Source organism: Larimichthys crocea, chromosome XX (assembly GCF_000972845.2).
Source record: "Larimichthys crocea isolate SSNF chromosome XX, L_crocea_2.0, whole genome shotgun sequence".
In the NCBI taxonomy this organism is placed as follows: domain Eukaryota; kingdom Metazoa; phylum Chordata; class Actinopteri; family Sciaenidae; genus Larimichthys; species Larimichthys crocea.
Window position 1 is genome coordinate 6,575,844 of NC_040030.1, and position 136,885 is coordinate 6,712,728.

Genomic DNA, 136,885 nt, shown 5'->3' on the forward strand with positions numbered 1-136,885 from the left:
ACTTTTCATTTTGCTGCCTGTTTGCTTTGATATGAACCAATTTTCAGTTGCACAATCACTCACATGCATTAGTTATTGTGGATATGTTTTCATACTCAGACAGCTGCACAGTGAATAAAGCTCTTCTCTGTGCCCTCCAGCTGTGGAGAAACTGTATTCATCCATCTCCCTGCTGCAAAAACCAGACATACCAGCAGGTCATCTGAATGTGTTATACCTAACCTTTACTTAATGATTCCTGGCAGCTATATAATAATGAGCCCTCTCATGTCCAACATACACTGAGATTATCCATCTAGTAATTACAAGTTTAACTCTGCTAATAGCCCCTCTGTACTGTACTTGCTGTAAACATCAGTCTCGCGTAACTCCCCTCCATCCACTCTGCCCTGTCGACATGGGCTGTTAAAGCCGGGAATCAAATGCTTTATCATGTTGTTGAGTAATCAATCCTTCTGTTCATCACCCTCCACGCCCATGTACATTTCCCTCAGCGGCAACTTCGGGCCGTCATCATAACATTTGCCTGCAGTTAAGAGACGCTCCATCAGGTTTTCTTTCATAAGTTGTGTGTGAGGCAGTTTGCAAGGCTAATGATGCTCCACGGCTCGTTTTGGTCCTCTGCTGACGAGCGGAGCTGTTAAACAAGTTATGAAATGAAAGATCAAAAGGAGGGAGTGAATAATGAGAAAGATAGCACCACAGTTTATATCTGTTTATATCGTATCTGGCTTTCTCAGGTATGATTTGGTACGGGTGTACAGGTATAAGTGCTGGAAGTTAAGTGACTGAAGTTTGTATTTTTTGAATTTCATGCTGATAATAGTCTCTTCTGCATTCATCTAAAAATTTGGTGCTTCCAGCGCCTGGTAGCTTCTATTCAGTAGAATGGAGTATTTTTCAGTCACAGGCCACAGGCAAAAATGAATTTGTTCATCCACAGTTCAGGAAATTGTTTATTTAATATCAAGGGTTATCAAGAGAGTACCATGGTTTTACTTCATAGTCAGATGTAGAATAAATGTTTTTCACAGCTCCACAAGAAGAAGCCATAGTCTTTTGAAACCTTCCTGCTATGACTATTTCATTTAGGAGGAAGTACACGAAACACAATTAAATATATAATTCCATTTTCCAGTCTACTCATGATATGGGCAGTGTCTTCTTTTCTTGTAGTAACTAACATCTGGTTGAGAATCCTGTCGCTTGTCCCCTGTTACTCATCTGTTGCTCTGTTTTGTTCTTCACCAGTTACTGGAAAAATATCGCTCTTTAGCTGCTAAAGCTCCACTGTTCTATAGGTCAAAGACTGAGCATGAAAGCTGCTCTAAAAAACGAGCTTTCATAGAGTTGAGGGAATTGCAGAATCAGGTGATACGAAACTTTGACAGATATACTATAAAGGAAATAAAGACGTCAGGGTCGAATCTACACTAAAACATGATGTACTGTATGTCCTGAGTTCAGAGTGGTGGATGCACTACTGCTGTGCTTTTTCTTTTTATGCATAATGTATGGGGACACTACAGATGTCCAGTCTGTTCGGGACTAAAGGCCTTTCCAGCCATTTAGTCCAACCAGGCTCGCTCATCTCAAAGGTGTTAAGCTGTCACCCACTCACTATTTCAAATATCAGTGTCCGGGAAAGTAAACACATCTTCCCAGGAGTCTGTGTGTTAGCGCTCAGTGAGCAACATCCATGTGTTTCAATTGCAGTCAGACTGAAGGGCAGGAAGGACATGGTTCCTGAAGGTAAATGATACAGTTTTGAAATGTAGAGGGACTTCCCACAACATTCAGAGGTTAGGCTTCTGTGTGTGAGTGACATTTTGAGTTAATCAACCACACCACCCAATTTAACAGGCCGTATGGGCTGGGTATTGATCTAAAACGAACACAGTGACACTCAAATAGGTCGAATAGGTTGGCAATTCCCCCTGGAAAACCCCAGCCATTTCTGCCCTAACGTGCCGTGGCGGATCGGCGCCCCATTCGCGGCAAGTCTGTGAGCTGTGTAGCTGCAAACTTAATACATCAAAATTACCAGTTTTTGCTTTTTGGCGTGCGCACAATGGCCTGCACATGCCCATAGCTAGGACCGCTCGGTCGAATAAAATTTGCTAACCAACCGGTCAACGCTTTTTAAATGTGTAACGTGTACCGGTGATCTGTGTTCTCACTTCGACTAATGGAACAGCGTTGAAGCAGGAAAGTGCAAAAAAAAACAACAAAATGACCCTTGTTGTTTCAAAGTCAAATTGCTCATTCCCATCAGCGCCCCATAAACTGCTCACTTGCCATGCAGGTAATGTGTCCCCCGTCGATAATGTTTTACAATGACAAATTTCATTTCCTTCTCACTGTGGGTTTTACCCCTTGTTTATCGTCTGTATTAGGACCGGCTTGACCTCCCAATGGACGGATCAGGCAAAGTAATTACTACCATTAGCCCTCTTCACCTGCTCCGATAGTCAGGATTCTTAAGCTTATCAGCTTATTAATCCACATGTAGTTAAGCACTGGGACCTCCAGGGTCCTGCTAACAAAAAGAATATCACCTGTCTTGTTATCAGCTGGTGACATTTAGCGAGCGTGACCCATATTCTGGCTTACGTCAAAGAACAGTTAGACAGGGTCGGCACCCTCAAACACCCAAATTAGCCTGAAGTTTGAGGAACTTTCTTCTGTGTAACCAAAGTTAATTAAGATACAGAAAGCTCTTTTTACTTAACATTATGTTCTGCACTTGTTAGAAGGGCTAATAGGCAGGAGGAAAGTTACTGACAAATCTTTTGCTCTCTGTTAACATGCATCTTAGAGGATGTCGATGTAACCTACAAGAAACTCAAATGAATCACTGACAGACAAAACCGCCCTCCACCACAAACAAAACACAGCCTTTGCCTTTTTTAACAAACACTGGCAATGTTGGGGGTTCAGTCTGTCAGATTAACACTTGGGTCCAGAGTTAAACTATGTTGAAAACTATAGAATGGATTCTATGAAGTCCCAATGGTCAAAATTTCCACCTGTCTTATGTTTGACAAGACACACCTGAAACCAATGACCTGGGCCAGCGGTGGTCAATACGAACTTCAGACTGGATATGTCCAACTGGCTATTTTCAACTCTGACTAGGATCTGGCTTTTTTTTTTTTTTACTTCTCATATAATATCAGCACCTGATTGTGATGAGCTGTTTGTCTCTACAATTCTAGACTTTATCCAAACTTTTTTATATTTTAAACAACAATTGATGCCACCACTCTGATTATTTCTATAAAGGAGGCGAGATCTTTTTGTTTTTACATCCGTCCGTTCTTGCCTTCCGAGGCCCACTCAAAATGCCATTTTTACTGTGACATCAGGCAGCACCTCACAGCAGTTTTACAACATTGGTGTCTCTGGTGTAAACAGAACCGCTGACCCCCACAAGCATCAGTGCGTCACCTCTGTACATAGCCACACCAGACCACCAACTATGTGTGGCTAAAGCAGCTGGCAGGTCTAACACCTGCAGTCTCACACATTCTCGGTTGTCAGCCGACGGTAATCGGTTAACATTTTTTGCTGTGATGTTTTTCAGCTTCAAAGCTCTCACTGGATTTGTCGCATGGTGTTTTAAACAGCACTCTGCTCTGTGCCTACAGACATGCAGGATGGTCACTCACACACACACACACACACACCACCACACACAATTATACATATGCACTCAAACAAGGCAATAAGTTTGGATAAATCTCATATCTCATAGATAAATTTCAGCCTTTTTCATTAAATACACTCCAGGTTTTGTTCTATGGCCTTACTCACTATAATGTTAATATATATTTCAACTGTCCGCAAACCTTTGGAATATTTGCTTTCTCCTCTACTGCCTGTGAATTATTATTTTCTCACATACCACAAGATTATTGAAGATAATATATATAATGAATTATGATAAAGTCCGTAGTTTGACCACAAAACTTAAAGTAAATAATCACCATACCTTAGAAGACATACCAAAGAGACTGTTTTCTTTTTGTGGTCCCAGCTAGTCCCCTAATGATGATGTCCTTAATGCAATTCACTCAATAGAATTTGGGGGAATTAAGGGAATTCAATCTGCCATTATCATTGTAAGTCCCACTTGTGGCCCCATGTGCTGCGCAGGAAAAGTGTCCACCTTAAGTCAAGTGAGGAAAATCATTACCTATGTAATTTAAAGAAAGAAGGGGGGGCGGGATAGGGTATAAAGATTTGTTGCACTTAGCTCCTTATCCTCTCCTTCCTAGCACAAAGAAGAGGAACTACAGTTGTTGTGAAATGTAGAGCTGGAGTTTAATCTGTCCCTTCTGGGCCTGTAGAAACCATGACAGTTCTGCATGTCTATGCCCTTGTACTGCATGTGTGTGTCTCTGGGTTCAAAATGCATGTAAAATAAAACAGAGTGAAAAAATAATTTCCCCATTGAGGGAATAATAAAGTATATCTTCTTCTTCTTCTAACTAGCTGCTAGAGCGTAGCTTTAAATACGAGTGATATCAGCAAGAAAGTGTGTTTCCCAACATTCCTGTAAGGCTGAACATCTAAGGACTGGTTTAACAGAGGACATTTCAGGAATCACTCACCTAAAAATGGAAATGAAAACGGACACACTTTGCATTACAAACAGATTCAAATCCCATTCAATTAAAAGGAAAAAAAAAAGATTTATAGATGTGCACTAAAGAGATAGATAGATAACATACAGTATATGCCGATATCAATATGTCTGTGATTTTGGCACTGACGTCTGCAAAAATATGAATTCTGTTTAATTGATTTAAACTCACTTACTTGGAGGCCATGAGCTTATTATATCTACAGATGCCAAGTGTCCTCTTACACAGAGTCTGCCATGTTGAACTGTCATGTTTCTACAGTAGCCCAGAAGGGACAGATTAAACTCCAGCTCTACATTTCACAACAACTGTAGTTCCTCTTTCATGCTAGGAAGGAGAGGATAAGGAGCTAAGTGCAACTAAATCTTATACGCCTTTACCGCCTTCTCTTCTTTAAATTACATAGGTAATGATTTCCTCCTTTGACTTAAGGTGGACACTTTTCCTGGACAGCAGCAACTGGGGCCACAAGTGGGACTTACAATGATAATGGCAGATTGAATTTCCCTTAATTCCCCCAAATTCTATTGAGTGAATTGCATTAAGGACATCATCATTAGGGGACTAGGCTGGGACCACAAAAAGAAAACATGTCTCTTGGTATGTCTCTAAGGTATGGTGATTATTTACTTTAAGTTTTGTGGTCAAACTACGGAACTTATCATAATTCATTATTATATTATCTTCAATAATCTGTGGTATGTGAGAAAATATAATTCAACAGCAGTAGAAGAAGAGACAGCAATATCTCACAAAGGTTTTGCGGACATTTGAAATATTATATTAACATTATAGTGAAGTAAGGCCATAGAACAAAACCCTGGAGTGTATTTAATTGAAAAAGGCTGAAATTTATTTCTATAGAGATATGAGATTTATCCTAAACTTCATTGCCTTGCTTTTGAGTGCATATGTATATAAGTTTGTGTGTGTGTGTGTGTGTGTGTGTGTGTGTGTGTGTGTGTGTGTGTGTGTGTGTGTGAGTGACTCATCCTGCATGTTCTGTAGGCACAGAGCAGAGGGTGCTGTTTAAAACACCATGCGACAAATCCAGTGAGAGCTTTGAAGCTGAAAAACATCAACAGCAAAAAATGTTAACCGGATTACCGTCGGCTGACAACCGCGAGATGTGTGAGACTGCAGGTGTTAGACCTGCCAGCTGCTTTAGCCACACATATGTTGGTGGTCTGGTGTGGCTTTATGTACAGAGTGACGCATTGATGCTGTGGGGGTCAGCGGTTCTGTTTACACCAGAGACACCGATGTTGTAAAGCTGCTGTGAGGTGCTGCCTGATGTCACAGTAAAAATGGCATTTTGAGTGGGCCTCGGGAAGAGCAGTAGATTGACTGGATGTAAAAACAAAAAGATCTCGCCTCCAAAAGGATAAATAAGTCAACCAACCAAGACAGATTAAGATTAGAGTTGGCCTGGCGGATGAGGAGTGATGAAATCTGAACTAAAGAGAGCAATAAAGGGAAATTCCTCCTAAAATAGCATTACCTGAAATAAAGAGTATCTCCAAAAACAACAGAAGAAATTTTAGTTTAACATGATATTATTATAATACATTGATGTGCCAGTATCTGTCTGAAGTAGCTCACCAGCTGACTGATCAAATACATCATACAGTCACTTTATAGAAATAATCAGAGTGGTGCATCAAATTGTTGTTAAAATATAAAAAAGTTTGGATAAAGTCTAGAATTGTAGAGACAAACAGCTCAGTCACAATCAGGTGCTGATATTTATGAGAAGTAAAAAAAGGCCAGGGGCCTCATGTACAAAGCATGCGTACGCACAAAAAAGGGGCGTACGTCCTTTTCCACGCTCACGTTCAAATGTATCAAACGTGAAACAATTGTAGAAATGTGCGTGCCCCACGCCAATTTCATAGCTGTCGTACGCACGTTTCTACAGCTATTGTTCCTTTGGCGACACTTAGAGGTGAAGCTGGGAAACTGTTAATAATGTGAAAACAAGTAGTCATTAGAGTGATGTGCACATCAGAGACACACTTATGAACTATTAACACACGCAGGTGTTTGCAATTATATAGGTGGATATAAAAGCATGCGCAATGTGATGAAGAAAATGATATTAACAAAAGTTGTTAGAGGACCTTGCAAATGGTGCAATCCGCCGTGAGCGATTTAAGCAACGCATGGATTTACTTGCAAACAATGATAATTGGGTCATAAGACGATTTCGGTTACCAAGGCCAGTGTTACTGGAGATGTGCGCAGAGCTGCGGCCGGCCCGAGAGCGCAACGGGGGCCGGCTGCCTGACTACGCTGGGGTTCCTGGCAACAGCGGCATTCCAGCGGGAGCTGGCCGATCGGTCAGGAGTGTGCCAGTTAACCCTGAGCCGAGCCATGCCAGCTGTGTGGGACGGAATCATCCGAATGTCTTCCTGGTACATCAGATTCCCGTACAATGCTGTTGAACAGGCCGACATTAAAGCGCAATTTGCAGTGAGAGCCGGTTTCCCTGATGTAATCGGAGCTATTGACTGCACACACATTGCTCATCACAGGATGAATTTGTTTATGTTAGTAGGAAACATTTTCATTCCATCAATGCGCAAATGCAACTAACTAACATCGTGGCAAGGTGGCCTGGTTCAACGCACGACTCATTCATTATGACCAACAGCATGGTTGGGAACAGGCTGGAGACTGGCACGGTGCGCGATTGGTGGCTTCTATCCCTTTAATTGTCCCGTAACGCTGGTTTACATATGGGACAATTAAAGGAATAAACTTTTTTACTTACCCAGAAGCCACCCATCGCGCACCGTGCCAGTGTGCCAATGCACATTCGGGCATGTGGCATTCAAATATCATGTTTTTGGTTTTCTTTATTTTCTGCTGGTGAAATTAGAGCTGCAGAGCTTTCTAACAAGCCCCTGATTGTCTCCCTGTGTTCAGTATTCTTGTCAGTAAAAGCGGGCGTAAAATGTCAGCCACAGCGCCACACCTGTCCACACCTGTGTGTGCGCTGCTCTGATCCCACAGCATTTCCAGCCTTACACACACACGCTCCCACTCACTTCTTTTTTTGGTCATATTCATCCCTGTTGACAGGGAACCAAACAGAATCTCCACTTCATTCACTAGAATATTTAGCTCAGACTCTGTGAAATTTATTTTCTTTCCTTTGTTCATCGCGTTATCTGATCGGACACAGAGGTGAATCTCAGGTCCAGGGCCTATTTAAATAGATTTGCATATGTAAATAGGGGCGTGGACAGGGAGGAGTTGCACGTGCGCTCAATTCCACGTTGATTGGGATGTACAAAAGAAACGTGCTTGGATCCATGCGAACGCACACTTTGATACATCTGAATATTTTTGTGCGTAGGACAGTTTCCGGGTTCTGGCGTACGGCAAGTTTTAGTAGGAAATCCACGCAAGTATTCGTACATGAGGCCCCAGATCTCTAGTCAGAGTTGAAAATAAACAGTTGGACATATTTTAGCCACCCACGCCTGCATCCAGTCTGAAGTTCGTATTGACCACCGCTGTCATTGGTTTCAGGTGTGTCTTGTCATGAACTAAAACATAAGACAGGTGGAAATTTTGACCCATTGGGACTTCATGGAAATCCATTCTATAGTTTTCAACATAGTTAACTCTGGACCCAAGTGTTAATCTGACAGACTGAACCAACCAACATTGCCAGTGTTTGTTAAAAAAGGCAAAGGCTGTGTTTGTTTTGTGGTGGAAGGCGGTTTTTGTCTGTCAGTGATTCATTTGAGTTTCTTGTAGGTTACATCGACATCCTCTAAGATGCATGTTTTAACAGAGAGCAAAAGATTTGTCAGTAATCTTTCCTCCTGCCTATTAGCTCCTTCTAACAAGTGCAGAACATAATGTTAAGTAAAAGAGAGCATTTCTGTATCTTAATTAACTTTGGTTACACAGAAGAAAGTTTCCTCAAACTTCAGGCTAATTTGGGTGTTTGAGGGTGCCGACCCTGTCTAACTGTTCTTTGACGTAAGCCAGAATATGGGGTCACGCTCGCTAAATGTCACCAGCTGATAACAAGACAGGTGATATTCCTTTTGTTAAGCAGGACCCTGGAGGTCCCTAGTGCTTAACTACATGTGGATTAATAAGCTGATAAGCTTAATGAATCCTGACTATCGGAGCAGGTGAAGAGGGGCTAATGGTAGTAATTACTTTGCCTGATCCGTCCATTGGAGGTCAAGCCGGTCCTAATACAGACGATAAAACAAGGGGTAAAACCCACAGTGAGGAATGGAAATGAAATTTGTCATTTGTAAAACATTATCGACGTGGACACATTACCTGCATGGCTAAGTGAGCAGTTTATGGGGCGCTGAATGGGAATGAGCAATTTGACTTTGAAAACAACAAGGGTCATTTTGTTGTTTTTTTGCACTTTCCTGCTTCAACGCTGTTTCCATTAGTCGAAGTAGAGAACACAGATCACCGGTACACGTTACACATTTAGAAAGCGTTGACCGGTTGGTTAGCCAATATTTATTCGACCTATTTGAGTGTCACTGGTGTTCGTTTTAGATCAATACCCAGCCCATACGGCCTGTTAAATTGGGTGGTGTGGTTGATTAACTCAAAATGTCACTCACAACAGAAGCCTAACCTCTGGATGTGTGTGTGGGCAGTCCCTCTACATTTCAAAACTGTATTCATTTACCTTCAGGAACCATGTCCTTCCCTGCCCTTCAGTCTGACTGCAATTGAAACACATGGATGTTGCTCAGCTGAGCGCTAACACACAGACTCCTGGGAAGATGTGTTTACTTTCACCAGACCACTGATATTTGAAATAAGTGAGTGGGTGAAAGCTTAACACCTTTGAGATGAGCAGAGCCTGGTTGGACTAAATGGCTGGAAAGGCACTTTAGTCCCTGAACAGACTGACATCTGTAGTGTCCCCATACATTATGCATAAAAGAAAAAAGCACAGCAGTAGTGCATCCACCACTCTGAACTCAGGACATACAGTACATCATGTTTTAGTTAGATTCATACATCAGATCTGTCAAACAGTTTAAACAATAAAGTTGCACTGATTCATATTTTTTTACATTAATATTGGATAATAGAGACGTATCACCTGATTCTGCAATTTCCCTCAACTCTATGAAGTGTTTTAGCATCTTTCAGCTCGTTGTTTTAGATTGTCAGCTGCAATCTTTCTGTTCTTGATCCAGTCTCACTGCTCTCTCTCTGACAGGTTCTGATAAACCCACTATATGCCACTTACAATCTATTGAAAACAGTGGAGCTTTTAGCAGCTAAAGAGCTGAATATTTTCAAAACAGTGGAGCTTTTAGCAGCTAAAGAGCTGAATATTTTCCCAGTAACTGGTGAAGAACAAAACAGAGCTAACAGATGAGTAACAGGGGACAAGCGACAAGATTCTCAACCAGATGTTACGTTACTACAAGAAAAGAAGACATGCACCATATCATGAGAGTAGACTGGAAAATAGGAATTTATATTATTTGTGTCTTACCTCCCTAAATGAATAGTCATAGCAGGAAGGTTTCAAAAGACTATGGCTTCTTCTTGTTGAAGCTGTGAAATAACATTTATTCTACAATTCTTGACTATGAAAGTAAAACTCATGGTACTCTCTTGATAACCCTTGATATTAAATAAACAATTTTCCTGAACTGTGGATGAACAATATTCATTTTTGCCTGTGGCCTGTGACTGAAAATACTCCATTCTACTGAATAGAAGCTACCAGGCGCTGGAAGCACCAAATTTTTAGATGAATGCAGAAGAGACTATTATTTCAGGCATGAAATTCAAAATAATGACAAACATTCAGTCACTTAACTTCCAGCACATTATACCCTGTACACCGTACCAAATCATACCTGAGAAAGCCAGATACAGATATAAACAGATATAACTGTGGTGCTATCTTTCTCATTATTCACTCCCTCCTTTTGATCTTTCATTTCATAACTTGTTTAACAGCTCCGCTCGTCAGCAGAGGACCAAAACGAGCCGTGGAGCATCATTAGCCTTGCAAACTGCCTCACACATACTTATGAAAGAAAACCTGATGGAGCGTCTCTTTAACTGCAGGCAAATGTTATGGATGACGGCCCGAATGTTGCCGCTGAGGGAAATGTACATCGGGCGTGGAGGGTGATGAACAGAAGGATTGATTACTCAACAACATGATTAAAAGCATTTGATTCCCGGCTGCTTTAACAGCCCATGTCGACAGGGCAGAGTGGATGGAGGGGAGTTACGCTGAGACTGATGTTTTACAGCAAAGTACAGTACAGAGGGGCTATTAGCAGAGTTAAACTTGTAATTACTAGATGGATAATCTCAGTGTATGTTGGACATGAGAGGGCTCATTATTATATAGCTGCCAGGAATCATTAAGTAAAGGTTAGGTATAACACATTCAGATGACCTGCTGGTATGTCTGGTTTTTGCAGCAGGGAGATGGATGAATACAGTTTCTCCACAGCTGGAGGGCACAGAGAAGAGCTTTATTCACTGTGCAGCTGTCTGAGTATGAAAACATATCCACAATAACTAATGCATGTGAGTGATTGTGCAACTGAAAATTGGTTCATATCAAAGCAAACAGGCAGCAAAATGAAAAGTCTGAATACTAAATTCTGCATCTGTTTAAGGCTAGCTGACATGAATCGCTTGGTGTTGTTAAACTGCACATTATCTCCACAAAAGGCAGAGCTCCGTCGATGAGTCTAATTCAAGTAGTAGCTGGATATCTCATTTTTGAATGAAATTATTCATCCTCTAGTACCTGCAAAGCCCAATTTTGTGTTGTCGCGGCCTCATCATACTGTAAGTGCAGACGAAATTGCTCGATGATGAATTGCACACCATGTTGACACTGGAGACATTGTCAGTGTATTTTTCTGAGGGCTGTGATGATAATTCAGCCAAAAAGCATCAAACAAACAAGGCAACAGGAACTTCACAATGAATAAATCTGAATAACAAACCTGCTCTTTTCTCTAACATGCAAGCTCAGTCTGTAGGTGCTCATTCTAAAATAACTCAGGCGGTAGTTATATAAAGTTTTAAGAGGGCTGTGGTCACATGTGACATTGTTTAGAATATATTTGAGTTGGATTGTTAGATGTATGTATGCTTTACATTTGTTTTTTTGGTGCTGTCTATGGCACGGAATTAACCACAACAAATTAAAGAAAAAACAAATTCAGGGACTAAAGTGAGAACCATTAATGCATAATTCAGATTTTCAGAAGTTTATAATTTTCAGAATAAATGGCATCATTCCTCTCAGTGATAAAAACATTGAGCTCTCTAAGTTAATTGGTGAGATCAGGGAAAACTGCAACCTCATTAAAAAGTACTCTTATGGAGCTTGAAATACAATTGATCCAATAAAAAGACAATTCACCCAGAAACATAAAGCATGTAGCAAACTGTCGTAGCCATCTCTGTAACATCTCTGTGTAAATTAGGTTACTAATCCATGAGCAGAACAGCTTCATGGCACTACTGGATTTTATGAGTTTTTCATCAAATCTCCAGAAAAACTATCACAATATACAACCCCAATTCCAAAAAGGTTGGGGCGCTGTGTAAAATGTAAATAATAACAGTCTCACCAAATCTCAGAAAACCATATTTTATTCCCAAGAGAACATAAACAACATATCACATGCATATCAAAACTGAGACATTTTACCATTTCATGGAAAATATTATTTCATTTTGAAATTGATGGTAGCAACACATCTCAAAATATGTTGGAACAGAGCGATCTCCTCTTCTTTTAACAACTTTCTGCAAATGTCTGGGAAGTGAGAAGACCAGTTGCTGGAGTTTTGTCAAATGCAGGATTGTAGCTGCTCAACAGTCCTGGGCCTTCGTTGCTGGATTTTTTCATTTTATGATGTGCCAAATGTTTTCTATTGGTGAATGGACTGCAGGCAGGCCAGTTCAGCATCCGGACTCTTCTCCTGCGAAGCCATAATGTTGTGACGGATGCAGTATGTGGTTTAGCATTGTCTTGCTGAAATATGCAAGGCCTTCCCTTAAAGAGACGTTGTCTGGATGGGAGCATATATTGTTCTAAAACCTGTATGTACCTACTGTAATTTACATTTTACACAGAAAACGACCGCCTGCCAAAGTGTACCTGATAACTGTCTATTTAAGTAAAAGAAAGGAAGGTGTTGATTATCATAAATAACTGGGACATAGCTGTCCTCAGTAAATGACATCTGGTTGCATAGATTGCACTCAAGCTAAGATATTAGAATATTTGTTTGTTTTTCGGTGAACTGCACCTTTAAACCCTCGCTTTAAAAGCACAGCTTCATCTTCTTGCTTTTTCTACTCCTCAACAGCATTGTCTCCTTTTCACTTGTTAGCCGGCTAAACAGTAATTAGATGTAGCTCGCAAGTTGTTGTTGAAGTTTGTGTTGCATAGCAACAGCAGTGTTGTGATGTAAGGCTCCTCGCAGGCTTTGAGCTCCGCTTCTCTGCGGTTCTAATGACGCTCGCAGTTTTGCTTTGTGCTCGAGCGGGAAATAAAGTCTCCGATCAGAACACGGACCTATCGGTAAATGAGACTCTGCCTCTAAATGATGTCACTGAATTCATTTTTCCATTACCAGAAAACAGAAAGACTAACCCCCGTCTCCTCTAATAAGGACTAAAAAGCAGTGAAAGCAGAAGAATAGTAGCTGTGTATATATCACATCAGATAAGCTCCCAGCCGGGCGTCCCTCGCTGTGCTCTGTTCCCCAGCAGCAACAATAGATGGCTAAAAGACTGCTAAATTGCCCAGTGATTGCTTTTTCACTCCTGTGTCCTTTTCAATAAATGGGGTATAAGTGTTCAGTGACACACAGCTCTACCTGACAGATGTGGTCACTCCTCAGGCTCCAGCTGGCTTGTCCTCTGTCTCCTTCCTGTTTTCCTGTTTGCTCAGACAGAAGCCAATGGGGAGAGTAAATGCCAGTTGGGCTAATATGTTAAAAGGTCTCTCAGTCCCTCTCAAACTCATGTCTTTGTTTGCTCATGTTCCTCAATCATTTATTTAGGGTTCAAATGGACCATGGCTGGAGGACTGGGGGAATGACAAAACTAGGGGCTTAAACGTTTCTGAAAAACACCTGGGTGTCCATGATGTTAACCCATCAAGTACCGGCTATGGTATCATATGAACCATTTTTTATTATATTTGCTTAATAATAATAATTAATTGATTATCAGCATTGTTACTGATCAATTTCTGCTCATTGACTAATTGACTCATTTCGGCTCTAAGTAGTTTACATGTTACCGTGATGTAGAAGTGTACTGCAGGGCGTGTCAGTACACCGTGACATCACTGTTGGGTGTGGTTACAAGTGCAATACAGCAAAAGACTTCAAACTTTCAGAGAAGGCTTTTAAACACTGCTTTTCATCCAGGTGTTTAGTTGCTATTTAAGGATTTGAAAAGAAAGGCAGCTTCAAGCAGAATCAGAGGGATTATTAATATTACATCAAACAACACAACAGATTATTAGTATCTTTTCCACTTCAGTGATGTTTTGCCAGGTGTGAAATCTACAATTCTTGACAATACATTAGCTGTCTTCCTCCAAATAGGTGTTTATTACTCTATTCACTTCCTCTGCAATCTATTTCTCTTTCTTCCACTTCTCCATCTTCACGCGCACACGCGCACGCAAACATTTGCTAAGCCGTACTCAGTGCCAGCTGGAAAAGGCCCAGATCAGTTGATGGCTTTCTGTGAGGCAAGGTTGCCACTCTCAAAGCAATTATGTTTCATTACAGTGGAAATGGGAGAACAGGGTTTCCTGGCTCCTTAAGATCAATAACCCCACCTCCCCTCCCCAACATACACACATACATACATACACACATACACACACACACATACAGCTGTCAGTTTATGAACATTCTGAACGTCCCCTGAGGGAGGACGTTAATTGTTTATTCTTTGCTGTGTTTTTTATCTTCTGTGCATTCGTCATCTCTTTTATTTGCATTGCTCATGTGTTGATTTAATTTGTGCCTCCTGTGTATCCGTTGTGTTGTCATTAGGAGCTGCAGGCATGAATGAATCTTGTATGTGGATGGAGGCAGAGTTGCCTCGTCGGTCCAAAAGGCCACGGTGACTCAGGGTTTGTTTGGTCTCTGCTGATTTCTCATTGTGTTTGTACTGATTGTAGGATGTAGGCTGTATATAATACCAGCATCAATTCACAGTGTGGAAGACAAATGAATAATGACATATACATGACATCTGTTTCTGTATCAGTAACACTAATACAACACGAGTCATCAGTTTTTCCATGAAATGAAGTGTGGACACATTATTTTCTCTGCTTATGTAATCTACATAAACAATTCCCCATAAAAGCCCAATTTGTCATTCTACAGTGTCGCTCGAGAAGGTGGAGAAAGCGAGGCAGTGAGACAATCTGGATAGAAAAACAAGGCACATACTGTAACTTGGGCACATGATCAGGCTTTCAGTTAGTTTGTGGCTGTTTGGCTGCATTTAAATCACAGCCAACTGAATTATTCACTGTTCCCAGGAGCGGAGGGGGGCTTATCTGCTGTAATTAGTGGTGTTCTTTAACCCAACATAAGGCTCCAACCACTATCGAGGACATGAGAATTTATCTCTGAGACTGCTTCTGGCAATAATCCAGCAGATAATTAAGAGCAGTAAAAATGGATTCTGTGAATTACAGCTCCCACACCTTTAATTCTATAATAAACATCCATTCTCTAACCCTTTCTGCTCTTTATCTCCCAAACATGAGATGACTAATGCTGAGCTTAATGTGTCTTTTTTGGTCTGATTGTTAAAATGGTATCTCATGATTATAACAGAAAGTGTAAAAAGGAAACGATGATGTCGCATCGCATCTGTCATGTCTACAATAAGTTGCTGAAAAGATGTTTTGAAACTTAAATTTGCATTAAGTGCTCGTCGTCTTCATTTAGTAGAGAAAAATTGTTGCTATACCTTCGGCGAGACATTGGTCAATCAATGAAAAACACATTCAAACATATTCTTCTCAAAGGCTTACAATCTTCTTAATGACTGACTGGGATTCCTGTTTGTAAGATTTTTTTTTTTCCAAAATATATTTATTGGGTTTTTTTTTAGTATTACAGAACAATTACACTACTGCAACACTTCACAAACAGAACCAACAACAATCACTCACGCACACACACACACACACAAACTTGCACAATATTAATGTATAGGTTTGCCAAATCAAACACAAGAGAGAAAAAACTAAACAAAATAAAATAAAATGTAATAGGGGCCCCCTTAAAAACATTTAAATATACACACAAAAGAAAAGCAAATAAATAAATAAATTTACATTCCAGATTCTACAATGCTCATATATGGTTCCCAGAGATGCACAAACCCTTTCTGTTTTCCTTTAGTAATATATGTTAGTCTTTCCAGTCCAAGGCACTCTGATAGTTCCTTTATCCATTGTTTCATAAAAGGTGCATCTGCACTCTTCCAATTAAGTGCAATCACTCTCCTGGCTTGTAGAAGTCCAAAGTCCAGTAGCTTAGTCTTTCTCTGCGTTTGTATGAAGTTCAATGGATAAATCCCCTGTTTGTAAGATTTAGTGGCAACACTTGGAAGAACCTTGTATCAAAGCCTTCCATGTTTTTTTTTTTACATTTTTCATTTACAAGAATCCCCAGTTTACTGGTTAAGTTCTTTAAGTGGCTGTATAGACTTGAACCAGTCACTTCTTAATCTCCTTTGGATTGATTCAGTTCAGACTCTGGTTCACCTGTTGTTTTGAGTGTTTTGTCAGCCAACACAAATCCAGTCACGCAAAGAAAATTCCATGCTTTAGAAAGCTTTTCTGAAAGGACACCAAACTTCAATGACACACAGGATTAACTAAATGACATCGGGCCTGTGGAGTCAATGAACACGAGCCACGTACAACTGATTTCACTAAATTTCATCACTCACTCCATTACAATTGTCGATTTTGGCAAGAGGAGAAACGCCAATGCCGGGCTGGATTAACATTCATGTGTGGTCCATTACAGGAGGCCCTGTGACAGATGACAGCTTAATTGCCTGACTGAGGGTGAAAGAAAGGCCAACATGAACGCGTGGATTAGATAATTCAATCCATTCATTATTCATGCACAGAAAGAAATTGTCTAAATCTTATTTATTTACTATTTTTATATATGTAACCATCGATAGCTCGTCTCTGCCACTGAAGACAAACAGCCATTTTACTTATTCATGATCAAACACAGACTATTCTAGATATTTGTCTTCTCATTTTTTTTATGTGGTAGATTTTAAATGTCTTGTGTTAATTACATGTCAGTTTAGAGTCAGTGACTGCAAAGGAGATAAACTGGGAAAAGACGCTATCAGACACATTCAGTGTTCTCTCAGTAATTTGGCGCCTGAATGCACCGCAGCACAAATAAACAACAAGAACCAGAGACTCTCGTGGTGTTTAATGTTTTAGGCCAAATCCATTAAGGGGATGTCTGGCTACATTAGGACATTACTTAAGCTGCAGCACAACAGTATTCAGACACACAGTGGCTGTTACATTTTCAGAGCTGAATGATGCTTAGAATTTTTTTGCTCTATGAGAGAAATAAAAGTATGGAAGCCTTTGAAATTGTTTAAGTGTCCGTTTGACTAATTTGCACAGATAAATGGAGTTAGATAATGCAAAAAGACATATGAAAGAAAGTCTACTGTATACAACACCACAGGCCATTATAACACTGTACATTAATAATTAAAGGAGATTAATGTAATAATTTATTTTATTTTTATTACCAATGATGGTCAGGAACTAGATGGATGTCTTCTTCCCAGAGTGCATCCTGGTGCCATGTGTTCCCCAGGTATGTAACGCACAAGCACTCCACAAGATGTAGATCAGGCAACCTTGCATTGCTCCATGGTCCAGTTCTGATGTTCACATACCCATTGTTGGTGCTTTCAACAATAGATGGGGGTCATCTTGGGCACCCTGACTGGTCTGCAGCTACACAACCCCACAGACAACACAACAAACTGTGATGCACTATGTGTCCTGACACATTTTCTATCGGAACCAGCATTTACTTCTTCAGCAGACTGAGCTACAGTAGCTCGTCTGTTGGATTGGACCACACAGGCCAGCTTTCACTCCCCATGTACATCAATGATACCATGACCCCATTGCTGGTTCACTGAGCAGAAACACGCCACAAGAGCTGCAGTTTTGGAGATGCTCTAATCTAGTCATCTGGCCATCTCAACATGGCCCTTGTCAAAGTTGCGCAAATGCATTTTTCCTGCTTTGAACACATTTACTTTGAGAACAAAAGTTCACTTGCTGCCTAACACATCTCAGCCGCTGATGAGATAATCAGTGTTATTCACTTCACTTGTGTGAAACCTCACGATACAGCTAAGGGAATATATTTCCACTCTGCAGGATGGAACTGAGACATTGTTCATGTAATTAGCTCCACCTGGGCTGTTCCTGCTGTGACAAGTCCAACTGTCTGTTCTGAAAAAGGTCTATGGTAACTAATAATCATACAGACAGTGATGAAATGATTACTTCCATGTCAGAAGCAGCATCGAAGTAAAGCAGATCTTTTCTTTTGGGAAGGTCAAGCTTCACATTTACAAATACTCCCAACAAGTCAACCCAATTAACAACAGTGGACCTGCATCTGTGCTGCCAGATGTTGAGTGATGTCACCTTGATTGCATTAAGCAGGCTGAGTCAATCTTGCGGCCAAACAGCAGTCACCATCGTCTGCCATTATACAAGAGACGTCTGTAAAAGTAGAAAGGACACCTCAAACTGCAAACAAGGTCAATTCAAAATCTTTGTTGATGACAATGAAACCGTGAAAGCTATTTTAATGCGTGTGCCGCCATCATTCTGTTTCAATCATGTGACAGCCTCCATGGCTGTGAAGTGACGCTAATGCAGAAGTGCCCAAAACTGCAGTTCCCTGAACATCCACTTGAGGCTGGTTAAAGGTCAATCATAAGCCCCCATAACCTCGCACCACCATATCTCTCGGATCTTCTCCACGTTGCTGCTCCCCCTCGCTCCCTCAGATCTTCCTCCTCCATTCACCTGACTGTCCCCTCCGCCCGTCTCACCACCATGGGGAGCAGAGCTTTCAGCCGCTCTGCTCCCCGTCTCTGGAACTCTTTATCCCCCGTCATAAGGAACATCAACTCACTCCCAGAATTCAAGTCCACACTCAAAGCCCACCTGTTTCAAATTGCCTCTTCTATCTGACTGATTCAATTGCATTGTCCTATTTTAACCTGTTTTTAATGTTGTATTCTTGTAATTTGTTATACTTTTATGGTTCTTTTTGTTTGTTTTTCTTATTGCTGTCTACTTTTATTTATTGTAAGGTGTCCTTGGGTGACAGAAAGGCGCCTATGAAATAAAATGTATTATTATTGAAATGTCCAACTTCACAGCAGAAATAAACATGTTTACAGCCTATTCTGAGCAAAAATGGCTCCTCAGAAACCCGTGGGTGATGTCATGCATACACCATCCATTCTGTAGTTTAATCATCTTTTTGAGGAACAAACATCTAGTTTTCCAGAAGAAACAAAGATGGGAACAAAGATGGGAACATTTATTTTGAAGGTCATACATTATTTGGGTAGCAGAAATATGTTTTTATCTTATTTACTATTATCTAAAGACCCATCAGGTTTAACTTGTGGCCCCTTGGTGAGGTCCCAACCCCCAGACTGGGGGCCAAAACATAAAGCACCTTTTGTGGAGTAGATAACTGGTAGGTTGCAGCAGGAGACTGCATACCGAGACTATGGTATGAAAATGGACAGTTATCAAAGTGTACATTTGCTTATCTACAGTATTGAATTCTACTGAAATTATAATAAAGGGTTGGTGCAATCAATGATGATAACTCTGTAATACTGTTATACGGCGAAACCATGATGATAATTTCATACTGTTACAACCTGAAGTGTAATAAGTGGGCGCTATCTTGAAAAGCCCTCTACTGATTTATGTACTCAACTCTCCCTGTCCAAACATGAAGTGTACATAAATGCCTTTTTGGCTCCAGTCAAAATAAAGACCATACAGCCATTCTGAACAACATTAAAATATCAGTGTAAAGCTGCAGGGGTCACAGTTTTGCTGGCTGCTGTGCAGGAGTTTCACTGTAACAAAGCTCATCAACCTCTGTGAGACCATAAACCCGTCATGCTAAATTTAGTTTGCCAATAGTGGCACTCCCAACTCCTGATGCAACGGTGGGCGCAGACTTACCTTAGCTCCACTGGCTCATTAATACTCTGCTGGGTGCACGCAGCCTATGATCTCTCTCTGTGTAATGACACGGAGGCAGCTGAGCTGGATAAGAGGCTTCAGCTGATCAATGGAAATGTCTGACGTGAAATATTTATAAAAGCCTCATCTCCACCTGCGTATCATCAGGACTTTATAGCTCAGCATGGGAAGTATCTCTCCTCATCAGTATGTTGGAAAACTCTGGGCACCTGAGGATGTTGGAAATTGCCCAGTTTTTCAGTCAGCTGTAAATCTTCAAGCATTTGGTCAGCCAATGTTCACTCACCGTTTAGTCAAAGTGGTTTTGGCAGTGGTACAGTCTGCAAATAAACTATAAGTGAGAGGGAGGTTCAGGTTAGGTAATTATCTGACAGCTGACACACCCATCTTCATTGAACAGACATTTCCCTGATCATAATGATCTCATTCTGTCTCTATTTATTTCTCATCTGTGTGTAGAATCACAGTGACACCTTGGTCAGCTCCTGGCAGGATCTGCTGCCAGCACAGCAGCTATTTTATGTTACAAAACAAATGTGTGCTTATGAAGACTGATCCACTGTCATTGGGAAAGAAATATGACACGTCAAAGATATTTTTCATGTTTCATAGGATGGCGTGAAAAATGTTCAGAGACTTCCGTGTGATGGAGATGCATACAGTTCAAAAAAAGCCCTGCTCAGTTCAAGAAAATGTCACCTCCTGTTTAAACCTCTTTAAATACAAGGTCAGATCATTTTTTAAACTAAGTATGGTCAGCCATGGTTCTGGCTCATTTAGACCTCAGGGGCCACACAGGGGGCCAGCTGTTCTTTTAGAGGGGACAATTAAATTGACCCTGAAACTAAGTGCTCATGTCTGCGGTGGTGATGAAAAAACAAAAAAAAAGTGGCAAAGTCAGACAAGTCAACCTAAAACATCTAATGGTGACACTGTGGAAACACCAGGAAAGACACAAAAAAAAACAGGGTGACGTTTAGGCAGACAGATTTCTATTCAGGGAAAGAAACAATGCAAATGACCCTCACATGTCTTATCTGTTTTCTTCTATAAACACCACATCACAGCTTTTACTGAGACTGAGCCAGGTGGTGGTGGTGGTGATGGGGGGTGTTAATTGATGTCAATGTAATAGTTGACAACTGATAGTATTGGTTATAATATTAACTAATGGTTGCAGCTCTGTGTGTCCTTGAGTAATTGCCAACTCGCTTTGTGACTGACCTCTGACCCCCGCCTCGCTGCATGTGGGCCGGTGAATTGAAGCTTTCCATTTTCTAGCAGTACATCTATAATACTATTTATACAAAACTCTTCTTCTTCCATAGTGGACTGGGAGTTCTGGCAAAAAACACTGACACCCAAAACAATAGCTTTTTTTTTTCTCTTTCTCAGAGGTCATCAGAATCTTACGAACCTTCAGGAACCGGTAAACAAATATTACGAAACATTTTTAATGTAGCTGAAGAGAACATTTGCATAGCAGCGCCTCCCTCCATCCCTCTTCCTGCAGCTAAAAAAAGGATAAAAACTCGAAACTCTGGAGGAGTACACAGTCGAATCCCACATACTTACAGTAGTGAAGTGGTGGACAGGATGACTGAAGGGCCAGTTTCCTGTGTGGCCAATGTGTGGACTCACTTCCTGCTGCAGTTGAAGTGTCTTTACAGTTCAATCCTCTTCTCATCTCTGCTGCTTTGGGGGTTTTTTTTATTACTTTTTTCTCCCTGGTATTCACAACCCTCATGTGTCCCAGCACTTAACGCACAGCTACTACACACTGCCCTTGTGGTTGTCAATAAGGGGCTCCATGTCAACGTGTGAGTAATTTAGAGCGTTCTCGTGGCTTTGTGAGTACACACCTGGAACAAAGCCTGTAAACGGAGCCCCCACTCTAGCGCCTGACTCACTCTGCCCTCATTAACTACGCCAGTCTCATTACGTGGCACTTATCAGGATTTAAATGCCAAACTGCAGTATGACAGCCCGGCATCTTGCATACACATACACAGTGTGTATAAATATACAAAGGCTGATTATCATCAGGGTGAGAAGTGCTTTTATCAAGACACCTAGGACATCACTGGAGTTGGGGTAACATTGCACCATGCACTTTAACTGAGATACATGCACTTTAATAAATGCACAGGGACTTGAGATTTATTGTGCATTTTTGGTAACTGAATGCTAGATTGACATAATGTGACTAATCTAATATATGATGTGCAGTTGTGTGTGTTAGTATATTGGGAATGGGAAATATGTGAAATGGTACTCTCCAGTCTCCTTTGTCTCCAGGGTGTTCGGGCAAAAGGCTTCCTCAGGGAACGGGCACCATGTTTATAGTTCCGGGGGCATCCAAGTGGTGATCAGTGGGGGTGTTGGAAAATGGTAAATTTTATTAGTGTAATGTGCTAGAATTGGGATGAGGTTGTGTTTGTAAATATATGTATGTGTATATAGTGGGAAGATTATGGGGATAACGATAAATAAGAAGTGTTTCTCAGAAGGAGAGCAAGTCAGCATGGTGAATGGGTTCTCCTTCATTAGCTAGACACCCTATATAAGGCGCCATTTTGTGATCACTGGGTGGTTGCTGTATGATGTGGAGAGTGTTTGCCATGCTGTTAAACACTTAACAATAAAAGACCTGTCTGTGACACTCGACAATCCTGCCTGGGTATTCTTTTGCTGTATGCTCCAGCCGTAATTGTGGTCCGCCTAACATGCTATTTAAATGTTGAATTTTCAACAATGTGTGTGGGCTACCATGTGACCCTGAACTGATTACAGAAAATGATGAATGAATGAATGAATGAACGTCTGGTATTATAGTACTGGGGTGTGTTTGCCACTTCTTCGTCCAACATGAATTAAGATATCCTAAAACTACTGGCCAGGTTGCCCTGATGTTTCCTGTTGATATTCCAAGCGGCTGTGAAGGGACGCCAACGTGAAAGTGCCAAAAATTGCAGTTCTTTAAACGGCCACTTGAGGCTGGCTCCAGAAGTAAGTCAGTCTCCATAAGTCCCCATGTTAAAATGTCCAACTTTACAGCAGAAATAAACATTTTTACAGCCTGGTAAAAAAACAGTTTTGGTCTCTATAGATAATTTTCTAGTTTGGGCACCCCTGATGTGATATTCAGGGCCCCTAGTGGACGAATCTTACGCTTTGTACCACATAATTGTATGCACTTGTGACCCCAACCAGGTTAAAGGGGGGCAAATAGAAAGAAAAGAACTATATCAGCCCTAGACACTGACCAAAGTGACACAAGTTTGACACAAGAGCAGGAGGTGTGTGTTCAGTTCAAGGAATATTTATTTGGAAAAGAAACTATACTGGCAACGGACCTGAAAAAAGAGGAGAAACTGCCAGATCACACACTATATAACCTACCTTTTCTGTATACATTTCCTCTATAGACCTGACAGGGGATGTTACAATACATGTGCTGATGCATAATAAATGTATCTCATCACCATTCAGCTCTGAGTAGCCCCCAGCAGCAGCATTTTTGAATTCTTGACGACCTCTGACCTTTTACTCTAGCACCACCAAACATTCTACAGGAAATGTTCATGAAATTCACTCAGCACATTCTTGCTCCCCATAGGAAGAAAGTTTTATTTTTATTTTAATGACCCCAAGAGTTTTTCTCCCAGACTATTCATTTTTAGCTCCCACTATGCACACAGTGCTTTGGTTAGTCTGTGTGTAGTCTGTTGTGTTTCACCGAGCGATACCAGAGAAGTTTCAAGCAGCCTCTGATGCAATATTCATGTCACGAATTTGGTATTTTGGATTTTTCAGCAGCTGGTAGCTTATACCCCACCCCCTCCTCAGGCAGGGAGGTGGAGGGTGGGTGGGTGAAGAAGGGGTGTGTAGAAGAAGAAGAAGAAGAAGAGAGATAAAGATGTGGGGGGGGGGGGGGCACTCCCTGCTTTGGCTGTTTACATCGCTTTGGCACGTCTGTGGCTGTTTCCATGGCGACGGGAGTAAAGATAGTTGGGATGTGTCAGAGATACAGTGCGCCGAGTGGTGCTGATTGCTGGACGTGAGTTGAAGAATGAACAGGGTACACAGGAAGTGGGAGAGGAGGGCGCCGGCTCTCCATTATCTCAGCCTGAACCTGTGGGAGAAATCAACGTCGGCCGGCCGGCAGACAGACAAATAATCCATTTTTAAGCACTGGCTGCTTTGTTTGCCTTCTAGTCTCACTGGGAAATGAGATTCACAGCTGCACGAGGCAGGATGCTCAGGTTCAAGCACACCTGTGTTATTATGATGAAGTGCATCAACCACCTCCCTCCGGACTGAAACGCTGCACAGTTTACTCAATGACACTCTGGTGTTAGTTGAGGCAGAGGTCACATCCATACATTGTGTGTACATATCTGTACACACATAATATTTCATCCCTAATGTAAATCCAATCTCTAAAGTAAGGCGGTCTCTACTGCTCTGCAGCCTGATGTCACAGCATCTGGTTTGCATCTGTTGCCATGGGCGACGACACCACCCATAACAGATCCAGTACTTGAATTTGCACTTCTTTAAATAAAAAATGATCTGTAATGGCTCAGTGTTTCTCGTTTAGAAAAGTAGGTGGTTTAATGTGCATTTGAATGCTTGAATGATTTACTTGTAAAGATGTGTAGGACTTCCTAGCATAAAGGAGAAACTATGGTTGACATGAAACTCAAGAAGAATGTGAAACACACTATGTAGATCCAGTTTGTTCATCTGGGCTACTGTAGATACATGGCGGACTTCGTGGAAGGCGACCTGTAGATATTAAAGTTAACAAGAATAACAATTCTTATTTTCAGGTGATTATATACTAAAGATTTGTAGAATTTGTCTCAGTTTTTCTTAAAATTAGAACCAATTTCGAAAGTTTATTTCCACAGAACTTCCATAAAATAAAGCAGTAACCACAAACACAGTGTTAGAAATGTCACATTTTAGGATTTCTGAGAACGTCAGTTCAGTTATCACCGACATTCGTGGCTGCCACGAATGCACAATCATTTTAGACCATGAGATGAAACTCGAGGTTATGCCTGAAAGTTCAGTCTTGACCTCTAGAATAGCAGCAGCAGCAGCTCATTCAAAAGCTTTCAACCACATGTCATGGCCTTCATCAACAAATCGTGATGGGCTCAGTTGTCACAGAGCGACAAGAGAGCACAGACACAGAGCAACAAATGGAACTCTGATTGACTGTGAGATGAGGTTCAAAGCTCATGAGCGATTTTTTATTACAATCTAGTATTTGTATTTGTAAAAAAAAAAAAAGAACTGCTAATAGCTTTTAAATGAAACTTAGGTAGACATGCCGAATAAATAATCACTGTGTAGGTTTGGTTTGGTGGTTTTGGTGAGTTGTCAAGTGTTTTCTGCTGTCAGGAAGAAAATATGTCAGACGAAGCAAAGAAAGAAACAATCATTTAAAAGATAAATAGTTTATGTGAATCTCTCACATATCATTTACCTTTACTCTATACACATTGTTTTGAACATGATATACAGTATGTCATCTTATTTATTTTTTATTTTTTTTACAACTTGACATAATGGTTTTTTTTTTCAGCATGCACTTTAGAATGCCAACAAAAGGCTCCACAAATACAGACTTCAAACTAGAATTTTCCTCACAGTAAAACATACAAAACATGAACTCGGATCAAAAGCCTGACAGATTGAGGACACGATGGAGAAGCACAGCATCAGACTACCATGACTTTTACAGGTAAGAGCAATGTACTCAACAATAAAAGACACAAAAATACATGTTCTGGATTCAAAAAAATAAACACCTTTTTTTTTTTCTTCAAGTTACAACGTCATCCTAAAAATACACAAAGAACGGTACCCCTTTGTCAATTCAAAGAGTAAAGCAGCGTGTGTACTACACGAGGAGGATTGTGGGTACAGGGTGACACTTGACAGCTAGCCAACAACTGTGCAGGTCGCAACCAACACGATGTTTTGCCACCTGCCACTCAGCTTATAGAGCTGCGTTAACACTCGCTTTGCCTTTTGCCTTCTTGTTTTACCGGGCTGCTGAAATCACAGTGTGGATCGGCGTTTTTGTTTTCGGGTGCTTATTGCAAATCCGATCTGACTGTTTTGGGTACATGGGATTGCTACTGTGCAGATGTAGCCATTCTAGAAGTCCCACTTTATATAACTTGGTAAACTTCTGCTACACTTTTGCTCCACTCCCACACAGGGAAAAGTTTGGAAGAATCAAGTTATAATGTTTTTTTGTTTCTTAGCCACCAGGAGTTATGAGGAGTAGTTTGGTAAGAATAATTTGGTTTGTGAGACGACGAACATCTGCAGCACAATGCAGGGTAGTTGCATGTTAAATACACGGTGTGGGAGGAGGTCCGGGGAAGGGACTTCTACAACGGCGACTGCATCACAGGGGAACTCTGTCTCATTCGTGTTTGTGCTAAAACTAACTGGAAGAGTGACGGCATCACGTCCACTCATTGGTATCGGCTGACCTGGCCTTTCAAACTGCAGATCTTACCCTGGAGTTTAAGGATACACACACACACGCACACACACACATTAACACACAGCAGAGCAATTAACCTACTGAAAATTACCAAGGGAAACAAAAGCAGAGATGACCATAATGTCACATTTATTCAACTTAGCACGTTTGTCTCTCTATACTGTATATACTGTATGTAGAATTTCATATATGAATACACTCCATTTTTAGAACACAATGTGCCTCAACTGATACATCTTAATACACTTATTGCGAGGAGGGATACCACAGCAAGAAAAGTGATTGACGTTGAGTGTCACGGCGCATCGTAGCAACCAACCACCTCGTTACCTCTCTTGCCATCAAAAAGACAGATGTGTGGACGGAGCCGCATGGCCCAGATGTGCTGTGTTGTTGTCTTATATACAGGAGCAATATCTATACAGTAGATAGTCTCTTTTGAGGACGTGTCCAGTTTGCTTTTGCTCTTTTTTTTTCCTCCACGGTTTCAAAACAAAAAGAGAAATGAGGATAAATGCTGATCAAAGTCCTCCGAGGATTTCCTGTTGATCGTTAAGTTCCTTTCCCGCTCACTGAGCCATTGGCTGGGCGGCTGTCAGTCAATGGGTTTTTTGCGTGCCTCCTCGTTCCATATTGTCCCGTAGGAGCGGCCTTATGGCTCCAAATGGTGGTCCTCCCACTGCAATAGGTCCTCATACTGATGACTTATCCCACCGTCATTCAAACAGGAAATGAATTGTCTAAATAAAATATAAACACATCTCTAAATATCAGAAATGCATAATCTGTCTTGGATGAGCATCATTTCAGAACTTGCCATGCACACACTGGCTATTTTCAATATATGCACAAACAATGAGAACATAGTACAAATCTATGAAATCTATGGTGCTCTTCAGCATATATCAGAGTTAGAAAAGCTCCTTCGTATATTGCAGTGGTTTACGTGGGGGTGATTCAATAATTTGGTGTACAGACTCTTCTTTTTTAATTGTTTGACTTTTTGCCGAGCTATGTGTAAGATGCATCTAGCCATGAGCCAGTTGCTAAGCAACCATTTGCTACTGATATAGACGTAGTGTAGGGATGGGTGAGGCACATCGCTGCATGGTTATGTTTGCTGTCCCGCACCGAGGAGATTTATGAAAAAAACAAACAGTGTATGAATGACAAAGCGGAGGCTGCTTCAGGTTAATATGAGAATCCAGGTTAGTCTGTCTGTTTCGGGGGTTTGAGAGCAGTGAGTAGCCCTTGGTGACGGCTGATATGAGATGTGAACTGTGCAGGAATAAAGTTATGAATCAGTTGCTGCTCTTGTGCTGTGAATCATTCCAAACCTGTTGCACCAATAATGATGCAAAATGTATTTTTTTTATCCTAGACGACGGCGCCATTTGTTTACACTAATTATACTTATGTCTCCATATCAATGTGGTAATTATCCACGGATTCAGATGCTACGAGCAGCACCTTTGACGCTGCCATCAAGGGTGCATGTTTGTCACACAGGCATCTCTTCACAGGATTATTGAATAACCCCCGTTTCAGTATGCACACAATAAGACAAATCTCAATTCACCGCCAAAACAGTGAGAGAGGGTTACAGACTGCTATGTGACCCTCACACTCGTTCAGAAGGTTACCTTTCCACCATGGCGGTGCCTTCCCCCAAAGCCATTAAGATAGAACGCTGCTCTCTGCTTGTGTGAAACCAGTAAAGACAACCTCTTTGCAGTTATCTGTGAGTAAACAACCAGAGACACAACAGCACTTTGGTGGCACTCCGTCAAAGAAAAAAAAAAATCAAACATAAAAGAAGTGGGGACAAAGTTAATCGGAGATAGCAGCATACATGCAGAGAGAAACGAACACCCAGCTGGCATTTTGAGTCTCCTATGTGGATTGTTGGTGAAGCCAATGGCAGAATGAGACACAAGTTGAGTTTAGCCCCCTGAACCCCAACATAATAACAATAAAGAAAAAAAAAAAACTCCTTCCCATATATATAAATATATACACATATAGACAGTATATGTACTGTATGTATGTGTATTTCAATACTCTCCTCGTCCCTTCTCCCCTCACCACATTGCTTGCAGATGATGGTTACAGGATGATCCATGCAAAAACATGAGCAGACCCCCGCAGCAGGTGAAGAGTGACTGACTGTACGTGTGCTTGTGTGAGTCCTGAAAAACAAATCCTCCGTCCCGACGCCCGTCCCGGCCCAAAAAACAAAGTAGCAAACCAAAGATAAAGTCACAGTCGTATGAGGTTTAAATGAAGTGACATCGCTCTTTCTTTTTTTTTCTTTTTTCTTTTTTTGGAAGCACGTCTTTTTCAAGGTATCTAAATATAGCAACATCTAATATCCCTGATTATTAATTTGTCCTTTATTAAATGTTATGGCTGCTACTTCTGAAGCCACCAGTCAGAGTTCTGTTATTGCAAGTCTCAAAGTACGACGATATCGAACTAAAGGGAACTCCAAGTGACACAGGAGAACTGACTAGTTACTTAAGGATGTAAGCTAAGCACATATACCTTCAAGGAAAGGGGAAAGTGACGAGTTGCTCAGGTTGCCCAAGCCACTAACATTAGTCTTAGCTACAAAGTTAAGTACTTATCCACTAGTCACAATATCTAGAACAGAGTTCAGATATAACACCAAAGATAGGTGGTCTGTTAGGGGAAAGATGTGGGGGTGGCCAAAGTGGCTTCGGGGGGGGCAGGACGTCTCACAGGATGGAGGGAATAGGGGAGCGAGAGCGCCGCAGCGGGCAGGGCGATCCGTAGGGCGAGGTCACAGGAGACAACCTCAGGGCGTTACCAGCCATGCCCGCTATGTTGTTTAAGCTCCGGGATTTCTCATAGCCTTCAGATGAGGGGGCGACAGAGAGGTGGTGGTGGTGGTGGTGGAGGTGGTGGTGGTGGTGGTTGTGGTTGTGCAGGAACAGGACATGAACACACACAGGCAGGCAGGCAGGCACGCAGGCAGGCACGCAGGCAGGCAGGCAGGCAGGCAACGATCCGAGTCCGAGCCAGCCGAGTGAACCGAGACAAGACAGGAGACAGGAGTGAGACAGAGCAACAGTAACATCTGTATGGTGAGTGCATGCACAGCACATTTCCTGACAACGACAGTAAGGCAGATTGGAGTCTTAGATAGGCCAAGGTTTTGAACTGGAGCTGCCCGAGAAGGAGAAACAACCTCAGTGGAGTTACACCTCAGTGGGAAGAGCCACAGAAACCACATGTGACCAGAAAACATACAGTACACCATCACATCAACACTTAGGAATAAGTTATAGTTAGTATAAGTAGGTCATAAGACAGCTAATTCATGAGAAATGTTATTAAATAGCAATATTTAGGTTACTTCATTAAAAACAAGACATCACATCATTCAGACTGTAATTATGAGCAGCCAAGTAGGAAAATCGTCTGCGTCAGCCTTCTGGTTGTAAGTGTGAGTCAAGCTATGACTCACACATCATTCAGCAAAAATGTCAAATCCAGTATTATTTCTAATTCAGTCAGTTCAGCTAATCAAAAGGGAAGAAGTGTACATGTATTTCCTTTTATCTAGTGTCAGCCATTTACTTATAATGTGCTCAATAGCACACCTGGACGGGATGCAGACATCATTAATGGGATTGGTTATATTTGTATTTTTCCTCCCGTGACATTCAAATGTCCACTGTGACAATGGTCTGCTCCATGAAATGAACTGGTTGGTGGCTGTATTGCTAACCTAGCTAAATGACTCAGACATCCCAAGTCTCCCGGAAGTTCCGGGAGTCTCCCTGATATTAACAGTGGCTCCCTGATGCCCGCGAGCTAGGTAAAACATCCCAGATTTTGGATTACGCGAGAGAGATTAAAAAAAATGCGAGTGCGAGCATAAAGAAAAGATAGTACCTCGCGCATCATGCTCGGATTACTTTCAGTTACATTGCGCAGGCATAGGCGAGAGGAGGGGAGGGGGGTGAGCGCGTGAGACTGAGATACAATGAGCTACATGAAGCACCCGTGCATGCATTCAAGCGAAAACTCTGTTCAGCGTGTTCTCGTGTTCAGGGCGACTGGTTGCGAGAGAGAGCGCGCCGATTGGTTTGGTCAGCAAAATACACCAATAAGCTTTCGTTGTGGGAGGGACTTCGATGTACTCTCTCCGACTTATTATTTATCACCACAGGTTTAGAAATTCTGTGTTCACTCCTTCAATCAATGCAGCTCGCGAAATGGCAGAGGGCGAATCCTCCAGTAAGAAAAAAAAAAACACAACTCATTTTACAGCAGAGTATACGAAAGTATATCCTTGTCTTGTTAAAGTGAGGAATGATGACACCATGGCAAGGTGCACTGTGTGCAACAGTGATTTCAGCATTTCCCACGGCGGACTTAATGATTGCAAACGACATGTCGAGGTATGCCAAGTTCATCACGCCCCCCCCCCCCATCTCCCGGAAATGACTTTTTAGAACTTGGGATGTCTGAATGACTGTTGATAGAATATGGGCAGGCAAATTTCTGAATGTTACGTTAACGTTCAAAACATTTTGTTGACATTAGAAGTCCATGAAAACAGCATGCAAATCCTCCTATTATTCCACCTTCAGATTTATAAAGTACCCACATTGCTAACATTGTAGTCACACAAACAAAGGGGTATTAGGCTAAATAGCTGTTCTTGCTGTGTCACATAAGACTGAAAAACAAGTGGAACTAGATACAAAGCTCATTCAGCTGATTTGATTGTGTTAATATTGGATTTTATTTCGAGGAAACCATTAGCGATGTGGCAGCCATTTTGTCTCTGGCTTGTTGACACTTGAAGATATCAGTATCTCTGACACAACTCGAGGCTGACGTGTACGTCTTTTCCGACTTTGCCAGCTTGTAATTATGATTTGACGTGTTTTGACATTAGTTATACCAAAATATCTTTTTACCATTAGCTTAGCTAGACTTTAAGGTAGCCATGCTAACCTATAGCTAGCTAGGTAAGCCAGCTAACTAACTAATATTCCACCATAATGAATGCAATAATCAAATAATGAAATAATGCTAGTTCTGTTTTGACTCATTTCTATGTTGCCATTTATTGAAAAATGTTTCTCTGGCTCCACCCACTCACTCAACCAATCAGATTGCTTTACCCTCCTCCGCCTCAGAGAAATGCCTGTGTGATTAAAATTCCATTCTGCCAGAGTTAAGTGTGGCAAACTATTAGTCAAATAAGAGATATTGTTGTTCTTAAACACTAATAGAAGAATAGAATCATACATCAGAACTCATTCATCATTAGTATTTTCTCTCACAAGAAAATATTTAAAGAGACCAAATCTTATTTATGGCTTATGATGGTAATAAGTGTATGAGACACATGGTTCAATTATACAGTAACAGTCATACATACACATTAAGCTACTTAAACTACTGTTTAAATGTGTATAAATTCAGGCCTGCACATACTGATGATGATGAGGATGATTAAAAAGACCTTAATTAGTAAAGCGTCATTTATCTGTACAGATTCACACTTTACAACAGCTCAAACTTGTAAAGATGGCAGCATTTGATGCGCGCTGGCAAATTTGCATTCGGTCACTTGGTGCAAAATAAACAAGCAAGCCAAAGCAGCCAGATCATTAATGAAGCATGCCAATCAGCTGGCGTAAACACTGATGAGGAACAGCTAATGGAAACGTGGCCTCATTAGCATACTGCATATGGCACCATTTGTTTCAGCGAGGACGAGGGTATAAATTAAACCAGGGCTGTTTCAGAACCAGCCGAGCAGGCAGAACAAAAGGCAGTCTGGGTGTACGCCAACAGGTAGCAGAGACTAAAAAGGACCCAATGTTTTATGCATTGGCGGCCACTGCAACCGCCGACTGGAGCATCAGAGAGGAAGACACAGTCGCTTAGCCGCCTACATCGAAAAACAAGACTGGCGGGTTGCCCTGCTGTGAGAGAGACGACCATTATGCAGTCCCTGTAAAGGATCTGGACCACATGTACGGTGGTTGATAGCTTATCTAAACACCTAGCCTGAAAATCATCAACTAATTCTTTTTTTTTTTTGGTCCTACAGTATATTTCAGAATAACAAGTAAACCTGAATGATATATTATGTCAATCTTTAGTTTACAAAGTGGCACTCTCATGGTGTGATAGCACTGATTTGCTATATAGTGAGTACAGCAGTGCTATAGAGCAATAAGACTAAGAGCAGGACATTTAGAGAGGCAGTTAACTTGTGATAGAAGGCAATTAGCCGAGGCTTAGCACTTCTACATTACAGTGCAGATTAACACAATATCAAGTTATGCCTCGAGTTGCTTGAGATAAAATGGAGGAATGGATCTAACAAACATGCTTCAGGTCTCTAAATATTATTTTAGAGTGGTTAAAAAGTGATCCGAAAGTATTCGACAGAAATATTGTTTTTTATGATTTTCTGCTCACGTCATACATTTTAGTTTATGACCTTTATGACCTTCTGCCTTTGAAAAGACATAAAACAGCTTCAAGGGTTTCTGATAATTCAGCAGATGTGAACTTCATGACCTTCAACTTGGGTCAAAGTGTCTGGAGGGTCAGGCCCTTTCTGAGTCTGACCTTTCCACTGATGCACCGCTACAAGACTGAAGGTGATGACTGACGGGCAAATCACAGTAACAACATTATATAAGCAGCTTGTTTGCTAAACCTTCCTGAGCAGCAATTGGTAAATTATAGTTTAGCAACCGTAAGTAGGCACTGCACGCCTGTCAAGCTTTGCATTTCTCTACATGCTGGTGTAAGTTGTGTGCATGGGGCCACAGTAAGAGTGATACTAAAGAGTTATGTTGTCAACGCCTTTCCAAAGTCAAAAATACCAGAACAAAAGAGTGTTTGTTTGAAGAATAGATTAACCAGTGTGTTTGTCAGCTCTAATGTCAGCGTGCCTGGATAACTAGTTATCTACAGAAGTTCCCCAGTCCAGGGTTACTTTCAAAACCAGGAGTTAGCACTCTTTATTAGCTAACAACATTATTACGTTTGGTTACAGATAGCATTAAAAAAATATTATTTTGGGACTGATACGCTCACTGCTTGGGTGCTGGTATAACTACCCAGATGCTATTAAATCAGTATATGGGGTAATGTCAGCGGCTCTGTCAGGCTTCATATTGGATTTAATGAAGACTACCTGAGTGGGATTTACCAATAAAGTAAATACATATTGTTGAAAATACTAACAATAAAGGATGGTTCAGTAAACTCTACCACTAGGGCTACCCTCTGTCTGCAATAGATGGCGTTATAAGGAGTCAAATACCAGTTTTAATGTTGTTAGCTAGCTGCATCTGCCAGTACTAATTATACTTCAGATGACAGATTCATTTGTGGCAGACTGCTTTTGTTAGAAGTCAAAGACCCATTGTTTGAAAACTTCTGCCACTATTATCATTGTGAACTGCACGTGCCACGCGAGAATGGAAAGATTGACAGGCGTAGCAACAGTTACAAAGGGGGGCGGGGCTTAGAGAAGGGTCAATGACAGTAACTTTTGTACAGAGGAAAACAAAGTGTTCCACATATGCACGATCTTGTGTTGTTGTTTTTTGTCTTCATGAAACTGTACTGACTGATGATAAGCTCAGGTGCCTGTTGCAATGTTATAAATGAAGAAGTCAAAATGTTTATGAGCTGATGAGATTAAAATCTATTACTTTCACCATTTTAATTCCTCTGATTGTGAGATATCTGAAATATTTGCTGGCGTATCATCACCGTAGGGGCAGATGATACACTGGCCAATTTATTGGGGAGCTGTAGATGGGCAATGAACCTGGCAACAGCCAAAAAAGTAAGACACAGGGTCAGAAATTTATTCAAGTGTTTCCAGGCAACAAGAAAACATGAATAAATTGTGAAGAAAGCAACAGTTCTGAGTCAGCTGCATGGACACTGTTGCCCCTCAGAATTGCCAAAAAAGTAGAGCTGCACGTCACTGCTGAGAACTTAAACAGCAGATCCACAGGTTACGTTACCTGAGCTGACTAGGCCTGAACAAAGAGCCTTCCCCCCTCCAGAGATGTTGGTGTCCCAGTCACTAAGGATACGGATCAGCTGATGAGGATTTTCACTGAAGTCTGTGTGTCTAAGATCTTTTCTGAAAACATGTCATACTCTGACATCTGTATTTTTGATTGTAAAACATGTCTGAGATATGAACTGTTGTTCATTCAAAGAATATTTCACACATACGGAAAAATACAACAAGTAACAGGAAATCTCTTTGAGATGAAACCTAACCCCGACTTATAAGTGATGATCAATACTGATGCACAATAGCAAGCATGAACATACTGCATGATTTTTAAAAGACTCGACTGAATGAAATGACTAACATAGTGAATTCACCCATACATGAATATTTTATATTGCTAAACAATCATAGTTCCACGTGCAGTTACCTGTTTTTCGTAGCCCTCCGTCTGTCGGGCAGGTGTAGTCACTAGCAGCGAGCAGGAAGCACGTCCCCCCACTCCTGCGGTCCTGCTCCCGGGTGCTGGACCTTCGCATGGGGACCCTCTCCTCTGGAGACATGGTCAGGTCACTGCCCCCGCTGCAGTCTGCTGACAGCACTTTGAGAGATGAGATGAGACAGGTTAGAGATCGGACATATTATTACTGGTTCCAGTAACACATTTAACATCCAGTTTCTTCAGTTCATACAGTTAATAATATTCTGAAATAACATAAGTTATGATGACACGGTTTACAAAAGAAGATTCGGTAATTTAAAAAAAATCTTAAGCAATTAACTCAGCATAGTGTTCCTCCATAGAGAGAGTAAATAATTAGATAATATGATGGTTATAAATTGTTTTATTCATGTTCTCCATTCGAAGATACAAGTTGCTGGGCAACTAAAAGTACTCCCTCTGGTCTGGCTTTTAGCCTTGTGCAACTTTAGTGTCAGTAACATTTCTCTGCAGAAACTTTTCTTTCTTCCTTAGTGTAATATTTCCACATGTATTCAAGAATAAAATATGATTTATTATCAAGTTCAAGGCAGACAGATGGCCTTTACTGCTGTTTATGATTCTGGGCTACATGAATAAGACTGACTATATTGCAGTGTATTGTTTGCTGTTCACAGTGTTAGTGAATACATTCGTCTTTAAAGAAACTAAATGCAAATTAGTAAAATAAATGTATTTTACTAATTTGCATTTCTTAAAAAAAAAAACACCTTAAATTATTTATTACCACAAAATGTAATATTTCACTATTTCCAGACAATCTGACAGTGTTAAATCCGTCACTGTTAAAATGTCACATATGTACGTACTCTCTGGGGAACACTGGATGCAAATGTATTTCCCAATTGGTATATTCTCAGTGGTATACAGCATAAGCAGAAACACAGGTTTGGTGAGGGTATGGGGAAGTTTTCACAGAGGGTGGGGATCGGGGTGGGGGTGTGGAGGTTTGGGTGACAGGGGAATCACAGCCACAACAAACATCAAACAACCTCCCACACAAAAAAGCCTGCGCCAAATGTCACATGCACCACAGTGCAGGTCAACAGTCAGAAGGTGTGTGAAGCTCCAGTGAATTACTAATAAAATCTGTCTTCACCTATGGGAAGCCTGCATATGCCATACTTGAAAGTATTAGGATGAGGTTTACATTATTTATTCTGCTGTCTATTCTCTCTGTCCTAAATTGTAAGAAGCCATAAAAGACACTGCTGTGCAATATATTCTTCTCAGCTTGTAAGTGGATGTTCGTTCCAGAGCATTCTCAGTCATTTCTGCCTGATGTGAAGTCACTCTCCAGAGAATGAAATGAAGAGGCAGGTTAACAACTGGCCATGTCCATTGTAATGATGGAATATGTCATGAATATCAGCTGGGCTCTTATGTGTTTTTAATAGTTTTTGGATGACAGCGGAGGTCTATGGCACAGAGGAATAATAGCAGGCTTTGACCACACAGACAATACTGGTTAATAGGATTCATTTATTTGGGCTTTTGTCATAGAATTGGTTGATAAAAACAAAAGGTAAAATATTTTTTTTATTTACTGTTGCTATGTCTGTCAAGCTTACAATGGCAGATTAACCAAAGAGTCCTTGATTTAAGACCATGTAGAAAAAAAACAGGCTTTAAATAAAATGTCACCATGACTTTCTATCAACAGTCAATAGACAAAAACCTTTCTTCATATTCATAGATAATTTAATCCTAGAGAGTAAATCAACATACTAGATGCTGGCATGCCCTCCCACATCTGACTGAACGTACAGTAGATGTGAAACATAAAGTATGAGACAATTTAAAGGACATCAAAAAGGAATATAACCTTGCAGACTGTATATTTTAAATGATCTCTAAGGAAATCACATAGGCGACTAAACCAGATTGATTCTGTCTGTGGACAGTTGAGCCATGAATTATTCTACACTTATTAAATATAAAATTCTGAGACCTTATAAACAAATAAACTGAAGGCCCACAGCGTTTACCTACCCTTAGGAATCTCTGCTCTGAAATTCAAAGAGAGTCAGTATACGGAGGTCAACATTAATTTCCATCAATATCAGATGTGTAAGAGTAAATTACTGACATGGGCCTAGAGAGAAAAACAGCCACCTACGGTCTGAAGAACAACTGAACATTGACTACTGGAACAAAGACTTGGACACAAGGACTCTGAATTCTTATCAGCATGAGATATTTCACACAACCATCCCCTACCCTCAGTACCTTTTGCATTGCCTTCTACATCACTGTGGCAACAGAGATGAATACTGCAAGGCTTTGAAAACAACTCAGACTTCTGTGAGGGAGCTGTTGTGGTACTCGTGAGTCTCCTGGGGAAAACCATTTCTAGTCTCCAGGGGGTAATCTGTCAAATGGCCACTGCTTTCTCCCTGAGATGAGTTCCCATATGGGTTCCTGTCGCTGTTACTACATACGTATATAACATTATACATCAGTACTTTACTACTGAGGTGTGGGTGCACATAATCTCTCATATGGCCATGTAGTCTTACCTGAGCGGTTGCGTTCAAGTACCCTGCTTCCCTTAACGTGGCACAGGTCACCTTGAGTGCTGTTGCAGGTAGTGTTCAGATCAGCTTTGCAGTAGGTTGGGGACCCTCCCTGCACCACCTGTGGGATGTGTTTCTTCCTCTTCTTGGGCAGCTTCTGCTTGGCCATGGCCAGGGAGTAGTACATCCCAAAGTTATTGACGATAACGGGCACAGGCATAGCTATCGTCAGCACACCGGCCAAGGCACACAGTGCGCCAACAACCATGCCTGACCAGGTCTCTGGATACATGTCACCATAGCCTAATGTCGTCATGGTCACCACGGCCCACCAGAATCCAATGGGGATGTTCTTGAACTTAGTGTGGAGGCTTGCAGTGGGGTCATTGGGCTTAGCGCCAATTCGTTCGGCGTAATAGATCATGGTTGCAAAAATTAACACTCCCAACGCCAGGAAGATGATAAGCAGCAGGAATTCATTGGTGCTGGCCCGTAATGTGTGGCCTAGCACCCTTAGCCCCACGAAATGACGTGTTAGCTTGAAGATACGCAGGATCCGAACAAAGCGCACCACCCTGAGGAAACCCAACACATCCTTGGCAGCCTTTGAAGACAGGCCACTGAGCCCTACCTCCAAGTAGAAAGGCAAGATAGCCACGAAATCGATGATGTTGAGAACGCTCTTAACAAACTCCAACTTGACCGGGCAGAAGGTCACACGCACTAGGAACTCAATGGTGAACCAGAAGACACATACGCCCTCCACGTAGGTGAGCGCAGGATCAGTTTCAATCTCGTACTGCGGGCCTGAGTCCGGCATGCTGCTGTTCCGCACCAGCTCAGTTTTATTGATGATGGTGTTGAAAGCTTCATGAGTTTCCAAGCAGAAGGTGGTGATGGAGACCAGGATGAAGAACAAAGACGCAAAGGCAATAAACTACGGGAGAAAAACAGAAAAATACATGTTACCTTTAACTGTTTGAACCTGCACGTTTTATACACAGGATACATACACTAAGATCAAACCATTCATTTACTCTTGAGAAAGAGAGTGAACTCAGACAAGTTTAATTAATTAACTTGCATCAATTTGACTGGGCTCCAGAGAGAGGAGCAATCCATTAGAAAAAGCAACAAATAAATACACACTTTCCCATTGCTCTTGGTGGGAATGTAGCACAGGAATGCAGATGCAGTCAGATTTAATTTACAGCTGCTGTTGTGTTGGGCTGAGAAACATAAGACTTCAGAATTAGGGGAATCTTTGCTGCATATTGTCCATCCATGGGGAATTATGAAAAGGTGTTTTTTTATGGCATGTTGTTGCATTGTACGTAATGTCTGAGTGTTTGAATGTATTTAAGTCCTATAGCAATGTAAACATGAAGACCATGTAGACCAGTATTTTCCAACCTTTTTGGCATGTGACCCCTTACAATGAAGCAATGTCTACTTGTGACTCTTCAACATATGGTGTGTACATCATATGTGCACAAGCTAATAATGGATACATGATTTCAGTATAGGCAGTCTTTGGTCTTTAGCAGTGGATTTGATGGTCCTTCTTGATCTGTGACAACTCCATCCATTAATAAAACCCTAGAAATTGCATTAAGACCATGAGTTAAGATTAATTTCTCAAAAATCTTTTTCCAAGATTGGGAATGAATTTTTACACTGTATTTCTTAGTACGAAACACAGCCTGTGATCATTTTTTCTGTGTCTCAATATAGAATGGAACACAGGTGTTATATTACACAATGTTAAATTGGCTCCAAATGAAAGCAGTCTTTTCTCACTTGTCCCTCCTGTGTCTGGGTAACTGTGACCAAAGGCAAAGTCAGGCAGACATACAGACACCTAAATAGTTCTCATGGGTGCTATTTGGTAACCCCTTCATTCATATTTACTGCCGACATGAAGGAATGCATAGAAATAAGGACTTTTTATTGGGACCCATTATACTCACCAGCTTTAGGCAAAGAGACAAGGTGATATCATGCAATATTCAATTTGTTAAAATGTTATTGGCAACAAGGGAAAACAAGGGATGTGTATATGAGAGTGGGCCAAAACACATTTACAATTTACAGCTATGGCAATGACACTATAGTGCGACATTAAAGGACCAGTGTATCCGATTTATTGGCATCTAGGGGTGTATTTGCAGATCCCCTGCAATCGCCCTGAAGCAATGGTGGTAGCCACGTGCGAAAAATGCGAAGAGGCTGTATCTTGAGTCAATGTTTAGTTTGTCCATTTTGGGCTACTGTAGAAACATGACACAGACACGGTAGACTTGGTTGAAGAGGCAGAATCTGTAGATATAAAAGGCTCATTTTAAGGTAACAAAAACATCTTTATTCTTATTTTTGGGTGATTATACACTAATGAAAATATAGTTATGCATAAGAGAAAGGTCTAATTCAAGAAAACTAAACAAAAATAATTATAAGTCACTTCAATCTTTGGTTGGCATAATAATTACATGTTGATACACTGCAACTGAATCTGGATGGTAATAGTATAATATGATGAGTCATACAGATCTTGGTGTTTATGGAACCACTTGTCAGATGCAGAGCTATCATGTAGCTTTTCTCCTGCCCTGGAAGAGTCTCTGCAAACATCCACGTCTTTCTCCGAGAGCTAGACGGAGCAGATTTCCACACATGCAGCCTACTATGCTCCTTCTCCACCTTCCTCCCACAATCCCTCCACTGGTGCGCTCTGCCTACTGAGCTCTAAAGAAGTCGTTTCACACCCTGCCTTGTTTTTGGATTGCATGACTCACACGCTCTCAAAATATCATTGCCACTATTTGGGTCGCCCTGCTCCTGAACTGTGTGCGTACATTCACTTGACTGCAGTTGCGCTCTCTTCATATATTATACATGACGCCTTTATCGTTTTATAAGTGTGTGTGTTTGTCCTGCTCATTCACTGGCGCGTTTTTAAAGCCACAGCATGTTGCAAAGTGACAGTTTGATGAGGTTACTCATCACCATTCAGCAGTTACTCAGCACTGTCCACTTTCAATTCATTATTACAAATATGCAGTTTATGATGACACTGAATATGTTCTCTTTGCATCACTATGAGTCATCTTCCTATTCACAAAACACTTCCTCCACCTCTGCTTTTAGCAAAGGGTTTGTCTTACTTTGCATGTCTTTTATAAACACTGAATTTGTGATTTCCTTTCATGTTTTACCCACCTTCCTCCAGCCTCTTAGTTGCACAGTCGTGATGTACTTAAAGTTAGAACATTGCAGCGACTTGGACTTTGTGTTTCCAGCTCTAACGTGGCTTGTGACTGCACTGCATTTAGTCTATTGAGGCTGCAGTTAATATAGAAATTCCCTTTCTTTTTCCTCTTCTATAGACTAATAGGTTGTAGGCGGAAGCAAAGATGCCATTTGTGCTGTTGTCTATCTCGCTTGTAAACCCGCACAGTAACACGATGCAGTACAGTGTACTGTATGTAAAGGATTTCACTTTTTTGACAGCTTTTTCTGACAAATATGACCATGAGTTGCTGTAGAACACGTTACATGTTGAAAATAAAGTCCTTGTAACAAAGTTTGGAATCTGAAATGTTTTACTTTTCAACAGACGTCTTTTTAGCTGCAAATCACCAAAACCACAGACTGCTCTGATCTGTGATCATCTGCTCCAACATTAAACTTGAACTTTGGAAAAAACAAAAAGCAAACTTTACAAGCTGCTCCATTCAATTATTTTCATTTCCATTGCATGTTCTGACAGTTTCCTGAGTTTCAGAAGAAGTCCTGGATTGCATGTTTGCAGATTTAGAATTGTAACTAACTGGCAAGGGTTTAATACTATACAGCATTTCACACCCATACTGTGGAGTTAGGTAAAAAGTGATTATATTTCCACAAAGCCTGCATCTCATAACACTTTCTCAGTTTATTTTAAACTGAAGTACTTCTCCTGCCTTATGGTGGGTCAGCTACTCAGCTTCACCAGCCCAAACATCTCTGCTTTCACAAACTTTGAATATATTCAGTGATAGAGGCATAGAGGGCATAACACATAAATCTTGTTGTCTTCATGTCATCAGTTTCTGATTTGTAAGTAGTGTTCACCTCAACAAATCCTATTTATGTTAACTTTCATAGTTGCAAGTTGGTGTGTACTTATCTGAAATACCAAACAAGTCTGAATGCCTCCCATTAGTTTGTCCTCAACTCATCTTTCTGTCCATCTCACCCCTCTCTGTGTCCTTATCCCTGCCGCCCTATTGTCATGACATTGGCTGAAAGGAACAGCTGGACTACCTGGGTTGTTTCCTTTTTCCTGCTTGGGTGCTGAGCCAACTAATGACAACTGCCGTCTCATGCTGGGCTGTAATTTTGTTGTGTTCACGTCTGCAGAGTGAGGATGTATCATCTCCCCGGTGCACACCGGCCTCTAACAGCTGAATCATGTCACATTAAAAAGGAGTGTGACAGGAAACGCACATGCATGCACGGTACACTAACATGCAGGTGCACACACCGATACCCCTGTTTGTACACACACACACACACACACACACACACACACACACACACGCACACAGCCTCACAAGGTTATTTATGACAGACATTAAAAATGCAAAGGCGCTACTCTACCATGTGATTGCAACAGGCACATGCTTCGCGACATCCTGATTTCCAGCACACACACACTCGGCATGCTAAATAAGTCCTGTACTTCTATAAATCGCTCTTTGAAGGCAGCGTGGGGCGGATGTAGCACAGACAGTCCATCTCTGAACAATGCAGATCTAATTTAGCTCGAGGACTCGCCCCATTTTTCAGCCATCTTATTCATTACATTTAAGGCTTTTAGCTTTAGAGTCTCGCACGTCGGCACGGCCGATAATGGCTGAGGTGGCTGTGGCAGAGGTCAAACCTGTGACCTTCATCTCTGACTGTTGATGCGTGCAGGTTCTCATCATAAACAATCATTACAGAAGCTGATTTCACTGATTACAGTCTCTATTGTTCATCCATGAGGGGCTGCAGAGGCGGTCAGTGCTCAGAGCGTCTGTTCTATAAAAGCCCTGGATTTAAAACTTAAGTGCGACTGAACTATCAAGGGTCTTTTTTTTCCCTGCCCTCACAGGAAACAGTTTGCTGTTGTTCATTCGTATTCACTGTACACAACAACAGCAGGCTGCATGATTCATAGTAAACACAGCAAACATAAAACATTCATTTGGTTTCTGCCAGCTTCTCTTTTAGTATTATTTCATTGTGCTCCGGTTGAATGTTTTCATATCAGCGCTGCATCACATTAAGCTCAGATTCCTATCAGTCATTCGACACCCACAGGAAGAGCAGGAAGTCTCCTCCAGGAAAGAATCAATCATAAACATGTTTCCTTACGCGCGTTATTATCACATCCATGCTGTTAGTCCTCGTCAGGGAGGAAAAACTGCAGAATGATGGCAAATGACATGCATTTCAAAATCACTGTGAAATATAAAGTAGATGTAGACGGCAATAAAAATAAAAAAAAGACTATAACTCTAACTGACAGCGATATTCTTTAAATGTTCCTTTCATTAGCTCTGTGTTTTTAACTAAACTAGCTTTTAAGACACTGTACTAACAGAGTGGTTTATCAGGACTTAAGAGCTTCAGTCAGCAGTGTTATCACCACCCCAAACACTGATGGGATGTGGCCGCCGCCATAGTCCTGAAGTGGGGAGGCCTTTCTCATAATCACATCATTTTTCACAAGATGCCTCTGTCACTCCCTGGAACTCTGCCTGTCCATGGCCGAGGAAAGAGACATGAGGAAAATGCCAGATCAAACAGCTTCGATCACACGATCCCCCGGTGGATTATCCGCCATTTGGCCCAGAGCCTTATAGAGTCGCCGGGCCAGGACGCTGACACTGGAGCTATGCAGTCTGTTGTAAGCAGTAACTGATACATAGGGCATGGATGCTAATGGAAGGGAAAACCTGGTGGCATGTCAACAAGCAGAGACAGCCTCTCTCAAGTTTATGTATGGTTTATTTTCTGGAACCTACAGCAATAAATCAATAAAAAAAAGGGAGGGATTAAGTCAGCCTCCAAAGTATGCTAACACAGGTATCGGTAATCCAAAATTACAATGGCAGTTTTTGAGTATAACATCCCAAAACACACATATACACATGTTATCTTTTCATCATCGTTATTTTGGGTAAAAACAGACTGACGGAACTGGGGCGACAGAGATGGACGACATGCAGCAAAGAGTTGTGGGACTGGACTGTACATGTACTTAGCACAATGTGAGCTACTGCGTCAACATCCCTCATACAGTATAATGTCAACATGTGCACATCACTATGAAAGAATGTCAGGAATTTTGTTTTCCTCAGAGCTAATGAGTTTGAGTATTTTGCCAACATTGAACTACATCCAAAACGGAACCAGCTGTCACAAACTTCATCCCAGACTCTGCAACGTCCTGCTCTAAATAATTATTGCAAAGCACATGTACAACATTATCCAATCAATAACCTGCTGAGCTGAATCAGACGTATCGTGTCTCATTTATCAATTTAGTTAAAAGATGATGGTCTAAACAGTCAGCTCACTCTTGACCTTGATTATGTAAATTTCAGAAAAGTTAAATAAAGGTTGATTTATTTCCTCCTGTTAGCAGACTCACTCTTTATTTCAAGCAAGATGGGGTTCCTCCACTGTCATACCATGTGGGAAACCCCCGAAATTGTGCACCACCGTTAGCCAGATCACAAACTCAAGTCCCACTGCAGTCCAGAGGATGGCAAATTAGTTACAACAGCTTAGTTAGCGAGCTGAAAACCAACCATTTACTAACACAAACACATTGATGACGCATATGGATTGACAGCATGTATGGTCTTAAAGCCAGACCCTGTAGAATCTACTTCCAGAGGGCGCTTATTACTGCAGTTATACTTACAGGGAGCAAAGATTAGAATCTTGTGGCGATGGATACACCACTTTTTCACCAAGACCTGTGCCTCAAAGCACCTCCTGCATGTGTGGTTTTAATGGGAGAAGCAGATTTGCCAGAATTCATCTTGAAAGTCTGTCTCTGAGATTAAGGAATGCCACCTCAATACAACAGAGGTGAAAGTAATTTAGACTGTGAAGCTCAGCATTGAGAAGTTCAATAACAACACGTCCCTTTAGACATTTTGGACTCAGCCTTTCTATGGTTAAACAGTATTTGGGAAGAGATAATGAGTTCTTGAATTGTTCGGGGATGTCTGTTATAATAAGAAAATTAGCTGCCAAGCTGGAAAGTGATTTGTCATCTTGACTGAGATTTGCCAAAATGAGTCTTTAACTATCAGCATTTGAAATACTCTGTGGTGAATCCTGGTAGCTCGCTCAGAAAGCTAAAAACAGAACGACCCTCGTGGGTCACACTTTTTCCCGTACATCCCTTCATCTGTTGGCACAGCAACATGGTGGACACTCGTACTCAACATAACAAGGCAACCCATCACTCTGCTCAGGCTCTGTTTCAGAAACCGCCCTGCTGTCTCGGCCAATCAGAGCATTCGATGCCTCCACCTCCATGTGACTGCCACCATCTGTTTGACACCATGAGTGGAGGCTGTGTGCTCCGATCCTGGCCTGAGACCACCATCCACCACCATGACGCTTCGGTCCTCTGTAAGCTGCCGTGACATCATCAAGCTAAGGGGACCCCGGAGGTGCTAACACAGTCCAAGAGGATCTCAAACACACACACTTACACACACGTCTGCGCACTGACATAATTAAACCTGTGGGGTTTGGGGGTTTGAGCTCGTATGTGGTTTGCCTTCTGTTTCTGCATGATTGCCCAGTTATAATTTCAATCTGGATTTAGGGCTTTTCCACTGTGCACACACATGAAGTCTGCAGACGTGTTCAACTGCACGTCCACATGCACTCATCCATCACAGAGTGGAGGGTAAACCCACCTTGAGCCCGCTCGCTCACATTGTTAGCACATGCTGATTTGATGGTGCCTCTTCGGAATACACTTTATAGCTGTAACTAATTATGTTATTAATGGTTATTAAATCATTAACTGAGGCATTATGGAGCAGTTTCGATTCATTATTAGAACAACTTTTTGGTTGCTATGGGTGCTGTTTATTCTGCAGGTGCAGGTGTCTTACACTGACCAAAAGTTTGCAGGGTGACTGGACCTATTAACTTGTCACAATTTATAGCGTATCTACAGACTGAATGGATTGCTGTGAAACCCCTTAATTAAAGAATTATTAAGCTATATAATTGCAAGCTCATTAACTATTCTAGTGATCCTCAATTAAGGATTTACTACTTACCACAGACTCATTAGAAAGTGAGAATTGTAAGATATATGAGCGTTTATTGACACATATTGAGAAAAAGAAACCTCACAATGGGATTTAAGCACAACTTGATGTTGGCCTTAGTAATATTTCATAACTGTATAAAGCATTTGTAAAAGATTAATGTTTAATTAATGTATTAGTATATTAACAGTGGATTGAATGACCATGTTTAATGTAAAAGGTATTGCTTGTAGTTTTAGCCTCTTTCAGCTCTTGTTTTGGTTTCACAGCACACAAATGTAGTGTTCAGTCACAACACATTCTGTTACTCTGTAACCCACTGTACACTACCTATTTAGCACCAAGTGGTAGATGGAGATTAGAGATTAGCTGGTGAAGTTAGTGGAGCATTTAGCATCTAATGGAACAGATTTTCTTTTTTCAAAACAAAGCTAAAAGAGAACAAATATTAGACTTTGGGATATTTGTACGGTTGCCAAATAGATGACTCTAAATGGTGCTAATGTTCCTCTGTATGTTCTGGATGCGCAAATAACTGCTTGCTAACACCTTAGCCAAAGCATCTTAATATGGTAATAATGTACAGTATGTCAAATATTAGAGGACGGCTTGTTCTGTTGCACCCAAGCAGCCAAAAAAATTCATGTTAAAGTCATTAGACTTTTTATTATAACATAAAAGCTCTAAAATAACACAAAAAGGCTGCATGCTTACAAAATAGTACCACTTTTATATTCATAATGCACCATGCAGCATATTTCCAATCTTAATCCTGGTCAGTCAGTATTGTGTAAATGACAAATATAAAAGCTTTCGAGAATAAACAAATGCTTAAGGTTACAGTTAGCCCTTAGTTGACAGTAAATGACCACAGCATGACTGGATATACTGTATGTGCGGAAATAAGGAAGCACAGAGCTCCCCTCACACGCTCTGTTTGTGTGTCTCTCTCCCACAGACACAGAGCTCAGCTCCAGCTGGAAGCAGAGACCCCCAGCAAGAGATATCCCTCCGTCTGTTGCACTGTGTCTGTCACTCAGTTGTGTTGTGTCTGTTCAAAGCACCCCTCCCCCCTCCCCTCCTCCACCTCCCTTTCCTCCACATCACCACCAATCCATGTTACTGACAACACACCAGGGAGCGACACTGATCACCTACTTAATGACAGGAGCATCTCTCTCTCTTTCTCTATGAATCTCCCTCTCTTCATGTTGCCTAGTAACCAGCGAACCAGGGCTTGTAAACAAAAGCCAAATAGCCTTCATGGCTGATTGTGTATGAGTTTTGGCAACCTTTGGTCCCACTATGTTAAAGGTTTTGGCAGTTGCATGGAGTTGGAATAGACTCTAACCAGCTTTGCTAACTTTAGCTGACCTTCTGCTCAGCTTTCTGAGCAGTTGGATCAGCAGAGTTCTCCATATCAGTAACACCTCTTTATATGTACAGTGTGTGGATCTATCTATACATGCTTTTCTAATGTCCATGTATACTATAGAAAGGTCATGTTGGACAGATCTGCAGCACGTTGTGACGAAGTGTGTGGAGGTCATCTCTGACTTTAAAGCAACATTGTGTAACTTTTTGACCATAAAATAACAGATGTTAAATCATGTTGATGCTACACTGACTTGTAATTAGGTGAATGTCATTCATACGTCTGTTCTCACTCTATGTAACTTTGTGGCTTGTGTATGATCACCCATGAGAAGTGCGTAACACTTTACGGCATTAAGTCACACACCACCAACTATTTCACTGATTTTGGTGAAACTGGATGATATTTAATGGAGAAAATGTTTTCTAGTCTTCTGATTTACAGACTTTCCTGATGAACAGTGAAGTAAACTGCTGCAAACTATCGCTGCTGTTCGCTAACATAGGCTCAGTTTGTTAGCCGGGCTGCAAAGACTGTGAGCTCAGAGCACCAGGGGAGTGTTAGTGTTTGTAGCACAGGCATTTTGGACCACAGAGAAGAACAAAAGGAGGTTTTCAGGCCTGGGGTGTCAGGGAATGCACAATGGGACAATATAACTGGGCTTAGCAGCCTCTATGGACACGACAACAGAGGTGAAGAGACTGAAGAGGATGTTAACAAAGGCTGAGCTGGGCCTCTTGAGGTTGGACTGGTAAGTAATATTAGCTGGCTGCTATGTCTTGTGTTGTTGACCTTGCTGTATCACAACCTCCATTGGAGAGAGGCAACATTTATATTTTCCATCCGTTATATGGAAAAACATATAGTGGTATGAATGAATGTTTCACAAACAGATTCAAACTACACCACTACATACCACTAAAGGATGGTTGGTGCAAGTGAACTTCTTCTTTGACCTGTGTAGTGTGAGCGAAGGGAAAGGCAGCTGACAGGTCCTTATGTTTATTCATGCTGTTTTCTCACTGCTGCACTCATCGTGATTCACTCTGGATAGGACAGTCTGCTAAATACACACAATAATAAAGTGTCTTTAGGATAGAGAAATGTCTTCTATTAGTGCATCATGAAGGCCAATCTTCTTCAATCCCAACATCCTCACTAGAATTTAAACTTTTTTTTTTTATTATTATTTTTGGCTTTTCATGCCTTTAATGATAGGACAGCTGAAAATAGACAGGAAGCAGAGAGAGGGGGAGTGACACGCAGTAAATGGCCGTCCAATGCAGGAATCGAACCAGGGCCGGCTGCAGCAAGGACTGTAGTCTCTACACACGGGGCGGCCGCTTAACCCACTACGCTACCGACCACCCCCTGCAGAGTGTGTATTTGAAATGACGGACAGCTCATGTGATCTTACAGAACCTTCTGATGACTGTCCTCTTTGGAGTCCAGACAGTTAGCTATACACACATCCAGTTTATCTGCTTAGACGTGCTGTGTGATAACCGAGCCAGCCTGTAGGAGGAGGAGAGCAGTGCAGTCTGGGAAAGCGGACATGATGTCTGTATTTGAGTTCTGTCACATTGCGCTCCCCATTCTAAAATTAAACTGTGGTTAAATCAACATTATGCAGTGTAGTTAGCTGAATGGCTCATTTAAAGACCGTCGTAATAATTAAACCACCAAGTAATTGATTTCCATCTCAGCTTTATTCTATAGAGACAAGGCTGGATGATGTTTCTTTTATTAAATAAAGTAGGATAAAAATAAATGGAGTGCCTGGGAGGACAATGATGAGTCCCAGGGAATATCAGAGACAGCGAAGGATAGGAGGCTAGTAATGAATTGCCCTACATTACAGTGAAGTCCCCAAACAAAAGCATGTTTTTGTCGTACACACGGTTGCACTTTTCCCCTTGATCAGCCGCCGCCATGGTAACGGCACCTTTTCCTTTTTTTTTTTTCTTTTTTTTTTTTTTGTTGACAGCTCAAGATGGTGAATCGCAAAGGGGAAGAAGAAGAATAGGAGGCGGAGGAGGCAGCGGAGGGGAAAATGAACGGTTGTGCTCTTTGGCAGGAAAAAGGGTTTCCCCGCTTTCTCGCTCTCCCATCTCGCTTTTCCCTGAACACGACGAAACAAGTTATTGTTTTTAGTACAGACAGATGACAAAACAAGAGCGGCTCCAGCTGTCACTCACTCAGCTCAAAGGATGGGTTTCAATAAATTGTTTTCGTCGCAAATTTAGAATCAACAACTGACAGAGGAGCGGGGCGTTGCCGGAAAAAAAACAGATGCCTGACTCCTAACCAAAGAAAGAAACACAGAAGCGTTTCCACATGACAGGAGGATTTACTGTTCCCCCCGTTCTCTCCGTCACCGTCTCCCCCACTCACACACACACTTCCTCCCCATCCTCATCATACAGCTCGCTGTGATATGACAGCCAGCTCGCTCGGGGAACCCTTCTAAACCCATAGCTTTTGGCAACCAACCAGAAGCCGGAGCTAAAAATAGCATATCAAAAATTTCCAGGCGTTCTCATTTGAATAATTCATTGTCACTTTAAGTGGGTGAAGTCTGCGTTGCAGGGGGATTGTTGGGTGCTGAGGTACCAATGAATGCCTGCCAGCTGCTGTCGCCTTCATTAACACACACACACTCAAAAGGGTCAGCAGAAATTTAAAAACCCTGTCCATCTTCATTTTGTACAAAGCGATCCCCAAACATTGTGCTAACTTTTAACTTTTAGTCAGTGCAATCAATGTATTAGCGTTTGTATTATTAGCTACAAACAAAATGTTGTTAAATGTAATCATACCAAAACATGAAGGACGAAATAAAATGAATAAGAAATGTGAATCACTCAGGGACCAGGTTCTTCACTTGACTTGCTGTAGATATGGGCACTCCTGATTTTACCCACACTTGTGGAATCAGTTGTACAAAGTGATGTATGGCTCTGGAGGAGAAAATAACCCTGATGATGTCATGAACATCAGAAAGCAAACAGCTGAGTTACAAACTGGAGGCTTGAATAAGCCATCTGTAAGGGCACTTACCTGTCAATCAAGCAGTCATGCTGATAATTATGCACATTGACTTCGAGCCTTAATATCATCTGAACTGGTGAGTTAAAAATAAAATCACTCTCAGTACAGTTGTCATGAACAGGGAAATTAGCTATAGAGACCAAAACTGTTTTTGTACCAAGCTGTAAACATGTTTATTTCTGCTGTGAAGTTGGACATTTCAACAATAAATGGAGACTGACTTCTGCAGTCTGTCTAAAGCGCCCGCTTAAGGAATTACAGTTTTTAGCACTTCCACATTGGCTTCATTTCCCAGCACCAGAGGTCACCGCTTGGTATTTACTAGATGTGAATAATGGAATCTATGTGAAGAGAGGCCTCAGTGTTGACATTGAGCTTGAATTTTTGTCAGTTTTGATAAGACATTACAACATTAGATAGAGAGATTGCACTGATAATACAGCCATTTTAGTTGGGGTTTTCTTATATATTACTACCATTATGGAAAGTAAACCAACTTTGCGAGATGAAATGCAAAACATAGTTTTTTGTAGTTTTTTTCGATTGGTTGAAGAAGCTGTAGCAACACAGTTAAGAAAAAATAAAATAAAATTGTGGATGTTCCCAAACTTCTGTTAATAGAACAGAACCCTTTAAAATAAATACAATGATTTAAGTTCCTAAAAGAAAAGGCTCAAATAGTATAAAGGTGTCATTTAGTTCTCACATTTAATTTGGACATATCATTGATTGTGACCAAAACCAGATCCTGAAAGCTTTGACATTTTTCGATTAAAAACACCTAAGCTACATCCGGAGGCATGCTCAAAATATTTTCACACTCTTGCTTCATTAATAATTTAATCCAATATTAGGAATAATAAGATACTAACGTTAAAAATGTCTATTAATAGATGTCTTTTTCCTGTTGTTGCCTGTCAAAGTTGCCCTAAATACCAGGCCTGGTAGAAAACAAAGACTCTAAGACAAAGATTAAAGTGAGCATCGGGCAGACAGCATGCGAGTGCTCATCGTAACATCACTCAAAATAAAACAAAGGCTGTATTCAACGTCTCCAGTCAGACAAAAATACACCGGCTTTAAGATCCCGCAGAGACTGTGGTACTAAATATAACCAACACGCTTCTCTCTCTCTTTCTCTCTCACACGGCCTCTCTCTTTCATCTGTTCATCTGCCCATCAATATTTCAGCACTTTGCCTATAGCTCAGGCGTGCCATTGACTTGTGAAAGCTGATGTTTATGTCAGCACGTCTACAGTAAACCAGCATGAATATTAGCGCTGACTGCGCTGACGTGTTCAGTGAGACTCCATCATGAAGCGTGTATCAACAGAACATGACAGGACTGAGCGGAGGGATGAGGATGATCTGAGGTGGGTTCAGGTTCTGGTGGTTGGGATGTACTTTTCAAACATCTGATCAGCATTATTCAGTTCTCTTTTTTTCTGGGGCTTAGTGGTTCATTTATCCATTTTTTCAAACCTCATTTCAGAATAAAACTCAGAAACAGTTCTTCAAACATCACAGAAAAAAATCACCAACGCCAACACCAGCTTTCATCTATTCTCTTTATGGCTAAACGTCACAGTGGGACTGTAGCATCCATCCCTTGCCCCAAAGCCACACACAGTCCCTAAAGAAAGTTGCCACTGTGAAAATCATTGCTAATCTTAATAGCCCAAAAGATGCCATTAATATGCTCATTTCCCTCTGAGGACACTGACTACTCATATTCCAAATAAAAGATGCAATGCCTTTGATTCTGCATTCAAATCCCGCTCCCCAAATCCTCACCAGACTAAATGTGACATTAATCACATTTCAAGGCTAGGACACATCTGAGAGTCCGACATGATAATCTGAAACAGAGGAGGATCACAAAGACAAAGCTCCAATGGAAGACGAGTTGCCTTGAAATTTCAGCAGCCCATGACGTGTTTGATTCGATATGGCACAAAGCGCTCGGAGCCCGGCTGTCTCTTAAGTAGAGGAAGCACGGTTTGACAACAGGATCAGGATCTGCTGTGGAGGTGGAGGTGGAGGTAGGCGGGCATGCAAGGTGGTCCTTTAGCTGAAAGTGTGTAGAAGGCAGAATGGTTCAGTTATTCCACCTTGGTGTAATGTGTGTTATTCTAGGTTGATTCACCACCGACTGCTTCTGTCAGGAAAAATATTGACAAGTTGATCATCCAGGTGGCTCAGACACACACTGTGAAAATCAGACATCCAAGGGGAATGTTTCTGGCATAAAATCCAACCGCTCACTACTTTGGCTACGCCGTAAAAGCAAAACAAACAAAAATAAGCACTGACAATCACTGCAAGTACTGTACCTCAAGAAATGATGCGAAACGTACGTCTCAAAATGCTGACAACATTGAGAATTTTGTGTATGAAGTTAACCTGTGCCACTTGACTCCAGAAAAAACAAAGAACTGAAGGGATATGCCTAAAGCAGTGAGATGCTGGCTGGAAGGTAGACGTGAAAGAAATGAAAGGAAAGCTGCGTGCTCATAACACTGACTTTTAACTTTTCAGCATATCATGCCTTGTTGACAATCACACAAATGATTGAGGTGCGCCTAAACTATTTGAATATTTTATTATTAGACTGATGCAGTCAAAGTTCTTGCTCTGAGATATGTATTATAATATGTAATATATTTAATATATGTATAATATTATAAGCTGAGTTTTGAAAGAAAAATACTGTCACTGTCACTTAGACGGTCAGCTTGTAGAATACTGAAAGACAATTTTCTCATGAGGACTTTAGTTTTTATTAGAGTAGAGAACAGTCTCTCTTTCTCTCTTCAGGTGGGTTCTTAACATTTGGTATTGCAGGTTTACATGATACACACAAGCCCAAAAAGACTTTTTCCCCACACACATTCATCATTCAATCATCATTCAACGTCAAAGTTACTCAATTTAAATGACCCTAATCATCAGAATTGAATCTATGTCTGTAGTTATTTCATCACAGATGTGTGTGCAGGGAGCCAGCAGAAAGGCACATGGGTCAACCCTCCATGACTGTGAAGCAAAGCCTATACCTATAAGTGCCAAAGGCTGCAGTTCCATCTCCATAAGCCCACATGTTAAAATGTCCAACTTCAGAGCAGAAATAAACATGTTTACAGCCTGGTACAAAAAACTGTTTTTGTTCTCTAAAGCTGATTTCCTCAATTATGACAACGGTCTGAATTTACTGATATTAAGTTTAAAACTATGCATAATTAACAGTGTGGCTGCTTTGATTGACAGGTCAATGCCATTACTGAAGGCAGCAGAACCAGACATATATACATAGACATACATACATAGACATATATACATAGACATATATACATAGACGCCTCATTGAGCGGGTTGGTCATTGGTCGCGATACGTCAGCAGGTCCGCCATATTGGATGTGGCAGATCTGCCCGTAAACTAATAAAAGGAAATGGACTGAACTTCATAAAGCGCCTTTCTACAAAGTTCTTTAAGTTAATGCCTCTTATACACCCATTCACACACACACTAATATATCTGGGAAACAAACAGGCACCAAAAACAACGTATGTAACTTTTAAAGTGATGATTATAAATGTTTACTCCTTATGTAAGCACCAAACCAACATATGTATTTTTTCTGGTGCCAAAACACCAGTGAGGTTTCTGCCACATGTTCGCTGGATTTCAGATCATTTTACAGAATGTTGTGAGCGTGCGTTGTTCTATGTCATGGAGTTTGGAAAAGAACACACTGCATTGTCGTGGAAAAGATCGGAGAGCTCCTTTCTAATGTCAACCATTTGTAGACAAGTGGAGAGGAACATATGATATGTGCCTGTGTGTGTGTGGCCATGTGTGTGTGCCGTGCTACAGTGTAGAAACTGATGTCAGTATCCGAGCTTTTTTCTGTTGTGATTAAAAGCCTAGTTGGCAGGCATTTGCTCAGCCCTCCCAAGCTTTCCTGAATACATGAATACATTATTGTCATTTAAAAGAAACAAACATGCAATTATATGGAGAGTAGGAATAAAAGAGAGAAACAGGCCTAGTCAAGACGCTATACATACCCCCTTTGTGTGTGACCGAGTCCACACACGAAGACTCTGCACACACACACACCAACCTCCTGCTGACTTCCCCAGCCATTCCCTTCAATCACAAGCTGCTAGAAACAAAATGTGCCATCTCCAATAAATGAGCCCGTTATCTGTCACTTTGCTATTATTTGTGTTCTGACAGGCTTCCTGCTCCAGATTTCTTCAGCTTAATTTAGCCTAAAGCTACACCGAAGTGGGTCACACATAAATAGCTGGGCTGGCAGGGTCCGAGGCAGAGCAGTGTGGGTAAAAAGTTCTCCTCCCTTGCTGTGGGTACAGGTAGAACAAGCAGACTATTGAAATTCAAACCCTAATGTGAGCTGCGGATATAAATTATCCCAGTTTGCCGTCTACCAAGTCAGCGGGGAGAAGGTATTGTTCACCTCCAGGCTCTGATAAATAAACTATGGGGTGTGATGTCTCGCACAATGGTTCGAGGTCAAAGCTGATGGCTCTGGAACGGGGGCTCAGTTTTATGCAGTTTTGCATTGGACTCATGAATTTTAGAGGAATAAACCAGAGTTAAATGGCCTTCACTGCAAGGCGGTGAGGCAGGTGCACTGACCCAAAATGAGGATTTACATGCAGGAGGACATGACTGGAAACTAGGAAGGAGCACGGCCGTGAAGAAAAGAGGGGAAGAAAGCAGAGTGGAGGTCAGGTGCTGAGGATGGCAGCCGGGCAGAGGCAATTACCAACAACTCTGACAACTTCATCCCTGACTCATGCAAATAATTTTAACACACTGTAACTTCTTTATTGATGACTTAATCATAACAGTGCCGAGGAAACTGTGCGTAAAGAAGTGGTCATGTTTTCTGACAGAGCTGTCATTTTATCTTACAAAATTCTCAGTCTGACACCATCTTCTTGTAAGATATTTTCTGTTTGGATGGAGTCATTTTTAATCATGGCCTATCTGTCCAGCAACATTTTCAGTCAGAGAGCCAGGAGCAACTTGAAGAAACACATCGCATATTTCTGTCGCTGATCTAAACTCAATATCCACATCACACAGTTCTCATCAACAGGTTGAGTTTGCTCGGTTTGTTCAAACTTTCATGACAGAGCACCTCGACGCAAAGAAATAAAAGTTAAGCTCGACTGTTTCACGTTGAAACGACGTGTTCTCAAGCTTTTCAGTCACGTGATCTTCATCGGCTGCTGTTTTCAAGGTCAAGAGTGAAGTGCAAAGTGTATTTCATGGAGGGGAAGATGGTTTGGTTCTACTAAATGTTTTACTTTAATGAAGTGTTCGTTAAAGTTTCATGTGTCACATAAGATGAACCATGTGAGAACTGAGTGTCCCTTTGCTGAATAATGTATTCTCCAAGCTGTCCATGGATCAAACCTGTGACTTTATGGGCAATCTGTGGATTCTTTAGGATACACACAAGAAAGCCGGGAGTGCGTTTTATTATTTTTTTACCCAAATGAACTTAGTGAACTTAAGTACAAAAATCCATACAGTAAATGTTGAGAAGATTTATACAACTCGACAACATTTATGGATTTTTGTATCATGAGGAGCACAATAAGGTTTGGCCATGTCTGCATCTGATGAATTGAAGCATTTTGAATGGTGGATGAGGACAAACTCATTGCACTGTGTCTGCTCCATTCAGTGGTTCTCACAGCCGATCAGCATTATTCAACATCTTCAGGGCCGTTGGTTTTTACTGAGAGAGACGACGTAGGGAAAACCACTGTTGCTATGGCGATGAGGAACGTGTAAGTGGCGGCTGAGGAGCACTGTGACAAAAGACGAGGCCTGATCCGACAATGGCCCTGAGCTGAATGCTGATGTGTTTTGACAACACGACGTTCTCCAAACCAACATTCAACCAGAGACTCGTACCTGAGACTCTTTACTCTCATTATGTCTGGCAGCCCTCGGTGGCCGTTACACCGACTGAATGCAGCAAGCATTTGCACATTTAGACACTGGATACAGGGTGATATGACAGCCTGCACCAAAGTGAAGGTAAAGACAACTTCTGCAGTCCGTTGGCGCTGCCTTCAGTGCTCTGTGTAAGTCACTTACAAAAAAGTGACAGTGAAGTTTTACACTGACATAATACATCCTGAAAATATAGTGTTCATTGAAGGGACATATGTGCACATTTTGTCTGCCCTTCAGCTGTACATCCACTGAGTTTTCATGGACTGTATATAACAGACCCAAATGTCCTCAAAACAAAACAAACAAAAAAATAGGTCATCTTTCACTGCTTTGCAAAAAGAGCCTTGCAAAGAGAGTCTTCCACCTCTATTGTAAAGATTTGGGACAGATCGTGATCATGGTTAAAATAAATCTCATGGAGTGTTTGTGAGAGGGGACAGGAGCTACTGTCCCGGGTGTTGAAGTCAGCCATCCACCCCGACCTCCCACTGCTTTGTGGCAGTTTAACAAGATCACGCTGCTTCTGCCTTTGCATCTGAGAATCACTAACAGTCACTACTAACACAACCGCAGGAGGTCGCCTGTCAGGAATGTGTAAACATTCACCATTTTCAGCTCTGAACGATCAGCTGTATGCAGCCGTTTTTCTGAAGGTTCACATGCAATTTATGTAACTTTTTGTCCGCAGTATTTGCTTTCTCTGCTAAAACACGTGTCAGACTATGGCATGCCAGACTTCATCTGTTTAGGTTAAACGACTGTAAGCTGAGTTTTTTATAGACTGATCTGGGTTGTGGGCAGAAGTAAATCACTATAGTTGTAAACCTGCACTAACACTGCAATTTATGAGAGTTTTTGCAAAACTGTTGCTTCTAAATATGTTCAGAAGATTCTGTAGGACCGATTACATGTGGAAAAATAGACATATATGATCTATAAAAACAGTTTTTAAAGACGTTCACCTGCAGATTATTAAAATCAACTTCTCACGGCTCCATCAAATCACTTCCATCCATGTTTGTTTCATTTCATAGTAATCGAAGAAGTCATAGATTGCAAGTTTGTTGGTTTAGAATCATGAAACTTGCAAGTAATAATAATAATAATAATAATAATAATATATTGATAGCGTGGAAGTGGAACAAGAATGTTAATGTTACGTTAATCATTCTTTCCCTAAACCTTTACGTGACAATCAAGTTTTTTGGACTGAGTACACCCACTTAAACATGTGCTTCACATGTGAACATACATGTTTTCATTGTCAGTGAAAGTTTGTCACCATATGTTTTAAAAAGCAACGTAGTTTTTTCTTTCAGGTGAAACAAGTTAAAAGAAAATAGTGTCCTTTACCAATCAGTGTGATGAAAGCACTCCCAGCAGGACTCCGGTTATCATCTTGTTCTATGTTTCTGTCCCCAGCTGGGCAGCACCGAGGCCCTCGCCGAAGTCTGATTGCAGGGCAGAGCTGGCTCCTGTGCAACCCTCTCTCCCCCCTTCAGGCAACTTGAAATTGCAGGTCCCACTTTGCTATTATGCTCAGCAAGATGGACGCCCACGGCAAACTGTGAGTGAGTATAGCAGCATGCCATATAGTGTAGTGCGGCCAATGATATAATCCCTCGTGGGATTTACTGTTGACCCACTAAAGGTCACAGAGAATGTAATACAGGCAGGCTATAGAGTGTCATGATGGGCTTGAGTTTCAATATTGATGCCCCGGTTAAAATAGTGGAACAATTTCCAACATTTGTGCTGTTTGATATGCCTGACTGCTCAAACCACACATAGTGATGTGATGAAATAAGCAGCCAAAATTTAAAAAATACACACATCTCTGTGAGAAACAAAGGAAAGAGATGCAAATCCATCAAACGAGTCCATCCATCACACTGCCCGGAGAGCTCAGCATGCTGTCATTTAAAAGTAGAAAGGGAAGTGTGTCTGTACTGACTTGTGTTTTTTTGCTTTGCTACATTTTTTTAACATCAAGACTAGGGATGGGAATCGAGAACCGGTTCTTGTTGAGAACCGGTTCCGTGTGTTTCAATTCCATGGTATCATTTGGCAGTTTATCTAATGATTCTCTTATCGATTCGAGAAAGCATGAACTGCGTCACGTAACTTCGGCCAGAAATTACGCACGCTCAATTCCAGCAAGCACGACTAATTACATCACATAACTAATCGGTAGTAAACAATGGCACGCACTCGGTTCAAACGCTCCAAAGTTTGGCTGCATTTTACCAAAACAGATGGAAACAGGGCGACTTGCAATCATTGCAAAGTGGAGATAACAGCGTCCGGAGGGAACACGACGAACATGCAGAAACATTTGCGCACACAACATGCAATATTTTTAAATGAATGTCGTGTTTTTGACACTGGAGATGAATCTCAACCTAGCAGCAGCGGCAGCAGCCAGGCTATGACCACCTCTGCGGTTACTACGGAATGTAACTCTGGTAAGTAACACACTGCCTACCGTGTTAGCGCCATGTGCTTCTTGCCACAGTTCCACATCGTTACTAGGCTGTGGGCCTCTTTTGACCTCGCTGTTGGTTTTGTAAGGTCGTGATACTTCTAACTAAACAAAGTTGATGCTGATCAAACTGTTTGTTCTCCTTTTTTCCCCAAATCGATAAGGGAATCGAATCGTTAAGCGGAATCGATAATGGAATTGGAATCGTAAAAATCTTATCAATTCCCATCCCTAATCAAGACTAATCGTCACCTCCTCCTCTTCCGGTGTGCCCCATGGGACCTTAGTTCAGGAGAAATATCTACTGTAGTCAACGGTGAGAGGCAAATATTTAAATTAAATCCTAGCTTGAATTACACACGTTTGTCAGTTTTACAGATCATTTTCAGTCAACAAAGTCTGCTATACAGCTGGTAGTTAACTGCTCAGTCTCTGATCTCTAAAAACGGACAATATACGTCACCAACACCAACAAGGCAACATTCAACAAAAAGTATAAAAGGGTGAAGTCATTACACGTTGCATGTTGAGAGCTGCAGCTATTGGGAAAGGGGGATAGTCAGTTCTGTAACAGTCGGCAAGCTTGTGGAGAGAAAGTCATCAGGTTACTTACGCAATCTCGGGTGTGTTGTTAATTGCATATTTTCTTAAGCTTCAACAGTTTCACAGCAAACTGAGACAGCAACTGTACATATCTATAACAAAACCAGGTCCCATGGTGGCCCACTGGAAGGGGAGAGACTTAGCCTCTCTGTAGAGATGAAACTCACATTGACTCTCTAACATACTTCCTGGTACGACAATAGACATGCCAACATGTCCAAGTAAATGAGCTTTATCTGTATTACTCCTAAACGTTAAACCCTTACAATACTTAAAAAAAAAAAAAAAGTAATCACATTACTTTAACTTAACTGTTTAACACTGGAAGGGTCGCTTTATACCCATCACCGACAGTGATTTGAAGGTGAGATAACCATTAGTGTGTTCTGGGTTTTGTCTGTCGGCCACCATCCATCACATTTCCTCTAAATTGGAATTTGATGTCTCTGTTGAATGGAGAAGACCTGGTCTGATTTTACAAGTCTCCTGGGCTTGACAGTCTTAACAATGAATAAATTCATGTATGATGTAGTCGTAGTCGCACTCCCCTCTCACCTCTTCCAGCTCCAGGGACACACACACACACACACACACACACACACACACACACACAGGCAAACTGGAAGCCTAGAAACCTGAATGTTAATGCAAATGAAGGTCAAGGCAGTGGGTATTTTTTATTATCAGGCCGGTGCTGGTCTGGGATCTGAGCCCTGTGACTGATGACTGTCCCGGGGCTAAATGTGAAACACCACCTTTTCAATCTGACACAGCTCGTTTCCTGTGTTACTGGGAAAATATAGCATTCAGTTCGTCTCCACCCATGGGAGCTATGTGCAAAATAATTGGCCAAGGGTTGAATTATTTATCTGTTGTGATGTCTTAAGGCCTTGTAGTGGTGCTACAGATAATCATTTTAAAGCTATGACAGAAGAGTTTATTTACCAGTTTACCACCTTGTGTCCATTCAAGTGCAACACAATTTGTGATCATAAGAAGGACATTCATATGGATGACTCTCAACCAGCAGTAATCTGAATGTATGACTTTGAGTACATATTTGGTTGCAAAGGTTTGACAGCACTCATCAATAAGAGTCAAATCAAACCATCTTATTCTGGCGAGGTGACCTCTGCTCGACAGAGCTGCTAATCTGTAATACTGCTGGATGTCTGATGCAACAAACCGAACAGTTTTCACAGGCGTTTATTCTTCAAATAGGGATCAAAGCCTCACGTCTGCTGCCACTACAGTAAATCTATTTGTGGCTTTCCTGCTGAATTATTCATATCAAATGTGTATTTTGGTCCTGACTGATCACTCAGAGCCACATTCAAGTTCTCACTCAGTTTGAAGAGGCGCAGAGGTGAATTCGAGACTGTATTTCAAATTCACAATACAAAACAGAATTAGATGACCTCATTTTGGAATTAAGTGGAATCATTTACTCCTATTTATGTCACATTACTGTTAAGGAGGTTTGGATTCAACTTGTCCAATTATATATATATATATATATATATATATATATATATTTTTTTATTAATGAAAAATATTTATTTATTTATTATGCTTCATTGTCTGTTTAGAAGAAAACAGAAGCCCAGGAGTAACTAGCAGCCTAGTATCTGTGCTGGGAAGTTGAGTCTGCTGGATCCAGGTTAGCACATACTGTAGATCCAAAAGCACGGCTCTGGGAATCTTAATCGCCGTATTAACCACAACCGTCGTCATAATGGATCAACAGTTATTCCCATATACAATCCATCATGTCGCATTATGCACGCAGTATTTCTACATTTATAGAAATCAGACAGATTGCTTCAAACTTCGTATCGTGTACCCTGAGGTTTTATTTAAAGATGAAGGTTTCACACATTCTTTACGTGTGTTTTGTTCTGGTGAACTTGATCTGTGTTATGACTGGGACCCATAATGAGGATGTGGAGCGTAGTGATTGAACGAGAGCTGTCACTGGATTTATTTCCGGACTTTACTAATTTACACGCGCCATCCGCGCAGGTGGTGAAGATGTGCCGCGTGAGTCAAGGTGAGACAGCAGCGTGTGTGCGTGCCAACCTCTGTGTGTCTGACAGCACGGTCGTGTTCACTGCAGCGATTTTACACACAAAAACCACATAACAACTCAAATCATACTTGATGATACATGATACAGTATTAGATGTGATATTATTTTTACTACTGTCACTCTGTTCTGCAATTCTTTATCTATTCATGATGAGTTTACAGCGTATCTTTACAAATTGAAAGGTGCTTATGGAAATGTAACAGTGCTGTTTGAATGTTTTTGATAAATGGATCTAAAACGTTCGTACACATGGGTCAGTATGTTTTTTTTTAGACGCGACTAAATCAAATCAAATCAAATCAATTTTATTTGTATAGCCCAAAGTCACAAAGTACATTTGCCTCAGAGGGCTTTACAATCTGTACAGGGAGTGACACCCTCTGTCCTTAGACCCTCGGTTCGAGTGAGGAAAAACTTGCCCACAAAAACCCTTTTAACAGGGAAAAAATGTGGAAGAAACTATTGCTTTAGTGTAGCTTTTTGAGCATATTCATGCTCTCTGGATGATGAATCCTTTCCATTTTGGTCCATCTTCTTTCTAAAGCACCGTCCACAGGACAAAACGTCTAATATTCAGGCTATAATTAGGAACCCATGACCAGCTTATAGGAGCCTGCGACCAGCACAAGCAGCTGCCTGACCGTCCAGTATTTTCCTGACCTTGAAATTCACTGCGCCCGTCTGTGTGGTATTTTGGTGCCAAGGCACATAGAGCAAACGGTGCACAGGTAAGAGGAAAGAAACAAACAGGTGAGAGGTTTACAGGTTTAAAATTCAGCTTAGATGTTGAGTGGAGAATAGCGGGGAACCAACGTCTGTTTCTAGTGGTTTACATTAAAGTGGGAATGTTTTGATTGGTTGGTAAATCAGTGTGCACTGATCTTTAAATTAATACGATGGTGATGATACTGTATGCATTACACTGTATGACAAGCTTCTCCTTCAGTCCATTAAATCCCCGCAGACGTCTGCAGGCAGCACGACACACGTGTTGATAAACCTGCAGGCTCTGATTTGAGAGGCGCAGTGCCATTATGCACGACCGTCCACCCTGTTCACCTTCATTAAATAATGTGCAATGACTCCAGGCTGCTAGAGAATAACCACACACACCTCGACACACACCAGTCTGGTCAGTCACAACTTGGTATTCCGCTTGAGGATGCAGGAGACATCTGATTACCGTAGCTCATTAATCCTGTACGTCACAGCCTCTTTTTTCAACCAGAAAATAAACATTTCAGCAGGTTTGCGTTTTATTCTTTAATGGTGCCAACGCTGCTGTGTCACATTTAGAGATATGACTGCACTAATATCCACATCATCTGACTCTGTGTTCACATCGTGACACTCTGCAATATGATTTCCTGAAAAAGTGTTTTCTTTATTTATTGAGCTGGGATTGGCTGAGAGCGTATTCATTAATCACCACACCCTGAGATCTATATTCCACTTCCCTCGGCTCGTTTCCACTTTGTGCTGAACCAAAACAGTAGGTGGAGACACCCACACGGTCCACACACCCACAAACTACCACTACACTCCATGGTTATAACTTATTTCTGCTTAGGTGACATGGCAGTGTGCCAAACAGCTCTCTGGAATAAAATTTACCATTAGTACAATAATTGCATTTCTGTCAGGAGGCTGATTAGATACAAATCCTGCAGGAGAGAGAGACCGAGATAAAGAGATAGCATGTGCATGATAAGCAGTGATGCCAAAAGGGAGGCATAAAGAATGGAAGAGTGAAGGAGAAACAAGATAGGAGAAATTATGAAAGAGGAGAGAGGGAGCGACAGAAAGACAGGGAGTGATGATAAGGAATGCAGCTCCTCGCTGTGGCTGACACGCTACGATCCTGACCATCCATCGTCCGACTGGTCCTCGTTAAATAATACAGATAAGATGGAAAAGCTCTCATCATCCAAGTCCATTTAGCCAAATCGCACTCTATTGTAGAAAAATGTGCTTAATGATTCATGAAGCAGCTCCCATTACTATCCGACCAACTTCCAGACACGCTGGGAGCAACACATGCAGAGGTGGACGGTTGAGGAACTGAACTGTAGCCGCTGTGAATCTGTGGCTTTCATCAGAGAGAGACAAACAGAAGGAGGACAGGGCTGCAGTTCTGCTGGACAGGTAGGCAGAAGTGCACACACCTCATACGTGCCGGGTCATGGACTTGAATCACGTTTCTGCCCTTCAGTCCCCTTCTCTGTTCAAATGTCCAACAAAAAAACACAGCAGTGACCGCCACCGGTGTGTTTTAAAGGTCAGAGGCCAGTACTGCAACGTCACTCAGATTTCTGGGCAGCATGGTGTTGGCAGCTCAACTCCCACGCATTTTATACAACATTTGGGGCCTTCTGATTGGTGGACGTTACACAGCACATGGTAAAATCCAAATCAAGTATATATCAAGGAGTATATTTGAGGTGTTAGGTGTAGATGCACACTCAACCTTTTAAATGTGCAGATTTAAGGGGCTCTATCTACACATATGGCAGAAATTGATTATGATATGCCTGACTATGTTTTCACCAGTGTATAATCACCTGAAATTAAAACGTGTTATTCTTTTGTGACATGAGAATGATCCTTTTATTTCATGATCTAGATGCAGCCTTTTGTCGCCTTTTTGGTGTGCCTGCCGTACTTTCTCTTTCACACTAAGAATGGGGAAATGAGGTGAGGGGGTTGCATTCATCTATATCGCTAGATGCCATGCCGTACACACTCGACCTCCAGGTGTCACAGGTCCTCTTCCACCAAGTCTGCCAGGTTTTCTGACCAGAACAAAGTAACTGCAGCCTCTGGCAAACTGCGCCACTAGATTCCACAAAGTCCATCAGACTGCTCCTTTAAATTGACATCAGAAATGCAGCCTTATTCTGCTATATTAGGCGTAATCAATACAAATGACAAATAACATGACAAGCAACAAGCCCAAATTTTACGTTTGGAGGGATATGCTAAGATGACAACATCATAAACACCCCTTGTTATGTCAAGATGATGGAGTGTTTCTCTGCAGATTTCTGTCAGCAGCTGGAGGTAAACATAAGTTTATCTGGAGGCTGATGGATCTCAGTGGTGAACTGATGGTTTTTCACACAGATAAAGTTCTGTTGAGGTTCATGATATCAGTAGCTGAGATGACTGGTAGGGACAACCCACGCAGCTCATTATTTTTAACTACCCAAACTTTGCACATACCACCACTACTGACTGGTCTTTCTGCCACAAAATACAGCCAGCCGTAATGCTATGCGTCACGGCTCCTATGGTGCTGGTCTGGAGTTGGACATGACCCTGTGAAGGGCAAGAAACAAGATGCCCCACAGGCATCAATACAGTAATGATTATTACAGCTACAAAAAATAACTTTGATCTTCAGAGTGTCTAGTAAAGCAATGTCAGTTCCTCACCGACTGACATGAACCTTGTTATGGTGATGTGCCAAACAGTTCCCAGACTACGGCAAATGCGATGATGGGATTTATTATTTCTGATATTAATCACACATAATAAGCTTTAAAATTACAATAATCTGGATAAAGAGTGAGCAAATCTGCATCAATTTCACTACAGTGCGGCTCCTCATCAAATTAGTGTGCTCGCTCAACCTCAACATGCTGCCAGGCAACCTGCACAGCACAAACTGACATTTGGGAACAGCCAGTGTTCGGTGTGTTAGCGCTGTACCATGCAGACAGTCTGGCACGCACATGTAGACAGACATGCACGCCATCACAACCACTCGTAAGCACAAACACACAAAACACAGAGTGGTGTGCGCAAGCAGACATGCTGCTACCCCCACTCATCCACAGACACACACACACACACACACACACACACACACACACACACACACACACAGAGTCAGCAAGCTGCTTTTGCTGAAACACAGAAGAGCAGCCCCCAGCGAATAGATATCAACACTAGGCATTGTGGGTGAACCTATCTGCAGTTTCAGATCGAGTTATGGCCAATTAGCCTGTAGGGAGTGAGAGGAGTCATCGCATGAGAAGCTGCTGAGAAGAACAGCACACAGAGGACTGAGGAAGCCCTCCAGCAGAGATTATAACGGAGACTACATCACCACATCAACAACACACCATAAACTCAAATTCACACCTAAAAAAACTGGAACCAAATATAAAAATATCTCACTCAGCAAAGCCCTCGTATAGATGGGTGTCCACTGGCTTTCTGACTTTTACACCTAACAATAATCACTTTCTTCATGGAGATCTCATAAAGTTTTGCATTTGCTGATTTTCGTCTCCCTGCGTTGGTCAAATTTTTGTAAACATTTCTGAAACCAATCACAGCACATGATTCATGCAGTGATGAGAAAGTATGCAGGATTTGAACATCTCTCTTAAGATACTTTTTTCACACAACTACTTCTCCCACTTTACCAGCGAACAACACTATGAATACCTTCATGGAGAGACTCTCTGAAAGCGTGCACCGTCACCCCTCTTTTATCGTTTTATCGTCGTATCGATTATCGTGTCTCTGTTAGAATGGAGCCACTTCAAGTAGTTCAAACATTGTTGGATGAATCTTTCTAGCACAATAGTAATACATAAATTGTTTAAACTGTTTTGAATTGCATCCTGGTTTTGATCATACATTTGATGCTTACATGGACCACGAGATGTTCCGGTTGTTATCAATTGGCCCAAGTGTGAAACTTCACTCTCATCATGGTAACCACTGTCTCTGTTCTAGGACGGTGCAAAGATTTTGACTGAACTGATGATAGACAAAAGTGGACTAATTGTTAAGTATTCTTTGCAGTTAAAAATTCTACATGGTTATTATCTTAAATGGTATGTTTTCCATTTGGCCCATTCAATTCAGGATGAGGGAATTCTGTTGGTCAGGAACACCTCAGCAGGACAGATAGTGTATTAGTCTACACATACTGTATTATAGCAGGAGCCAACCAGCGTCAGTGTAGTGTGTAGGGATCCACAAACACGGTGAGACAGGATTGATATAAACATCATTTGTTTTCCCTGAAGGTGACTGAGATAAGCAGTGCAGCGATGAATTGGATGTGTGGAGTGAGAGGGCAGCCCTCCAGATTGATGTTGTGTTAACATGAAATGAATTGCCAGAGGGAGGGAAACTGTATGGTGTTCTGGGATATGATAAGAGATCAAGCAGTGATGGAGGCTGAATGTGTGTGCGTGTGTGTGGGGGGGTAAATGTATTGTTTGTGAGTAGCTTAGTGAGTGGCATGTAGCAGTTCAATGGTAGTACCTGAATGTATCTCTGCTGTATTTATGTGGAAGTCATGAGAGAAAAAGTAGCGACAGAGAGGAGGAGGTTATAAAAAGAAAAAGTGAAAGAGATTTAGAAAGAGAATAGAAAAGAAGCAGGAGTATTCTCACATTACCCAGCCTCCATCTGGGATCCTGTAACTTTTTATTTTTGACTCTCTCTCTGTCTAATCTTTCTCCCTTTGTCTGTCTGTCTGCCTGTCTCTCCCTCCACTGGGTCTCGATATCACCTTCTGTAATGAAAGCACACACTTCCCCTGCTCCCACTCCCCAACTTCTAAATAAGGCCCAGGATCTGCCAAGAAAACTATCGACATCCATCCCTCCCTCGACTCTCCAACGGGTTTGTGATTTCCAAATTCTCCGCTGTCTCAAGGTCACTGCCTTTCATGGTGAGAGACACAGTGTGTGTGTGTGTAGTAGTGTTTTAATGGGGGGGATGCAAGACTGAGGAGAATAGACAAGACTTAACAGGCCTTTACTCATCACCTTTGTCTCCAGTGGAAGCAGGGTTAAAGATGGAAATAGCACTATATGTGCATTTTACGCCACTTTATTATATTTTATTTTATTAAGCCCTTTTCACAAATGTCTGAAGTCATGAAGTTTCACATAACTGTGCTGCCCAGAGCAACAATAAGAGTCTACAGCCATGCTGGCATCTCTCTGAGGCTGTATTGAGCTTAATTCTAACATCAGCATGCTCACAGTGACAATGTTAACATAGTGATCTTGAGAAGTTACAGTGTTTACCATGTCCAGCTGAGGCTGATAGGAATGCCACCACAAATCAAGATGGTACCAGGGGAAGTTATGGGATCACTGCAATTGTTACAATTTATCCAGAGGACATGAATGTCTGTACCAATCTATCCAATTGTCATCGAGACATTTCACTTAAAACCACAAATGTCAACTGCATAGTGCCGCTCGAGGAAAAGTCAGAGGATCACCAAAGTAGGCCTTGTTGAAGAGGGAACATGAATGTCTGGACAGAATTTCATGGCAATTCGTCCAATCATTGTTGAGATACTTCATTCTGTCCAAAGTGGCAACCAATGTACGACTTGCCATTCCTAAAAGCTACGCTGCTAGCATGACTACAAAGCCATTTGTTAGTAAAGCAGACTTCAACTCAGCATTTCTACAACATAGGTGGCAGTAGTAGAAGTACAAAAATATTTCATTTGACGTAGAAGAATCACTTTAATGTTCACTCATCAACTTTTAACCACATTTACCAGACTAATATTCAGTTATCCTGTCACCAGAGTTACATAGTTTACACAGTATGTGTTAAACTGAGCTAACTCCATCTGCTGATGAAGACCATGAGATGAAACTGAAAGCTTGGTAAAAGCTTAGAGTTCATTTTATCTTGTCAAATTACTATTACCAAGGTAACGGACGACCTTTTAAAATATGGTTTAATGTAATCTATTTCACAGAATCTGAAAATGTGTATTTAATATTCACCCATTGCTTGTAGAAATAGTAGTAGTATTGGTAGTAGTAGCAGCAGCGACAACAACAATATGGCACTTTAAATATCGTAGTTGTAGTATGAGTAACAGTAGTAGTAGCCATAAAGCTAACAATTACAATTACAGTAGAGTACTTGTGTAAACACTAATATTAGTATTTCTAGCAGTAGGATAAGTAATTAGCTGTGATAGTAGTGATAACAGTAGTAAGTAAATAGTGCAGTATTTGCAGCAGTGGTATTAGAGGACTCTTGTATAGAAACACATTTTACACCAGGTCCTATATCTGTTCAGAACATGATAAATGACAAGGGACTTTTTCATGTGTAAATGGTGACCAATGAGGCTGCCTGTCGGTGTGGAGTGGACGCTACACTTCACTGCACCAGGAGTGAAAAACACCTCACACATCATCCACCTCCACCTCCCCTTGGTTTTCCTTCAATCAGTCAGTTCTTTAAAGCAACCCCTAAGGGAGACTGAGGGTTTGTTGTCACAGTGGCAGGTTAACAAAAGAGAAAGGCTTTTCGATTGACTTGAAGACTCCTGTGCTGTTTTAAATGAGTAGCATTATTGTGCTGCCCTTTAACGTTTGACCCACAGGACGCCTGAATCTCCTGAGGCACAGAATTGGTCTGTGACTACACAGTTACCCACAGCAACCAGCAGCTATGTTAGCAGGCTCAGTGCTGTGCCTCACAAACATTTTAATTTCAAAATTTTAATTAATGATGCACTCGCATCTTAATGAGGCATTTCACCCCAGTGAGAAGTGTTCCAGGTGGCATGCGTGCAGATATTTTCATCATAATACATGCAGAGCTCAATCATGATTCATTAAGACCATTTCAAAAAGTTCCCCGTCTATATGCCTAAAAATCATTTCAGCGTTTTGCATTTTAACTAAATCAAAATCACTAAAACAAATGCCTGGTTTTGACATCAGTGCTTTGGAGTCAATGGGCTGAATCCTCTTTCCATTAGCACCATTATGCTATAAATGTAACACTGAACATTGTTTTCTTCTTCTGAAGCTCGTTGGGAAAAGACACATGAACAGTAAGTAAGCCTGCTGGCGTGAGTCAGGTACAGTGAGTTAAAAATCAATAAGGGCCATGCAGTGATCAAAGCTAACATCCTGGTCTACCCCTCAGAGGGCAGTTTGAGCTGCTGGCTGCTGCCTTAGAGCTCCATTAATGCTCACTGCAATTACATTTGAACATTTAATGATGGCAATAGATCCCATCCTTGTACTTAATTACATTTGAAATGTCTTTAAATTGGCATTTTCCATTTGTAGTCATTAGCATAACAATGTCTTAAAGGAATAGTTTAGAATGTTGGGAAGTTGTTTAATCATTTTCTTGCCAAGACAAAACAGAAGTGGGAAAGAAATCCAACAAACTTTGGATTTACAGCTGGGTTATGTACTCTGTACTGCGCAGTGACTTTCTGGAATCCTAAAGTTATGCTTATTCTTTATGCTAAGCTAGCAACAATCTCTTGGCTGTAGTTTTGGAAGTTTTGGAATAAGTTAATTTCTCCAGATGTCTAACTCTTCCTTTATGGTTGGTGTCACTAACAGACTACTGTCTGTTAAGGTAGTTGTCCTGTAAAACTTTTGACAGCGAGGTCAACTGTCATCGGTATGCTCTGTGTATTATCCAGAACAATAAGGATACTGTTATGAACTCTACAAATAAATTTGCATTGACCTAAAACCAAAAGTATCTGCACTAGAAATAAATTACGCCTCTTTTTGTTAACCGGATTAACATAAACTCCAAATGTCCTTCCTTTATAGAAAAGGTTAAGATTTCCATGGAACTGGAATAAACTGTAAGGAAGGAAAACAGAGCCAGTGGAATACCTGCGAATTGTGGGACAAAAAGGAGAACATTTTTTGCCTGAGGCTCCTTACACACCATAGGGACCAAAAGTATTTTATATACACTACTGTGCAATGCTTACAGGCACTATTAGACACCTTGGGAGAGACATGTTCTCATGGTGGAGGATATTTATGTCTTTGTGTTTGGTGGACAATCCCTTAAGGCCATGTGTGGCAGAAAAAGATGAAGGAGACCCTTGAAGAAATGGAGAGCCTGGCTTCCCAATCTGGCCTGCACAACAGTGGGTCCTCTGGTTCCAGTAGATTGGCTAGAGATGACTTGGCACTCCAAACAAAGCTATTTCCGTCTTTCAAGCTCGCTTACTTCATCCTGATGACAAATGACCAGTGCCTGACCTCCCACGGCAGCCATTTTACACCTTAACTCAATTCATTAATGTTCTAAAAATACCCGCATTCAAACAACAGCCCACGTACAGGGGTGTAATGGTGGGAAAACAGAGAAGCCACGTGAACTGCACAACAAATGCCTGACAAAAAGGATTCCTGGATATACATCCAGAATTCACACTGTGTGTAGCAGAATAACATAGCCAAAAAGGCACTCTCACAGGGATCTTTGGTGTTTTATGTGCCTGTGTGGCCGGGGGAAGCAGAGCCGCACTCCCTCAAAGGAGACTAAAGAAGAGCCTCAGCCAGCAGGATCAATGCCAGGCAGACTTGGAGCAACATGGCTACACATCTCGTCTTACCCTGCTTAGTGAGGGGATATGTACCATTTCAGAGGGGATTATATGAGAGATAAGGAACACGGGGAAAGAATAATGAGGAAGTGCAGAAGAGAGAGCAAAAACAAAGTGGATTTACATGTCTGCAGAAAAACAGTCCAGCAGAAGTTTATGGGCTAAAATATTTTGAGTAAATTGTCTAAATTGTCTAAATAGATTTCAAACGTGAGGTATGGGAAAGAAGATTCGACCACGTTCAGAAGACAAGTGAAATTGGGTCCACTTCATCACAAAGAAGAACCACAATGGCCTGCACCCCCCAAAGAATGATGTTCTGAGGATAGTCCTGCTAAGAATATCCTGCTTATAGAAAAAGGCTGTAAATGTAGGCCAAAGTCAGTGAGACACAGAGTGTAGAGAGAAGTCCAGGAGACTTGCCCAGGCTTGAGCTGGTCCCGAGTGTACCTGTGTTTTCCGCCCTGGTGTTCTTCCTGTTCCTGACTGATCACCACTTCTTCCTCTACAGGTGAGCCTGCCTGTTCTGCTGGTCTCACAGGCACCTGAGCTGGGAATAAGTGCTGACTGGAGAGCTGGAGAGTGGAGCGAGTTTTAAGAAATACAACCCAGACAACATGTGGCCACAGCAGAGTATTAGAGAGCAATTCTGCACACAGTCATGGGTGAAACGAATGGAACTAAAGGAGATGAGACACTTCAACAAGGGCGAAAAGGGTCCTTTCTCCAGCCAATTTCCTCTGGAGTTTTACATTATCCTCACAGTTCTGACATGTCACTTTTCTACAGAGGTACTAACTTCCTCCATTAATAACAATTAAAAGATCATGCTGGTAGTTTTACATGTTTTAGTCCATCTGCTTTAAATCAGGTTTTATTTCCACTACAGTCCATTTTTACTGACACCAAATGAGTATTTACTGAAACTGTGTGGCATTAGCTGTTGCCAACACGGATTCTTCGGCACAGACGACATACAGACAGACTTCCTCCACACCTTTCCCCTGGAGGTGGTGCACCACGCCCCCTCCACACTGTGATTGTCCAAACTCATTGCAGCAGTAACTAAGTCAACTTTTGAACTTTCAACTTTCTGATAAGATGTGCATGGGGTTGTAGAAAGAGATTTTAAAATTTGACCTTAACTACACTAGGTAGAGGTCAACCAATTAATTGGCTCTGATAGGCTGTTTAAAATATTATCGTTCAAGTTCCTATAGTGGCCAAAAGCTGCCCAGCCTTTACCAGTCACACAGAAAATGAACCTTTCAGAACCAATGACAGTATAAAGAATGGACAGAGTGTGAGTGACGTCACCTGTAGGTTTCCAAATCGCTTTTTCAAAGCTGAAAATATGTGAAATCATGCGCTCCATGAATTAGTTTTTAGCACTTCCACATAGGCTTCATTTCCCAGCCACTTGGTAAGAACACGTGCGTCACACAAACGCACACACAAGAAGAGAACATCCCAGAATACTTGGAATGCGTCCAGTTTCCTCAATCCCAGACAAATTTATCTTTCTTGTCGCAGCAGTGTACATTATTCTACCATTACGTGGCGACGGGTGCTTGTGCTAAATAAAAATTGATCCCACTGATGGGTAATCATTTTAGGCCCATGGCTTTCTCTTTGTGACTGCTCAACCCTTCTTCTATTTTACTCAGGGCAACGTGTCCTCGGAAACCACAGAGAGGTAATAATAGACACCATCTTCCTTTTGTTCTTCCCCAGCTCCAGGCCTGTAGTTGGCTACACAGAAATATGCCGCCATGCCAAGTGAAATCATTTGAGTTCTGTTGCCATTCAAAGCACAAACATTAGACTTTCTGCTTTAACGGATATTGATTCAGACCTCTTTTATTCATACGGCTCTGGAAGGTTCCATTCTTTACTTTATATTTGTTGAAACTTTACTGCACTTTCATTGCTTTTAGGAGCCATCTGCTTTCAGTTAGGTATTCTAGTTAGCCACCTTATATCACTACAACCATAGGAATGTTTTGTCACAGGCCACCACATATATGGTTATGTGGATGTTTTTTTTTCAGTTACTGATTGCCACAGATCTATAAATCACCTATTGATTACCAGACACCACTTTCATTTGGTTCTACTGTTCGACCTATAGGAAAAAGTACTAAAATAATGCTGCCAATCTGGGATTAAACAGAGAATGACCTTGAATTTAATGGAAAGGCCAGAGGGCAAGCTTAGAAGCCACTGACAGATGAGGATTCCAAGAATTAGATCGGGGTGAAGAAAGATGTGTTACTTTGTAGTAGCACTTTGTACTTGGCATGAGTACACAGTGGCTCATAAGTGGTTCAGAACTGAGCCCTGTGGCTATCTCTCCAATGACAAGAACTTCTCGTACCACTACCCTTCTCATGCTTAAACTCCAAACCTATCCTTTCTACTGTTGCCTCCTTTAAATAGAAATATCGAACTGAATTGACCTCTGAGACAACTCTTTGCAGAGAGTTTGGTTTCAATGTGAAATATCTGCTACTTGAGAAAATGATCGTACGGTGGATATTCTTTACAGAAAGAGAATGGTGAAGGTGAGAAACTGATCATACCTTGCTTCCAACTCCCAAGAGCTGAGTTCAAATATTAGCTAAATTCAGACGTTTAAAAAATGAGCGTCATAAACGCTGTTAAACATCTGGAAGCCATGAATGTCATGGCAGTACAAGGCTGCGTGATTATTATTATGGGAACATCAGGTTGAGAGGGAACACAAGGCACTGTGGCAGGACAGTAGGTCACTGGAATTGTGCCCTCCTCTATAATCACCTCTATTTGGAGGGGTTAAAAGAAGGGCCCATAAAACATGACCTTTCCTATGGCTCTAATCGTTCTCTTCGCGGGCCAGGCGCCTTCCATTCCCAACATGACAGTTTTACAAGTCCCTTCTGACATTCTCGCCTGTGTTCAGGGACACTAAACACGCATAAGTACAGACTAGCAAGTCAAAGGAAAAAAGATGGGAGAAGGATGAAGGGCGAGAGGATGATGCCCTGGCACATGGTCAAAGTCAGTATCAGGAAGATCAAGGACAGATAGAACAAGATGTGTGCTTTACTTAGTTTGGATCTCATCATTAAACAATATTCAAAGAACAGTCTGAACCAACTCTTAAAACATTTGTATATAATAATTTATAATGTTTTTTTCATCATCTTGTGAAAGATCTCAGTGTATGCAAAACATGAGAGGCTATCGTACCTTATGAGTTATATTGCACTATTCAATCTTATTGAACTCCTCTCTGATGGAATATAGATGGCACCACACAACCTCATGAGATAAGAAAACAGTCGATGGTAGAAATACATTTCTTTAAATAACTTAATTAGTTTCATTCTTGGCTGCATGACAGATGAGCATGAGTATGTTCCCGGCTAACTTGTTAGCAGTTGCAATCTTCTAGAACCTATATAATACATTTTCAGAGGACACACGACTTGATTTGATTTTTTGCTGGTGGGACTTTTAAAAATTTTAGCTGCGCACGTCATTGTTATTTCAGTATACAGACAGTATACAAACATGCTAACAAGCATGTCAGTGGTGTTATACTGTTCTAGGACATACATTTTTATGCATCAGGTGTATGTTGATCTGAAGGTTTGTTCTTGACCTTGAAAACAGTTTGACCTCAGCTTTGATTAACTGACATTAAGAGACAGATTTAAACAGAGTGACCCCAAATCAGAGAAAGTAAAAGGCACAAGGCTGGAAATTGAAGTGAAGAAAAAAAGAGAATATGATGAGGTAAATGTCTGAGTAAATGAAAGATTGAGGTTATATAGAAAGCATCTTGCAGTGATTTCTAGTTCTACTCGGGCCTAACTGAGTGTGTGGGTCCTCATTTCTTACATTAAAGAGACGTTCTCCCCATCCTCTTGTACTACTTTACCATGACCTTTTAGACCTACTCCCAAAATAGGTTCTTTAAATATAGTTCCTCAGCACACACACATACCTGTGACCAAACACATATTACTCTATCATAGTGTCTGAAGGACATGATGCCCTGTGGTAAAAAAAACAAACAAAAAAAAACATACTTCCTCTTTACACTTTGCTACTTACATGTATATACATGTATATATGACTTGCTATGTTCTGTGTTAAACCAGAAGACAGGACTTCTGCTAACCTGTCAGTCACAATGATTGACAGCTTCAACAGTGCTGTGAATGGTAGGTGTGACACTAAAAAGCACATTTCCTCTGAGGAAAACTGGTAATATCTATGCAAATTGAGTGGTATTTTGATACACATGAATGATCATATTAACATTAAATTCTGCTGAAGTCTCACCTCATTACTTTAGCCCACAGCAAGACCTAAATTCAGCCTATATTTAAAATGTATGCAATTGACAAGAAAGCATTTGGCATTGTTTTGCATAACTAAGTGTAATAGGATTGGAAACTGGTCAGCCTCAGGGTGCAATAAGACTCCTGAATGGCGATTAGTTTATCAAGAAATCTGTGCAGAGTCTCTAGATTGTCTCATGTCTCACTGTACAGTATGAACGCACATTGTGTTCGGCGTCCTGATTAGCTAAGGGAGTACTGTACAAAATGCGTTGTATGTTCTGCACTCGGAAAAAAACACCTGCACCAAGGCCTTCAGAGGAAAAAGAACTGTGAAATACGGTTTCATTTACTAATACAGTATTGTACTTATTTTTGTTAAATCTGCAAAAGTTTGAACTTTGAGAATGTTTAAATAAGAGAGAAATGTGATAAAATGTTAGTGCCTGTCTGAGAAAAGTGTATAAAAGTGTGTGGTTACGGGTTTTACGGCCTTAAAACATGTATAATAACTGTAAAAAATAAAGCTGATTACTTTGAGGATTTCGTCTATTGTGGGTTATTTTTAGGACGTATCCCCCGCGATAACGTGAAGACAGTTAGCATTTCACAGATTTGCAAGTGGTCATTTTGAAACATCACACAGACAAAATATGTTTTATTACATGATTAACTAATGTTAAGGAAAGAGCACAACTCAGTGTACAAAGGCTGACATTAGTAACTTTTTAGCAAGGTCAAAAATGCTATGGAGGAGCTACTTTGTTTAGCAGATTGGTTTTAGCTTGTGAAAAATAGCTGTGGACAATGATACATTTTAAATTTGGGAGGAAAAAAAAATTTGATTGTTACTCTGCGCACCAAGCGATTTGAATCTACAATAACTAGCAAATGACAATGCGCTGTAGCACCGAAGTGAGTGCTTATGCCAGGCTTTGCTGCATGTCCAGTGCTCTAATACTGGACAACAATGTATTGACTTGACCTCTGATGTATCTACTCCTTTTTGTTTGGTTTGAAGAACACTGTCAGTCAATCTCCCCAAACAACTACGAGATGCTTAAAAATATTTCCAAGAACTTCCAAGGTACTCTTTGTTAGCAGTGCCAGCGAACCAGGAATAACAACAGAAACGCCTCCAAAATGCCAGGGTTTATGTGTCAAGGAGAGAGATGTTTACATCTGACAGCCTGCAGTTTCTCACAGCTGGAAAGCTGAGCATAACAAAATTGGCTGAGGTCAAACTGCAGATTGGACTTATAGTCATACTCAGAACAAAGAAAGCAAGAAGTCCAAGACTGACTACAAAATCAAAGGTCTGTTTAATTTAACCAAGTTAATGCATATGTGTTTAAGAGCCTTTGTTGACATGTAAGTGGACAGTGTGAAGATAACCAACATAGCTTAACAGTGGATAAGACCAAAACTTGGATGGATGGATAACTACCAATATCATCATTAGGCACTGCACTGAAATACACAGTAAGTCCATGAAATCCAGGTGATACTTGCTCTTGACTCTGGTCAGAACTTGACAGAGCAGACTGAATCCTGATCAAAAAGGAGCCAGTCTGACAGATCCAACCAAAGGAAATCTCAGATCTGATGCAGACACATGTATGGTGACACCGCGTGTCTCAGCATTTATTAATTTCTCCTTTTTGTCATAAAGGAAGTGTAACAAATAATGGGTGCGATCATTCAAAGGGTAATATCGACATTTTTAAATTTAAATTGCTGACAGTCATTCTCGTGTTGAAGCAGTTAGTGTTTCCTGCAGAATTGTATTCTTGTCAAGTCGGAAACAGCTCCAAGACAACCATTTGACTATAATGGGAAACTAAAACTGAGTCATACTTTGAGAGTTGGTAAGACACAGATGGTGACTCACTCCACATACTCACTGGTGGGGAAACTCTGGGATAGATTTCACCAACAAAAACATTTTGGAAACATTTGAAAAAAAACTCCAGAAAGAATAAACTTTTATTGGATATTTTGTTAATTGTTGGTTAATTTTGGATAGCCATGTCATATAAGCAGTGGACAACAGCAAAAGGCCCAGTTTACTGGAAGGTACAGTGTGTAAGAAAATAACTATTGTTATGTTTTTATTAACTTAGATTGTAGTAGACACTAGGCTATTTTAAATAAGAGACCATCATTGGGACAATTACTGAAATATGACACAGTAAGCAAAAGTTAAATACCCACTGACACAAAGGGGGAAATGTAATGAAGAAACCTCAGTATAATTCTAACAAACTACGTTGGGTGATATATCGTCTGACCACATGTAAAAACACCAAAAAGTGTTTGGGACAGTCACTCCTTGAAGGCATTCATAGTGGGGCACTTAGCTGTGCACATAAGAGCTGGAAGTAACAAGAATAAAATAACAAAATGCACACATACACACACCCAGGCTTCACAAGTTAACTGTTCACCCCAGTATATCCTGAGGGCAGTTGTTATTGGCATTTGCCGCATGCCAGTCTGTCATTACAGACTTAAAGAGTGCTTCACTGATTTACAACTCATCTTTTTTCCCCCTAAGCACTCATTTTCCTTGTTGAAAACCGGTGCTAAATTACCCATAATGCAGCTCCATCACTGACAGCTTTGCGTATCGTGCTAATAGCTGATTGAGTCTTAAGCAGGCTACTGAGGTCTGGTATGTGCACGTCTATCCAACTCCACATCCCCAGATTCTCTTCATTCTCAAACAGTTTAGACCCAGCCGAAGCTGACTCAAGTGACATCACTTGAGGATATTTATCAGACCTCACGCAGCTCCCTCTGGAAGGCTTGATACAAATGTTTTTCACATATGCAGTAGTACTCCCCAACACCTGTACACAGACATTGATCTGTAAAATCAGTGGAGTTTCCCTTTAATATCCACATCTGCAAAGAGTTTTAAAGGGACCCAAGAACATTTAGACCCTCTTCAAATACACCCGAGTGTAATGGACCGATCCAAAGTGAGAGAACAGAGAGAAAAGAGCAGCACTGGTAGCAGCCTGATGCTTCACCAATCAATGAGCAGTTGCGACAGATGTTTCCTACCATTCTCAGTTCAGTCTTGGAGTTGCGTTGAAAAACACAATTTTCTCCTGTAATGATCACGACACACCATGTCATCAGAGCAAGTCTGCTTGAAGTAAGACTTTCTTAAACAGCAGCTCAGTGTTTTGTTTCGTCCAAATCTAACCAGTGACTAGCCAACAGCTGTTTAATATGAATACTACAACGAGCTCTGATGTACCTTCTCTGTATTGTAGCATCCTTAAACACAGCCAGCTTTACTTGAACCGAGTGTGGTTTTAATCATTAATGCTAAGGCACTCTGGAAGTTTGCTTGTATAAGAGCATCTGCCAAGTGTTGTTAATGTTATTGTAGTTTATATCTACTGTAAATACGCGAGCGTGGAGTATATATGCATGCCTGCACGCCTGTCTATTGCTGCGGGCGGTGCACTGACATTGGTGTCATGTGATGGTGAGCGTGGAGAGCCAGAGCTGCACAGATGGTGTCAAGGCAGGGCTCCTCAAGTGTCATGGCCCCCTTGCCGTCTGTGCTCACAGACAGGGAGCAAAAGATCAAAAGGGAGAGCAAAGACACTTTGCATGATAGAGACAATGATTGGACTTAGAGTCATGTCTTCATAACACAAAAGCAGAGATGAATCAGACACCGTCCGAGTTTAAGCTGGTGTTTTTGTTGCAAACCCAGAGAGCTAATGAACACTCATTTTGTTTTCTGACAGAGGAAATGAAAACATGCATATTGAGCAATGGATGTCCTTAAATATGAAAAGAAATGTAGAAATGTAGTGTTTTATCCTTCAGTTTTAGGATTCTGCTTTTGCTGATCGAGTGTAATGCAGTCAGGAGGAAGTTATTATTCACAAATATTTTTGTTTTCTTATAATGTAATAGCATAAAATGCACTCCTGCACCTCTATACCAAAAGTTTGTCCTAGAGCTTTAATAGACCTTATTACTGTAACAACAACCAGATAACACAGGAATCAGGGACATTAAGTTATTTAGTAAAACAGATTTTAGTTTACATTTTATAAAAGAATTAGTGTTCCTGCCAGGGGAAAGTTTCAGTATTACTGTATCTAAAATACAGCGATACTGTACTGGATTAAAACCAAAATGTGTATCACCCACCACTAACAGCACAGATCTGAGTCATCAGAGATGTGTCAACACTGAGACTAGAGTCTGAAAGACTCAAACAAGCAATGCATTCACTCATGCAAAATACGCTCATTATTATTTGGATTATTTTGAAATATGTTCATCAACTTGTTCATCAATCTTCTTTACTTTTTCTCATGAAATTCTTGCTGTGTTCTTATTAAACGTACTTTAACTGTCAGAGGAAATTGACATTAGGAGGAAGCAGGCAGCTCTGAAACATTCCTGCGTGCAAACTAACCAGGTGCTAAGAGCTCAAGTGGTGAATGATAGAAGATAAAGATGGAGCTACTTTTCCTCTCACATTAAGATTTCAGTGTTTGGAAAGCCACTTACACACTACTCTAAGTGAGTGAGTGCGTGTGTGTGTGTGTGTGTGTGCCTGCTTGTGAAAAAGAGACCCTCTCTACAACTCCACTAGCCTCCTCCAGCACGCTGCTTAAGTGACTTCTAATAGAAAGAGAGTCATGGTTCGAGGCAGAGCTTGGCAGAGAGTGAATAGCATAATTGCCTGTGTCTGAGGAGGGCGGGAATACGAGGGTGCTACAGAAGAGAGGGTTATATTTACATGCTGGGTTGTGAGCGCGTGCAGACACACCATGGCATTTAAATCTGACACTGCAGCCGGCGGTAAACCTGCAGATCTCACGCAGAGCCTGATTGTTTTTACTCTGATAAGCGCTTGTTGCATAGTGGAATGATATTGCAGTGGATGGAACAGATGAAGGAGAACATACAGAGTACATATACATAAAGCTAATGTTTTTAACCAATGAGCGAGCAGGTAATGGTATGGACCCGCTTTGTGTATAACTATTACATTTACGTTGCAGAGCTAAGCATTAAATTCCAAAACATAAATACCCAAACTTTGAAAAACACTTACTTCTGTTCTGACGGTATCCAGAATCCTCAAAGAAGACAGTACTGTCTGTTCTTGAAAATATAAAGCATTATTAAAAATAGAATTGATGATACATCTATTTTTGGTTAAGATTATAAAAATTGAGCATGACGGTATCTATCTATATGACAAAAGTTGTTGGATTGTGAGAAAGAGGCACAACTTGCCAAACATTTAATTTTTTTAATGATTCTTTGATGATGGTGACAAGTGCATGATGAGTAAAATCTGATGCTAATAATACCACATGTCACATATGCCAGCAGTCATACAGACAGACATTGACCCCTCCAGTTGGTTAACTGGAGGGGTCAATGTCCATTTTCCAGGGGGTGCTTTGGGTGAAAGCTAGTCCCGAAGGAGTAATTACTAACAGTAGAAATCAAATCAATGATATGTGGGCTTGATATAGGCTTCTCCTGTCAGTTGTATAGCACAAATTTAACAGCGCATCCTATAGCAAGACAGCGTCAACCACTGCCATGGCAACCAATGCCGACTCAGAGGCTTTTAGCTTCAAATTTCAGTTTGACTTTAAGGGTGTTCAGCATTATGTCTCTGACCATGTGGACTGTATAACCTGTTAGCATTCATTTCTGAGTTGTAGCAGTCTAAATATCCTCAACGTCCTTGAGCTCCAGTCTCAGTGACTGACACTTGAGTATCCTTTAGTCTAGCAAGTGTTCTGCTACCGCAAGCTCAAAGTGTAATCCTCACAAAGTCAAGCTGTTTACCTCAAAATCAGACCCAGTTCCGCATCTGGGAGAACATGATATCTGAGGTCATTGAGATAAAAGTCAAGACACACAGTGACTTTGCTCTTTTTCTGTTTTACATCAGCTCCCTCTGCTGCTATCCGTCTTTCATCCCCCTCCCTCTCTTTTTCAGTGCTCATAAAAAAAGCAAGTAGCTGCAGGTATTTCCGGGTGGTGCTTTTGGAAACTAACCCCACTCTGAGTTGACTTTGTTCATTCCAAATAAAGGCAGCACCTCTGGCTGATGGATCATCAAGGTAACAAGAGAGACTATGATTGGAGACAGCAGACTGCATCAAAGTCAACCCTTCTTAGACAGACCTCAGCGATCACTAAAATAATAATTAGTGATATTAATAATGTTAACTATTTAATCAACCTGTTTATTCTTGCATTGCTGATTGTTAGAACTGAACTGTCTCAACTGCAGTTCATGCTGATAGTTTCTTTTAAAATAAAAGACTTCTAACCTGTAACAAAGGTTTTCTCCTTGTTACTAAACTAAACTACAATGCTAGAACAATCTATTTTATATATTTGTAAAATTTTAACTCTCACTATATCAATGAACAGATTGAAAAAACAAAGAAATAAAAAACCAACAGATATCCAAGGCAAATATGGCACACTTGGACTATAGCCTGTAGGTCATTCTGCTTTTACTTGTAGTGTTAGTAGTACATCATCATATCCATTTTCCTATGAACTATGGGTCATCTTCCTAGTAAAATCTGCACCCCAAGACGACGCTCTGGAAGTTTGCAGAAAGTACAGTTGAGGTGTGAACATTTGGATTCAGCTGAGGGTTGAAGTTGCAATTTAACTTTTATAAATGTCACCATGTCGGTTTAGTCACAGGAGTACCATTCATCAAAAACAGTTGTACAACATCTTTTATGACTCTAGAAAAGTTTTGTCAAGTCTGAGAAAAGTACTCATGAGACATCACCCGGGTATGTCGGCTTGGCTTGGCCTTAAGAACTTGATCAGATTTTTAAACAGCGTTATACACTGGGCACATGGAGTCTCATGGAGACTCGTGTAAGATCCAATGTCTTTGTAGCCTGATGACAAAAAGTCAGGATATCTCAGCCTGTGCTGTATTGATGTGAACCATTCTTTTTCAAATATGTCGCTTACTGCTAAAGTGTTGGAGTACCCCAAGAAATTGATTCAGTAGATTTTCCACCAAGTATGAAATGTGATGCTGTGATTCTCAGTGATAAGCTGGTTAACAGTTACATTTTTCATAATTCATTGATGTTGAGACATGTAATGACATACAGAGTCAGGTACTAGACTTTCTATTTTAACATTGCATGTGTGTGCAGTCTGAAACTATTCTCCACAGCTGCACAGTGGAGCACCAGTCAAGTTGCACTGAATTGAGTTGTGAAGCTTGGTCGTGGTGCCTTAAACAACCATTTAGCTGAGACACGTGCTAACTTAAAACACTCCTCTTCCCTTCTGACATCAAGCAGCAGTGGTAATTATATATATAATCACATGCCAGGAGGCATTAGTGGCTGGCACACAGTGGCATGCATCTGCTCAGCCTCTCACCCTCACGGGAGAATCGTCCCTCTGCACAGCACAGCCGGAGAGAGACACAGTTGTCCTTGGATAACAGCAGGCCTACTGCTGAGAGGCTGCTTTTCTCGCGCTCGATCAGTGCTGAAGTCAAGCTCTTAAAATGGCTCCTCGGCCTGCGGGAGCAGATGCTTGGTTACCCTCTACGTAGAGCCGAACTGATTCCCACAGAATTCAGGTTAACTGTCACAGAGTAGCATTCAAGGAACAGGTGGGAGAGCTCAGACTGGAAGTCAGCTTCACACTGATGTGTGCAATGAGAAATGATTTGTTTGCATCCATTCATCATTTCAGGCATCGTTTTAAGCTGATTATCCATAAACGCAGCTGCTAACAGCTTCAATTCCTGACTCATTCTTATTAGAGTAACAGCAACCTGTTGTGTGGAGGCTGACGGTTGGAGATAGCATCTTCTATGCTGTTGCAAAAAATAGGAAAATAAGCTGACCAATTTTAAGTTAGGTCTTTCTATTGACATTTGAGAAAATGATCATCAATCACTGATGCCCCTGTTAATTTTAACATGATTTATTCATGTACTTAATGCCCAATGGGCTTTTTAAATATCTTTAATTCTAAATATGTATTTTACATTTAGACTATCCTTGAAAATAGTACATGAACAAACAAACACTTATCTCGTCTGTGGTTAAACATTTTCTGTGTAGGAAGGTGACTCACTAGAAAACTTGAGCCAGGTGGGACCAATCAGTGAAATGACCTGCAGCAGCTTGGCTCTCTCAGCGGAACGTGGCTACACGTCACTCTGTTAGATGAAGTCATTTGTGTCGTAAATGACTTTTAAAGTGTTATCGGATTAAATTAATTTTGGAGTCATTTATAGAAAAGGGCCTGCAGTAATGTTCTCATTGCGATTAGATTCTGCTGAAGATGTGTGAGTCAATGACAAAATTGCTTATGTGGGAGTGAATCAGCATTGTACTTTGACACACATGCAAAAAAACAACAACAACAAAAACCCATCTCTTTTCTACTCTTCATCACTTTGGGTTGAAAAATATTTACGCTAAGATTAAGGTACGTTCAAAAGGGCAGTTTTCAGAAACTCAAGTAATTCAGTCTACGCCTTTCTCTCACTCATGTTTTGAAATGAATGATTGTACTCAACGCCCACAGAGGGTTTTCACCAGCAAAGGCTGATATTAAGGATGATATTCATTTTACAGACCAATATGAGTCATATCTGCGCATAAACAGGACAGATGTGAGAGCTAATAAAGAACAGAGTCACTATTTGGACAGGTTAATGTTGATACTAATCTATTAAGAGACAGAAGATGTTGCCTTACCATGCACAAACCCTGACTTAATTTTTACTTCGCCATCAATCCACACAAAGGAAATTTTATCTTACACACTGCTTTTGTCAATATAGTCAGTAAATCCTTATTAGTGCCACATTCTAATAACGTTTGCTGGGTGACTTGCTCCAGTAACACTGGTCTTGGGGAAGAAGCAGGTCACTTTTGATCACACATAATCTGATTCTGGCCCAGTAATTTGAGCTATTTCAGTCACAGGTTTGTGCAGTGCTGGCTCACAAGAAGTGTGCATGAACTCACATGGATTCATGGACTGTTTGAAACTGGAGATTTTCTCTAAACAAAAGCAGCATTTTAATAAGTCACAAACCCATCTTAGTTTTGGCACAGGTGCTGTAGAATAGCAGCGTTGTTCCGTCTGTCACTCTACCACTTGGGTCAGACTGATCAAAGTCAATCAAATAACCAACAACAACTACTTATCACAGTTTTTGATGTGATTTCTCAAGACCTTTGTGATCTTACTGAGAGTCAGAGTCCTGAGAGATGGGAAATGGGAAATGAGCCAAGCAACTTAGCATACTTTGGAAATCCTGACATTCATTTGTCCTAAGAAGACAGGGGGAGAACTGGTATATTCCTTAATAAGAAAGTGGGTGAAAGCCTTTTAGGCCAGATACATTGGTGCCTATATGGCAAATATGGGGCACCTTTTTTCAGTGGATTACATTTTTGCCCCCTACATTTCCCTGCACTGCTTGATAGTGCTTGATTCGCACTGCAGGCTATCCCTGTGCGATGAAGCAAATGTCACACTTCTAATATGAAAAACATGCAGGAGGAATTATCTGCTTCTCCATCAGCCTCCATGGATAAAAATGTGAGGTAAACGTATGACTTGAGAGTTGTTGCAAACATACAGTGAGAAAAGAGAGATCTCCTCAGGCATGGGCCCTTTCACCTCTTCCGTCAGAGACAGCACTCTCTTTGTACCAGCAGACCCCTTGTGGTTCTTACTGAAGAGAAAACGCACCCAGGCGTGAATACCCTGTTCTGTCTGCAAGCCTGGTGAAGAGGGGTGGGGGGCTGTAGGAGTGGAGGGTTCCTCTGGGTCCCCAGGAGCCTGAATCCAGTAGAGAATTACTAATAGGATTGGTTCTGCCAGGTTGGTATCACTGAACCATAGAGGAAAATTCAGACAGACAAAGACTCCTGCACTGCACTTATGTTGGAGGTCAGCTCGCTTTCACTTCAGTCGGTCCATGAAGCAATTCAACAAAATGAGAAATGAATCGCTTCTCTAACCATTAAAATTGTGTGATTCCAAGTCCACGAACATGAATATTGGCATTGAAGCAAAAGCCTTGTAATCATATTGAAGTCATGTTTGGACAATTAAAATATTTAGTTGAAACCATGTAGAGCGAACTAGTGAAGGGGTCAGATCATCATTTCTTATCTAAATGGTTATCTAGCAATAAAACATTAGTTTTAAGATAAAACCAGAGGGAGAACTGTACAGATGCCAACGCCACATCATGTTCAGCACACATCGTCCTCTCCTCCAGGTCCTGATCTCAACATGAAGAATTCAACTTCTTCACTGATGTCACTGTTTGAAAATGACTATATGGTGTAGCTGAAAGGAACTGCAGAGATGGTCATGGTTCTTGGTCATTGGTCACTACAAGTGGTCCATTTTTGGGCACTGTCATTAGGCCCCCTGTTAATATAAAAATACTGATTAGTCAGAAAAAATAAATAGCCACAGGGCATATTTCTGAAGTCCAAAGAAGTAGATGTCATTCTGATGAATAACATAATAGATGTTTGAAGATAGATTTGTTAAGATGTACACATTACTATGTTCCAAAAGTATCTATCTATCTATTTATATGGAGACGCTTTGATGATTTTTGTATGTTTTTAAGGACTAATGCCTGAAAAAATATGTTAAATGAAATGACCAGATTATTTTTGAATACTTATTTAGACATTCAATTTGAGTTAAGTTCTTAAGTTTTACCTCACTACCACCAATAAAACAATTTTAAACTGCTCCCTTGTTCAAGTGACAAGAAAGACCATGTGCATGATTTGAAAATTAATAGCCATTCTGTGGACTCTTTTCCAGATGAACACATAGCATTTAGAAAAATAAAAGTGCTTATATAGTATGCTGTGTACCCCAACCGGCTGCATGCCATCGTGTGAAGGGAGTTTGAAGAGAGTGGAGGATTGTTCAGCAGAGCATGAAGTCTACCTAACAATATTCTCCGCTTCAAATCAAACAAACTGCTAGTCCCACGAGGAAAACTGTTAAAAAGGCTTGACTGGAAGAGGTGCACAGTTCATCAGCAAAGGCAACTGTTGTTTACAGCATCTGAAAGTGGAGAAAGTCTCCTCGCCGCTGTGATTCATACAGAGATTAAAGCCTGAGCCTTGCATCAGTCTTTACTTACACTTTTGCAACGGTGTAGATTTTAATCAAATCCCCTCTTATCCTCTTATCCGGAAAACATCAACATTAACATTTGCACAGCTACAAAGAGAAACGTTTTCCAGAGCTCCACTTCATGTTCGACTGTGTTTTTGTGCCAGAGGGCAGAGGTAGTGCAACGACCCTTCGTACAGCCAACTTTTCTTTCCAAGATACAACCTCCTGGGAGGTTTCTGTTACTGACTGCAGTCGATATCAGGCTGGCAGAGCCTGCATTACCATATGTCATCATCAGCAGCCAGAGAGACCCCTGACAGTTCTGAAAGTTACATTAACAGCATTTACAATTACAGGTCCATAGGAAAGAGACTGTAGTACGAGTCAGGTCTCCAAGGTACCTTGGAGAGCTTTTTATGTTGTTTCTCTCTGAGCCACGCTGTCTTTGACATACAGTAGACAGCACAAGTCAATGATGAAAACACATCTGTGAAACAAACAATTTGAACAAATACAGAGAAGACAGAAACTCTTATTGGAGGATTTGAGAGTTGGTTGTTTATAATCCTATGACACAAAGTCATCCATCCTAAAAAATCAAACATTCAGGCAAATGCATTTAAATGTTGATACCTTTAATAGCACTGCTGTCAAGCTATGTCATAAGACAGCAAGAAAGATAGCAAAGAAAGCAAATCTTCATCAAAGTGGACAAAATCATTTGGTGGGGATTACATACACAGCGGACTGATATAGTATTTCTGAAGTATGACAGTGCACTTTACTTGAAGAGCTGTGAGGAGTTTTTATGAATGTTTGACTGTTGTCATTAAGTGTCATTTGGTCAGTTATCTGTAACGCATGTTTTTGTTACGACAACTTGACATTAACCAAGACAACCATGTCATAAACATGCCATAGCAGGCCTAACTATTTAGCATTACAGTATACTGCCATTATGTGGTTGAATAATAATGGCAATATTAGCAATCATGACATGTCAGTAATTGTAAAAGTGTAACGATTAATTCCCTTGACCTCAAGTCATGATACATTTTGGATTTAACATAAAGATGTAACTAAGTGTCATTAAGTTTTAGTACACTCTCTAATACCTTTATAATGATGTCATGAATAATTGACTTGACCTCAGCTGAAGTGGTACCATTTGGACATGTCATAAAGAAGTCATTAAATGATATGAAGGACAGTCTGATGACAATACAGTACCAAGGTGATATACAGAGTTTCATGATAGACAGATAGCTAGTAAGTGTAGCTGCTGTTAGCTTGTTAGCTCAGTTAGCTGTGCATATAGTTGCCAAATTAGCCGACTCAGCCCTAACATGGCAAGAAAACCACATCATTACTGTATTCCCTGTCAAACCGATCACTGTCATTCTCAGAGGTTCTGTTCAGCTTTGATCTGGCTGTTCAGAACCTAACAGAGGTCCGTTTGATTCCACACATCGCTACATCCTGCCTGATCAATACTGCACATGTGCAGCTCTCAGAGATGAAAAGGAAGCAAGACGGCTTATCAGACTTGCACACACACATCATCTTTGTCAGTATGACACATTAATTGTTGCTTGGATTACACAGTTAAAAGACTTTTCATGGTATTTGACAATAAGAAAAACATAAAACATCATTCTTACTGTGTCCTTGAGAGAGATGGTTAGAAGTACGACATTAATACTTGCTATATTAACACATTAAAATTGATGCGTGTGTACAATATAAACATTCATATAGCAAGTTCAGCTAACACAAATCATAAACATCCAGTGTGTAGTGCATTGTTAGACACAGTTTAAGCTGCACCAGTGATGCTCCTGTGTGATGCACTGGTTGAACTCTCCTACAGCACTCATTATCTGACTTGAATTGCGTTTATTCAGCTTTCCACTAAGGCCCTCTGTCTGTCTGTCTGTCTGCCTCTCGCTCTGTCCACCTCTGTTGTGTTGATTTGGCACCACATGTCCTCTAATTGAGCCCTGCCTGCTCAGATGTGGGTGCATTAAACAGTAGATCCTCTTTAAAGCCTTGCTCTTTGAACCAGTGTAAATGATCAGTGGACAGAGCTGAAAGCCAGGGGGGTGATCCAGCAGGGTAACCAGGCACGCAATTAGCATCAGACAAAGTTACCAAGAAAACACTGACATCCAGTTCATTACTCGCTTGTAGGGACAGAAAAAAAAACAAACGGACACATTTTACAGTTTCAATCACAACCAAAGCTGTCACACAGGGTCAGCCCACAACTAGGCCCCATTATTATGAGATGACAACTCTTTCTGTGCATATCACGCTCCTGTCGTCTCCCAGCTGGTGTGACATTTTCAGCCTCACCCTCATCTGTGAGTGCTATAAATGTGACCGTTGGCAGTTAAATAAGATGGCGTTAAGGATACAGTAAACACCTCTCTGAAAATGCAGCCTGACCTTTGCCTGTGAAGTCAGGAAGGCTCTGTGGGTGCGTTCCTACCAAAATGTGAGTTCAGATCTGCAGTGGGAAAGAGTTTCTTCGATGCTTATTCTCTGGCTTAAAAGGAAAAAGAGGTTTGAAGGCTGTGAAGCTTATTAGATTGCATCAGCCTTCAGTTGCTAAGTTACGGGATATCAAACCCTAGACAGAGGAGGTAGACAGGAATATTTTTTTTAATCTAAGAGCATACCACTGTCTAGAATGTTCACTTTTTATGAACAAAGAGACTTGATAAAACATTTGTGTATTTAAACAATTATTTTTAATCGGCTTAATAAGAGTTTTTCCACACATTATGACTGCCAAAACTGTTAGATGATACTGGTAATGTAAATTAATCATCAATGCATCAATCCCAATGATGTACATTATTAAAACAGCATGACTGTTCCCATGTGACGCTCAGTTTAGTGTATAATGCACTGATTTGGTGATTTGGATGTCAAAGGACTAACGTCAGAATCATATGATAACCACTGCAACCTAAACTTTTCAGTTTTAAAGGAGCAGTGTGTAGGATTTAGTGCCATCTAACAGTGGAGTTGGATATTGCAACCCTCTCGTTTCACAATTTCCTATTTTTCATACACTTAGTGGCCGCCATAGTTTCTCCTTGATGCTGGAAAGTATAGAGTGAAATTAGTGTTGTCATCTGCAACTACATCAATATATGCAGCTAAATCATACACACTCATCCATTAAAGCAAAACAAATATGGTGATATGTGACCTAGGTGTCACTTTAAACCAAATTAACTAAACCAAATTTAACCTGGTTTTGACTTTAGTTAGATTCAAGGTGGTTAAATCATACACACTGGTCCTTTAAGCATGCACACAAAACCTTGCCAGTTAGGCTACCTTATTTGAACAATGTTATTTAAAAACAGAAACTATGTGGTCAAAGAAAAAACTCATTGCAGCAGCTGACAAAACAATGTCGATTCAAAACTCAATCTGCTGCTCAGGAAACTGTAATATGGTCAATAGCTCCACAACAAGAAAGTAAGTGGAACTTGTTTTGTCAATTCTATTGACAAAGCTATTGACCAGCAAATCACACTATTCAATTTTTCCTAGGAAAATCTTGTCACACACAGATCGATGCTAAATGAATCATGACACATACCTTTAGAACTTAAAGGTTCAGTGTGTAAGATGGGTGGCCTTTTAGTTTTTTAGAATAAAGCAGACGTGGAATATAATATTAATAACTATGTTTTATATGCATGTATAATCAGAAAATAAGAATCTTTTTGTTTTTGTTACTTATAAATGATCCTTTTATATCTACAGTGGGAGTAGGTCCTCTTCCATGGAGGCCGCCATGTTGAAACATCATGTAATTCACACAGTAGCTCAGAACAGACAAACTAAATAGTGACTCTAGACAGGGCCTTTCAAGTGTTGTTTCTTCTTTACACTAGGTAGACGAGGGTGATGTGAGGAGATTGCAATGCAACGATTACACCATTAGATGCAACTAAATGCTGCACGCTGGACCTTTAAACTGAAAAAAATATATATAAATTGAATTTTGAAACACATTGAGCAACACAGGGAAAAAAGGAAAATTTAAGAGATTTGAGGAATGAAAATGGGAGTTCAGTAAGTAAACCAATTCTTAACCTGCTCTCAGTGAATTCACGCTGTGCTTTGTAAGACAGCGACTAAGCCTCAGTCAGCCAAAGGGGGGCACGGAGTCAACAAACACAATTCAGTCTCAAAGTCGGATTTATTAATTACCTTTTAATGCCTGAGTGTGGGGATTTTGCAAATGGTGCCAGACAAAAGAACTTTCAGTAAATCCATTGTCCTTGGGAAGCACTCAATGTTTTAGAGTGATTCGATGAGCATTAATTATTCATCGTTAAGCCCAAACAAATGCCACGTCAGTTATAGCTCATGTAGCTTAGGGGCTGACGTCAAGGCCCCTTCTGGCGGTCAACGGGCAGTGCACAGAGGACGGGTAGAGCACACCTTTAGCATGCATGCCATCACATCCATAAATGCATGATACATAACTCTTATCTAACCCATTCCTGAGTGCACTTCTGACTCTGAGCGTGTCTTTAAACTGTATAATCCAATATCTGGCAGAGCGTTCTCTGCCAAGATGGACATCAAAGAACAAACCCGTCTCTTTCTCTTTGATCCGTTCCAGTTTCGGCAGCACTCCTCGCAGCCTTCACTCACAGTGACATCAATTTCTGTTTGCAAATTGGGCAATGAAGCTCATCCAATTTGGCTAACACTGAGTCGCATGCATTTTGTGAAAACAACCGCCATGTCTTCCATTCTGCAGTGACTGTCACACTGAGAAGTCTCTACTCACATATTTCCACTACATACATGCAGCATTTTGACCCATGTGCCAGTTTTTCCCCCTTCCTAGGCATGTACCTGTAGAAACCCAGCCTGGATAATGGAGGAAGAAGGTTGGTGGGAGTGAGTTGCAACAAACGCATCACTCATATCAGATGCTCTGTTGAACTAACACCTGTAGAAACGAAGACAAAGAGGAGTGCTGCCTCCATGGAAAGTCATACATGCACTCATGCTTCAAAAATGCTTCGTTCATAATCAAATGCATATCATGCTGACTGGTGTCCAAAGTACAAAGAGATCTCCATAGCAATGGTTACCCACAATCCTCTTTAATCCTTTAAGGTGTCGCCCCTCCTACCATCATTCCATACAGTTAGACTGAAGAAACCACAATGATGCAAATTTATAACCAAATAAATGTAGGGTGGACGTCAAAGACAAAAACAATCGTAATCACATGTGATAAAACACCTTTAAAGAAGGTCATTCTTTCCTACAACAGATTTTTAATTGCCCTATGAATATTCTACAACTACTACAAAGATTGTAAAAGTCCACACAAAAGGCAAAGAATCATAGTCATAGAGACACAATTCAAGGTCTCAGAATAATACCATCGTCATGCATGCCAAATCTGGCACTTTAATCTAATGCGTAATAATTTAAAAGTCTCTTTGTGAGAAAGACAAAAAGCGAGCATGTTCTTCATTTCGAGTGTGTGTGTGTGGGGGGGAGAGAAAGGGTGAGACCTACAGACAGACAGAGAGAGCAAGGCCTGATGGGATGCCATATATAGCTAACAACTCGGAGGCAAGGGGTCCAATCATGCATACCGAACGGGTCTCCTTCATTAACTATCCAGAAGGCTTCTTTCTTTCTCTTTTGTATGCACACACAGACACATTCCTGCACTTTATCATTTTTGTTGGTGGATGCATTGTAAGTTTCTTTTCATTAATTGATAACAGTGATGAAATGCATCATATCCTGTCAGCATGAACCACAATGGCTAAAGCAAGCAGCAACCACTACAGGTGAGTCAGTGTGTGATGCAACGGATAGCTCAGTTGTTTGAAACTACTTGAGTCATATTTTTGTTTGCTGAGATTGCAGAACATGACGGGGGAGAGGGAACCCCTGGATGTATTAAATAGAGTAAGGATATTTTCATTCATTAACTACTAAGTCCAAAAATACTGTATCTCACTGTGAAAATATGATCTCGGTGCTTACCTTTATATCTCACATGTCTAATGTTTTGGTAATTTGGATAATCATTGGATAATCATTGTTGTTTTGACACGATTGACAGGTGTTTCAGCCTCTTACAGTCAGCCGTGGTGGTTGCCTCTTGCTTGTACCACTTCAGTTTCTCACAGGCTTCCTCTCCTCTGACCACAATTGGATTTGTAGCTATAGTAACTTCCAAGAGCCAGTATACGTAAGAAACTAACACTGACAATACACCTCAACAGAACCAAACCTGTTCAAAGTGTTCCTCAAACTAACCTCTCTCCTAATTACCATAGACCATTACCATTCCTGTACTCTGAGATATTATAGTCAACCAAAGCAGCACACGATGATGATTGGCGGCACAGATTAACATGACTGGCAGCGGCTACAAACATGCCCAGCAGTGTGCCGTCACCACCCACGCTCTGGCAGCCATTTGCCCTGCTCTCCTACCCAGCATCAGGTCTGCTGCTGTTTACACGTCAGACTCTATTTACTCAGTGAGGCCTTGCCGTCGGTTTGCAGCGGATCAGCCACATTTCCTGGCTTTTTAAAGCCTCAGACTGCACAATATGATTCAACCGGGCTTTCAGATTAAGTGGGCAGGCCTGTGTACACCTGTAGCTCTGGTTTGACACGAACAAAAAGTAAAGCACATCACCATGTGTCACGTCTAACAGCAATAAGAAAGCAGTTACATGCACACAAGGATCGGTTGTGACGCTCCAACACCCTTTTTTTCTTTTTCTATTTTTTAAACTAACACACTAGCACGTAAGGGGTTACTGGACAATAGGGGTTCATGGTCGAGCAGGTTTCTGAAATCAATCAGTTTCACAGACCGGACAGATCTGAATGAAAACAGGCCGTGGTGATGAGCGATGATGTTGCCATGACAACAGGCAGACTGAGCGTGCAGCCTGGCTTTGGTATCTTCAGGCGTGCGGCAGGCGGCACCCAGACGGTTTGGGTTTTTAACCTCTTAAGTGGAAGAAAGCAAGCTGCAGTCTCAGATGGGATCATGGGAGGATGGGGGGGATGCGTGGGTGAGGGTGAGGTGTGGTGGTGTGGGGGTGCTGGGGGACTCCCAAAGTCAGGCATCAGCTAAACCTCTGCCTCAGAGCGCAGACATGGGAAATGAAGAAGGTGGTGGGTGTTATTTCTTTTTTTTTTGTTGTTTTTTTTGTTACCATCCCAATCCAGCAATGGCCAACTATAGAGATATGAGAGGGACAAACAAACAGATTAACACATAGGAGAACACATACACCTACACACACATACAGAGAAAACAGCCATATATCCTAAACACAATCATAAACATGAAGGAAAATCAGAAACTCTCACTCTTTCTGTCTCACAGAGACAAGTGAACACACCGACGGCCGCTGTTTAAAACACACTGCATGCAGATTAAAGAGGCAGCATTGAGAGTGGAGAGAGAGCAGGATGGCTACAACAATAGAAACAGCGTGGGGAGCCCAGAGAAACACGCCTGCTACCACTGACTGCTGGCACATGAACGCTCATAGATGAGTTGGTTAAAGAGACAGATGAGACTTTTTATTCAGTAAACCTGGATAAACAAACTCATGAAAGGCGTTCTGACAGCCACAGACAGCTGATCTCACGTCAGTTATTATGATGTTAATGAAGCTGCTATTTATGGAGATATTGTCATATTAGCTGGGATATACTATAATTAGTGGAAACAAATGACTGTTGCTCTGTCATGCTGTTACTGCTACTGCCTCCTAAAATTAGGACCACATTTCCCATAAACCCTGCAGCTCCTGTTGCAAAGAGGGCATTTTGCTTGCCCTCCATCCCTCCCTGACACAGTACACTGCCTGTGTTTAACTGAGGAGCAGCTTAGAAGCTTAAAACAGTCAACACAACTTGTGGCTTGCAGAATACAGTTATCCTAACTTACCCTTTACAACACATGTCATATTAAGTATGACATAAAGAGCCTCTGCATGTGGCGGTTGGCTGTTATGTGATGATAACTGTTGAGATGAACATGATCCATGTGATCTTTTCATTCGCCACCACACCTCTATGTTTAATGTCATTTCTATTGTGGAAGAGCACTTTACATCTGATACTGTCTGCTCTGTGGTGTCAGGGTCAGAGGCGGACTGAGATTTCCACTGGCACAGGTTACCAGGCTGAAATCACACCTTTCATTTCCATGGAGCACAATTCCACATTACTCTCTCCTATCGCCTTGTCAGGGGGCCGATTAATGCCCCCGGGGGCCTTCTTTTAGACACACACACACACACACACACACACATACACACACACACACACACACACACACACACACAGATACACGCACACACACACCACGTCTATTTCTCTCACACACAGACAAAGAGCTTTCACTGGGTATGGGACTTGTGTTAAAAGGTTAACCAAAAGCCAGCTGGGCTTTAATAACTACTGCTATTTAATAACAGAGGACACGTTTAGGCACCACAGAAGAGCGGCATCTCTCTGCATGCTGACACCAAACACAAGTCTATCGTAGCTGCAGGTGGAGCATCGTCACCATCAGGGAACATGGTTCGGATGCGGAGGTCTATAGACACTCATAGAAACAGCTGCTTCTGTGTGGTATTGATGGCAGGGAAATGTGGCGTGACTTCATTTCTGCGTGTGCATACTGGGTGAGCGTTAGTGGAGGGAAACAGATGTATGTGTTTTGTAAACACAAGCATTCAGCTCCATCAATGCCTTTCTGCCAGTGAAGCATTGCTGAAACTAACTCAATATTTACCTCTGATACATGCCCTGTTAGCTCCTCTGTCAGCAGAGTAATCGCCAAAAACATTTCCAAGAAATTACCCATTCTATTTACAATTGAGCGATTTAAAGCTGTGGCTGTAAAGTAACTAACGTAATGTTAACGTACTGTAATATTAAGTGTTTCTTTCACACATAAAGACATATCCCTATTGTCATCCTTGCTGAAAGTGTGCTGATGGATCGTGATACAGGATAAGTGATATGGAACAAGGTCAATATCACACTTACACCCCAAACACACACACACACACACACACACACACACACACACACACACACACACACCCTTCTGCCTGTTGTTAAAAATCTAGGGAAACAGACAATGAAATATTGACTGAAGCAACAGGCCAAACTGATGCCGGTCACCAACTCTGTATACTGTACATTCACGATATCAACTACTCACAAAAAGTTTGGGATATTCGGCTTCTGGATTAAATTTCAGAATGCATCTAAAATGAACCATAACTATTACAGGGGAACTTAATTTAACCTTCTCTAAACTTTTGAATGCACATTCAGTGTTTCAGCACTTATTGCATAACATGCTGTTCTCTAACAAGGTGATTCAAAATCACAACAAGTGTCTGATCCATGAATGGACCGTTAAATGTTCTGCTTCAATGACAGTTTGTATTTAAACAGTCCTCTTCATCGTGCTGTTCACATTTTGACATCATGAGACCAAGACGACACCTAACAATCCATCAACAGTACCTGGCCAGTGCGAGGCCTCAAACAGGATGTACTCAGAGGGAAGTTACCACTGAGCGCTGAGTGTCACAGAGTGTCATCAGCAGGTTGCAATAAGTCGACTTGTAAACAGCATGGGACATGGGAAGCTGCAATCGATGCTCAAGGATACAGGACAAGTTACTGAGACATTTTTTTGTTGTGGTGTACCCACCACTGCTTTTGTGTCAAATTTTGAGATGAAGACATTACCATTGCATGCTTCTACTTTCATAATATAATATGACTGTAGCATGAACTTTTTACATTTTCCATAAATTTCACCTGAAAGTAGAATATCCCAAACCTTTTGTGAGAAGCTATATATCGAAAAACTTAAAAAGAAACAAAACAAAACAAAAAACTTTAAATCTCGATGTATCTTTAACAAAGGGGGTTGTTCAAGGTCAGTTTAGTTCTTCCTAAAATATTTACATGTGTATTCAATAGCCACAAAAAGTATACTACATGATGGAAAGTCATCATTTTTCTCCAACACTGCTTCCTTTCCTCAAACATCTAAAAGTCATAAAAGTCCATATAGTCCAGTTCAAACAGCTACCTGAGGAATGATGTAACCACAATAGAAATGAAACCAATGTGGTTTCTAAAAAAAGTTTGTCAAATCAAATGATTACTAGAGCTGACAGTTTGGTCTAATGTGGGAGAACATCATCTTCCATTGTATTTAGCATTAATGCAGGACACATGCAGAATAAATGCATGTATGAAATAGTTCTTCATAGTTGTAACTATTGGCGACAAATTAGGAATTAATACCTAATAATACCTGATTTGTACCGCTTTTCTCTGACCAAATATGACCTCACATAATTCATGTGAAATATAAAAAAGCTCTTCTTTGCCTAAATTATTTTTGCCAGGTCAGCTGTCTCTGAAATAACAATCAAACAATGGCTGCACATAGTTTAATAAACCATTTTGTAAAGTTATTAAAAGACGGATCCTTTCAAAGGCAATGCTGGAAGAAAGCCGGCCATCAACTACCAGTTAAAATAATTAGGGTTAGGTTAGGTTACAGGTGGTCAAACATTAAGACTGTAGAGTTTTGGAAAGTCTCATCAGCGCAGTAATCATTTTCTCCAAACAGCATATTAGCACAATGCTAAGAGCCGGACTACGCAGTATTCTAACTGGTATGTGCATGTATTTAACACAGCCTAATGCAAGCTGTGGTTTCACAGGGTTGTAACCTTGAGGTTGCCAGGCAACCAGCAAGGACTCTGTTTCCCTCTGCTTCCAGTCTTTATGCTACGATAAAGTGTGTGTCCATATATTCATATTTAACTGACAGACTGATGATTGATTGAACTCTCAGCTGTGTATTTTCCAAATAGGAGAACTATTCCTTTAAATGCTGTTTTGGAGGCTTCAGAGGCTAAAAATAATAAGAATATGACGGGACCAACACCAACTATTTGTTGTTTTTTGACATGAAATTTAAATATATAAAAGTATGCATAAAATATATGCTGCCAGAAATTCTAGTGACAATTCAAATTCCAAAAACTATTTTTGGCATGTTGACCTTCAAAAAGGGTAAAACTACATCCAGCAGGAAGCTGCTGCAGCACTGCTTTCTTTCAGGCAATATCACCTCTGACCACACCCCAATCAGTGATGTCACAGCAGGCGCTTCGCCACTGACTGTAGATAGAGAACATCAGAAATAATTTTCGGACTTTTGTGACTTCAATTTTTAATCACTCAACATTTTAGCTTCCACTGTTGTGTGTTAAATCTGCAGTTACAATGACACGCTGTCTGTGACATCATGAAGGCAATTGTTTTGTATTAATTTCCATTCACACAACATGACACCACAGCCAGCAGTCATTCACTCCTGTGAGTCCTGTGACATGTTATCCTGCCAATAAGGGATTGATTTGCTATCTATTACCCAGAATTCACCTGCAGCCTAAGGCGAGCTTAGTGCCTCACGTCCTTCGCTGATAGTGGGGGATCTAAAATGAAACATGATTCAGTTTTAGAGACAACTGTTTCCTTTGCTTTGCTGGTATGAAGTCCAATCATCACGCTCACAGCTAACTAACTTCCTCATGGAAGATTGACTGGGAAGCCTAATCTCACCTTGCAAGCCTTTTACCTGCACTCCATCCAGAATGCATTTTGAATTTCAATATTCAGACAAGTTATTTGCTACACCCTTCACTACTATGTCTGAGTGTAAAAAAAGATGATCAGACTAATGATGATCAAAAAGGAATGACAAAGATGCCACATGTGGCCTATAAGTATACATCTCTTCTATTCCCAGCATGAGTCGCTGCACTAATTTTGGAAATGATAAAGTCCCACACATTCTTCTGTGTTTTTTATTAATTGAGCATGTCTGGGCTGCAGTTTGGAGCGGAAAGAACTGAACGAGGTCTAAACGTGTAACTAACACCCGCTGTGAGTATTAAAATGACATTTCTAGGGCTGTAACCTAATACAGAAAGTCTTTGCAACAGGAACAACAGAGTAACACAGATATAGGATGCATGGCTTAAATAAAAGGCATCAGAGTGCAACAAATGTAAGCTATTGCCTCTGTTTGGCACAGACCTGCACGCTGCTGAGAATATCCATCCTGACAGTGTTAACACCTTGTTTGTTTATGACAAGTGGAATCTGCTTTTTTGAAGTGGGAATTGCACCTGTTCCTAAATCAGGCTTTCAAACATGTCACAATCCTGAAATCAGTCAAAATAAGACAGGTGACCTCAGCAGGACAAAAAAGATATTTCATTAAAATGAAATGAACGGTTTTAGAGGAAATTAAGTTTTAAAAAGAGTTTATACCAACTTCTAAAGGACTTTCTTGACTCTTTCAGGAAGGTTTTTTGTGCTTTATTCTGTGTGTTATAGAGTGTGTTTCTGTGAATGAAAAGAAGGTAGGAAGTGAGTGAGGTGTGCGGGGATGAGATTGTGTGTTTGGAGAGCCCCAGACGCAGCGGTGCGCCCTTACCCTCGCCGCCCTGGAGGAGTACGGATCCTCGAATAGATTCCAGATCACCGGTTGCCACTTCCTCCACAGGCTGACATTACCGTCGGCAGCCACATCCTCGATGCCGAGCCTCTTCCCTATCTCATCGTCCTCGTCCCCGTTGTCCACGTTGAGCTCGAACACGTCCAGAGCCTCCTCCGCGTCCCGGTGCTGCCGGTATGTCATCCAGCAGCAGGGCTCCACGTCCGTCTCATCGATGCCCCAGAAGGAGAGCTCCTCTTCAAACAGCGGTCCGCACACATCCGCCGGGCAGTGGAGTTTCCCGGTGCGGTAGTAATTGAGCACGTAGGCGAAGACACCCGGGTGGCGGTCGAAGAAGTACTCGTTGGTCCGCGCGTTGTACTCGATGAAGCCGGGGACTTGTTGCAGCTGATCCAGCACGGAGTCGATGTCCGAGTCGGAGGCGAGCAGGGCCAGTCGCGTCCCCGGCAGGGTCTTCAGGGTGGTTTTGTAGGTTTCGTGCCTGGTGCCCCCGACGTTGAGGATTATCCTCTCGTTGTCGTCAAACTTGCCCATCGCTCTGTATCAGACATGACTTGATGGAAAGCGGGGGAAGTTGGCGAGTGCAGTCTGGAGGTAACGGCGAGCCCGACGCGCACACACCCACAGTCCTGTTCAAAAGAGATCCAGGATTTTGGCCGTGGTGCGCAGCATCTCCGATTTCACTCATCCGACGCTTTCGTGGCTATTTAAGGGGCCGAGGAGGATGTCCATCGTTTGTTTAGGAAGATTTCAGAGAGGCGGAGGTCGTCGATTTGTATCCCACAATCGGTTCAGACAGTCGGTGCTCGGAGTGTTGAATGATCTCAACCGGTGGCTCCAAACAGACTGCGCTGCTGCTGCTGCTGCTGATGCCGTTGCGCGTCTCCGGCGTCCCTGCCCTCTCCAAGACGCACAACCGCTCGTCAGCGTCAGGCTCGTTACTCCAAAAATATGTAACGTCCTCTGAAAAAAGTAATGTCGGCTGTTTACTCGTAGCTCCGAGGGAAAAGTCACCAGTGACACATCTTTTTAGTTACGGCCAATGCTGCTGATTCTCTGATTTAGAAAATTTGATTTAAAAAAGTTGCTTCAGGGAAATCAATCAGCGCTCGTCTCTAGAGTTGTTGTCGCGCTTTTGGTTCGACAAAAACAAAACTACAGGAGAATGACACGTGGTTTTGATTGTTTTCAGCTACTTTAGTTTATTTAAAACATTCAACCAACAAATAGATTTGAGGTGCTGAGGACAAAAAAAAAAAAAGTTATTTTTAATTTGGAATACACAATTTAATTATGAACGACAAACTCCCAACTGACATCGAAAGCAGCAATAAGAAGAATGAAACTGATTTTGTTGTGATTTCAGCCTGATAACATTCAACAGGTAGCTTACAGCAGCCTTTGTCTGCATTTAGCCTTAAAAAGTTTATGAATACTACCTGACATTACACGTTTGATGGATCCATGTTTTCTTATTGGATTTGATTAATATTTAATATTTCAACATCACAGAATGAAAGAGCAGCACTTCCTTGTGTTTTCTCTTTCCTATGTGTGTAGGAATAATGTGCAGACAGAGTCAGACTGTGGTTTAATCCCTTGTCCCCTTTATCCCTCACACCGGGGGAACCAAGACCTTTAGAAGGCAACAGTAGACGTGGTACAAAGCTGGCTGAATAGTTGATTTAGTCAGTGGACAGAAATTTAAGCATAACATTATTTTATGAAAAATTAATGAATTCATTTTTCAAACTTCAAATGTTAATATTTGCAGAGTAGATTATTCTAAATATCTCTGGGCTCATTGTGAGGACAAAACAAAACACACACAATATGAATAGCTAATTTGTACTTATTACTAAAATAGTTTTCATGTCAGCTTTCTTCTCTATTTTCTCAATAATTTGACAGTAATATCTCAACAATGTAAAAAGTGATAACTACATATACAAAAAACACAAATAGAATAGAATTCATAGATCTGAATTACCCCAAGCATCTTTTTCTGTGAGACTTAGACGACTCTCTCAAGGAAATTGAATTTCCAGTAGCATACAGACACTTGCACAACAATATGTGTTATGTTCTGTTAAAATAACATTTTCATATTGCCGCATGTTGAACAAGTTATAGGTAGATGCCGATCTATAACTAATCTGCCTATTGATATATAGATTGCGCTCTAGTTTGGAAAGGTCTCCTCAAAAAACAACAATAAACAAACAAAAAGTCAATAAAAGCAAAAGCTTACGCTCTTGTACGAAGAGGAGGTTGTGGTGGAGGGAGCTGGTGCCTGGTCAGTGTCAGGTTATAAATGGTCTTAATGATAGTCAGTGAACAACGAGTCACTGATGGTGAAGCATGAAGGAAGCAGCTCATGTAAGTGAGACTTCAGTGCCTTGACTGAACTAACGCAATTTACCATTATAGCAATACTTGTACAAGGCATGGTAACAGAGGCCGGAGCAATAGCAGTGCTAAGAGTAGAGGCAGGCACAGGTACAGCAGTACTAGCACTAGTTATAATGAAAACATGCAGGGCTGCATTAACCTGTCCTCTACTGATGGACACAATTCCTCAGTGTACACACTATGAAATTTTATTTATTTATTTTTTTTGGCCTTTTTCGAGCTTTTTATTTGACAGAGACAGCTGAAGAGTGACAGGAATGTGGAGATAGAGACAGGGAACAACATGCATCAAAGGGCCGCAGGTCGGATTCGAACCCTGGGCTGCTGCGGCAAGGACTGAGGCCTTTGTACATGGGGTGGATGCTCTACCGACTGAGCCTAACCGACACCCCCACACTATGAAATCTTCATTGTAGAACAGCTTCATAACATTTTGTCTAGAAACCAACCAGCATCACTGAACAGGAATACGTTCTTACTTCAGGTCTGTATGTGTCAGACTGGGAGAATCTGGCTTAAAAATAATGTAGGCTTAATATCAACTGAAATAATAAAACATGTATTAAAACCATATTTCGTTTTGCAAACTGCCAGATAAGATAAAGTTAGAAACAGGGTCAAATGAGAACGGTGCACTGCTGGAGCTAACGAACATCACTCCTCAAGGAGGCGTTGTGAAGCTAATCAGAGCGTTTCCATGACCACAGTAGTAAACAAACATGATGCCTCAGGAGGAACATGTTTTCACTTATGTTCCTGCTGAATGAAGAGGACACAAAGTGTCACAAGTATGCTGATGCATACAAACATGTTCAGCTAGAGGTTCATTGAACTTGTCAGGGTGGTTGTGTTACGTGAAGCCACGCAGAAGACGCCAGCTTGTCTCGTTTCATGCTGTACAGCCCCCTAGCTTCCCCACTGAGACAGCAGCTCATGGTTGCGCTGCATTGAAATTTGTGGTGACAAACTCCAGAGAACAACAGCGTGTGAAAATAAAAACAACGTATCATTCTCATGCTCGCGTGGACCATGTTTGTGCTCTTAGTCTGCTTTCAGGTTCACATGCTTCTTGACATGTCATGTAAGTGTTGCTTCAGGCACTACCTCTCCATTTATCCTCCTAAAACATTGATACAAGTTAGAAAACATGTGTGAGATAGATGCCAAAAAATTCTGTAAAGGTCTTGTGGGTAAGAGACGACCATAAGGCCTGTCATCTGACAGTCTCCACTCACTACAGTGCACGAGGAGAAAAGAGTGACATCTTTAGGGAATCTAAACACAGCTCAATCAACGAGGAGACACGGCAGGCGGCTTGCCTATAATTTTTGGCTCGCATCAGAGTTTTTGTCGCACACACACAAAACGGCTTTCTAAACGTGCGACTCAGCCCGGGATCGGTGTGCTGTGACTTTTCTAAGAGTTTCGGCAAACAGTTTTGCCAAAAATCGCCAAGAAAGCCAAAAAAATGAATGGGTGTGTATTGCGAGAATGTTCGAGAGCTAGAGTGTGTGATGTCATCGCTAGAGTGGAGAGGAGAGACAACGATCAGTGAAAAAATAAAACGTATTCGACTACCGTGGCCTTAAATGCCCCACTACAGACACAATTTATAGCTAGAAACGTAGGAAAATTTGTCGTCTCACTCACAATCGCCTGCTAAAGCTGTCAGATATATAGTTTTGGCGGGAGAAAAAGGACAGAGGGTGTCACTCCCTGTACAGATTGTAAAGCCCTCCGAGGCAAATGTATTTTGTGACTTTGGGCTATACAAATAAAATTTGATTTGATTTGAACTTTAAGGTAAGAGTAAAGTTTGCCAAGTAGGTGGTTAGATTAGATATTACTGTTTTTTCAGTTTTCATAATGTTGTAGGCTATGTGGTTTTTCCGTGCTATGGCTCGAAACACCAGCCAACAGGACGGCCAGAAATAAGACGGTGCCAGCTTGTTGGGATGCTAGTTTCTAGTTTTCATAACTTTGTAGAGTCTTTTCGTTGCAAGTTAAGTGGATACAAAACAGATGATTCTAGTGTAATTTGAAGTTAACATTAGTAGTAAAACCACACTCCTGACCATGAAACTGAATATTGAAATCTTGTTCAATTGCAAATGTCTCTTGTAAAATATTCTTCTGTAGTAGGAAAAAAAGAAAAGAAAATATCTCATTTCATATTTTTGTAGGACAGCAACTTTGAGTCCCGAAGAGAAGTTGTAATAAGAGGCCTCACTCTCTACCTTGGTTTAAACCCTGAAGAGTTGATCAAGGACTACCAGGTAAAGAAAATATAACTTTTCAAAGCCCTGTCAATATGAGACAAGTTTGTGCAAAAATAGCTGTTTTCTGATGATAATGTGACAAGGTTTTTTAGTAGATTTTTAATAATGTGTCTATGTAGAAATTAATGGGATTTGATTAGATTTATTTAATTGTATCAAATGCCTTACACGTGAAGGATAGAAAGTACAATCGAGGATAAAAAAAACACTAGGTGCTGTAGGCCCACAGACTGCTGGATTGAGGAACGCCATTTGGGAGGCATTGGGCCTACAGGTTGACGGAGGAGACCTTTGGTTTTCCAGGGCAAGGGGCTGCTGGACAACCCATGGTATTGTAGGCCCACTGACTGCTGGATCGACAAAATAATTACAGAGAACGGGACTGCCGGACAACCAATGGTACTAGAGCCCCACTGACTGCCAGATCGACATAGGGGACAGGGGCCACCAAACAACCACAGGTTATAGAAGAAAAAAAAAACAAGCAAAATTAGTAAAATATATCCACGTTCAACTCTGAAATGAGAGAAATTTAAACAGAAACAGAGCTTCTGACCCTATCTCTAAGGTTGAGCCCGGCCACGCAGTGGAATTACTGGCCCAAGAGAGGAAGTTCATGTATCTCCCCCTCAGCTGACTCCTTTCAACGCAAAGGAGCAGCGGCTCTACCCTGAACTCCAGCCAGATGGGCGAGCTTCTGACCCTATCTTTAAGGCTGAGCCCGGCCACGCAGCGGAGAAAACTCATTTCAGCCACTTGTATCTGCCATGTCATTCTTTCGGTCACTAAGTGTGGGGTTAGAACGTTGATGGACTGGAAAATCGAGAGCCTTGCCTTCTGGCTTGGCTCCCTCTTCCCCACCACGGTCCGGCACAACGTCCGCAGTGCTGCAGATGCTGCACCGAACCGCCGATCCATCTCACGCTCCATTTTCCCCCCACTCGTGAATAAGGCCCCGAGATACTTGAACTCCCTCGCTTGAGGCAGTAAGTCGCTCCCATACCGGAGAGAGCATTCCACCGTTAATTACACACATTTATTGTTGTCAATCAATAACTTACGTCTGGTCCAACAACCTAAACTAATAAAGAGAAACACAACAAACAGAATTAGTAAGACATATCCACGTTCAACTCTGAAATGAGAGAAATTTAAACAGAATTTGGTTAATGTTGTCAAACAATATCTGAGGTTTGACTTGAGAACCTAACCACATGGAGGAAAATAACAACAAAGAAAAAAATTAGGAAAATTTGTCGTCTCACTCACATTCGCCTGCTAAAGCTGTCAGATATAGTTTTGGCGTGACACACAAATATGCGGCAGCAACACCCATCAGCAGCCTCATACACTCCCATGTTAAAAAGGCGGGAAATTTTCTGGAGGAAAGCAGAAGTAACGTTTCTCTGAATTGCTCCTAAGGGCACATTTCTTCATTTATCAACACAAAACGACTATGTAGATCAGGGGTCGGCAATTAGCGGCCCGCGAGCCAAAACTGGCCCGCCATCAATTATATCTGGCCCGCTAGATGACGTTGATTTATTTTTAAATATATATATATATTTTTAAATATATCTTTTAAACCTCATGTTTTCTGTCAAAAATACAACAATTCCACAGATTTCACAACATTTATTGAAAAGTAGCTGATAAGTAACGTGACAGCAGCCAGAACATCCTTGCAGTCTCTTTACTTGACCCACAGGTTGGAACACTAATTGGCACGTGCATGCACTGTAACCTGTGGAAAATAAAAGTGTCCTGTGTCCCTCTTGTAACGGACAACGTGAACAAATGTGTTTCATTAAATGAAAAAAACCCAGGGTGCAAATGTGGCCAGAACCGGTGCTGTATAAAACTAAACTAACTAACCAAGGTTTACAATCCCAGCTGGAATAAAGTTATTTACATATATATATATACAGGGGAGACTTTCATTCAGTGAAAGCAGTTTGCCATGTTGTTAACATACTGATCTTACTGTGAATGCTGTGATTCACTTTGTCTTTAAAACTTTTTCCAACAACGCCCATGTGCTGAGTCCTTGTAAAAATATGATCAGAGCAGTAAAGGTTAAATACTAATATGGAAATATACACAGACATTATCTGGGTGATCGTTTCACTATTTTAGCAGACAGCAGACAGTGAGGGTGACAAATTGTTTTATCAAGGGTTAAAGGCGCTCAGCTTCCATTAAACTATGACGAAACATGATGGAAATGAGCAGCAAGAGCTGCAGCTCTGTTGTTGTTTCATGTGACCACAAAATGTTTGTTCCTATGATCAGCAGCTGTCTTGAGTGGAGCTTTAGGGTTCTGATGCCTCTCGGTCTGTGGCGATGCAGCACTTGCTTGACTCAGTCTGCATGCAGTCAACCATAATCACTTACAGGACGTCAGGAGGCAATCTCAGAGAGTTCAGTGACATTTTGGAAATTTCTATGCCAGCAGAACTTATAATGAAGATGCTGTATTGTATGTTTATTTTCGACCCATTAGATTTTGTCATATTTGCAGAAGACCCACAAAAACTCTAGGAGCCCCACAGCAGCTGCCCTGAGGGGAGATTTTACTGATTTAATATCCTCAGTGATAAACAGTAATAGACCATCCATTTTCTAATCCGTGCTCTATTTGTTGTAATATCAGCAGTGTAAAACAGACTTGGCAGCAAATCAGGACCACACATAAAAACAACATCCAAAGTGGTCTGTGGTTGTGCATTAATTATTCTTTCAGTGTACGGATGACGCTGCTGTGAAACAATTAAACTGTTCATATCGCCTGAAACAAACAGGAAATGACGTTGTCTCTGAACATAGGCCAGGCAGCAATGGTCGCTACAACTTAATTATGAATAATTATTAAACCAATTTAGTAACACACAAATGGAACTGGAAGTCAGTTGGTTGGAGGTGCTGAGAGAAATGTTTTCTATTTAATGATGTCACACAAAATACTGTGAGACAGACAGACAGCAAACATGAACACCAACATACTGTATATGAAAGCAGCCACAGCAACAACACAGTCAGGAACACTGAACTAATGCATTAAAGAACTACACATGTACTGAAGCTGATTTAATCAGTGATGTACCTGGTTATATGAGACACCTGTCACTGTTTGCTGTTAACACAATAACAGCTGAAGATGGAAGACTAGTACTTTTAAACCTAAAAAAACTTTGATTCTATGAGACACTCCCTCAAACACCTCAATGTGCTCATGTGTAATAGATCCAACCTGTCTCGCCTCAACTAGGGTTGGAAATGAAGTTATTATAGCATTCCAGAAATATTATTGATAAACAATCAATAAAAACTGTCTTCAGTTTAATTTAGTTTAAGTTTTAATCTGCCTAATTTCAGGGAGTGCTGCAGTCCCTCAGTGGCCTTCACAGCAGATTGAAACCCAAAACTCAGGTTAGGTGTGCAGCAGAATTTGGTGTGAATTAGGCCTAAGTTGCCATGGTGGTCTAGCCAGGTTAAAAGACCTTGGTGAAACTGACAACTCCAGCCTTAAGCTCAACATATCTTGCTGACACATAATGTTGCTTGGTAGTTCACCCCTCTGGTGTTCTACATTACAACAACAATATGTTCAGTACTATAAACTGCAGCTTTTGTGAGTAGATTTGGCTTTAACTAGAGTGTAGCATGGAGTGGAGTATTATCAATGCACCTGACTGACCTGCTGTAGACTCACTTAAGAAAATAACCCATTATGCACTCACATTTTCAGTGTAGTTTCAGATCAGGGTCCACCTTACAGGAGTTCTTACTGATCACCAACAGAGGTCATACAGAACATGAACTCTTTGAAAACCATCTACTGCAGCGACATTACTCATTTTCCACGACCTGCTGCTTCTCATTTCAATTTAAAATGAACCAGCTGTGGGTTTTGAAATGGGGGTGTTGAAGCCTTTTAATGTTTTACTAATGAGGTCATTCATCACAGAAAATGAAGTATTTGGGACTATCGTGGGTCAAGATGGTCTTTGCCTATAAACAGCCATCCTTGCACTGACCGATACAGGAAGCAAATAAGATTCAGACCCCCCCCACCCCCCGTAATATCTTCACTAAAAATAGAGCAGCCAGATTGCTGATCTTTATCGGGAACTGGAGAGTAAAAAAAAGAAAAGTCTATTGGAAAGCCAAGGTCCTTGCCCAGTCCAATATCCACAAGTAGAGCCACACGATCAGTCTCAGAGGGGCTGAAGGCTAGACAGACAGCCTTGGCTGGTTCCAAGCCAGGCTCACAATAACATCAATCAGAAATGCAAGAATAGTTTATAATATTATTATGTTCAGTGTTTTCATAGAAGAGGATTTTGAGAAGGAAAAATGTCTTATTACAAAGAAAAGAAAGACTCAATTCAGGCCTCAGCAGAGGACAGGATTCTCCATATTAATTAGAAGAAGCTTGAATTGATTCTAAGGCAATGAGACAAAGGAAATTTTGGGCCAATAGAATAAAGACATGAATGATTGTATCATAGTTTGAGTTTCAGAGAAGTTAATTGGATGATGATTAATACTATTGAAACGACTGCCTTTCACTGAACTACAGAGCAGCGACCTTGTCAGACAGAGGCAGGGAGAGTTTTCTGCCCTTTCAGTCTGAACTTTCTGTACCGTCCAGCACAGACTGTCTGCTGGGTTTATATCTGATGAAGCACAATACCTCTGACTCCCTCCCAGAGGTCTGACAACACAATCCTGCTGACTTTGAAGACATCCAGGGACCAAAAGGACAGTTCTTTGTCTGAAACCCAAAATAAAAACTGCTATTTCAATTTTATGAAATGCTTACACGCTGATATCTCATTTCTGTCTGTAATATGGCACCATACGAGAGGGCCAAGGAGCACTGTGTAGTGTGTCTTAATTCCATTTTTCTGAGAAATAAGTGAAGAAAACAGACTGATCACTTACAGTTATGACCACTTTTGTTTAGAGGGGTACTCCAGTGCACTCGCAAGGGACAGATGAAACAACAAATGGTCAATATCAAAGAATCCTGAGTTTTAGCCACCAGTGAGGGACAAGCTCCAAAAATGCTACATTTCCCACAATGCCCATCAATGGCAATGTTCTTTTACAGTCTCCCTGTCTGGTAAATGTCATATCTTTCAGACACCATGATATATTTTATGAACATGGATATTCTGTCATAAATCTGCAGAAACTTGACTAGATTAGAACAAGACGGCGACAACAACACTGATGACATTATCTGGGGCAAAATGAGATGTGATGCAAAATCTGAGAAGCATCACTTTCATTTTTAAAGAACCACAAATTTTACGTCCGGTGTGAGGGTTTTTAATCAGCACAATATGGCAAAAATGGAACGTAATATGTTTTCATTAGTGTAGAATCACCTGAAAATAAGAATCATTACGATTTTGTGGTCCTCTTCCATGGAGTCCACTATTTTTCAACGCCATGTTTCTACAGAAACCAAGAAAGGACAAAACAAACACTGGTTCTAGATAGGGCCACCAAAGTTTCTCCTCCACTCTTGGAAGAGGAGGGTGAGGCAAAGGTTACAATCTGCAACTTCACTGCTAGGTGCCTCAATACACACTGGACCTTTAATTATTATTTTTTAATTTAAATTTTTTTTAATTTAGAAACTTTATTAATCACATTTTTACACATGAAATTATTCTTCCACATTTGACCCATCCAGGTGGCACCTGTCGGAACACACATGCACAGGATCACACACGCCTAATACACACACACTGGAGCGGTAGGCAGTGATTCGCCTCCAGGGAGCACATGTTAAAAAGGTACCCTGTGGAAATTATGTTTACATTCAGTGTTTTGTGATGAACGCAATCACTGAGGTCAATTTTCTGCACCCTGTGTTTCACCATTTGAATCCAGCACAGGAAGGACTGGCTTTGCCACGAACAAATCAAACCAGATACAGACAGAACAGAGAGACAGTTGTAAATGTAAATGCAATCAAAGGCTATTGCTGAAGAAATGTCAACCTTAAACACAATCAAATATGAGGTTGACTCTCATGGCAACCTTAAATTATAATATGAAATTTGTATATTTTATTTAATATTTAATTATGTCTGCTAGTTAGTGGTCTTCTTCCCTGTCATTGTGCATTTTTACATTTCTTGGCAGGCATCACTGCCACCAAGTGTCAACCAGTGGAATAGTGTGGACAGGAGCACTTATGACTAATATGATTTGTCATATAGTTAGCAATCAAAAACTCCACAGGATACCTTTAATAAGATGCTAGTACCACAAAGAACCACCGGGACCCGGTCCATATAGTCGTACATTTTACAAGTCGCACTACTCTTCACCAGTTCACGCTGCTTTATTAGTTTAATAAGAGATAACCAAGAACATCTGGGGAATAGAGCATGATTTAAGTTCATCACAGAGGCGATTACTGCAGTTAGCAATTACAGCCAAGTCATCAAAGAGCATGTAAACTGTGTCAATAAGCATATTAACTACTGCCAAGCACCCTTAAAATATTTCAGTCCTTCATATTAAAACACTTTGATGATGTTTTTGGTGTGATTAGAAGTCCAGTGCAGGCCTGAAGCCAGTGGTGGAGGGATTTTTTTTTTTTAATAGCTCATGTTGGCCCTGCTACGAACACTTAACGCCATTTAACAATGTGGTACAATAAAAAATAAAAAAACACATTATCCTGCTAACCACAAGCCCTTGGATGGAATTAGGCAGAAATCCCAGTGGAAGAAAATTGAGCTGATTAAAAGTTGCTTTTTTAATTGACAGAGACGAGCTAATTTGCGATGAATCCCAGATCTTTTTTTTCCTCCACTGCATGAGAGGAAGTCATTAATAAACTCTGTACGTCTAATTATAAGTTATGACAAGAGGGAGCTAGTTTATTTCTCCAGGATGCTTTGAAGTTTTCAAAAATACTTTACATTTGGCTGGTATTAATTAAGGAGGGGGCATCTTATACTTCATGTTAATTGCAGACTATTTTAATGATTTTCTAGACAATCTTGCAATTATTTCTATTTTTAGCATTTATCTATTGTACACCTAAAATATGATAATATGCCCTTGGCATGCATGCAGTGTCAGACCTCTTACCTGACCTGACTGCCTTTGCTCTAACTCTGATCTTGTGGCGCCATCTGCAGGACACACAGGGAGCAGCAACACTTTCTTCAGCTTGAATCACTTAACTGTGAATCTGCAGATACAAAGAGGTGTATCCATATGAGAACAGAATCAGATGCTTGCTAATATGGAAGACCACAGCTACAGAAAGCAGCACAACAAACATGCAATGTTATTTTACAGTCCCATGTTTGACTCTCATAGGTGTTTTTATGTCTGTGTTGAACATATAAGCTTCCATATGTTCAACACAGACATAAAAACACCCATGAGAGTTATTTAGAGCTTTTATCACTGGCCTTTTTCCCCAGCAGGTATCTTGGCTTGCAGGTGTAATTAAATAGCTTTTCAGCACACGTAACTGACCTTTTTCACAGCAGCCATTTTGACATAGTAGGGTAAATAAAGGTGTTACCAATGATACTAATTAAGGTTACATATTGGAGCATTTAGCAGCTAAATAACCAGATATTTGTCTCAAAAGTTGGTTTGTGGAGGGCTAAATATGACTTGAAAGAAAAAGTTTAGACTTACATTTTTCAGTTTGCCAAAAGAAAGTATACAAAATTATGTTTATTTGTCTGCTGGAAATGTAAACAGGCTACTCAAGTTAACAAAATCAACCTGAAATGTGCTAATGCTCTTAGCTACTACTTCTACTACTACTGTTTATTGCTGTGTTACGTTTACTTACCTCACGTCATTTCCAGCATAGCTCTGCTTTGACAGGACAGATTCCCCCTGTTTAAAATGTATGAGCATTCACTGACAACAGCGCAACAGTTGTATTCTGTAATGATTAGAAATATGCTTCATTGACAACATGTGATGATGAGATGTGAGCTTAATGCCTTATTTGTTTGTTTTTTTGGCACCTCTGCCAATTTTTCACAGTTCTAAGTAAGTAATTATCAAACAATGTACATGACTTGAATGCAGCATGAACTAACTAGAAAATTTCTAAAGAAATTTTGAGTGTGCCTGACTCTGGCCCCGTTTGAAACAATAACAAATAACTAAAAGAAAATAAATTTTTAAATCTAATGTTTAAAAGTAGAGAAATCTCTTACTCAGCAGATTAGAGGAAGACAAGTAATGATTAATTAGGTTACTCAGAGGTTTCAGTTTTACAAAACAGTCTTACATCAGGGAACTAGAAAATTTCTAAAGAAATTTTGAGTGTGCCTGACTCTGGCCCCGTTGTCCCACCCCATACTTTATTACTGTCACTGCTCAGCAAATTCAATACTAGAAAATTCCCACGGAAATTTTGAGAGTGACGAGCAATTAACATTAGCATGTTAGCATTAGCATGTTAGCAATTAACATGTATTTAATTCCTAGTGGCTAACGTTAATTGCTAGCGCTGACACGCTATCAATTAACGTTAGCACAAATTTTAGCATTGGCCGCTAATGTTAGCAATCAGCATGTCTTTACAGCTAGTGCTACTGCGCTAGCTGCTCTGCTGTCTCTGTCTTTTAGACAGACAAGTTCAAATTAAGTGCCAATACCTGCTAAAATGGCCGTCGCTGGGCTTCTGCCTTCTGACTCTTATTTTGAAAATAGCCCCTCCCCCCTCTCCTCCCTGTCTGTGTGTCAGTGTCTGAGTAATTAGTCACAGGTCACTCCCTCTCCCTCTGACCCCTGAGCAGACACAAAAGCTTCAAATGAAGTCCCTTGAAGAAGTGGCCGAACATGGCATAAGGTGTGCCGCAAACCAAAATCCGAAATGACCGCAAGAATCCTCGTCTCATGGACCATATCCTTGTCCATTTTCAGGCGAAAATTGTATAAACTTTGGCCTCAGGAGTGAGAGAAAGCACAGGTGCTCCCTGCTCCTTCTGGAAAGTTCTCTTCTCAAAATAACATGGCAGTTTATGAGGCTGTGAAAAGGTGTTGCTGCTGCATCTTTGTGTTTCCCGCCAAAACTATAAATGTGACAGTTTTAGCAGGCGAATGTGAGTGAGACGACACATTTTCCTGTGTTTCTAACTATAAATGATTTCTGTAGCTTGACGTTTGAGGCCACAATCGCAATTTACAAATTTATTTTTGACGACTTTTTCTCTCCCTCTCCACTCTAGCGATGACATCACTCACTTTAGCTCTTGAACATTCTCGCAATACACACCCATTAATTTTTTTGGCGTGGTTTTTAACTCTTAGAAAAGTCATAGCACACCAATCCTGGCCGAGCCACACGTTTTGATACCCGTTTTGTGTGTGTGCATAAAAGAATAATAAGCGGAAGAAGCGCGGTGGATAACATACAGTATAGTGTGCGCTTTCAGGCACACTCAATCAGAGTAACTGATTGAGTGACACCAGAGTAACTGATTGAGTGACACCTGTGTGGGAAGGATGACTCTCCACGTCATAAAATACAATTAGTAAGAAACACGTGATAGAACGCTCAAATCTATATTACATTTAAATGAATTTATAATTTATTAGTTTAATCTGTAGTATTAGCATCAACCCCATTTACACAAAGTCACTTTGAAGCTTAAATGACCGTCTTCTGTTTAAAAGTCATGCAGACAGACAGCGTCACTTTTTTTTGTCGTTTTATTTTCTACTAAGTCAAGCCGAGCTTCATCACTCAACCCTCACATGAAACACAGAAATGTATTAATGCATAAAGTGGAGAACTGATACAAAACATTTACAAAATAAATGAAGGCAAAGATTTATGGTTTCCAACAGATGGCAATAAAATGGATGTGAAGTCGAGTAGCTCCTCATCAAATATAGGTGGACCTCTAGCACTATAAATGCTATACTCCTGGAGTATCTTATTGACAGTTACTTCTTTTTTAATTTTTACTAAACTTATTTAGTAACATAGCTTACTTATCACATTTTATTTAATCAACATTTAGGATACGGTTATAAACTGCCAAGTTCAATTAAATGACTGTGACCTCAACTGTAATAGATAAAAATGGTCAGTTCATACAGTACATGCTAAGATTTATAACTAACTGAACTAGTGCTGTTGTAGTCATAACTGCAGTCATAAATATGCTGCTGGGTAATGACTGACATCAGTGCCAATGACAAAATTGTATTTTCAGTTTTTTTTTTAAAATCAGGAGCTAAATTAGTTAACTATTTGGAAATGTAGAGTTAGAGCCAAACAACAGAAAATAATGGAAACATCCTTAAAACAACCTTTCATTGAGATTTCAAATTAAGTACTGAAATATATGGTATATTTCTTCATTGGATACCATATTAGTATCCAACAAACAGAGAAATTGAACGTGTCTCTGGTTGATTAAATGATCGTAATGATTGTCATTTTCCTCTTGAATAAATAAAAACATCATGCAGTCACAAGGTGAAGGCAAAAAACAAAAACAAAAAAAAAACATGCAGAGTTATGTTTTAGAGTTGTGTTTGCCACAATGGCCACATGCCACAAGTCCACACTTTTACAATGTACATCCAGCAGCATGAATGTCAATTCCTTTATGGTTAAAAAAAAAATGTATTGTGTGTTTATGGGAGGACTCATCTCGGCAGTTTTCTCACACTTGACACGGGCACAGGGTGGCAGTAGGGGATGGTACAGGGTTAAGATGCAACAGTGAAAGCACATTTTCTCTAGACTAACAGACACAAGAAGCTATGTCTTTAAAAACCTCCAAGCTCCTGTCCTGTGGCATTTATGATAGTCGGACAATGGCATCAAAAGATCATTTTTTCATTTTTGGTTTAAGTCTCCCAGTAGGACATCTTAGATCTGTGTTTGACAAGTTGTCCACCGCGAGTAAGGAGTGGTAAAGGCAAATAAGCAGGTACAGGTGACACTTACGACAACCTCCTTTAATGTAGTCTATATTCCTTAACTATTTGAATTCAGAAGCAGGCACAAACCTAAACTTATGACAGTGCTAAAACAAAACATGTATAGAAATTTCATTCCAAAATCAGGCATGTTTAAAAAGGTGATAATTTGTGTTAAAAAAAATTAATGACAACAAGAAAGTAAAGGAGGTTATTGGCTCTATCAAGTCAGCACGAGACTAAAACAAATAGCTTTATGCTGGACTACCCTGTGGTTAGTACGTCTCTTCTGTAGTTTGTACCCAGTGCAGTGCAAACACTGCAAAAGTGAGGGGAGCAACAAGATGAGAGTCCCAAGCAGATGAGGCATAGCAAGTTAAAGTGTTATTATTTTGGTAAGGGGGTGGGGGGGTGTAGTGCTGTGAGTTGATATTAGAGGACCTGGGGCCAGATGTATATAAATATGTATGCATTAAAAAACAAAACATTTCCCACACACTTAAAAAACAGTGAGGTGAGAATGCAAGATCATGCATACTCCAGTGTCTGTATAGCAATCTGTGATGACGCTAAAGTGTGAAAAATTAGTCAAGACAAAGAATTTTATTTAGGTCGTTACACTTTTAAGACTAGTTTTATGCATCTGCACCCCGGTCTGTGTTCAGACAGGAGTCTGAAGTGCTGCCTGTTGGCACCCATCTTGCTCACTAGTGCTTCTGATGTGTTTTGTGTGTTTTCTGCCACCAGAGAATACCAGTCAGAAAATGCATCTATGACAGAGAACTGAATCTGTTTTTTCAAGTTTAAATTCTGCTTTACAAAGGAACTCACCAAACCCTTTTGCACATAGTACACTGCACCTATATGAGCAATAATAGCCTAGACCTACATTTTGCCTGGTACAACAGGAAAAAAGGGGCCCTATGTGTTGACTGTTTCTTTTCCTATGTAGTTAGTGTTTCTTATGAATGCAATCTTTGTTTTTAAGGATATGCAGACAGCCTTATTGGAATGAAAGCCGTTCGGATAATAAATATTCAGAATAATATGTCACATTTCTGTACAGTGCAGAAGTCCTGCAGTGAGTTCATTCAGGCCTGTTGCGTCGTCTGAGGCCTGACACAGGATGCTCCGCTCCAACCTCCTCAATGTTTGTCTCCCATGACTCCTCTAGTGAAGGCTCCGAGTCCTCCAATCCTTCCTCCTCTACATCTCCGTCCTCCTCTTCCTCCATTTTCCCTTCTCCCTCTGCTTCCCCTTCAGATTCCTCCGGTATGAGCTCCCTCATCTCTTCACCTTCTGTCGTAGCTTTGTCTTTATCTTCCAAATGCTTTTCATAAACTTTTTCAGAAGCCACCGCTGCTCCTGCAGAGGCCTGCATTTCCGCCAGAGAAGCTTCCACGGTGGAGGTGTCGTTGGCTCCGAGTGACTCAATGAGGTCATCTAGATTTCGCCCGCAGGATGCCTCTGAAAGTCACAAAACAAGTAGTATAAAGTGAATGACATTAATTATTAGTAAAAAATGACTAAACGTGTGTATTTCCATACAGTCATGCCCCAGTCTCAAAGAAAGGCTGGACACAAACAAATAAATGAAACCAGGGTTTCTAAAGAGACTAAGACTACTATTGTACTGATGAAATTAGTTCAGTGGAACAATGTACTATACTATAATACAGTATCTCTACACTCAAACAAATGCCTCAGATCAATGAAAGCCACTGTTTGAAACATGTACAGCATTACACTGTTTCCCCTGAAACCAAACACTTCAGCAGCAGCTGGCTTGTTTGATTGATTACTATCACAGTAAGCGTAGTATTTGGTTGTAGTGAAAGCCTGCGGAGGAAACAGCACATGAAAAATTAAAGCTTGTTTGTATACCAGTGTAAAAATGTTTGAAAAAGTATCCACAAAACTAGTGCCTGATTGCCTTTTGAATTTCCCCTCGGGATCAATAAAGTATCTATCTATTTCTGTCCTGACAGATTAGCTTGATAGGTAACAAGATTTAGCTGGAAAGGCAAAACAAGTGTCAGCAGTCATTTTAGAAACAATGGGAAGTTAATCGTAGTCAATCTCGCATTCTGTCATCAGACACAGCTGCCGGGCCGTGTTCTGATCTTTTTGCAAATTAGACTTCAACCACATTCAGAGGCGTATAATCAGATGCAAAATGCGTTTATACAGATGTGGCTGCTCATATTGAATTTCAAATTGTGGTTCATAACAACAAGACAACTTTATGCAAGCTGTGACTGCAAAATTGGAGCACGACTGTATTGTCAGGATCTTTAAAAAAGGCACCATCTGTCGTTGTATCCTGACGGGTTTGTGATGCCTGAGCTGCTTGAGAGTGAGTTAACGGGTTGAGCCCACCGTTGAAGTTGAGGGGTGGACAGTCCATTCCTCTCTTCTTCATCAGATACCGGATAGTCTGGAGCTGAGACATGATCTCGTTTTTCTGATCCTGGGCCACGGACTTCACACTGAAAAGAAATGACAAGTCACAACAAATTCATCTCAGTATGTCGGACTGAGTGAAGTCTACTACAGAATATGGCCAAAATAGAATACAATATGTATATGTGTATATTCTACTGTAGACCAGAGTGGACAAACTAAACACTGGCTCTAGGGCTCGAGTTGTCACGCATCTGGTGGACACAATAGTTTCTCCTTCACACTAGGAAGGCTCCAGTGAGGCGAGGCTACTCTTTCTCTCACTCATACAATATTTTCTACCATCTCAAACATAGCATGAAAATAGCAGAAGATATATTTTAGGATTTCTGAAATTAAATTATTATTATTATTTATACTGCAGGTCTAATAAAAGAAAAGGGATGGAGGTAGCATCATGTTTAGAATGTTTGAAGACGAGGCATGGTTCACACGGTGTCATGCCATGTGTGACAGCGGTCACTCACCAGTTAGTGAGTGGGTCCAGCTGAGTGAGGATGGAATTGAGCATCCGCTCCGTCTGCGCTAGCCTTTGTTCCAGCTCATTCAACTGGTTCTCTGCACACACACACACACAAAAAAACGCACGCACGACAGGAATTAAAACTCCATGTGTGGATTACTTGTGGTAACCAAATATGTTTGAACAGAGCAAACACACATATGCAAACAGTAATCCCAGTGTGTGTGACACACACCTGCCTCAACTGATTTTTTGGCTCCTTTTGCAAATTTGTCCTTTTGTGCCTGGTCATCTGCAGACTTGATCTGGAGTTCAAAACAAAAGAACAAAATACAGATTTACAAAGTTGTAAATGCCCTCAGTGTAATTTGCCGTTGTGTTTACTTACCTTCAAAAACTTGTAGGCTGCAAACACTCCAACTCCGATGGCGTAGAGAGGCATCAGTGTGAACACGTAGCCCTTGTTGTTGTTGGATTTGTACTTGTCGCTCTTCAGCTCTTGCTCCATCAGCTTTTTCATCTGCTGCACATTCTCAGGGCTCTGAGGGGAACCAGGGGTGTTCACACTGATGGGATGACCTCTCACTGCACCCGGGCCTGGACCTGCTGGTACAAACACAACATCACGAGTGAGGTTTCTGTCCGTTTCATAAAACAGGATTACCAGTAAAACCAGTCTTCAGTAAACAAGGCTTGTTTTCAGGTAGTTGTGTCTCCTAAAAGATGTTTACATACACTTTACCTAAGTTACCATAGAAACATGTCCCTCCAGACTATTCTGCACCTGGCCAGGCTGGTTTTCAGCCTGGTTTGAAGCTTCGCTTGAAGCTAAACCTGAAGCACAGTGAAACTCAAACATTCAACTGAAGGAACAAAAAGATAAACACAGTTTTGAGTAGAGAGGGGTTTGATATTCAGAAATGTTTTTAAATCAGATGATCAGCAGTTCGATCCCCGGCTGAATGGTTAGCTCCTAAAACTGATGAGCAGTCGTCACCTTGCATGGCAGCCATCAGTGTGTGAATGGGTGAATGAGATATGCAGTGTAAAAGTGGACAGACGACTAGAAAGGTGCTATCCAAGTGCAGTCCATTTACCATTTACATTGCACTGAAAGCCCAACTCACCACTACTTGAGAGTGGTAGCTGAGCCTTTACAGTTGCAAAACTTTGAGGTTTCAAACTGCAGTTAACGGTGAAATCGGTTCATTGCTGCATCCTTAACAGTCACCCATGATAACATGATTACAGCAAAGTGCTGCAACAAACAGAGCGGGATTAGGAAACGCCAATTAAACAATTTATTAGGAGGTTGGACAAAATAACCTTGACTCAAGTCCATAAACTTCCTTACTAGCATGAATAAATGTACATGTATTCCAGGTGGAAAACATTATGGCAGTACCTTTTAATTCCTTACCATGGAGCATGAAAGTACAGTCATCTCTCCTGAATTTATTGACAAGATTTAATGATATAGGCACAGCAAGATCAAATAATTTTAAAGTTCCCTGGGGAGTTTTAGACCTCTAGTAGTTCCATGGAGTGGTTTTCTTGATTATTTTGTGCATCATGTACTGAAGGTTGCTGCTTCAGTCTGGTGGTGCATGTTTTGAGCATCCTGTATTTATCTCTTTGTGCTCCTTAATGACCATTAGGGATTTCCTGCAGCACTGCTGGGTGTACGTTTCCTGAAAACCAGACAGTTTACATCAGAAACACCCTGCCCGCTGCCTTCAGGTCAGTTGGTTAATGACGGTGAAATGTATTTAACTTGTATACACATTGTTTTCCTGCAAACTGTTTCGGTTACTGTTATGGAATTTTCTATCCTTAGATACACGAGGTTACATGTGGGCCTTGAGGTCCTCTGCAGTAGTAGTTGTTTGGCTTTGTTTGAGTACAGCAGGGTTCAGCCTTTCTCAACACTGTGGTGGCCAGGGTCGAAGAGACCTTTTGCTGCCTTCTTAGACATAATAGAAAGCTTGCCATTGATGTTTCATTAACATAAACAGACATTTGTGTCTCCAGACTAGAATATGCTGACAGTAACACGGGTACACATGGGTAAAAACACTCTCTGGACGTATAGTATTTGTGGTGTTATCTGTATGGGTTTATAGTATGACCACCAGCAGAAGTTGGGCAGAATGTGAGACAGACACTTCTGATGAACTTTAAGAGTGTCTCTAATTCTCCAAGCGTCAATAAATAATACAGCATAAGACATCAGAGGCTCCTGAACACTTTCTTCCCTCCTGACCTCATCATTGACTTCAGCAATGTCTCCACAACAGTTACATCCACCATCAGTCCAGTTAATGCCCAGCGCAACTAACTGCAATGATTTTCAGTAACTCGGACGAGGCGACCAGCTGTGTGGGTTTGACATCAGGCGACAGATGAACCACAGCTGACGGCCAGAGAGAAAGCAGAGAGCCATGTCGGCCATGTCAGTGTGGAGCTTAACAGTCAAATGTACTGAAAGCCATGACCTAATGCAGCTGCTGTTTACCTTAAGGAGAAACTCACATGTCCAACATCACTTGAAGTACACACAGTACCCTAGGTTTAGTGGTGTTTTGTACCTTTAACAGACTTGAACATGAACAATTTAAGTGTGGAATAAACCCTGTGCATGTCGTCTGCTGTCAAGACATTTCATTCAGGTATCCTTGGCTACAGTGGAGAGACCTTGTGCGTTCCACTTAAACGACGTGTGGGAACAAGCGCACAGGAACCATTGTGCTGTGTGTCTTTTCCACACCTCACACTTTCGCCTCATACCTTTTCTCGCGTGGCGAGAGTCCATTCTAGTTTCCTTCGCCCCGGCACCGCCACCGACGCCAAACAGCCTGGGCAGGACGACAAACGTGAAGAGCACGGCCGTGAACGCCAGGGCGACTTGTTGTGATGTTGACAGAACCATCCTCTCGAGAGCACCCACACGCGCGTGAACGACACGAGACAACCCGCCCAAATGGAGCAACGGCAGTCGGTAAAAAAATATATATACGGGACACCGGGAGGCAGCGTGACGCAGTCAGACTAACATACAGTCAAAGTGAGTGATATTTGAGCCCTAACAGCAGGATGTTAGGCTGCAAACAGCTGTGCTCTGCTCCCCTGCAATAACAAGACGGGACTTCCGGGTAGGCCTTTTCAGAATAAAAGCGTCAAACGAAAAACTGACTGCAGTCATTCATAAAAAATATATATATTATTTTCAGAAGCAGCCATTCATCGGGATATTAATTAGTATCGTAGTGTATAGAAATATGCTATCCTATAGATTATATATTTGCTATAAATTAATAAATATATATGATGTAAACTATTGTACAATGAGAAGAAATTATTGGTGGATGTAGCCCTATTTTAGTTACATTAAATAACAATTTCCAGGAAACAATAAGTGTACAAGGACTCAAATCTATTGTTATGGAAATTTTCAAAGAAAAACCCTTGAATAAGGAAGACTGGATTCAAAGTATCAAAGTTTAAGTTGAATTTATTATTGTACAAGAAGGAGCATTTAACAGTGCAACACACAAAAGGGGTTACAGAGAAAAGGCCCCTTGAGGAGCTCTAACAGTTGGTTCTTATACATTTTTATAAAAAATGGGCTGTCTCGGATACCTCCCCACTGATACAGATAATATCATAACGTTCTTTTTTTGGTTTTCTGCTCAGTAATGAGCATTATGATTCATATCTAAATGGTACTCCCCTACTCCTAGTCTCTCCTAACCTTGTACTACTGATTTATTATTATCTCTCCCTGCCAGCCTCAGTAAATTACAGGCCAAATAATGGAAGTGCACGAGACAGGCAAAACACAGGAAACACACACACTATATAAATTAAAACACATGAACCCCAGTATAATCCTAATTTTTATAACATCTAGTATTCTGTATTGCAACACACACACTAAAGACAGTTAGACCCCTGAGGATTATTCTGAAGCAGTGGGCTGTGTTAATTTCCTTTAATGTTGGAGGATGTGGTTGAGTGGTTTGAATTACACCCAGTGCTGTTAATATAGCATGTACACGTCATGAATAGACCACGTGAAGCCAAACTAATGGGAAACATTTTCCATCTCGTCTCTACAAATGAGGACATGGTGGTCGTGTGGTTCTGTGTTTCATTAAGTCATTAAGGTTTTTTTTTATTTTTTTTTATTTTGGCTACTTATTAGAAGCACCACCTTGTGATATGTGTCTCCATCGGGTGGCTCACTATCAGTAGAGAGCAATAATAATAATAATAAATATAATAATAATAATAATAATAATAATAATAATGACAAAAAGCAAATATGCTGGTATTATCTCTAAACATTTTGTGAAATATTTGGTTTCTTGCCAAAAGTTAGATAAGAAAAGTCTCATATTTGTCTGTTAAATATGAAGATACAGCCAGGAGATGGTAGCTTAACATAAAGACTAGAAGCAGTGAGAAAACAGCTAAAGTCAAAAACACTTTCCACTGGCTGACAACACTGTCTGTTAGCCTGTCTTCAGGTTTGACTCGGCCTTGCTGTCAGCTCCCGTGTCCAGGCTTACCTCTCATATTTCACATGATAACAAATTAAGAAAAAGACACATATCTACTGGGGCATATGTTGCTATTGTGGGTGCCTGGAACTAATATACATAATTGATCAGCACTGAAAGAGCTACTGCATCTGCTGTTTTCTCTAAACGTCACATTTTCTCAATAGAGCTGACATGAGGGCCGGCAATCATTTATTTAGACAAATATTCTGGTGTAAATGTTAATGCCATGGAAAAAGTTGGTGATTTAACACAGGCAATGTGGTGCAATCATAAAACAGTGTCTAATGTAATGCCTGTAGCCCATAGGCTACATGCTGCTCTTTGTATACCTATAACCCTAACACACATATAATAAAATATTCTACATTTCATCGTCAATGTATTTGCTATTGGTGGTGTGAATTAATTAATTAATTAATATTCAAACTACATAAAAAAAATTAGTTATGGGCTTTTATTTTGAATGCTACGTACCCAAACGTCCGGGACACTCGTCTCCGTCTCTCTGGTAGTACACAGTAAGAAATGAGCGACACTGCCGCCTGCAGTTTTCAGGGATGCACTGCATCTCTGTTTTGTTAACACAGCTCATATCATCATATCTGGGTTTCTTACTTTGAAAATCAAACTTTCGGCTCAAAACAGATTTACCTGTGCTCAAAACCAAACACTGCTCTCAAATCATAAACAAAGCGATCAAAATGATCTACACTATAAAGCAGTCAGTAAACAATACACCAAAAAATAGAAAACACATTGTTCAAAACAAGTAGTTCTCGAGGAGAAGTACATTTTTAATCTCAAAACAAATTTCAGATTTTTCCATCATTGTCATTCTATCATAGTAGCTCAAAACTGATCAGAAATTACTGCTCTGCTTTGCCCATTGCATTTTTTTTGTTCTTTCTCCTCCTTGTACCCCTATTTTTACAGTACTGTACACTGCATCTCACAGACTTCCTTTGTCTCTGTGATTCTGTAATTCTTGTTCTTTGTTGATATGACTACAACCAGTCAAAGTCTATTGAGCAGTCAGTACTGTAAACAAATGGAAAGCACAATGTTCAGGGCTATACAATTACAGTACACATTGTCAGTCCATGGACAAGAACATGCTCTATGATTGCTGCTCGAATTTCATCGCATATTTCCACTCTTTGTCATCCTCTTCCACTTTGTCCTCTTCTTCTACTTTCTTTAACAACCCGTTTGCTCTCTGAACTGGCTTATACTGGTAGTGTCACATCATTTGAAACAAGTGAAATCAATTTTGAGTGGTTGTGTTTTAATGAATGACATGTCTGCTCTATTTGTATTTCATTTTTGCCACTTGGTGTTTACCAATATGAATGACATGTGCATTAGAGTGCAGAATGTGTTCGGAGTTTTGCTGAAAAGTGTAAGTGAGATCTGCACATTGTGTTTTACCATGCGAAATGATTTAAGGTGACAACAGACTGCACAATTAGCTAAATAAGTTCAGGCAACTGAAAACTTTATTCAGCCAATGGGTTTTAGTGGTTTAACAATTGAGAAAAATATTTGATATGTGGTTTCACACACACTTCCTTGCTGAACTCTGCTGCTTTCACCGCGTGGGAAGAGCAGTGAAACGTCAGTTGGCCTGTGTCTGTGCTGCGCTGCAGAGTCGATTTGCACGTTAACTGTTACTGTAAGACTTGGGATTTTCCAGCATCACATTACTTACTGCAGAGCAATAACTATGATTTGATCTGAAATCCCGTGTTCTCCATAAATTCACAAAAAAAAAGTCTTCAGGAGATGTAACGAAATGGTACAGGACACGAAAAACAGCTAAAGAAAGATGTATTTGTCATTTCACGCTGCAACAAATGCAGTGGTTTGGGTCACATTCAAATGTGCATTCAAATTAGAGAACAAACAAACCCTTTGTACTCTTTGTTGATCAGAGATGTGCCTATGCCATATCTATGTTATGTAAAAGCCACAATGATAAACTCAAACCTCTTACCTGTACATAGTTACATCAAGAGGGTGTTTCTTATTTTGACACACTTATGGCTCCACATGCATTGCCTCACATCCTGCACACACAGCTATAGCATCACACTGGTCTGTGCAGCGTTGGTTAAGGATTAAAGACACGTGGTTCTATTAATTAGCTCTGCATCACGGGCAAAATGAATGGTTGTGCTGTTGTTACACCACACATAGTTGTTTTTTATCTGACAAATTACCATCACATTACATTATATTCAGCACAAGCTGCTGAGCTCTTGGCCCTCAGTGAAGCATGAAATACGCAGAGGAAAAGGGTTTCTACAGCAATTTCCACAACTACAGAAGCAGCTGCCAAAGGCACTGCAACGACAAAGGCGCTTCTTAACGTGTTCTTTTCTTGCCCACATTCAAGCCTTCAACCTTCCTGTCAGTTCTACATTCACAAGTGAAAGTCAAACTTGGAGCATGTGAGGGGAAATAACCACACCCACCCACACACACACATCTAACCACAAACTGACAGATCCTGTTTTCTTTTTTGTTTTCTTTCTGAGGAACATTTTTGTTTCTTCTCATAAAAGTTGCTACCATGATTATTATTACTTATTTAGTTTCATTAACAATGTATAGGAGGAGCTCACAGAAGTACATTTAACTTTGATGTTATGATTATTTATGGCAGATAAACTGAATTGAGTTCAACTGAAGTGACCGGACTGCAGAGTACAGTGCATAGCAAAGCACAGTACCGGATGTGAACTGCCCGGTCAGCAGGAAATTTACACCCAGCAGGAAGACCCTGATGGTGATTAAGCATCTGAAAAAAAAGAAAATATGTGATACTCGAAACATGCACTAGCTGAGCAAGAAGCAGCTTTTTTCTTCAGGCTATATAAAGTCAGATCAGTCAAATCACTCCACACCACTGACCTGGAGTTTCCCAAATGGGGACAAAAACTGTGTCTACAATGAACATTTCTTTAGTCTGAAATATGTCCTCCGAATGCATAGCTTTATTCAGCCTAAGTCACACACACAGATTCACACACACACTGCAGTCTAATCACCTGTGCAGTAGCTGATTGTTTGCAATACTAAATTAATTAAACAGTTAACAGTTTGGTTAGAGCGCAGAAAATACAAGTCCTAGTTGTCATCAACACCTGGTTCCACCTGAGAGACAAAGACTTTTTTTAATTAACATTAAACATTACATTAAAAGGATGAATTGGTTCCTCAGATGGTTTCGGGAGCTGTTCAGACACCTGTAATGATAAAAATTCAAAATGTCAGTTAATCTTTTCACATATTCAGTCATAAACTCATCCGTCCAAAGCAGAGACGTTTTGTGTGGTGTCAGAGGTTGACTTATCAGACAAACCCAATGCTGGAGCTATGGTGAGAGCATGTTTCAGATCTTGAAAGGCTTTGTGCATTTCCTCAGTCCATTGTACCACAGATGGAGCTGATTTCAGTGTGGCGGCTTGCAAAACAGAGTTGCATATTCAAAAACCAGTGTCTGCAGTAATTAGCCATTCCCAGAAAAGAGAGCATCTGTACCCTGGTTGTGAGTGGAGGCATGTTAACTAGCAGTTTCACCCCTCTCAGGTGACAAAAGGTATTGTCTATCCTTCAAAACATGACCCATATAAATCACCTCACAAGATTTACAACTCTGTAGCAGCAAGATAGAGCCTGTGTGGGCCCTGGCAGGTGGAGTCCATGCAGGTCTCTTTTTACCACCGCTACATACACCGTGGGACTCTCAACACAACCCTGCGACAAACGTGCACTGTTTATCTTTGAATGTGTATGGAAACAGATACTGGCTATCTGTATGCAACGGTATCAGACAGACAATCAATGACTGCGTAGTGTGTGGAGTTAGATGGTAAAGAAGCTAAAATTGAATTGATGTCAGGCATAATTTGGAGCTGCTGAACCACCATTCATCAGGGCGGTTTGCTTTGGAAATTGGTATAAATGGGAACTTTAAATCAATTTCTTCCCCGGAGTTTTTGTGCTATTGTCCAGCAGGTTCTCATGGATCGTGGCTGCTGCTGTGTGCTACCATATCTCCATTACAGTTTATAGTTAGTTGATGATTTGCTGCTGCTGTGCATCTGTGTCTCTCTATGTCTATCACAGGTTCCACTGCTACTGTAATAATTTTATCAGTCATTGTACTATATGTTTGCGTTGATTTGTCCTGTACACGTGACATCCATTGCACGTCTGTCCGTCCTGGGAGAGGGATCCCTCCTCTGTGGCTCTTCCTGAGGTTTCTTCCACCTTTTTTCCCTGTTAAAGGTTTTTTGTGGACAAGTTTTTCCTCACTCAAACCGAGGGTCTAAGGACAGAGGGTGTTACTCCCTGTATAGATTGTAAAGCCCTCTGACGCAAATGTACTTTGTAACTTTGGGCTATACAAATAAAATTTGATTTGATTTGATTTGATTTGAGACAAATTTACAAAACGCACATGAAATTCATGTTTAGCTCACAAAAAAGATGGAAAATGTAGACGGTGAAAACTGAATGTGTTCACCTAAAGATAACATGTACAGTTCCTGACCTAAGTGTGTTACTGTTTAGTCTTGAGAAGCTGGTACAGCTTCTTTCAAGGCCTGGCACTGAACCACCATGTCCAGGTGTTACAGCTCACAGCCATGAGTAAATGAGTAACGGCCACAGTGATGTGTGGATATGAATCTTTAGCATTAAACAATCCCTGCTGTATGTCGGATAGCTGGTATGCCACATCTCTGGTGAACCAACAAACAAACATTGTTCACACTCTAACCTCTCTTTTATAACTAAAAACTCAGCAGTCAAATGTGTAAACTGCTCAGAAAGGTTAAATGCTACAGTCCTCTTTGTTGCACATGCTGGGAAAGTTTTAAATTAAAACCTGGACATAACCAACAGTACGAACAGTCTGCAGTAGTTAAACTGAAAACATTTTTTATTTGTATTTTCTTTAGATAGATATAGATATAAATCAAGTTTGATGAAGATTGTACTATACCAAAATAGTATGTGATGATTGTTACAATACTACGGAAGCCCTAAAAGGCCATACATGCATACATTTTATTCCACCCGTTTTCCCGTTATAACGAGATAATTTTTCTCTGTTTTCCCGTGATAACGAGTTAATTAATTCGAGAGTAAATATTGTACATAATGCCCTTTTCAATTCAAAATAATGAACTTTGAGGATGAATTGCTCCAAAATGATACAGTAAATATGCTTTATACTGAGTGAGTGAACAGTCAGGATGGTCCTGAGATCAAGTGTATCAACCTTTTTAGAAAATATGGATCAAAGGGATTTTACAGTGGCGTAATAGGTTTGCTCGCTCCGTATCATGGACTACATGCATTTGCCATACATTCTGTAATACGGCGCACTTGATTTAATACACTAGACTATCGTTTTGTTTTCTCAAGATCTCGACCTAATTATCTCGTTATCACGGGAAAACGGGTGGAATAAAATGTATATATGTATGGCCTTTTAGGGCTTCCGTACAATACTTACTAAACACTTACTTGAACAGAGCTAAACTTTAATGGTGTAATCCTTGAATAGGGAGAGCAGAGGTTTGTTTTGTTTTTGGCTTTACTATCTGCACCTCGTCACTGTCAGGTCTGTGTAAGGCTCCTCCTCTCTGGGTCTGGCTCCTTCCCCTTCTAACTCTGACTCATTAGATTGTCTGCTGTCTTCCTTCTCCTGTCTGTGCATTGACTTTCCTTTCTAATTCACTACTGTAGCTGTTAGTAGGAGAAATTCTTCATAATTTGTTGCCCGTAATGAGCTTATTTACTCGGCTATGTTATTGCAAAAAGAGATTTGTGCTTGACAGTTGTAGCCAGACAGAGAGCGCTTTTCTACTTATGCCATACGTCATAGTTTTTGCACATTTCTACAAATCATTAACATGCCTTTGTTTTATCTTAGTCATTTTTAAAGCTCTAGTTTGCAACTTAGCTTCTAGTACAGGTGAAACAGGTAGTGACACATTTGGCACTCAGATCAATTACCTTTTTAAGTCACTGGATTCAAACTCGCAGCTTTTGTCACACCACATCTTTTTACAGGCTACAGTCAACCACACTTGCATACATTCTTGGAAGTATCTGAAATCCCAGGATGGATTTCCAACAGTAAAGTTGACATTTATCTCAGTCATTTGCAGTTTTTCTCTCTCAAATGTTTCCTCATACGGCCACATGCCATTCATCCATTCACACAAAAGAGAAGTGAACAGAAACACGAAATCCCATCCCATCCTTTCAGTCTACCGACGATTCCAGCCAGTATTTGAGGAGAAAATATTGCCTTTAATTGTGATGTCTGGTCAGATGTCTTTCTAACTACAGCAGTAGTAGTCTGAGGTAAAAGGACGAAAATTCTTTTTCACCCCCAGTGTGTACACAATTAGCATCAACGTTTCCCACAGGACACAGAGCAGATGATCCCTGATTTTGATTTAAACAAAGGAGTACTTTTAAACTCCCCCGAAAATGTCTTTTCTACAGTTTAAATCTCAGAGTGGGTCTCTCTGTGCCGAGTGCAGCCCAAAACAGCCATGTAGTGGCAACGTGGGGTTCTCAAACCCAACTTGGTACCCCTTCAGAACCACACAGTCAAAATAATAATATATATAATAATATATACACTATTATATATAATACTTCTTGATTTCTCACTTTAAATCAGTATGCCAACCAGGGACGTCACTAGGTTTAAGAAACTGGGGTGGCTTAGGCCATAGAGGAGAAAAGTTATTGCGCGCTATGCGCGCGCCGAAAATTTTTTCAGAGCACCAATTAAAACTTTGTCAATCAATTGATTAATCTAAGACGATGACGCCTCCATACACCTTCAGCTGCTTTACCAGCTAACAACACCAGTTAAATTGTGCTAAAATACAAATAAAAGCCTGCGTTTCGGGCCGGCCCGCGCATCACTAGTGTGGAGTCGAATCTTGGGAGTTCGCCCCGGAGAAACTACTTCGGCCCTGGAGAAGACGGCTCTCCCTGTGTTTCCCGACCACGGTCAGGAAACGAATAGCGGGAATGGTTAACAGAAGTCATCTCAACTAGCTAGCAGCAGCTAGGAACTTTCAGAGCTGGCCAGCTGGGATTCAAACACAGAACATTTTGGTTTATTAATTACATGGAACTTTTCTGCTGTTAGCTAAGTGTTACTACCAGCAGTGATGAATGCTTACTTCCTTGAAAAAGGCTCTAATGTCCACCCTTCACCCATGCGTTCGCGCTCTGCTCTTGCCGCTGTGAGGTTCGGCTCTGTGTACTTCAGAGGTAAACACGCAAGCGCAGTGAGCAGGGTCGCATGGAAAACATGGACTGGAATTTCAGTGTGTGGGCGTTCTCTATATGAAAAGTGGAATGGATTGTATAATGACGCACTGAAGGGGCTCTCTCTCCGTACCGATGAAATGAGATTTATGATCATATTTAAGTGAATAATGACAGTTTTATGATTATTGGTTTAAACTCATATTCTGGCCACTTTGTATTGCATAAATAGGCATTTTTTTGTGAAAAAATTTTTTTTATAAATAAAAATAATAATAAAACACCACCAAATTATTTAGGGGGCTTGAGAATTTTTAGGGGGGCTGAAGCCCCCCTAAAATAGGCCTAGTGACGCCACTGATGCCAACTGAACATTAACTGGAGGTTTGTATGACTCATACGTACAAGCAACGCTCCCAGAGGTTTCAGTCAGGACATTGTGTCGGCCGGGACTCAAATGAGGACTCAGATGCAGAGTTGGGGTGGCGTAGCTTTATTCAGGTCTACAAGATCCTACGAAAGAGTGAGGCTATAAAAATAGGCCTAAACTAAGAGAAACAAAAATCACTCCGAGGAGGAAAAAACTCCGAACTACGTTTATCAAAGATTAACAAAATCAAAATCACTCACAACGAGGAGAAAACAAAAGACTATGAAAACATTAACTAAGGACGCTCCTATGAGGCTGACAAAACACTAGACTAAACACTTGGAAACCAAAAGGGCTAGACTAAGATAATACAACAAAAAATCACTCTTGCGAGGAAGAAAACAAAAGAACACTAGAGCTATAGGCTAGGCTGAGACTATGAAATTACAAAAAAAATCACTCTTACGAGGAGAAAACAAAAGATCACTAGAGCTATAAGGCTGTGGCTGTGGGCATGAAACTAGCTTGTGTGAACGCTACGGAGACGAAACACTTTGGCACAAGACAAAGGGGACGCAGACAATATATACACAAGTAATAGGAACAGGTGGAAACAATCAGGGCGGGGAAGACAATCAGACCGGTGACACATGAGGAAGGGCAAGTGACCTGAAACGAGAGGAGAGTTTACTTTCAAAATAAAACAGGAAATGACAAGACATACAAAAACCCAGCTTGACCTCACCGCGGTGTGTGACATACCCCCCCCTCTAGGGCCGACTCTCCGACGGCCCAGGCTGGTCAGGGTGGTCCCTGTGGAAGTCTGTGATGGGTAGAGTCTAGGATATGACGAGACGGGACCCACTGCCTCTCCTCAGGACCATATCCTACCCAGTCCACCAGATACTGTTACCTCGGCCCCGGTTGCGAACTGCCAGTAAACGCTTGACCTTGTATACCGGACCGCCGTCTATCACTTCTGGGGGCGGCGGAGGGGCGGCGGCTGGGACCATCGGACTCTCCTTGGCGGGCTTGATCCGGCTTACGTGGAAGGTCGGGTGACACGGGGGATCGGGCAGGCGAAGGCAACTGCTGCAGGGCCGATGAGCTTGGTGATCGGAAACGGACCCACGAACCGCGGTGCCCGCTTCTTGGAAGGCACTTTAAGGTGGAGATCCTTGGCGGAAAGCCACACTCTCTGTCCTGGCTGGTAAGCTGGGGCGGGTCGCCTCTTGCGGTCTGCAGTCTTCTTGACCCGGTCCCCTTGGCGAATTAAAACCGCTTGGCGGCTGCCCAGATGTGGTGGCAGCGGCGAACCATGGCATGGGCGGAGGCACAGACACCTCCCGCTCGTTGTCTGCGAATACAGGAGGCTGGTAACCAAATACACATTGAACGGTGAAATACCTGTGGCCGAGTGGGCAGTAGGTTGTGGGCATACTCGACCCAGACCAGGTGTTTGCTCCATGTCGAGGATTTCTAGAGACCAGACACCGGAGGCCGGTTTCCAGTTGTTGATTGAGGCGTTCGTCTGGCCGTTGGCCTCCGGGTTATAACCCGAGGTCAGGCTGGTTTTGGCTCCGATGAGTCGACAGAACTCCCTCCCGAACCTGGAGATGAACTGGGGGCCCCGGTCTGACACAATGTTTTGGGAAATCCGTGAACTCTGAAAAACTTGATCATCTGATCTCCGCCGTTTCTTTGGCGGAGGGCAGTTTAGGCAAAGCAATGATCTAGCCATCTTGGGAACCTGTCCACCACTGTGAGGACAGTGGTGTTGCCTTTAGAGAACCGGGAGCCCCGTGACGAAGTCCATCGAGATGTCGGACCACGGTCTGGAGGGGATGGGAAGTGGCTGCAGGAGACCCATGCGTGACCCGGGAGGACGTCTTGTTCCGGGCGCAGACCGAACATGCCTCTACGTACTCCCGGACCTCCGGCTCCATGGAGGGCCCCAGAACCTCCGGGAGATGGCGAACATCGTTCTTCTGACTCCCGGTGGCAGGAAAGCAGCGAGGTGTGGGCCCAGTGGATCACCTGTGGGCGCATATCAACCGGGCAAAACAAACGTTCTCTGGACACCCACTAGGTGACGGAGCCTCACCCTTAGCCTGCTTAACCTCATTTTCTATTTGCCAGGTCAGCGCTCCAACCACACATGAAAGTGGGGGATCGTTTCTGGATCCTTGGCAACAGGCTCAGGGTCGAAGAGACGATAGTTGCGTCTGGCTTGACGTTTCGGGACCTGGCCTGTATGAGAGAGAAAAGGAGAATCGGTGTTAAAAAATAGCGCCCACCTGGCCTGGAGAGAATGAGTCTTTTAGCTGTCTTGATGTACTCTAGTTTTTGTGATCTGTCCAGACAATGAATGGATGGTCCGCCCCCTCGAGCCAGTGTCTCCACTCCTCCAAAGCTAGCTTGACCGCCAGCAACTCCCGGTTACCAACGTCGTAGTTCCGCTCCGCCTTGGATAGTCGCCGTGACAGGAAAGCACAGGGTGCATCTTACCATCCTGTCCTGACCGCTGTGAAAGGATGGCCCCGATCCCCTCGTTAGAGGCGTCCACCTCTACCACGAACTGACGTCGAGGATCTGGCAGGTGTGAGGATGGGGCCGAGGGTAATCGATGTTTGAGATCTCGAAAGGCAGCATCAGCTTCTGGAGACCAGCGGAACTGCACCTTTGTGGAGGTAAGAGCATGGAGAGGAGCAGCTATTGCGCTAAAGCCCTGCTGTGACCGCCTCTCCGTTACCCACCGCCAGTGCACGGCTGTCCCTCTTCCGCGCCAGGGAGGAGGAGCCCATGCAGCTTGCAGGGCGAGGCTGACGCCGGAGGAGCGACGCGACGCCAGCAGGGGGCAGCTGCTTTTACTGCGGCAAAATGAATCACCTCGTCGCCGCCTGTCCGGCCAGAAAGCCCCGGGTTTATTTATTTGGTACTGTCACACCGCGGTGAGGTCAAGCTGGGTTTTTGTTATGTCTTGTCATTTCCTGTTTTATTTTGAAAGTTAACTCTCCTCTGTTTCAGGTCACTTGCCCTTCCTCATGTGTCACCGGTCTGATTGTCTTCCCCGCCCTGATTGTTTCCACCGTTCCCCATTACCTTGTGTATATATTGTCTGCGTCTCCCTTTGTCTTGTGCCAAAGTGTTTCGTCTCCTGTAGCGTTCCCAAAGCCTTAGTTCATTGCCCACAGCCAAGCCTATCGCTCTAGTGATCTTTTGTTTCTTCCTCGTAAGAGTGATTTTTTGTTGTAATTTCATAGTCTCAGCCTTAGCCTTATAGCTCTAGTGTTCTTTTGTTTTCTTCCTCGCAAGAGTGATTTTTTGTTGTATTATCTTAGTCTAGCCCTTTTGGTTTCCAAGTGTTTAGTCTAGTGTTTTGTCAGCCTCATAGGAGCGTCCTTAGTTAATGTTTTCATAGTCTTTTGTTTTCTCCTCGTTGTGAGTGATTTTGATTTTGTTAATCTTTGATAAACGTAGTTCTGAGTTTTTCCTCCTCGGAGTGATTTTTTGTTTCTCTTAGTTTAGGCCTATTTTTATAGCCTCACTCTTTCGTAGGATCTTGTAGACCTGAATAAAGCTACGCTCAGCCCAACTCTGCATCTGAGTCCTCATTTGAGTCCCGGCCTGACAACAATGTCCTGACTGAAACCTCTGGGAGCGTTGCTTGTACTGTATGAGTCATACAAACCTCCCAGTTAGATGTTCAGTTGGCATCAGTGGCGTCACTAGGCCTATTTTAGGGGGGCTTCAGCCCCCCTAAAGTGAACGCTACAGGAGACGAAAACACTTTGGCACAAGACAAAGGGAGACGCAGACAATATATACACAGGTAATAGGGAACAGGTGGAAAAATCAGGCGGGGAAGACAATCAGACCGGTGACACATGAGGAAGGGCAAGTGACCTGAAACGGAGAGAGTTAACTTTCAAAATAAAACAGGAATGACAAGACATAACAAAAACCCAGCTTGACCTCACCGCGGGTGTGACAGTACCCCCCCTCTGGGCCGACTCCTGACGGCCCAGGCTGGTCAGGGTGGTCCCTGTGGAAGTCTGTGATGAGGGTAGGTCTAGGATATGACGAGACGGGACCCACTGCCTCTCCTCAGGACCATATCCTACCCAGTCCACCAGATACTGTTTACCTCGCCCCGGTTTGCGAACTGCCAGTAACCGCTTTACCTTGTATACCGGACGCCGTCTATCACTTCTGGGGGGGGAGGGGCGGCGGCTGGGACATCGGACTCTCCTTGGCGGGCTTGATCCGGCTTACGTGGAAGGTCGGTGAACACGGAGGGATCGGGCAGGCGAAGGCGAACTGCTGCAGGGCCGATGAGCTTGGTGATCGGAAACGGACCCACGAACCCGGTGCCCGCTTTCTGGAAGGCATTAAGGTGGAGATCCTTGGCGGAAAGCCACACTCTCTGTCCTGGCTGGTAAGCTGGGCGGGGTCGCCTCTTGCGGTCTGCAGTCTTCTTGACCCGGTCCCCTTGGCGAATTAAAACCTGCTGGCGGCTGCCCAGTGTGGTGGCAGCGGCGAACCATGGCATGGGCGGAGGGCACAGACACCTCCCGCTCGTTGTCTGCGAATACAGAGGCTGGTAAACCAAATACACATTGAACGGTGAAATACCTGTGGCCGAGGTGGGCAGTAGGTTGTTGGGCATACTCGACCCAGACCAGGTGTTTGCTCCATGTCGAGGGATTCTGAGAGACCAGACACCGGAGGCGGTTTCCAGTTGTGATTGAGGCGTTCGGTCTGGCCGTTGGCCTCCGGGTGATAACCCGAGGTCAGGCTGGTTTGGCTCCGATGAGTCGACAGAACTCCCTCCAGCCTGGAGATGAACTGGGGCCCGGGTCTGACACAATGTCTTTGGGAAATCCGTGAACTCTGAAACATTGATCATCATGATCTCCGCCGTTTCTTTGGCGGAGGGCAGTTTAGGCAAAGCAATGATCTAGCCATCTTGGAGAACCTGTCCACCACTGTGAGGACAGTGGTGTTGCCTTGAGAGACCGGGAGCCCGTGACGAAGTCCATCGAGATGTCGGACCACGGTCTGGAGGGGATGGGAGAGTGGCTGCAGGGACCCATGCGTGACCCGGGAGGACGTCTTGTTCCGGGCGCAGACCGAACATGCTCTACGTACTCCCGGACCTCCGGCTCCATGGGGGCCCCAGAACCTCCGGGAGATGGCGAACATCGTTCTTCTGACTCCCGGATGGCAGGAAAGCCGCGAGGTGGGGCCCATGTGGATCACCTGTGGGCGCATATCAACCGGGACAAACAAACGATTCTCTGGACACACCACTAGGTGACGGAGCCTCACCATTAGGCTGCTTAACCTCATTTTCTATTTGCCAGGTCCAGCGCTCCAACCACACATGAAGTGGGAGGATCGTTTCTGGATCCTTGGCAAACAGGCTCAGGGTCGAAGAGACGAGATAGTGCGTCTGGCTTGCGTTTCGGACCCTGGCCTGTATGAGAGAGAAAGGAGAATCGGTTTAAAAATAGCGCCCACCTGGCCTGGAGAGAATTGGTCTTTTAGCTGTCTTGATGTACTCTAGGTTTTTGTGATCTGTCCAGACAATGAATGGATGGTCCGCCCCCTGAGCCAGTGTCTCACTCCTCCAAAGTAGCTTGACCGCCAGCAACTCCCGGTTACCAACGTCGTAGTTCCGCTCCGCCTTGGATAGTCGCCGTGACAGGAAAGCACAAGGGTGCATCTTACCATCTGCTCTGACCGCTGTGAAAGGATGGCCCCGATCCCCTCGTTAGAGGCGTCCACCCCTACCACGAACTGCGTCGAGGATCTGGCAGGGTGAGGATGGGGCCGAGGTAAATCGATGTTTGAGATCTCGAAAGGCAGCATCAGCTTCTGGAGACCAGCGGGAACTGCACACTTTGTGGAGGTAAGAGCATGGAGAGGAGCAGCTATTGCGCTAAAGCCTCTGATGAACCGCCTCTCCGTTACCCACCGCCAGTGCACGGCTGTCCCTCTTCCGCCGCCAGGGAGGAGGAGCCCATGCAGCTTGGCAGGGCGAGGCTGACGCCGGAGGAGCGACGACGACGCCAGCAGGAGGGCAGCTGCTTTTACTGCGGCAAAATGAATCACCTCGTCGCCGCTGTCCGGCCAGAAAGCCCCGGGTTTTATATTTGGTACTGTCACACCGGTGAGGTCAAGCTGGGTTTTTGTTATGTCTTGTCATTTCCTGTTTTATTTGAAAGTTAACTCTCCTCTCGTTTAGGTCACTTGCCCTTCCTCATGTGTCACCGGTCTGATTGTCTTCCCCGCCCTGATTGTTTCCACCTGTTCCCATTACCTTGTGTATTATTGTCTGCGTCTCCCTTTGTCTGTGCCAAAGTGTTCGTCTCCTGTAGCGTTCACCAAGCCTTAGTTCATTGCCCACAGCCACAGCCTTATAGCTCTAGTGATCTTTTGTTTTCTTCCTCGTAAGAGTGATTTTTTGTTGTAATTTCATAGTCTCAGCCTTAGCCTTATAGCTCTAGTGTTCTTTGTTTTCTTCCTCGCAAGTGATTTTTTGTTGTATTATCTTAGTCTAGCCCTTTTGGTTTCCAAGTGTTTAGTCTAGTGTTTTGTCAGCCTCATAGGAGCGTCCTTAGTTAATGTTTTCATAGTCTTTTGTTTTCTCCTCGTTGTGAGTGATTTTGATTTTGTTAATCTTTGATAAACGTAGTTCGGAGTTTTTCCTCCTCGGAGTGATTTTTTGTTTCTCTTAGTTTAGGCCTATTTTTCAGCCTCACTCTTTCGTAGGATTTTGTAGAACTGAATAAAGCTCGCTCAGCCCAACTCTGCATCTGAGTCCTCATTTGAGTCCCGGCCTGCAGTACACTTTGGACCCGACAAAGGGAGACAGCAGACAAATATACACAAGGTAATGGGAACAGGTGGAAACAATCAGGGCGGGGAAGACAATCAGACCGGTGACACATGAGGAAGGGCAAGTGACCTGAAACGAGAGGAGAGTTAACTTTCAAAATAAAACAGGAAATGACAAGA

At 41.5% G+C, this 136,885-nt stretch overlaps 2 protein-coding genes across 7 annotated transcripts; both read right to left on the bottom strand.

The window, feature by feature from the left end:
- Positions 1-25,437: 25,437 nt before the first annotated feature.
- Positions 25,438-100,247, bottom strand: kcnc2 (potassium voltage-gated channel, Shaw-related subfamily, member 2). Of its 5 annotated transcripts, none has more exons than XM_019257877.2 (5): positions 99,032-100,245; positions 37,608-38,541; positions 35,017-35,187; positions 28,189-28,284; positions 25,438-27,285 (listed from the first exon to the last, which is right to left on the bottom strand). In XM_019257877.2, the coding sequence occupies exons 1-4, from the start codon at positions 99,584-99,586 to the stop codon at positions 28,223-28,225; spliced, it is 1,722 nt and encodes a 573-aa protein (XP_019113422.1). In that variant the 5' UTR covers positions 99,587-100,245; the 3' UTR covers positions 25,438-27,285; positions 28,189-28,222. The 5 variants fall into 5 exon arrangements, 4 of the variants coding, with proteins under 4 accessions (XP_019113422.1, XP_010735245.1, XP_010735243.1 ...); XR_002041873.2 differs by lacking the exon at positions 25,438-27,285 and adding an exon at positions 28,631-29,420 and having other exon boundaries at positions 28,220-28,284; positions 99,032-100,244; XM_019257878.2 differs by lacking the exons at positions 25,438-27,285; positions 28,189-28,284 and adding exons at positions 29,347-29,420; positions 34,591-34,652 and having other exon boundaries at positions 99,032-100,247.
- A 13,205-nt stretch (positions 100,248-113,452) lies between these two features.
- On the bottom strand, positions 113,453-120,779 carry ccdc107 (coiled-coil domain containing 107). Of its 2 annotated transcripts, none has more exons than XM_019257860.2 (6): positions 120,404-120,779; positions 118,005-118,219; positions 117,852-117,921; positions 117,621-117,711; positions 117,070-117,179; positions 113,453-116,157 (listed from the first exon to the last, which is right to left on the bottom strand). In XM_019257860.2, the coding sequence occupies exons 1-6, from the start codon at positions 120,543-120,545 to the stop codon at positions 115,778-115,780; spliced, it is 1,008 nt and encodes a 335-aa protein (XP_019113405.1). In that variant the 5' UTR covers positions 120,546-120,779; the 3' UTR covers positions 113,453-115,777. The 2 variants fall into 2 exon arrangements, with proteins under 2 accessions (XP_019113405.1, XP_010750570.2); XM_010752268.3 differs by having other exon boundaries at positions 118,005-118,222; positions 120,404-120,777.
- Between the last annotated feature and the right edge of the window lie 16,106 nt (positions 120,780-136,885).

Excerpts from the sequence above, each read along its gene's own strand:
- kcnc2 (XM_010736941.3), bottom strand. The coding sequence starts at position 99,586 with ATGGGCAAGTTTGACGACAACGAGAGGATAATCCTCAACGTCGGGGGC. Across the intron at positions 38,542-99,031 it reads ACTCCTCCAGGGCGGCGAGG|TTTATTGCCTTTGCGTCTTT; the intron begins GTAAGGGCGCAC and ends TTTCTCCCGTAG. Across the intron at positions 29,421-35,016 it reads CGGAGGGCTACGAAAAACAG|GCTATGAGAAATCCCGGAGC; the intron begins GTAACTGCACGT and ends CCTCATCTGAAG.
- ccdc107 (XM_010752268.3), bottom strand. The coding sequence starts at position 120,545 with ATGGTTCTGTCAACATCACAACAAGTCGCCCTGGCGTTCACGGCCGTG. Across the intron at positions 118,223-120,403 it reads CTCTCGCCACGCGAGAAAAG|CAGGTCCAGGCCCGGGTGCA; the intron begins GTATGAGGCGAA and ends TGTTTGTACCAG. Across the intron at positions 117,180-117,620 it reads CTGGACCCACTCACTAACTG|TGTGAAGTCCGTGGCCCAGG; the intron begins GTGAGTGACCGC and ends ATTTCTTTTCAG.